Source organism: Narcine bancroftii, chromosome 7, assembly GCF_036971445.1.
Source record: "Narcine bancroftii isolate sNarBan1 chromosome 7, sNarBan1.hap1, whole genome shotgun sequence".
Taxonomy (NCBI): Eukaryota; Metazoa; Chordata; class Chondrichthyes; order Torpediniformes; family Narcinidae; genus Narcine; species Narcine bancroftii.
This window is the reverse complement of record NC_091475.1, coordinates 163,757,902-163,866,363: the sequence shown is the minus strand read 5'-3', so window position 1 is coordinate 163,866,363 and position 108,462 is coordinate 163,757,902. Positions and strand designations below refer to the sequence as shown.

General features: G+C 41.0%; 2 long non-coding RNA genes across 4 annotated transcripts; one reads left to right on the top strand and one right to left on the bottom strand.

Annotated features, from left to right (window-relative positions):
• Positions 1–205: 205 nt before the first annotated feature.
• LOC138740087 (uncharacterized) lies at positions 206–64,425 on the bottom strand. 3 transcript variants are annotated; one of them, XR_011342662.1, is made up of 3 exons: positions 63,772–64,425; positions 34,368–34,780; positions 206–610 (listed from the first exon to the last, which is right to left on the bottom strand). It is a non-coding gene; the product is annotated as an uncharacterized lncRNA (long non-coding RNA). The 3 variants fall into 3 exon arrangements; XR_011342660.1 differs by having other exon boundaries at positions 64,332–64,425; XR_011342661.1 differs by having other exon boundaries at positions 34,696–34,780; positions 64,332–64,425.
• A 104-nt stretch (positions 64,426–64,529) lies between these two features.
• On the top strand, positions 64,530–69,615 carry LOC138740085 (uncharacterized). Its single transcript, XR_011342657.1, has 3 exons — positions 64,530–64,667; positions 65,099–65,258; positions 68,909–69,615. It is a non-coding gene; the product is annotated as an uncharacterized lncRNA (long non-coding RNA).
• Positions 69,616–108,462: the final 38,847 nt, after the last annotated feature.

Here is a 108,462-nt window from a genome sequence, read left to right as displayed (position 1 = left end):
TGAGTGTGATCATACCTTTTCTGTTCTTCAGCTCCACCCATATAGCCTCAGTAGGTGAGCGCTCTGGCTTATCCTACCTGAGCACAACTATGATATTTTCCTTGATAAGCAATGGCACTCCTTCTACTTTCATCCCCCCATTCTATCGCATCGAAAGTGTTATGTTATGGAACAGCAGCAATAGAAATTCACCAAGACAATGGTATCTTTAAAACACTATTTTTTATTAAATAGTTATTAGTAAAATAACATTTTACTTGAATCTAAACTTAACCCCAACTATGTCAAATATATATGTGTGTGTGTGTGTGTGTGTGTGTGTGTGTGTGTGTGTGTGTGTGTGTGTGTGTGTAAATTACCCAAACCATTACAGCTTAGTTAATCGAAAGTTCAGTTGAAGAAATCTTGTGTTGAATCTTAGAACTTTTAAACTGTTGTTCAGAAGTAATTATGGAGTTGGAATAACGAGTCATCAGACCTCAAAACTCAGAAGTTCTTGTCGAGTTGCTTTTGAGAGAAATATTCTTTCATATGCATGATTTATCACAATTCCCCTCTTTCTTGCATAAGGGTTATGAGATTTGTGATGTCCACGATGCTTTCAAAGACCCTGCAAGGATCAAACAAAATAACCATCAAAATGATCACAATCCAAATATAAGAATTATCTTGCTTTCTTTAACCAGATATGGGTCAGTCAAAAGTGACCTTTACAATGGCTACAGTATTACTGCTCTCTTTTGACAAGGAGAATCAGCAGAAGTGACCATCTTTCCTGAAGTCACTTTAATTCTGTCTGCAGATGACACTGGTTGATGATTCTAAAATGCTGCTTTTCGAGGTGTCTGAATCACAGGACTTGCTTGATCAATACTGGTTTTTAGATTCAAAATCTGAAAAACCTGAGTCATATGGCAGATGTCCTTTTGTTAAACAGATATCCTCTTAAGTAAATATTCATTTTGATAGTATTTCAAGTGAACAATGAACAAGCTGTTTACAGCTTGGTCGTAGGTACCTTGCATCTGCTTTAAAAAAAAGGTTGTTATTTGTACATATCTTTCCCTGTCCAACCCACAAAGTAACTTTACTAAATATGTATATAAATAAATAAATTATATATATATCTCTATCTCTATATAGAGATAGAGATATAGATATAGATCTATATCTATATCTCTATATAGATCTATAACTATATCTCTATATAGATCTATAACTATATCTCTATATAGATCTATAACTATATCTCTATATAGATCTATATCTATATCTCTATAGATATATATCTATATCTCTATAGATATACATCTATATCTCTATAGATATACATCTATATCTCTATAGATATACATCTATATCTCTATAGATATATATCTATATCTCTATAGATATATATCTATATCTCTATAGATATATATATATATCTATATCTATAGATATAGATATCTATAGATATATAGATATCTATATATCTATATATAGAGAGAGATAAATAAATAAGCCATAACGTGCCAAACCACGCTCTAAGCTCATCTGCTTTTCCTACAATTCTCTCTTCATTGAAATAGATGCACCTGAGAATATTTCCACCATGTACAACCTTATGGCTTCTAATGTTGCATGCAATTTTCACATCATCTTTCCCTCGTCCACACCTCTGTGCTCTAACACTCTGGTTCCAAATATTTGATCTCTTCCACAGAACATCTTATCTGTCCCTCTAACTTTGGAATCCTCAATCACTACAGCTCGCCTCTTCTCCTCTTTTCCCTTCTCAGCCAGAGGTCCAGACTCCATGCCAGAGGCCTGATCACCATCTCTTGTAGGTCATCCTCCCCAACAATATCCAAAATATACTTGTCATAGACCTTCAGTCAGATTAACACCCCTCCACTACTACACTGCTTTCTATCATATGCACACTTTTGATAGTACCTGCTTCCACCACCTCCTCATGAGTACCATTGATTCACTGTTTGAGTTAAAATATTCCCTTTAAATATTCAGGTCCCTATCATAAACTTGTATTCTCTGCATATAGATGATAAGTGGTCAGGCTTTCACGATTGGCCCTTTAGTATACCTCATTTAAGTCTCTGTTATTCTTCTCTGCTTAAAGGAAAACAAATCCAGCTTATTCAGTTTCTCTGCTTTTCTGAAATGCTCCATCCCACGCACCATCTCCATTGTGAACCCATGCTTCCCATAATGACAATAATGAATAGAACTGCACACAGAACTCCAGTGTTTCATACAGTTGTAGCATAAGTCTTATTTTTTAATCACTTGGCTAATGAAGGGATGTATCCATTCTACCTTCTTGATCACCTTATTTTCCAATTCTCCTGACTTCAGGAATTCTTTGATGTGTATACCAAAGTTTTCCTGTTCTTTAGTATATCTTTGTATCTGAACATTAATATATATTTCCCTGTATACTTTTGGATCTGAACATTAAGTTAAATTTCCCTTGCCTTATTAGTCATCCCAAATTGTAATACTTCACTTTTTTTTGAGGATTAAATTCCATCATCTGCTGCTCTATCTTCCCAACTAATCAACATTCTTGCAAATACCTTCCTCCCTATCAACAATACCAGCAATTTCTCTGTTATGTGTGAACCTACCAATCATTCCATTTGTATCTAGATTGTTCATGTAAATAATAAACAACAATATTCTCCTTATCATTCATGTTGCTACATGTCTGGTTATTGGCTTTCAATAGCAAAAACAATCCCAATCATCACCCTCTGCCGCGATTCATTTTGCTAAATTCTTCTGGAATCCATTTTGGACCAAACCTATGTGGGACCTTTTCAACAGTCTCATTTAGATCCAGATAGACAACCTTTACTGACATACCTTTACCTCTTCAAAAAAATCTAGACATATTAGTCAAACAAGATCTCCCCATAATAAAACCTCGATTTACCATTGCCTCTCCAACTGCAGAATAATCTTTGTCCTTCAGAACTTTTCCCATTAATTCCCAGATTGCTGACATTAAACACACATCACACAGTCATCTGTATTGATCTTGCTGATTCTTCTTGAAAAAAAATCACCACATTTGCTGTCTTCAAGTCATCTGGTTCTTCTTCTGTGGCCAAATAAGATGTGGAAGTTTCTATCAAAGCCCCTCTAATCTCATTCTTGGATGTATCTCATTGGTCATTTTAAAATCCATAGCACCATCTAATAGCTCTGCCTTTACATGATAATTTGTTCTAGATCCCACTATCAATGCCCCAATGATGTTCTCCTGTCCATCTTCTACACAGTTGAGAAAAATTCATTCAAAACCTTACTAATGTGATCCAGGGTGAAAAGTAACCTAATACATTTTTACCAGGATTTTGTCATTGTTTTATGATAACCTAACCGAGCACTACTTTTGCCCATCCAGCTCCAAAAGTAGATGAAATCCAGTTTTGGCACAAATGTTTGTCTGGTGCCAGGGAACGACCAGGTTTGCTCATTGTGCCCAGATTTGTTTTAGCCTTTCCTTGATGGTTGATAATTAACCAAGAAACGATGACTGGAGTGCAAGACATTCTGCTTTTATATAGAAGAAATGCACAACCAACATTAGCACATGCATCCATTTTTAAAATGTCTGTTTACCTTTGGTAGTTATTTTATGGCAGACCCTTTACAAATAGAAATTTGAAGGTAGAATATTACATCTATTTTGACATCAATCAATGAGATAGTTATAAAGTGTATTCAGAGCTTTAATATAGAGAAACACATTAACTATTTTACACAGCAAATTCGAAGGAAAGTAACAAAATAAAGAATTAATACCAAAGTTTAATGATGTTTTTTAAAAGGTAATTCCTGGCTATGATATCAGAAGTATCCTACTCTTTGAGCAGTAGTGAAGGTTTGACTTTTACTTTCAACAAGCACTAAAAGAATGTAATTTTAGAAATTTACAAATTGATAATAAAACTGGCATTGCACCACTCCCTTAATTAAAAACTTAACTCAAAGACATGGTATGAGCAAAGGCCAAATGCAGGAACATAAAGAGAATCATATTGAATCTTCAATTTCTGCCTCCATCAACCACATCATCAGGCCACCACGGCACCTATGCACCTGCAATCACACTATAACTTTCCATCTAATGCCTCATCCAGGTGGAAGTATCTCAGTTGTTGCCTAGTATTTAACTGTGGCCACTGAGATACTTCATTGAGATCAGATGAACAGCAAAGACTGATACAAAAACATAAATATTCAGCTGTGCTGGAGAACAAAAATGCAGATCATATTTCAGATCAATGACTTTTGATCAAGAGATGAGTGAAATATCATAGACAGGAACCCATTAGTGTTCAGTTCTCAATATAGTACAGAAAACAATTTATGAACTAATATTCCTATTCTGTAGTGAGACAAAGATCCAGTCAGTGATCCTAACTTAATGTTGCATTCCTTTTACTTGCAGAAGAGTGCTCAAAAGGGGTGCTGCCACATTATTGGTTGCCTGCTGCATACTAATTCTCTCTGACTTAGTTTAGAAAAAAAATGGAAATTACTTCAGTACCAATGTTTCACAGCACCACTAATATTACAGAAATTGACTCTTCATTATTTCTAAGATGTAAATGTTAATAGATGTTTTATTTTTTTTTCCTTGGGAAATATTTTATGATTATTTGCATGTGATTCTAATTATATATTATTGAAGAGGAATACATTTTAGTGATTTAATATTTCATCTATTGTTGAAACAATTAATCAAACAGTCAGAATCATTGAACTATCAGAAAACAGATATCAGTTTCTGGTCAAATAAATGTTCCTTGCCTTATAATTAAATGTTAATGCCAGATTTAGTAAAGCAACACTTAATTCAGGTTATATGTACTTATCTTCAATTAGGCATATCAAGTTTCCAGAAAATACAATTAACGACCAAACTACTATTTCATGTTTTGAGAAAAAACAATTTATTCTGCAAAAGTTCTTTTTCACTATAAAATCTCACTTACTATGACATAACTTTATGTGCAACTTTACAATGTAAATTAATTGCACCACTTTAAAATCAAATGGAGTCAATAATATTGTCCAAAGCAAATGTTTAGGATTTGAGAATTTCAGTTTGCTTGATAAGCACAATGGGAAATAATACTTGATTGTTTTTAAAACATGTATTTGCAGATTCTACAAACACCAGGGTGAGTGCAAACTTCAGAATTTTTAGATTTTACATCCCTGACTTTTGAATTGCTGCATGTCTGCTCTAAATACCACTCTCTTCCATTGTTCTTCCGATTTCCCACAGAACTCTCCCTGTTTGATATCTCGCTCTCTTGGATGTACTGATGCATGCCATCTTCTATTATAAGAGAAATGCTTAAACTTTGAGTGGGCTTCAAGGTAAAGCAGAAGGCCATGGCTTCAGCTTACTTTGCTGCTTTCTGCATTTTGGGGCTGTTACAATGGATTCAGTTTAACAGTGCAGATAAAATTGCCTGAACAGTCAGTAAACAAGTTCAGGTCACACTGCAGTCTGTTCAAAGCTGACTGGTTAAAGAGGGTGTAGGAATTTTGGAATACATTAATATCTAAAATGATGGTTCTAATACAAGTCAGATATTTATATTGTTCTGGCACAAGTAAATTTCTTTGCAGAAATACAAAGTTTTTTGAAGATTTTCATCCCAATTAATGTGTAGCTCTACTGCTGAACAGCTCAATTCAGTGTGACAACAGAATTTTCTGTCTATCGCATACATTTTTAAAGATGGAACTAAATGATTTAACAGGCAATTTTATTTTCACTCTGTGTATTTCATTGATTTCTGATCCTTGGTTGGCAGTGGAACACAAAATTTGAGGTGGAGGCTGTGAGAGGAATGACTATCATAGATAAGATGATTCTGCACATCATTCCAAAGTGAGAAATGCAGCAACCACTGCAGTGGATGATTGGATGGACTTGCAACTACAGGGTTAGAGTGAGAAGTTTCAGGAGATCAGGACATTCTCAATGGCAGTTTATGGTAAGCAGACTCAGTGGCAGGATCAAATGCTAATAAAGATGAACTATTTTTTGCTAACCATTCACAGTCAAAGAATTGCTTGTTACACTATTCCTGTTCCACACTTGCTCATCATTATGGTGATCTCTCTGTTAATCTTTTCCTGACCAGCTTACCACTGCCATCTCAATAGGAATTAGAAAGGTGGAATAAATGCAAGTTCCACATCATATAAATAAAATAAAGGGATACAAGATCTGGAAATGTATCAGAGAATGCAGGGAAATTAGTAGACTTAACGCAATAAAAATGTAAATTGAACAGGATGTTGGAGATGAAATTCAAAGTGAGGAAGATAAAATAATGAAATTTGATACTAAAATTAAGGAGAAATAATTAAATCAAATGCCAGGATTTAAAGGTGGTGCAGACACTTAGAAATTTATGGGTTCATCTGCATTAATGTTGAAAAATAAAGTTGGTAAAACTGTTAGAGAGCCCTTCTGAATTCATAAGTAAAAGTGTTAAGAGAAAAAAAAACACACACACATGGAAGTTATCATATACCTTTATAAATCATGACTTAGACTTCAACCAGAGGGTGGTGTCCAATGAAATACATGTCTAAATCTTTGAGAAGTTGCAGGGGAGATTTACTGAAACCATACCATGGATGAGGGAATTCAATTATGGGTAGGCAACTCACCTTAGAACAGGGAGGGTGATTTAATAGAGTTGTACCAAAGTATGATTGATTTTGATAGGGAAAACCCGTTTCTGCTGGGAACAGGGTCAGTAATCAAGGGACAGAGATTTAATTTAACGAACAAAAATTGCCATGAGAGAAAAGAACTGTTTTTTTTCTTTATTCAGCAATTTGTTATGGCCTGAATGAATTGCCTGAAAGCACATTTATAATGGTAACTTTCAAAAGTGACTTGGTTAAATGGTTGAAATGTTTGAAAAAGAGGCAGGTGGCATTCATTCAAAGAAGTAATGCCAGTACAACAGGTCAATGATCCCTCCTCTGGCGCCTGGTTCTTGGGTGCTCAAGTAGGCCAAGGGAAGGTCTACCTGGAAATAACAGTGAAAATCTGACTCATGATCCACAATAGGTTGTTTTAAGAATTTTTAATGCCTCTGAAGTTTACTTGATAATTTTCATGACTTTAGGGAAAAAGATGGAACAATTTTTATTTATATGACTGTATAATCAGCTGGGCCAGAAATAAAGAATGGTAACCAGAAATATTTTGAAATAAATTGCTATGACGTGATTGAAATTGCAGCCTTTTACATCATTGCATTTCAATACGTTCTGCAGGTTTTCAGTGAATCACAGGGCTTGAATTGTTTTTCTGAGAGAATGAGGAAAATGCAGCACCTGCTACTGGCAGAGTTAATACACCACTGTAGAGATTTCATAAGTGAGTTGTGATTTGCAGACTTTTAATATAATATGTATATTCTTGTGGTTATGCAGTCCTCTATTAAACATTTCCTGTGCTTTATACAATGATCTATTTCATTTTGTGAACTGTTTGTTGCAGTATGGACCAAGATATTTTGCAATAAATTAGAAAAGTATGATGCTACAAGTTATCAATAAATGCTTTACAGAAACACATTTACTTGTACTTACAAACAACAGTATAAGAGACAAGCACTAATTTAAAATTACCCACCCTCTGGTTGAAGTCTAAGTCATGATTTATAAAGGTATATGATAACTTCCATGTGTGTGTGGTTTTTTTTCTCAACACTTTTACTTATGAATTCAGAAGGGCTCTCTAACAGTTTTAACAACTTTATTTTTCAACATTAATGCAGATGAACCCATAAATTTCTAAGTGTCTGCACCACCTTTAAATCCTGGCATTTGATTTAATTATTTCTCCTTAATATTAGTATCAAATTTCATTATTTTATCTTCCTCACTTTGAATTTCATCTCCGACATTTTAATTAAAGCACAAGCTGACTAACAATAAAGTTGACTTGTAAATCAGTAAAATTGCAGTTGACCCTCCATATGAAAATGTAAATAAGGAGGTCAAAGACTTGCATTTCTGTCACATCTTTCACTACTTGCACGATTCACTGGCTATTCTCGTTGCCAGAGTCTTCAATATTTTGAGTGGTTAACAGTACTGAAAAATGTGCTCCTCATCTCTTAAAGGGAGATTTGTATGAGCTGAAGGAAGGGATAGATGTCTTTTGAAAAATGATACAAGGATCTGATGCTTTGAGGAACAACTATACATACAGGCAAGGGATGTTCTGACAATGCATTATTGGTCTTAATGCAGGGTTAAATGGTAACAGAGCATATATTTTAGAGATAGCTGGTATATGTGCCAAGGAGCCTGGTTGCATTGAAAGATGGACTAGGTTCCAAAAACATACAACTAAAACACATCTTTAACAAACAACTTGCCTTTCTCTTTCTCCTTAATCAAAAACCTTCACTTTCTCATTGAAATCAATTAAATCAGTCAAGATCTTGGCTCTTTCTCAGCTCTATCTCCTTTTTTTCTTTGGCTTGGCTTCGCGGACGAAGATTTATGGAGGGGGTAAAATGTCCACGTCAGCTGCAGGCTCGTTGGTGGCTAACAAGTCTGATGCGGGACAGGCAGACACGGTTGCAGCGGTTGCAGGGGAAAATTGGTTGGTTGGGGTTGGGTGTTGGGTTTTTCCTCCTTTGCCTTTTGTCAGTGAGGTGGGCTCTGCGGTCTTCTTCAAAGGAGGTTGCTGCCCGCCAAACTGTGAGGCACCAAGATGCACGGTTTGAGGCGATATCAGCCCACTGGCGGTGGTCAATGTGGCAGGCACCAAGAGGCAGTCCTTGTACCTTTTCTTTGGTGCACCTCTGTCACGGTGGCCAGTGGAGAGCTCGCCATATAACACGATCTTGGGAAGGCGATGATCCTCCATTCTGGAGACGTGACCCACCCAGCGCAGCTGGATCTTCAGCAGCGTGGACTCGATGCTGTTGACCTCTGCCATCTCGAGTACTTCGACGTTAGGGATGAAAGTGCTGGAGCAACATTCAGGTCTATCTAGTGAAGAGTTAAACTGACAGACTTGGCCCTCTGTATTAAAAATCTGATTCAGGCTCCAGTTAATCACTGACTCGTTTCTGTTTGGAATTGCCAGTAAAAGCCAGAGAGGTCTGTCCCAATGAGATACATTTTTCGCTGTGGAAGATTCCTCACTCTTTAACAACACAAATATAATGGGATTGATAGAAAGGAATGATTGTCTGTATGAGGCCAAAACCAAGTCCAACCATTTCACAATGAAACAAATAAACTAATGGCATCATAAAAATAAATGAATTTATTCCCTCCATAAAGTTCAAATTTGAAAATGTCATCTTTAACATGTTTTATTTTTAGTTTTCTTATTCCATCAGCAAAGTGAGCAGTGTTATTTGAACATGTCTAACCTCCCCTTGAGATAGTGGTGAGGCACCAGCTCATTGAACCATTGCAGTTCAATGCAGATGGAAACTGAAAGAAGGGAGATGCTGGAATCTTAAATTCTGGAAACCCTGAGCCAATTAATTTGGATACGAACCGTGCGTAACAAGAAGCAATAGACAATGAGCCAGACGTTGTTTAATTTTAAACCACTTATTTTATATCTAACTCTTAAAATATACTTAACACTAAATCTATCTCCAACTATGCAGAGGTGTACACGTGTGTGTGTGTGTGTGTGTGTGTGTGTGTGTGTGTGTGTGTGTGTGTGTGTGTGTGTGTGTGTGTGTGTGTGTGTGTGTGTGTGTGTGTGTGTGTGTGTGTGTGTGAGAGAGAGAGAGTGATATACTCAAACCATTACAGTCCAGACCAAAATCTAGAAAGTTACTTCAAAGTTCGCTCTTTTAAATTCAGTGTTGAAGTGTATAATTTGATGCCCAGGATTAATGATGAATTGATAGGAAGACTGGAGTTGTGGCTGCTGCAGACTCTCCAATTCTCTGTGTTGCTTTTGAAGAAATGTCCATTAACACGAGCTGTGATCACAGCACTCCTGGTCCTTTTGTAGGCAAGACTCGAACTGTGCAGCCTCCACAAAGCTTCCAAGACCCTAGCACCGGTCTCTCCAAGTGACTTTCACTGTTAGTCACAATCATAATGAAGCGCTTTGCTTCCCAAAAGACCCTCCTGGTACAGGTCAATCCACCAAAAAGGCCCAGTCATTCACAGAGCATGCTTTGCTCTGTATCCTACAAAATGGATGGACACAAGAGCTGCTTCAAAAAGCTGTTTTCTCTTCAGCTGTCAGAATGGCTCTTCCCTGAAAAATCACAATGTCTTTGCAAAGATATCGAATCTGGAACAGACTGTGACAAGCCTTCCCTCAGTTCTTCCAATGTATTGAATTGTCACTGGGCTGTGACGGTGCTTGTGTGGACTGTTGAATGTTAATTGTGACCATTCAGTTCCTCCTGTCTCTTCTTTCTTTGGCTTGGCTTCGCGGACGAAGATTTATGGAGGGGGTAAAAAGTCCACGTCAGCTGCAGGCTCGTTTGTGGCTGACCAGTCCGATGCGGGACAGGCAGACACGATTGCAGCGGTTGCAAGGGAAAATTGGTTGGTTGGGGTTGGGTGTTGGGTTTTTCCTCCTTTGCCTTTTGTCAGTGAGGTGGGCTCTGCGGTCTTCTTCAAAGGAGGCTGCTGCCCGCCAAACTGTGAGGCGCCAAGATGCACGGTTTGAGGCGTTATCAGCCCACTGGCGGTGGTCAATGTGGCAGGCACCAAGAGATTTCTTTAGGCAGTCCTTGTACCTTTTCTTTGGTGCACCTCTGTCACGGTGGCCAGTGGAGAGCTCGCCATATAATACGATCTTGGGAAGGCGATGGTCCTCCATTCTGGAGACGTGACCCATCCAGCGCAGCTGGATCTTCAGCAGCGTGGACTCGATGCTGTCGACCTCTGCCATCTCGAGTACCTCGACGTTAGGGGTGTGAGCGCTCCAATGGATGTTGAGGATGGAGCGGAGACAACGCTGGTGGAAGCGTTCTAGGAGCCGTAGGTGGTGCCGGTAGAGGACCCATGATTCGGAACCGAACAGGAGTGTGGGTATGACAACGGCTCTGTATAAGCTTATCTTTGTGAGGTTTTTCAGTTGGTTGTTTTTCCAGACTCTTTTGTGTAGTCTTCCAAAGGCGCTATTTGCCTTGGCGAGTCTGTTGTCTATCTCATTGTCGATCCTTGCATCTGATGAAATGGTGCAGCCGAGATAGGTAAACTGGTTGACCGTTTTGAGTTTTGTGTGCCCGATGGAGATGTGGGGGGGCTGGTCATCATGGTGGGGAGCTGGCTGATGGAGGACCTCAGTTTTCTTCAGGCTGACTTCCAGGCCAAACATTTTGGCAGTTTCCGCAAAGCAGGACGTCAAGCGCTGAAGAGCTGGCTCTGAATGGGCAACTAAAGCGGCATCGTCTGCAAAGCGTAGTTCACGGACAAGTTTCTCTTGTGTCTTGGTGTGAGCTTGCAGGCGCCTCAGATTGAAGAGACTGCCATCCGTGCGGTACCGGATGTAAACAGCGTCTTCATTGTTGGGGTCTTTCATGGCTTGGTTCAGCATCATGCTGAAGAAGATTGAAAAGAGGGTTGGTGCGAGAACACAGCCTTGCTTCACGCCATTGTTAATGGAGAAGGGTTCAGAGAGCTCATTGCTGTATCTGACCCGACCTTGTTGGTTTTCGTGCAGTTGGATAATCATATTGAGGAACTTTGGGGGACATCCGATGCGCTCTAGTATTTGCCAAAGCCCTTTCCTGCTCACGGTGTCGAAGGCTTTGGTGAGGTCAACAAAGGTGATGTAGAGTCCTTTGTTTTGTTCTCTACACTTTTCTTGGAGCTGTCTGAGGGCAAAGACCATGTCAGTGGTTCCTCTGTTAGCGCGAAAGCCGCACTGTGATTCTGGGAGAATATTCTCAGCGACACTAGGTATTATTCTATTTAGTAGAATCCTAGCGAAGATTTTGCCTGCAATGGAGAGCAACGTGATTCCCCTGTAGTTTGAGCAGTCTGATTTCTCGCCTTTGTTTTTGTACAGGGTGATGATGGTGGCATCACGAAGATCCTGAGGCAGTTTACCTTGGTCCCAACAAAGCTTGAAAAACTCATGCAGTTTGGCATGCAGAGTTTTGCCGCCAGCCTTCCAGACTTCTGGGGGGATTCCATCCATACCTGCTGCTTTGCCACTTTTCAGTTGTTCGATTGCCTTATATGTCTCATCCAGGGTGGGAACCTCATCCAGCTCTAGCCTTAGGGGCTGTTGAGGGAGCTGGAGCAGGGCGGAATCTTGGACTGAGCGGTTGGTACTGAAAAGAGATTGGAAGTGTTCTGACCATCGGTTGAGGATGGAGATCTTGTCGCTGAGGAGGACTTTGCCGTCTGAGCTGCGCAGCGGGCTTTGGACTTGGGGTGAGGGGCCGTACACAGCCTTTAGAGCCTCGTAGAAACCCCTGAAGTCGCCAATGTCCGCGCTGAGCTGGGTTCGTTTGGCGAGGCTAGTCCACCACTCATTTTGGATCTCCCGGAGTTTGCGCTGAAGATGGCTGCATGCGCGACGGAAGGCTTGTTTCTTCTCTGGACAGGACGGCTTTGTAAGGTGAGCCTGGTGGGCAGCTCGCTTCTTTGCCAGCAGCTCCTGGATTTCCTGGCTGTTTTCGTCAAACCAGTCCTTGTTTTTCCTGGAGGAGAAGCCCAGTACCTCTTCAGTGGATTGCAGTATGGTAGTCTTCAACTGATCCCAGAGGGTTTCAGGGGACGGGTCCGTGAGGCGGGTTGCAACGTCGAGCTTTGCTTTGAGGTTTGCCTGGAAGTTTCCTCTCGCTTCGTCTGACTGCAGTTTTCCAACATTGAACCTCTTTCTGGGGGCTTTATTGTTCCTGGGCTTTGGCTTGAAGTGAAGGTTGAGCTTGCAGCGAACCAGCCGGTGGTCAGTGTGGCATTCCGCGCTAGGCATGACCCTGGTGTGGAGCACATCTTGTTTGTCACTTTCTCGCACCAGGATGTAGTCCAGGAGGTGCCAGTGTTTGGATCGGGGATGCATCCAGGTGGTCTTAAGGCTGTCCCTCTGCTGAAAAAGGGTGTTTGTAATGACAAGCCGCTGTTCTGCGCAGAGCTCCAACAGGAGGCGCCCATTGTCGTTGCACTTGCCGACGCCATGCTTGCCCAGGATTCCTGGCCAGGTTTCTGAGTCTTTGCCGACACGAGCGTTGAAGTCGCCCAGGATGACAACCTTGTCGGCTGTAGGGGTACGTTGGATGAGGTTGCGCAGGTCGGTGTAGAACTTGTTCTTTTCTGCTGGTTCCGCCTGGAGGGTTGGAGCATAGACACTGATGAGGGTGATGTGACGCTTGTTTTGAAGTGGGAGTCGCATGGACATGATTCGGTCCGAGAGGCCTGTCGGAAGGTTTTCGAGTTTGGAGGCAATGAAGCTCTTGACCATGAAGCCTACACCAGATAGGCGTCGTTCATCCGAAGGCTTGCCAGACCAGTAGAGTGTGTAGCCCGCGCCGCGTTCTTGGAAGCTGCCTACATCTGCCAGGCGGACTTCACTGAGAGCGGCTATGTCGATGTCAAGTCTGAGGAGTTCATGTGCAATGAGGGCAGACCGACGTTCAGGTCGATGGCTGTCAGTCTTATCTAGCATGGTTCTGATGTTCCAGCATGCTAGCTTGAGTTTGTGAGCATCTTTTGAGGGGGAGGACGTGGAGGGGGAGGACGTGGAGGGGGAGGACGTGGAGGGGGAGGACGTGGAGGGGGAGGACGTGGAGGGGGAGGACGTGGAGGGGGAGGACGTGGAGGGGGAGGACGTGGAGGGGGAGGACGTGGAGGGGGAGGACGTGGAGGGGGAGGACGTGGAGGGGGAGGACGTGGAGGGGGAGGACGTGGAGGGGGAGGACGTGGAGGGGGAGGACGTGGAGGGGGAGGACGTGGAGGGGGAGGACGTGGAGGGGGAGGACGTGGAGGGGGAGGACGTGGAGGGGGAGGACGTGGAGGGGGAGGACGTGGAGGGGGAGGACGTGGAGGGGGAGGACGTGGACCTGTCCTCGGGCCTGCGCAAAGGAGCTTTTAGGTGGAGTGCAGTGCGCGCAGTACTGGCCCCACCCTTTACACCCATGGTTCGTGTGCCGTGGCCAAGCAAGCTGGGACGTGGCAGCGAGGTCCTTGGGTCGTAGGTTTTATATCGGAGTGGCCTTCTCCTATGCAGGTTTCTTACCCGGCCCCGGCCCCGGTCTGGGCGAAGGGTAGACGGCGGCGGCCCCAATCCGGGCAGGAGCAAGGGGGAGACGGCGGCCCCAGTCCGGGCACAGGGAGAGCAGCAGCGGCCCCGGCCCCGGTCCGGGCGAAGGGTAGACGGCGGCGGCCCCGATACGGGCAGGAGCAAGGGGGAGACGGCGGCCCCGGCCTCGGTCGAGTGAGGCAGACGGAGGCCCCGGTCCGGGCAGTATGGACCGACCTAGGAGGGGAGGCAGGCCCCTCCTCCTGTCTATACTATCCCTTAATCCCATTTTACTAAAATGGGAACTCATAATAATATGCAGAGGGGTTTTCAACTTGAAACAATGTGTTTCTTTTTCTCCAGATGCTGACTGAACTGTTGAATGTCTCTTGAATATTTTCCAACATTTGATGTTCATCATGGACATGTTGGGCTGATGGGCCTGTTTCTTCGCTGTGTGACTCCATGACTCACTACCTCAATGTTAGTTTGAGGATTTAGAAAGAGAAAGATTAAGGATTGCTGATACTATTCGTGGTCAGATAGGTTGTAACTGGGAAGAAAAATTACAGATGATGGTCTTTCAATGTACCTGTGCCACTTGCTTATATAATTAGCAGAAGGTACAGCTTAGAGAGGTTGCCAAAGAAACATTGGTTGGATGCTACAGGGTGTTTAGCAGATGCTACATATTGCAACCAGAATGATATAGAGAGAGCCTATTCGGGGGTAGATGGGCTGCCAATCATGCAGATTGTTTTGCTTTGGACAACATTTAGGTTCTTGAATGTTTTTTGCACTAATCTAGTCAACTAGACAGTAATTCATCACGATCCTATGCATGGATGAAGAAACATATAATAAGGAACAGAAAATGCAGAGGGACTTGGACAGGCTGGAGGAGTGGGCGGCTAAATGGAAGATGAATTTCAATGTGAACAAATGTGAGGTTATTCATTTTGGGGGAAGTAATAGGAAAGCTGAGTATTATTTAAATGGAGACAAGCTAGGGAGTGGGGAAGTGCAAATGGATCTGGGTGTACTTGTTCACCGGTCACTGAAGGCTAGCATGAAGGTTCAGAAAGCTGTGAAGAAGGCAAATGGAATGTTGCCTTTCATAAAGAGGGGATTGGAGTATAGGAACAGAGACGCCCTTCTGCAGTTATACAGGGCCCTGGTGAGACCCCACCTGGAGTATTGCGTCCAGTTCTGGTCTCCAAACTTGAGGAAGGACATACTAGCTATAGAGGGTGTGCAGCGCAGATTTACAAGGTTAGTTCCAGGGATGGCAGGGTTGTCATATGCAGCAAGGCTAGAAAAACTGGACTTGTATCCATTGGAGTTTAGAAGGATGAGGGGGGACATGATTGAGGTATACAAAATCATCAGGGGGATAGACAAGGTGAAGTCTGATTACTTGTTCCCAATTATGGGGGAGACGGGGACTAGAGGGCATAGTTTAAGAATACAGGGTAGGCCCTTTAGGACGGAGATGAGAAAGCATTTTTTTACCCAGAGAAGTGTGAATCTGTGGAATGCTCTGCCACAGAGGGTGGTAGAGGTGGATTCGCTGACTATGTTCAAAAGAGAGTTAGATAAGACTCTTGTGGGTAACGGAGTTAAGGGTTATGGGGATAAGGCTAAAAAGGGGTACTGATGGTAATGATCAGCCATGATCTAAAATGGCAGTGCTGGCCTGACAGGCCAAATGGCCTACTCCAGCTCCTGTTGTCTATTGTGCTTGCTATACCATGTAATAAGATCATAGCACTTACTTTACCTTGTTCAAAAAATCTGGTATATTATTATGGACCATGACCGAATTCTAACTATAAGCCATTGTTCTAACATAGAAAGAAAGGGTTTGGAGAATGAGGAGGTGAGACACATGATGTAAAATGACTCTGACCTGCTTTTGTAACTTGTCCAGTTAAGTTTGTGGTCAGTGCAAACTGCACCATGCCTACATCCAACATCCAAGGATATTGATGATATTTTTTAGCCAAAAATATACTTTATTCACTATAAATTATTTACAGAAAGAAAACCATCAAGTCAGTCATATCTCTACATTCTCATCAATGTACTTTGTTATACTTGTTCTCTCAATACACTGCTTCCACCACTGTGGCATCTTGTTGTTTCTCCCAACTTTTGGTCAAGGAACTTCCCCATGGTCTCAGTTCCTCAATACCCTGCAATAGGAAGGCTCTAGACTATAGAACTTCCCCATACCACCCTTGTGTTGGCTACATAAAGCTTCAGTGCATCCCTCAGCATGTACTCCTGCAGTCTGGAATATGCCAATCAATAGCAGTCCTGGACCGACATCTCAGTACGCTGAAAGACCAAGAGGTTTCAGGCAGAACAAAGTGTGCCTTTCACCAAGTTGATGGCCTTCCAGCAATTCTGGATGTCTGGCTCCAGGTATCCCCAGGAACAGCCCATAGACCAGAGAGCCCTCTGTCACGCTGCTGCTGGGGATGAATGGTGACAAGGACCTTACATCTTTCTCCACACACTCTTTGCGAATCTGCATTCAGCAAAGAGGTGGGTGGCAGTCTCCACTCTACCATAATCATCTCGAGGACAACCTGCATGGTGGATAATTTTCAGGTTGTACAAGAAGGATCCTCACTGGGAGGGCTCCTCTCACCACCAGCCAGACCAAGTCCTGGTGCTTGTTTGTGAGCCCTGGCGATGAGGCATTCCACCACATGACCTGGACGGTCTACTCAGGGAACCATCTCACCAAGTCCATCAAGACCTTGTCTCTCAGTTTCTGCAGGATGTTCTATGCTGACCACTGCCTAATGGTTGAAGGTATTGTTATGGAAAAACTTTTCTATGAAGGAGAGGAGGTGCGACAAAGTCCATCTGACTGGGATGTTGCATGGTAACAGGACCAGGCCTATCCTTTGCAATACCTGGGACAGATAGAACCTCAGTACATAGTGGCCTCATATTTTGGTTCCACGTATAGCCTGATGCAGCTACACATGCAAGTGGCCATCAGGATGAGGGCCACATTGTATACGCCCTTCCCCCCTTTGTCTGGCGACTTGTACATGGCGCTCCTTTGGACCCTTTCCATCTTGTACCCCCTTACAAATTGGAAAACTGCTCTGGAAACCACCAGGGTGGAGGTGTAAGGGTTGGGCCATACCTGCACCATGTACAACAGGATAAAGACCACCTCACACCTAATGACCAGGTTCTTCCCAATTAATGAGAGGGAGTGCTGCGCACATAAACTCAATTTTTGGTGGACCTTTGCAACCTGCTCCAACCAATTCTTGTTGCATGCCTCAGCCCCTCCAAACCAGATACTTAGCACCTTCAGGTAGTCAGATCTGACAGTGAAGGGGATGGTAGATTGGTTGGGCCAATTACTGAAGAGCATTGCCTTGCTCTTCTTCAGGTTTACCCTGGCACCTGATGCAGATTCAAAATCCCCGCAATATGCTGGTCAGGCTCCAGACCAATTGTACTTGACCTGAGTGGCTTCACTTCCTGGCAATGTCACTCTTCTTACACCTTCTTCCTTCCTGATTGATTCAGCAAAGGTTTCTATGCAGCACACAAATAAGACTGGAAGCAGCAGGCTGCATTGCCTAACTACAGACTTTCTCCCACCCATTGATTTGGACTGCACTACGGATGTCTGTGCAGAGCAGTTTGATCCAATTTCGGATTCCCTCCTCAAAGCTCAGTTTGGAGAACACATCCATCATTTATATTTATGAAATCTGGTCAAAAGCCTTCTCCTGGTCTAAGCTGTTCACCCCCTGTCTTGCACATAAGTGATGGTAACTCAGAGCAGCGGGAGGCTGCCGATGATATGGATCTCTATTTCCTCATCCTGCTTCTCCCCTTTCTGTTTGAAGATGAGATTGAAGATATCCTTCCTGACATGGTTCCTGCCAGGAGCATAGCATTGTATACTTCCAACAAGTCTGGGCACACTCAATCTCACAGAGCCATGTACAACTCAGCTAGAAGCTGGGCTATCACTTCCAGGAGTCTAGCTCGACCCTAAGGAACAGAAAGAGTATGTCAGCTCCCCCAGAGTAATTAGCCGATCCACAAATTCCTGCTTTTTGTCATCTAAGACCTCCGTGATACAGTTCAGGAAGTTTTGGGAGGCCATTCTATCTGTAGCATTAGTGTCGTACAGTTCAGAATAAATGGTTCTGAAAATCCTCTGAATGCCCATCTGAGAGGATGGCTCTGAGTCATCCTCTTTCTTAAGGCCATGGATCACAGAAATCCCTTTGTGAACCTGTTGGAAGAACAAACATAAGCACATCCCATCCTACTCCACTGTGCAGACTCTGGATCGGAAGATGATCTTGGAGGACTCCAAGGTGGATGGCAAGGCTTGCTGGTATTTCACCTTTCAGAGTTCCTCCCTCATATCCACCTCACTAGGATGTCAAAGAAGGGTTTCATGGTTCTCCAACCAGCATACTCTTAATTCCTCTGTGTTCTCTGAGGTCAGTAACTTCATGTTTTGCTTCCATGTTCCCATACCCATGTTCTAGTCCTCCAGTAGATGACAGGAGGTGCAAAGGAGGCACTAGTCAGAGAAAAACACCAGCTTAACATCATGGTTCTGACTGTGACAGCCCTCTACACAAACACAAAGTCTATCAGAGATTGGGTTGAACAGTCCAAACCTCGTCCAGGTGGGCTGAAGCTATGCTCCAAATGCAAGGTTTGCAGAAGGTGTCACTCAGCAGCGCGTCCTTCACCAGCACCACCAGGAGACTGGAGGAGCTGTCCAATCTGCTGTCGGCACTGCCGGATCGCCCAGCCGCATCGATGATGCAGTTGAAGTCACCGCCAAGAATGACCAGCCTGGATGATGCCAGCAATGGTGGGAGCTGCTGGAAGATGGTAAGCCTCTCGCTGTGCACAGGCGAGACATACACCAAAGTGGGATGTCACGGTACTTCAAGTCCACCACAAGGAGATGTCCCCTAACCACCTCCTCAACCTCAGTGATTGCAAAGTTGTCTTCCTGCAGCAAGATGCCCAGACTGGATCCATAACAATAGGCTTCCCTTCCCCAACCATACAGACAACCCTTAAGGGCAGTAACGCAACCACCTCTGATAGTTTCTGTGGTGTGGCAAACTACACTTTTGTAGGAAAATCATATCTGCCTTAACTTTACACATCATGAGTTGTGATTTTTATCTCCATTTTTATTTGTTCAAAGGAATCCCCAGTTTGCATTCCTTACAGTTCAGCCAGTGTTAATCAGCCTGAGCCCACATGCCCACTGCTAAGTGAACTTCAGGAGTGATTAAGGGCTCAGAAATGGAGTGGAGGCAGATTCTAAACATGACTTTGATGTCCAAATAATGGCCTAGGATGCTGAGCACATCCATGACTGGCACATGTGGATTGAACATGTGCACTGTTACCACTCTTTCTTTCTGTGTTGAAAGGGTGGAAGAGTGGCTGCACCTTGAAAAATGAGAGTGGAGCCACATTTCCCCTTCTCCTGGACGTCCTGGAGCAACCTCTGCCATTCAGCTGAGGTCTTGAATGTCACATCGAAGTGACCGTTACCTAGGACATCTTGGAGGTAGTAGATGTCCTTTAGGGGCTCAACAATAGCAATTGCGACGCAAGTCTGTAAACTGCAGGAAAGTTCACAACTTAATTCAATGTGTTGCTTCTATCTTATGGTTATATCTTGTTACATTTTTGCTCCATGCTTACAGTTTAATTGAATATCAAATGTGACACATTAACATAAAATTTCTCCTGGTAAAGGTAGATGACAGGAAAATCAATTGAAATGATTGGTTTCTGAGGGTCAATGAATTTCTGGGACTGCACTGAGAGTTGGCATGGACTCAACAGTGAAAGGCCTCCTTCATGAGAAGATATGATAATATGCATGGGGTGCTCTTGGTCTGGAGAGTAAACGTGTAACAGTGATAATCGCAGCATAGAGCAATTCATGAAGAATTTGTAATCCTGAATGAGGCATGGTATGTGTGGAAGTCCGACACTGCAAAATTTACAACAGGATGAATATTCAGAATTCATAAAAAATGTGAAAAAGAAGATACACCTTAAAACTAAATTAATCTTAGAATACACAAAGAAGGAGATAAGCATTTGGTGGCAGAAACAGCACATATGGGATCTATTGGAAAGCTGAGAAAATAAGGTTCAGCGCAGAAGCATTCAGAATTTACTCAGACCTTTTGCGTAGTTCATTAGGTCTGACAATATTGCAGAAGGTGATAATGTTAAATATATAGCAAAGAAATGCATATTCTCAATAAAGCAACATTGTTGGGACCGTGAACATGGCAGTCAATGAATAAAACAGAAAATGCCTGAAACACTCAGTAGATCAACATATATGGAACGAGAAACAGTGAACATTCCAGGTCAAAGACCTTCATCAGCATTCAGATTTAAATGGGACTGTGCCCCATTTGATGAGATTGTTGATAAGCTAAATGCTCATTTCAACCCACTTCCATCTAAAATAGTTCAGTCACAAGATTGATGCTCATAACCAGGTGCTGGAGGGAATAATTGGGAATTAGATTATGCTTCTGAGGAACTTTACAGTGTAGTGTAATTCAGTTAATTTTTGCAGACAGAGCATTGAAACACAAATGAAAGTATGAGTGATGTGGCAAGAGAGTATGAACCAAACTCTTAAATAACCAGGACCTTCTCCTCCACAATCTCCATCAGCACCAGAACATTACTGGGTTGGATTCTTAGCTGCTCACTCTACTTGCTCAATACCTGAGTCTGTGTGGCTTATAGGCAAAGAAAATGATGAGTCAGCAAAAGGGAGAGAGACTGAAAACTTGGGTGAATTGCGTACCTTGCACTCAATGTCACCAAGAACAAAGAGCTAATTGTAGACCTCAGGAAAGGAAACCCAGAGATGTACCATTCAGTGATTATTTGGGGAATAGAGGTGAAGAGGCTGAGCAAATTTAAATTCTTGGGAGTCACTATCTCGGAGGGCCTTTTCTAGACCCAGCATACCAATGCCATGGTGAAGCAAGCATGTCAGTGTCTCAATGTCCTCAGGGCTTTGTTGAGGTTCTATATGCCCACCTCACTGACAAAAGACAAAGGAGGAAAAACCCAACACCCAACCCCAACCAACCAATTTTCCCTTGCAACCGCTGTCACCGTGTCTGCCTGTCCCGCATCGGACTTGTCAGCCACAAATGAGCCTGCAGCTGACGTGGACATTACCCCTCCATAAATCTTCGTCCGCGAAGCCAAGCCAAAGATATGTCATTGGAAACCTTGACAAACTTCTACAGATACATGAGCACTGTTGTGCAAAGAATTCAGACGCAAGGTTCGTAGACTGTACAACAGGCTTTAATCACCTTAAACTTGTACACACACAAGGTCTCTATACCTTCCTGGCTCCATGTGCCTGACTGACTCCCAAAGTGGGGGCAGCTCGAGTCTTTATACAGGTCAGTGCTTGACAGTGGGCAGATGGGGCCAGCCTCCCAGGTTGCCTACCTGCAGGTACAGTGGTTATCCCCTGCAGTAGGCCAGTAGGAGTGCGGATAGTGTAGTGGTTTTATCACTTAAGAGATAAGTACTGGAAAGTGTGCTTACTGGCTGTATCATAGCCTGTTCTGAGTGCATAGCCCTGCCAAAGATAGTTAGCACAGCCCAGTACATGACAGACAAAACTCTCCCCATCATCAAGAACATCTTCATGGATGTCAGCTCAAAATACAGGTGCATGTTTATTGGACAAAGTTATGGGCAGTAGTGGTGCCCCCACCAGTTCAGAACCAGGACACATGAGCGTTAAAGGTAGCTTAGGGGGCAGACAATGAAATATGGGAAATGTCAGAGGCAGGAAGCCAAAGTTCACACGACTGCAAAAGGTAGAAAGTGGTATTACTGACGTCATGTAAAACTCCAGAATCTGCATGCTCATCCAAAGCAATTCATGAGAACAACTTTTAATAAAACTAGGTATCATGTATCATTTTGCAGGAACAAGCAGAATGCAGCTGATCTAGAGAAATGCCAATCCATTGTTTGCCCAGAGGCATAGAAGTACACCGATTGGATCTTCCCAGAGAGGAGCTCGGTATGCCACTGACACTAACAACAATGTTGAAAAAAGCAGGTTAAATCGTTTCTGTGCCTCAGTCCCAAAGGACTGCAACTCATTCGCAGCACCATTCGGGTAGTAGTTAGCACGGCAACCCGGGTATGAATCCAGCTGTCTGTGTGGAGTTTGCATTCTCCCCAAATCTGAATGGGCTTCCTCCTGCTGCTCCAGTTTCTGCCCACATTCCAAAGATGTATGGGGATAATTAATTGTTCACATGAGTGTATTTGGATGGTGCAGTCTCATAGGCCTGAGGGGCCTGTTACCATGCTGAATCTCTAAATTAAAATTTTTAAAATCGTAATTAAAATTAATGGCCAGGTTGCTGCAATTAATTATTGGTCGGCTGCAGCAGACCAATCATTAATGAGACAAGATTTGTTCCATCATTCCAGACAAAACTGGTTAATAATATCAATCATAAGTGAATAGGGTTGTAAAGAAGGTCTGTGGTATGTTTTGAAGGCAAACATTGGGTTAAGGAAGGTATAGCACGTAGGATATCATAGCACAGTACAAGCCTTTTGGCCCACGATGCTGTGCCAAACTATGTAAACTTACTGAACCTTCCCTACTTCACACCCAGAACTCTCTACTTTTCATGCCTCCATGTGCCTATCTAAGAGTCTTTTAAATGTCCCCATTGTACCACTACATCTGGCAATGCATTCTCGCCACCCACCCACTACTCTCTGTGCCAAAGAAAGTAACCCTGACATCCCCCTTAAATTTTTCTCCCCTCACATTTTACCAATATCCTCTAATGCTTGCGTCTCTCACCCAGCAAAAAAGTGCTGGCTGTCCACTCCATCTATGACTCTCATAATCTTGTAGATCTCTATTAAGTCACTTCTCATTTTTCTTCGCTGCAAACAGAAAAGCCCTAGCTTTGCTAACCTTCCATCTTAAGACACGTTCTCCAATCCAGGCAATATCCAGGTAAATCTCCTCTGCACTAGTACAACATAAACACGAGCACTCAGCAGCACCTGGACAGCTTCTTCCCCGCTGCCAACAAATTCCTGAATGATCAATGAACCAAAGCCACTGCCTTACTTTGAATTTTTGTGCACTATTTTTATTCATTTTTGTAAGTTGGTTTAAATGACTGTTTGCAATGTGATGCTGCCACAAAACAACAAATTTAGTGGCTTGTTCATGACTATAAATTCTGATTCTGACTCTCTCAATTACTTCTACATCTTTCCTGTAAAGAGGCAACCAGAACAAGAGTGGCATTGCTTGTTAGGGAAAATATCAGAGCTGTGCTCAGGCAGGATAGGCCAGACAGCTCATCTACTGTGGCTATTTAGAGCTAAGGCACAGGAAAGGTACAACCACACTCATCGGGTTGTATTATAGACTGCCCAAGAGTCAACGAAAATTGGAAAAGCAAATCTGTAGAGAGATAGCAGACAGTTGTAGGAAACAAAAGATTGTGATAGTAGGAGATTTTAATTTTCAACACATTGACTGTAAAAGGGCTGAATGGCTTGGAGTTTGTCAAATGTGTTCACTAAAGTTTTCTACATCATATATAAGGGTAGAAACTATAAAGAGTGCAATATTCGATTTCCTATTAGAGAACGAGACAGCACAGGTGACATTTTGGGTCCAGTCATAATAATGCCATTAGTTTCAAGTGAAGTATGGAGAAGGATAGGTCTAGGTCTTGGGATGAGATTCTAAATGGGAGAAATACCAATTTTGAGGAAATGAAAAAATATCTGTTCTGAGACCCCTGCATTTGTGATTTTTATAAATGACCTGGATGAAGAAACAGAAGGATGGGTCAGTAAGTTTGTGGATGACACAAAGGTTGGAGGATTTGTGGATAGAGCTAAAGGTTGTCGAAGGTTACAAGTTAGAGACAGGATGCAGAGTTGACAAAAAACTGGCAGTTGAATTTCAATCTGGATAAGTGTGAAGTGATGCATTTTGGAAGAACAAACCAGAAGGCTGAGTACAGGGTTAATGGACAGTTATTTAATAGGGTGGATGAAAAGAGGGATCTTGGGGTTCAAATCCATACATCCCTCAAGGTTGCTGCAGAGGCTGATAGGATAGTTCAAAAGTTCTATGGGATGCTAGACTTCGTTAAAAGGGGAATTGAGTTCAGGAGTAGAGAGGTCATGTGGCAACTCTACAACTCTCTGGTAAGACCAGAGTATTGTGTTCAGCTCTGGTCACCTTATGACCAGAATAGTCACCAAGGATGTGGAATTTATGAAGAGGGTGCAGAGGAAATTTACCAGGATGTGGCCTGGATTGGAAAACAAGTTTTATGAGGCAAGGTTAGTAGAACCGGGACTTTTCTCTCTGAAGAATAGAAGGATGAGAAGATACTTGATAGAGGTCTACAAGATTATGAGAGGTATGAATAAGGTGGACAGTAAGCACCTATTTCCCAGGGCAGGAATAGCAAACATCAGAAGATAAGTGTACAAATTTTATGTAGAGTTATGAGTGCCTGGAATGCCTTGCCTGGGATGGTGGTAGAGCCTGAAACTTTAAGGGAAATTTAAAGACTCTTAGAGAGGCAAATGCATGAAAGAAAAATATAGGGTAATGGGGTAAGTTGGGTTTTAAAATTTTTTCACATATGGGTTGGCATAACATCAAAGCCTCTACTGTGGTGTAGAGTTCTATGTTCTATGATCTGAAATGTATCGATTGGGGTAAGTTGTTTTCGGGCAAGGATGTGTGAGGTAAGTGGAGGTCCTTTATAGGTGAAAATTTAAGAGAATAGAGTTTGTATGTTCCTGTCACTATTAAACTATTCTACTAAATAGAATAATACCTGTCACTATTAAACTATTCTACTAAATAGAATAATACCTAGTGTCGCCGAGAATATTCTCCCAGAATCACAGTGCGGCTTTCGCGCAAACAGAGGAACTACTGACATGGTCTTTGCCCTCAGACAGCTCCAAGAAAAATGCAGAGAACAAAACAAAGGACTCTACATCACCTTTGTTGACCTCACCAAAGCCTTCGACACCGTGAGCAGGAAAGGGCTTTGGCAAATACTAGAGCGCATCGGATGTCCCCCAAAGTTCCTCAACATGATTATCCAACTGCACGAAAACCAACAAGGTCGGGTCAGATACAGCAATGAGCTCTCTGAACCCTTCTCCATTAACAATGGTGTGAAGCAAGGCTGTGTTCTGGCACCAACCCTCTTTTCAATCTTCTTCAGCATGATGCTGAACCAAGCCATGAAAGACCCCAACAATGAAGACGCTGTTTACATCCGGTACCGCACGGATGGCAGTCTCTTCAATCTGAGGCGCCTGCAAGCTCACACCAAGACACAAGAGAAACTTGTCCGTGAACTACTCTTTGCAGACGATGCCGCTTTAGTTGCCCATTCAGAGCCAGCTCTTCAGCGCTTGACGTCCTGCTTTGCGGAAACTGCCAAAATGTTTGGCCTGGAAGTCAGCCTGAAGAAAACTGAGGACCTCCATCAGCCAGCTCCCCACCATGATTACCAGCCCCCCCACATCTCCATCGGGCACACAAAACTCAAAACGGTCAACCAGTTTACCTATCTCGGCTGCACCATTTCATCAGATGCAAGGATCGACAATGAGATAGACAAGAGACTCGCCAAGGCAAATAGCGCCTTTGGAAGACTACACAAAAGAGTCTGGATAAACAACCAACTGAAAAACCTCACAAAGATAAGCGTATACAGAGCCGTTGTCATACCCACACTCCTGTTTGGCTCCGAATCATGGGTCCTCTACCGGCACCACCTACGGCTCCTAGAACGCTTCCACCAGCGTTGTCTCCGCTCCATCCTCAACATCCATTGGAGCGCTTACATCCCTAACGTCGAAGTACTCGAGATGGCAGAGGTCGACAGCATCGAGTCCACGCTGCTGAAGATCCAGCTGCGCTGGATGGGTCACGTCTCCAGAATGGAGGACCATCGCCTTCCCAAGATCGTGTTATATGGCGAGCTCTCCACTGGCCACCGTGACAGAGGTGCACCAAAGAAAAGGTACAAGGACTGCCTAAAGAAATCTCTTGGTGCCTGCCACATTGACCACCGCCAGTGGGCTGATATCGCCTCAAACCGTGCTTCTTGGCGCCTCACAGTTTGGCGGGCAGCAACCTCCTTTGAAGAAGACCGCAGAGCCTACCTCACTGACAAAAGGCAAAGGAGGAAAAACCCAACACCCATCCCCAACCAACCAATTTTCCCCTGCAACCGCTGCAATCGTGTCTGCCTGTCCCGCATCGGACTTGTCAGCCACAAACGAGTCTGCAGCTGACGTGGACTTTTTACCCCCTCCATAAATCTTCGTCCGCGAAGCCAAGCCAAAGAAGAAAGACAAGGTTAGAAGGCATAGATCTTCAAGGGACCTAGTTAAGAAAGAAATCAGGAAGGCTATAAGAAGACAATGTGAAGGAAAATCCTAAGGTTTTCTATAAGTATATTAAGAGCAAAAAGATATTAAGGGATAAAATTGGTCTTCTTAAAGGAGTGGTCAATTTTGTATGGAGCCAAAAGAGATGGGGGAGATCTTAAATGTTTTTTTTTTCATCATTATTCGCTCAGGAAATGGGCACAGAGTTGTTGGAAGTAAGGAAAACAAGCAGTGAGGTCATGGAACCTATATGGATTAAAGAAAAAGGAAGTGCTTGCTGACTTAAAGCAAATAAGGATGCATAAATTCCCAGGGTCCGACAAGATATTCCCTTGGACTTTGAGGGAGGCTTGTGTAGAAATTGCAAGGACTGTGGCAGAAATACTTAAAATGGCATTAGCCATGGGTGTGGTGCCTGAAGATTGGTGGATGGCTTATGTTCTGTTGTTTAAAAAATGCTCCAAATATAAGCCTGGAAATTATCAGCAAGTGAGCCTGATGTCAGTACTAGGTAAATTTTTGGAAAATGTTCTAAGGGATTGAATATTCTATTATTTACATCAGCAGAAACTGATTAAGGATAGTGTAAATGGCTTTGTGCATGATATCTTGTATAATTTTTCTAGGAGGTTACCATGAAAGTTGACAAAGGCAAGGGTATGGATGTTGTCTTCATGGACTTAGGTAAAGCCTTTGTCAAGGTCCCACATGGGAGTTTAGTTAGGAAGGTTCAGATGCTCAGAATTCCATGGTGAAGTAGTGAATTGGATTCTACAATGGCTGGATGGGAGAAGCCAGAGAGTAGTGATGGATGATTGCTTCTCAGCCTGGAGGCCTGTGTGCCTCAGGAATCAGTGCTAGGACCATTGTTATTTGACAACTATATCAATGATCTGGATGATAATTTGGCAAATTGGATCAGCAAGTTTGCAGATCACACTAAGATTCAAGGTATTATGGACAGCAAAGAAAGGTTTCAAAGCTTGCGGAAGAATCTGGATCAGCTGGAAAAAAAAGGGGCTGAAAATGGCAGATGGAATTTAATACAGACAAGAGTGAGGCATTGCATTTTGGATGAACAAACCAAGAAAGGACATACACAGCAAATGGCAGGGCACTGAGGTGTGCAGTAGAATAGAGGATCTAAGAATAGATACATCATTCCCTGAAAGTGGTATCACCATTGATAGGGTTGTAAAGACAGCTTTTGGCACATTAGTGTTCATAGATCAAAGTATTGAGTACAGGATTTGGGATGTTATGGTAAAGTTGTATTAGACATTAGTGAGGCTAAATTTGGAGTAATATGTACAATTTTGGTTACCTAACCACAGGAAAGATATCAATAAGATAGAAGGAGTGCAGAGAAGATTTACTAGGATGTTGCCCTGATTTTAGGAACTGAGTTGCAGGGAAAAGTTGAATAGGTTATGACTTCATTCCCCGGAGTATAGAAGAATGAGGGAATATTTGATAGAGGTATTTCAAGTTATGATGGAGATAAATGTATGGAGTAAATGCAGATAGGATTTTCCACTGAGGGTAGGTGAGATACAAATTAGAGGACGTGGGTTAAAAGTGAAAGGGGAATAGCTTCGGGGGAACTTTTTCACACAAAGAGTGGTGGGAGTATGGAATGAGCTGCCAGCAGAAATGGTGAATGCGGGCTCAATGTTATCATTTAAGAAGATTTTGGACAGGTAAATGGATGGGAATGGTATGGAAGGCTATGGACTGGGTGCAGGTCAGTGGGACTAGGCTAAAAAAATGGTTCAGCACCAACTAAAGTGTCTAATGGGCCTGTTTCTGTGCTGTAATGTTCTATGGTTGGTGTGGTTCTAATTTTCCAAGAGTGTCCTTGCCAGAGCTTTATAGAGCTGCAACATTATCTCACAACACCTTTTCTCAATCCCCCGACTATTGAATGTCAGCATACCATAAGCCCTTTTAACTCCCTATCAATCTGCATGGCAACCTTGAGAGATCCATGCATTCAGATTCCATGGTCCTTCTTTAATTCCATACTGTTATGAGCCCTGCCATTAATCACATTATCTACCATCAAATTTGACCTTCCAAAATGCATCACTTCCAACATATCTAGATGGAACTCCAGCTGTAATTTTTCCACCCAACCCTGCAACCTTTAACCTGACAACATTCTACACTCTTTACAAAACCTCCAGCCTTTGTATTATCTACTTCTTCATCCAGGTGATTTATAAAAATCACAAAGAGATGGGATGCTAGAACAGATCCATGCAGAATTCCACTAGTTGATGACCCCCAGACAGAATACATTCCATCTACTACTACCCTTAGCTTTCCGCAATCGAATTCTGAATCCACAGCCAAGGTTCCATGGATCCGATCCCTCGTGATTTTTTGAATGAGTTTACCATCTTGAATCTACCAGAGCCTTACTAATATACACCACATTTATTGCCCTACTTTCCTCAATTTGTTTTGTTACTTCCTTAAACAAGGGACTATATTTGCCATTCTCCAATCCTTCACTACCTCCAGGGAAGAAGCAAAGATCATTGTCAAAGGCCCTCGACCAGTTCCAGGGACTTACCAATTCTAATATTTTTAAGAAGATCCACCACTTCCTTTTCATAACCTCAACAAGCCCCAGCACATAAGCTTGTTCAGCTATATTACAGCTATATAAATCTTGGAGTACAGTGTGAAGTTCTTGTCAGCCCATTGCATGAAGGATGTGCAGGGTTTGGATAGGGTACAGAAAAGATGTATCAAAATGTTGTCTGATTAAAGGATATGATGCTGTAAAAACTTGGGATTGTTTTCTCTGGAGTTCCAGAGACTGAGGGGAGACTCAAAAGAAGTTGTGTCAGAAAACTTTATCAGAGTATATTTTCTATTTATCTATCTATTTATTCATCCATTTATTTAATCAATTAATTAATTTTATTTTATTTAGACATTAAGCACTGTAACAAGCCAATTCATCCCCACAAGCCCCACAAGTCCATGCCGCCCATTAACCTACACTCTGGTACTTTTTTTTTTATATAAACGGTACTGAGTGCCAAGGAACAGCACATTGATCTGCTGAGTCTCCAGCTGGCACTCTGGTACATTTTTGAAGGGTGGGAGGAAACTGGAGCTCCCAGAGAAAACCCGCGTAGACACAAGGAGATCGTACAAACATCTTATAGGCATCACGGGATTCAAACCCAAGTCTGGTCCTGATTGCTAGCGCTGTAAATGCATTGCGCTAACCGCTACATCAACTGTGCTGCACAAAAGGGTATGTGTATAAAGTGAGGGGGAAAGTTTAAAGGAGATGTACATTGTGATGTTTCTTTTATTGTAATAAAGAAACTTGTTTTTTTTTAAAAAAGCAACTATACTATTAGCTAAAGAACTCACTTAGGACCACATGGAGGCAACCATCTTGAATCTACCAGAGCTGCAACAAATTAGCCTCCAGTGGTCAGGAGGATCACGACATGCATGAGATTATTTAAAAATGGATACCTGGAAAGGGCTGCCAGGAGTAATAATGGAAGCAGACATTAGCAGTGAAGGGGACTGCAATATAGATGCATGAATATTTTGGGGAATTGTGTGCAAGTATTAGAGCATTAGTTTCAGACACTGTTGGCCAGAGGGCCTGTTCCTGTGCTGTACTGTTCTATGTTAAATGTTCTTTTAAGGATCTGATTCGCATGTAAGCATACTCTGGAGGAACTACAAATTCAGGAAAACATGAAGTTAAACAATAAAATCTGCAAATGCTGGGGTCTGATGAAGTACACAGATTCCTGACCAGGGGCTCAGACCCAAAATGTTGATTGCTTTCTACTTCCTATGGATGTTGCATGACTTGCTGAGTTTCTTCAGCACTTTTGTGTACTGCTCAGGGAAGAATGAGGTGTGGCCAAAAGTAATTGAGAAGTGGAGTGTTTGATAATTGTAGCAGTATATCCAGAGATCCATTGTGTTGGTATTAGATTAGATCAGGGAATTCAGAATTTAGAGAGCATGTTTTTTCCTAATTATTATGCAAAATAGAGCAGATACCAAGAGACCACTATCACCTCAACAATTATTTGACTTCTTGAAGGTAGGTGAGAAAGTAAGAATGGTAGAGCACAGCTCCCAGAAGTAGCAGCAGGAGCAGCAATCTTTCGCCATCAGTGAGGTGGGGCAGGAGGTGGCCTTCTTAACAGGAGAGATATGAAGAAAGTGCAGAAAAATCATGTTTAAGATGAATGTCTTCAGAAGGAAATCAGCTCTCAATTAGAGAAAACCTCAAAAGTGTAAATGGAATTTATAGCAGTATTGGTCGTTGTCATAAAATAAGTGACTGGCAGAATTGGGTAAATAAATTAAGCAAAAATAGTCCTCTGATTAGAAGATCAAGCTCTCCTCAGAATCAAGGTTTTGAAAGATAGATTCAACTAGATTAAAGATTACTTTTGGTTTTATGATGAAAACAGGAAAATGAGTTAATTGACGTGGACATAAGTACAATGTATACAAGCATCAAAATCCTTTCTTGCCACACATGTACTTTGTAAAAGATAAAGCCCAACATGACAACTCTGTTCCTAACACTTCAGTACCTGAATCAGAATGCCATGATCCTTCTATAAATCATTTTACTACTCTGTTAGGAGCGGCATGGTTGGCGTAGTGGTTAGCGCAACACCTTTACAGCATCATTGATCAGGACTGGGGTTCGAATCTTGAGCTGTCTGTCAGGAGTTTGTACATTCTCCCCGTGTCTGTGTCAATTTTCCCCGGGGGGCTCCAGTTTCTTCCCACCATTCGAAACATAGCAAGGGTGTAGGTTAATTAGGTGTAAATTGGGCGGCATGCACTTGTGGGCCAAAATGGCCTGTTACTGTCCTGTATTTGTCTAATTTTAAAAATAGTACATGTTGAATTGCCATACAGAAGGACATAGAAAGAGATAATCAAAAGAAGATAGATTAAATATTCACAGTTACAGTTAACACAAGACAGGTCAATAGTGCAGACAGGTCCTTCGCAGTGTTGGAGTATTTTATGAATAAAATAGAAAGAGGAGGTTCAAGAGCCCGATAGACATTTGAAAAAAAAGAACTTATTGATTAAAAAGATGCTGAACTCAGGCTCCTGTACCTTCTCAAAGGTGGCTGCGAGAAGAGGCTGTGAACAGGGTGGTGAGGATCCTTTATGTTGTTGGCTGCCTTCTTGAGACAGCACCTCATATAGGACATCTTTCACGCGTGGGAGGTTGGAGCCAATGATGGACGAGGCTATATTTGCTACTTCCTGCTGCTTTCTGCATCCATAGAACCATATAACAGTTTATGGCATGGAAACAGGCCATCTTGGCCCTTCAAGTCCACGCCAGTTCACTTAAACAACTCCGCTAGATCCCCCTGCCGATAACCCTCTGTGGTATTGGTTGACAATGTAATGAAATGAATGTGCTAGGCACTTTCAGGTGGCTAATTGCCCCGCCTGTAAAGCCGCACGTTTAGGCAATATGCAGCTGTTTTGAATGTGCAGGAGGCGCTCTTGAGGTGAGCTACGTAATCCTCCTCAGAGAGGGATAATCAGCTCAGCGGCTCCCCCAGCCACCCGGATGGAGTGGGCTGAAAGCGGATGTTAAAGGGTCAGGCTGCTGATCTCAGCTGTCACCGGGCAGGAGCCGGAGTGTGCTCAGAGCCGCATCCTGTGCAGCTGTGTCCTTCAGGTGGCCAACGTTGCACTTTAAATGCTGCCATCTGAATGCCCTGTAAATGAATTACCAAACTAGGCTGAAATGCAAAAACCAGTCTGAATACTTTCCACACTGCACGTGAAGAAGTTTGGTGGAGTATTCGATGGCGTTCCAAACCTCTTCAGACTTCTTCGACAGAAAAGGCAATTGTATTGCTTCTTCATGGTTGCCTTGATGTGCTGGCTCCAGGAGTGGTTTTGCGGTATGTGGACTCCCAAGAACTTGAAGGTACTCACTCTCTTCACTTCTGTCCTATCAATGAGGATGGGTTTGTGGTCCCTCAGCCTCCCCTTTCCAAAATCCATCATAAACTGTTTGGCCTTTTGACATTAAGAGAAAGATTGTTGTTCTGGCACCATCCATCCATGTCCTTGATCTTCATCCTGTATTCTGGCTCATCATTTCCAGTATCAGACCAACAATGGTGGGTGTCATCAGTACATTTATGGATTGTGTTGGAACCAAACTTGTCTAAGCAGTCATGCGTGTACAGGGAATAGAGCAAGAGACTAAGCATGCAAGCACGAGGTTCAGAAAGGAGGAAGTGATGTTACTAATCATTACTGATTGGGGGTCTGCTGATAGGATCAAGTCAAGGATCCAGTTGCACGGAGATGAACAGGGTCATAGATCCCTTAGTTTATCGTCATAAATTTTGCTGGTGTAGTGTGTTGAACGTCAAGCTGTAATTAATCAACAACATTAATGTGGGTATTCTTCTGGTCAAGGTGATCTCACATAGAGTTGAGGGCCAGCACGATGACATCGCTCATTGCTGATAGGGGAATTGAAGTGGGTTCAAGTCCTTATCTGAGACAGGAGTTAATCTGCTGCATAACCAACCTCTCAAAGAGCTTCATCACAGTAAGCAGTGATGCTATTGTGAAGGGCAAATCAAATTCTGCATGAAAAAAGACATTGCAGGGTAACATGTTTTAGTATTAATATCGCAACAACATTTTCAGTTACTCTAACATCTAATACATTTAATATTTAATAGAAAGGCTGTATTATTTCACAACAACTAAATGCTGATCACTATCTGTTAAAGCAGCTAGAATACTGTCAAAACATTTATCCTTCAGTTAAGGTATCGATGTGCATCAATTAGCTGGAGCACATTAGCCAGTTAGCGAAAATAGTGAAAAGTAATTCATTAAAAAACTCCAACCCCTGCCACCTGTCTTCAGCTCCAGTAAATATTAAATATAAACAATACTGGCACAACATGGACTGTAAAAAACTGTTCAGTGACTGTAAAAAAACGCAAGTGTTACTCTCATTGGTTTTGAGAATCGTTGAACTCTTAATTAGATTATTGTCTTGTAATTATTCACAATCATCAATTATTTTCAATAGAAACTGCATGCAATGTAAAATTTATTCTCAAACCCAGTTGAAAATGACAAGGTTCCTGCACCTGGCTGGTACAATGATCTAAATCCTGAATTTTACTATGGATCAGGTTTGGGCTTGTGGGTTTCTGATCAATAAACCTCTGTACATAGGGGATGTCCAGTATCACTTCAAACCTCAGAGTTATTTCATTCTGCCAATCATAATCCATTGAGAAATTAGTATACAGCCTGGTTCTGATTAAAACTGTACTCATTATCTGCTCCAAGCAGCTGTGTATTACAGAGAGAATTGTGCAGGCAATGAGTCCTGAACACTACCCCATCTCCCTCTTCTGCTGATCCTACAATGCATCTATGCTTGGTACCAAATTAAGCCATGTCATATTTATAGAGTTTACCTGTCACTAACTGGACCAGAATTTGTTGCTATTTGAAAAGGCAGTTAAACTATTTGCTGGTGGTTCTTGAGTCAAACAATGAGGAAGAATTTCCTTACCTGAGGATGCTGGTGAACCAGTGTAGCTTTTGCAATCAACAATTTGCATTATTATCAGCATTACAGATATGAGATGCTATAGGAACTTCACTGAAGTACCCAATGCAGTGTTCAAGGTTTAATCATCTTCAGCTGCTTTATCAATGACCTTCCTCTCTTCAAAAGGTTATTTGACTGCTTAATTTTTAATTCATTCACAACTCCTTAAAAAATGCATGCAGTGTGACTTTTAGTCAATCATGGGTTAATGAGTGGCAAATAATAGCTACCATTTGTATCATTTAGTCTCTATGAGTTTCAACCTTATTTCAAACGTTATTCTTTTCACCTTTTCCCATTCTCTGCAAATTAAACACGACTGTTTCATAACATTTTCTATTTTTGATGGATGGGTATTTTAAGATGTTTTTAAGCTGTTGAGGAAAAAAACAAAGAAGGCAATTAAAATCATGAATTAGAATTCAGTGATTAACATAATTTTTATGTTTATATAACTTGGTTGAATACTTCTGAATGCAACAATATCTCTCTGACATGATATGAAATTCATTGGTAACCCACTGACTGTGTGAATGATAAGTCAGTTTAGGTCTTGTCAATCATAAATGCAGGCAAGGAACAAGTCACCTGCATATCTTGAATTATTTGAAAGGATTGTTTTATCCCCCAAGAGAGCAACCAGGCCTTGGGTTCAATAAATATTACCTACAACAGTGCACACTCCAAATCTGCGCAGCAGCACAAGTTTAGATGTTTGTAATTATGGCTGTGAAATCAGACTTATTGATTCAAAGGGAAGAGTGTTGCCAAATAAGACTTAGCAAACATCTTGGACTGCCAGACAAATAGAGAATGAAAAAAAGCAATCCCTCCCTGTTTCCATTCTGACTTTGTAATTTGGAGTGATTACTTAAGCTTAATAACAGTTAACTGATCTTTGAATGGTTTATTGATTAACGGTATTAATATGCTGTCATCACAAATTATTCTCAGTTAGCAACATATGCTTCTAGTCCACACCAGTTAAGCCATCCGCTATAATTTAATTTAGACATGCAGCATAGTAACATTTTGGCCTATGAGTCCATGCCGCCCAATTTCACCCAATTGACCTACAACCCCCGGTACAGTTTGAACAGTAGGAGGAAACTGGAGTTCCCAGAGAAAACCCACACAGACACAGGGAGAACATACAAACTCCTTCCAGACAGCGAGGGATTTGAGCCTCAGTCTCGATCACTGGCAATGTAAGAGCGTTGCACTAATTCCTAGGCTAACATTGCTGCCCCTACAAACCTAAAATTATATTATAAGTTTTGATTTAATTTAGGCAAAAATTCAAGCATTTTCTTTCAATAATAAAACTAATTATAAACAATATATTAGAAAAAAAAACAGAATAATTGCATCAATATGAAAAAGCTCAGACAAAAATGTTTTAATATTAATGTATAAGTACTTAAAAGACTCCGATGACATTCCTTAAGTGCAAGTGTTAATCCATCTGTTGCTCACACCTAATGCCTTGTCATAAGATGTGTGCAACATAAGGCTTTTTCAGGTGCATTCTATGCTAAGAATGCACCTGAAGAAGCAGAAGCGGCCCTTTAAATTGCCTTTCAGGTGGCAATGTTTAAAGCGCCATTCTGGCCACCTGAAGGACACACCTGTACAGGATGCGGCTCTGAGCACACTCTGGCTCCTGCCCAGTGTCAGCTGTGATCAGCAGCCTGACCCTTTAACATCCGCTTTCAGACAGCTGCATTCAGGTGGCTGGGGGAGCCCTGAACTGAGCTGATTATCCCTCTCGGAGGAGGGTTACATAGCTCACATCAAGAGCGCTTCCTGCACATTCAGGTGGCCTCAAAACAGCTTTACATGCAGGGCAGTTGGCCACCTGAAAGTGACTATTCACTGAATACTGAATATAGAGACTGACTCTCAATTTTCACTAAGAACAATGGTCTAAATTATTTATTCATGCAACAAAAGGCAATGGACTTTCAAACCTTTGGATTTCTTATCTCTTGCTTCCTTTCAAAAACATTTAAGCTACAAGAACTGCAGATGCTGGAATTTTGAGCAAGCTATGAGAGGCTGGAGAGAGTAATGGGCCAGTTAACATCCATGGAGAGAAATGGACAGCCAGTGTTTTGTGGCTGTAACCCGAGCTGTTGACTAACAGTTTTTTTTCCATGGATGCTGCCTGTCCCTGTAGCCTCTCATTGTTTGTAAAAATGGTATCTTGTGCCAACTGCCAAGTGCAGGTTATTTCCACATAAGGTACTATCTTAACCATTTTATAGGCCCCAGAATTCTTCATTTTAATTGAAAAATGGGGGGAAAATTAACAATAATCATTCTTTATTAAACTGTTTCGACTAGCCATTAAATATAAAAAGATTGAAATATATATTTTAGACTTCGATGGGAACTCATGCATGATTGCCTATAAGATGCAGGAAAAGTTTAAAAAGAAGACCGCCATATGCAGCAGGCAGTATTCAGAGCAGACAGCAGATTGAGAGGGTAACAGAGTGATAGGGCTTTGACTCAATGAGCTTAGACAGTAACGAGGCAAGGTCGGTTTATCCATGTTAATTGCGGACAGGAAGTATGTGTATGAGGCTTGAAGTCCCTCAGTCTCCCGGATGGCCATATCTGCACCCAGTGTGTGGAGCTGCAGCTCCTAAGGAACTCCTTAGGGAACTGGAGTTGAGCTCTATGACCTTCGCCTGGTCAGGGAGACCGAGGAGATGATAGAAAGGAGTTATAGGCAGGTGGTCGTATCAAGGCCAAGGGAGATAGACATATGTGTCACAGACAGGAGGGGAAAGGGAAGAGTCAGATACTAGAGAGTACCCATGTGGTTGCATGCCTTGTTGGGGTGACAGCCTACCTGGGGGAGGCAACAGTGGGTGTGTCTCTGGCACAGGGTCTGGCTCTGTGGCTCAGAAAGGCAGGGAAAGGAAGAGGAAGGCAATAGTTATAGTTAGATGATTCTGCCTTTAATTCAGATTTTGATGCAAGTTGGAACAAGTACATGGAGTCCTTATTTTGCGTCAGTTAGTCAAATGTTTATCTGAGTATATAGTATATATAGTATACATTTTATCTTTATATGCATATGAAACACTTCCCAATACACTAAAGCATCTTAAACATAATAATACAGTACATAATTAATAAAAGTAAATACATACATAAATAAGATCATGATTAAAAGTTAACACTCACACGAGAAAATGACAGAGAGATGGCTTCTCCCTCGTGATGCTGGGCAATGGCACCATCCCGATCCCGACACCACAGCTCTCCCGCATCTTCACTCCTTCTAATCCATGCCCGGCTCCTTCGCTCACACCCTCCCTCACATTTGCTCTCTTGCTAGCTCTCTCTTTCCCCTTCCTTCCCCCCTCGCTCCCTCTCTCACTCCCCCCCCCCTCCCTGCTGGGAGATGGCAGCATCGTATGAAAGTATCCTACAGAATAATCACACTCAAACTGCAAGTTCACGGCATTCTACTTCCAGTCGGCTTCTTGGCTTCTTGTTCATAAATTGGGCATTTTCAACCCATGGCACTTTACTTAAGTATTCACTATGGAAAAGAATCTTAGTGATTGTAGTGAAAAGCTTAAGTATATAGATATTAGGAGAGAGGATGTGCTTGAATTTTTGGAAAGCATCAAGTTGGATAAGTCACCGGGACCAGATGAGATGTATCCCTGGCTATTGTGGAAGGCGAGACAGGAAATTGTTGAGCCTCTGGTGATGATCATAAAATCATTAATGGGAGCGGGGGAGGTTCCAGAGGATTGGAGGGTGGTAGATGTTGTTCCTTTACTCAAGAAAGGGAGTACAGATAGCCCAGTGAGTTTTACTTCAATGGTTGGTAAGTTGATTGAAAAGATCCTGAGAGGCAGGATTTATGAACTTTTGGAGAAGTAGAATATGATTAGGAATAGTCAACATGGCTTTGTCAAGGGCAGATTGTACCTTACAACCCTGATTGTATTTTTCGAGGATGTGACTAAACACATTGATGAAGGAAGAGCAGTAGATGTAGCTTGCACAGGTTGGCTCTGTAGTAAAGCAAGTCATTTGATAAGGTACTCCATGCAAGGCTTATTGAGAAAGTAAGTAAATATGGGAACATTTCTTTGTGGATTCAGAACTGGATTGCCCACAAAAAGCAAAGAGTGGATGTAGATGGGTAATATTCTGTGTGGTGTTCCTCAGGGATCTGTTCTTGCACCCTTACTCTTTGTGATTTTTATAAATTACCTGGATGAGGAAGTAGAGGGATGAGTTAGTAAGTTTGCTGATGACTCAAAGGGTAGGGGTGCTGTGGATCATGTGGAAGACCATCAGAAGTTATACTGGGACATTGATAGGATCCAAAACAGGCTGAGAAGTGGCAGATGGAGTTCAATCCAGATAGGTAGGTCAAATATGAAGGCTGAATAGAGTTTTAATGGTAAGACTATTGGCAGTGTGGAGGATCAGAGGGATCTTGGGGTCCAAAACCATAGGTCACTCAAAGCAGCTGCAGAAGTTGATTCTGTGTTTAAGAGGGAAGACGGTGTATTGGCCTTCATTAATCATGGAATTTAATTTAGGAGCCGAGAGGTAATGTTGCAGCTATAACGTACCATGGTCAGACCCCACTTGGAGTACTGTGCTCAGTTCTGTTCCCCTCACTACCAGAAGGATATGGAAGCCATAGAAAGGGTGCAGAGGAGATTTATGAGGATGTTACCTGGATTAAGGAGTATGATTTATGAAAACAGGCTGAGTGGAATCACCCTTTTCTCCTTGGAGCGATGGAGAATGAGAGGTGACCTGATAGAGGTGTATAACATGATGAGATCCATTGATCATGTGGATAGTCAGAGGCTTTTTCTCAGGGCTGAAATGATTGCCACAAGAGGACAGGGTGTAAGTTGCTGGGGAGTAGGTACAAAGGAGATGTCACGGGTAAGTTTATTCATGCAGAGGGGTGAGTTCATGGAATGATTGCTAGCAAATTGAAGAAGATGGTGGTATAGCTTTACCTAATCTTAGATTTTATTACTGGGCAGTTAACATTTGATGTATTATTTTCTTGGTATATTATTCTGACAAACCTGAGGGCCCTCATTGGATGGATTTGGAATTGAAATTTGTATAGAGGTATTCATTAGCTTCCTTATTGGGAGCTACTCTTCCTTTTACAATTTCTAAGATTAGTAGACATACCTTTATCCCGATACTTAAACATATATTATAGATTTGGTTTCAATTTTGCACATTTTTTGATTAAAACAAAATAGTTTATCAAGTGCTATTTATCTCAACTATTTTTTTTCATCATCTATAATGGATCAAGCCTTTTTTTTCAAAATCAAAGGAATTGTCAATTTCTCTGATCTGTTATAGATGGATGTTTAATGTATTTTGATATAATATCTAACAAATATAATATACTTAACTCATTTCTTTTTGATATTTCCAAGTGAGAATTTTTTTTAAATAAGATATTACCTAACTTTCCTATATCATACCAACCTGATTTGGTTGATACTATTTTTCATTTGAGTCCTTCCAATAAGGGTTTAATAGGTAATATTTACAATACTTTATTGAAATTGCAATCATTATCTAATGATAAAATTAGAGGAGATTGGCAATTGGAACTTTAGTCACTTCTCCCAGAGGAACTTTGGGAAAAGATTTTTGGAATAGTTACTACCTCTTCATTATGTGCTCAACACTCATTAATTCAGTTTAAAATGGTACATTGGGTTCATATCTTTCCTAATGTTAGACCCATGTGTGATAGATGTAAATCACAAGTGGCCACACTAACACATAAGTTTTAGTCTTGTTCTGCATTGGAGAAGTATTGGACAGATATCGTCAAGACTTAGTCAATTATACTGGGTATTAGATTGCAGCCTAATCCATTGACTGCTATTTTTGGAATTATAGTTCCAGAGGTGGGTCGAGTTCCCACATCTGCACATCAGATTGTAGTCTTTACTACATTGTTGGCCAGAAGAGCCATTTTATTTAAATGGGAAGATCCTAATTCACTTACTTTGATGAGATCGTTCTTTCAAGTTATGTCATGTTTAAGTTTAGAAAAAATTAGAAGTTGCAGTTTTTATACCTCCTGTTAAGTTTGAAGAGACTTAGTGTCTTTTTATAAACTATTTTCATATGAGTCTATTGGTATTTTGACTTTATCTTCCAGACCATTTTGGATTTATGTTGTTTTTTTATTGGTGAGGACCAGATAAATAGTTTGTATTGATATATTTTAGTGAACTCTCAGTTTAGATTGCCCAGCCGTTTTTTTTGTTGCTTTTTTTTGTTTATTTTTCTAGGTTAGATAGATAGGTTAGATAGCTATAACTTTTTTTTTCTCTTTTTTGAATATTCCATATTGAGGAGAATGAGATAATATTGTTCAACATGTTATAATGTTATATGTTGTATTAGGTATAGCAATATTGTATATTAATGTTTCTGTTTTTACTATAAGACTCTGTATTCTACTCTCCTCGTGTATTGTTTACTTATAATATGTTTAATAAAAAGATTGAAAAAGAAAGGAAAGAACTGCCGGCAACAGCGGTGGAGGTGGATATGATAGGGTATTTTAAGAGACTTTTGGATATGTACATAGAGCTTAGATAGCAGGCTATGGGTAAGCCTAGTAATTTCTAAGATAGGAACATGTTTTGGCACAACTTTGCGGGCTAAAGGGGCTGTGTTGTTCTGTGTTTCTATGCCTAAATAAGAAATAAAATAGGAAGGAAGGATAGGTGCCACAGGGCTCGCACCACCAGGTTCAGGAACTGCTGCTAACCTTCCACCAATATACTCCTCAAACTCATTCAGGGACTAATTTAACGATTCTCACTTGTGCACTTCATTGATTTTCTTTGCTCTCCCTGTATTGCACAATCAGTTTGTTTACCTTCATCATCTGTTTACATTTCTTTTGATTGTTTACATGTTCACACTGTGTACAGTTTATTTTTTCCACTACCAATTAGTAGTAATTCTGCTAGGACTGCAGGAAAAAAGGAATCTTTGGGTTGTCTGTGAATGTCATGTACGTACTCTGATAATAAACCTGAAATCTGAAAATTAAAAACACAAAATTTAAAAAATCACAGAAGAAACAAAGAGAATAACAAAGAAAGTACTTTTACCATGTGTCTTTTTTATAGGAGCTTGCAGAAATAATGTTGAGAATCACCTCGATAAATCTATTTGGAGTAAATATTAAATTGCCGGCCAAATACAATCAATATTGTATTGTCACATTTATCTTGTTTAACAGGCCTGCAGAATGACACATAGCAATCTATTAAGAAATAATCTGAGTTTTTAGATGGCAAATAAAATGAATGTTTGCTATATTTTATGATTTTTTTTGCTTCAATAGATTTACTATATAGTGCCAGAATATTTTCTCATATGATTTTTTTAAATATGAAGAATCTCTATAGAGATTCAGATAATGAATTATATATTAACTAAAAACATAACTAGGTTGTAATTTAACATAAATAAAGAGAAAAAGATTTTTGCTTTTTGAGTGCTTCAACCATAATCAGAATTGAAGATTAAATGATAAGCTCTCTAATAAAGTTAGTGAAACGAAGTTAGGGCAAAGTAAAGAGAGAAAATAAAGAATAAAAAGGGGATAAGTGGATCAGATGGCTTGGTAAAAAAGGTCTGCAGTGAGTCTGGGATCTGTTAAAAAAATGACGAAGGAATGAGCAAAGAAGTGAGAGGCTGTGTAAATGTGAAAGGGAAGAGAGAAAAATAAAACAAACTATTAATACTGTAAATCAGAATAAAAGTGGCTGTGTAGGGGGTTCAATGGAGCCATAGATATTTTACTCCATTACGGTGGATGTAAAAGCTTGCATAATATCTGGAAAGGTACCACTTGCCATTCTGAAATATGATTAAAATGTTTGAAGATGATATATTAATTGTTATGTGGATGACAGAAAGGAATAAATGTGTTGATGAAAGAAAGATATTCAGGAAAAAGCACACTGATATTTAGAAGGTTACTCTATAGAAAACCGTCAGCTGCCTGCAGAGCAGTGAGCAGTGGTTCAACAATAAGCAAAGCTGAGGGGATGGAAATACATTTGAGCTCAAACCCCTAATATACCAGGTCCCATTGATTTGAATAAATGATGCTGACTGTTTTATCCTCTTTTTATAATAATGTCAATAAATGTGATAATTTACATGAAGTAAATGAATTTCAGATTTCAGATTTATTGTCAGGGTATATACATAATATCACATACAACCCTGAGTTTCTTTTTCCTGTGGGCGTGGTTTAGCAGCTCACCAGAGGATTAATTGAACTGCCTCAGGAAGTTCTAAGTGACATCACAATGCGGTGATGTAATTTGGAACTGTTACGAGTCCAGAGGAACCCAAAACCCAGTAGCAATCGAAATTCACCAAGACAAATGATTACTTTAACAAATGTTGCTTTTAATTTTCTTTAAACATAAAAACAGGATCAAACTTTAACATTACTATTAACTTAACTTAATCTAACTTAAACCCCTTCTAATTTTAAGCGCACATGTGTGTAAGGTGTATATGTTCAGGAAAGTTCTTTGATTCATAGTCCAATCTCACTTCTCACTCCTCCAAGTTCACCAGTATCAAGCAATTCTTATACTGTGCACAGAATTTAACATATATGAATTTTCACCAGGCTTTGATGCTTAAAGGTAAATGATTACCATTCAGGAAGATTCTAATTGGTTTCAGAGAGAGATTTGTTGCTTGTTGGACACACACAAACTAATTTCCTCTGATCAGCCACTTCAGTATCTTGCCAAAGAAACTGGCACCATCATGGGTTTTCCAAATGATAACCTCATCTTCCACATTGTTTCCCTTATTTCAAGAAAAGTACTCTAGCTGGCCATTCCCTCTTGTAAGGACTACAAGGGTTTTGAACAGGCTGAACTCAAAACTACAACCCATTTTCAAAATGGGGTTTCAACAAGCTTCCCAGCTTGTCATGATACAGCCTCCAAAAAGCCACTGCAGAACTATCCAACTGAATTCTCTCTCTCTCTCTATCTCTCTCTATCTCTCTCTCTCTCTCTCTCTCTCTCTCTCACTCTCTCTCTCTCTCTCTCACTCACTCACTCACTCACTCACTCACTCACTCACTCACTCACTCACTCACTCACTCACTCACTCACTCTCTCACACACACACATAACCCCTCTTAGATCAGCAAATTGCAACCAGACAGATTGCTGGCACCGGAATCAGTTTCTGCTTCACCATCTCTTGTTTAAAGATAATATTTCATTTATTTCACAATTTCAGTCCAATTAACACCTACTTGTGAAGTTTCCATAGGCATTCTTCAAAGTTTCTGTAAAGTCATTATGAACATTAAGTCTCTCTTTCAGCAAAGCTCTTGCATTTTAAATGAATGTCTTTTGTGAAATGATAATGTCTGTTTGTAAAGAGACCTACACTAAACCCCTCTCAATCTATCTCTTTTAAAGACATATTAATATATAATATAAAATATCATATACTCCATCACAGAATGCATGGGGTTTTAAAAAGCTGTGTGTGATTGTTTGAGAAAATGACTTTTACTGAACTTTGACTGAACTACGTCTGATCATTTTTTCATTCTTCATTCAAACTGTGACACAATTGCTATATTGGTGACCCTGATGGGCCCAAATGGTTTTTGGACCCAATGTGGATAATGCAGCGGTTTCACTCAAACTGTCTGTCTTTTGGATCACTCAAACTGAAGTTTGGTTTTGGCAGGCTGAGGCACAGTTCCACATTTGCAAGATAGAAGTGAATGCCACTAAGTACTATCATGTGCTAGGTGCCCTCGACCAGGGCACAGCTGGTTGAGTAGTGATTTCCTTCGGGACTCACCAGCCCTTGGCAAGTATGAAGCCTTAAAAGCCCTCCATCTCTGGATTTACGGTCTCTCATAGCGTGAATGAGCTGCACACCACCATATCGATGACTTGTGGGACCTTGCCCCTTCAGAGTTAATGAGCAACACATTGGCACTGAAGATGACCATAGGCCTTGCTTGCTCTTTGAGTTTTTAGAGCATATGCCTGAAGACATCCACTGCATGTTGAACTGTGGCCACCTGTGCAGACATTCTGTGGCACATGAAACATCAAGGCACATGAAACATCAAGGCTCAAGGCCCACAGAAATTAGTGCTATGTCACACCCAAAAGCCCAGGATCTACGAGTACCGATGATGAGGACACACGTTCTCCCGGACAAGCATGACTCCATGACAACCAACTGGTGTTTTTACTATCAACGTTGGGGTTCTGGAGCTCACTGCTGCCGACCCCTTGCACTTTTCTAGGAAAACACCATGGCCAGTCTTCGCTATGGTGGCTGGCCACAGTAACAGCTTACTCTATGTCTGCGATGAATTCTCCCAGCACAAATTTCTAGTCAACACAGGTGTGGAGGTTAGTGTCTTTCCTCCTTTGGTCTTTGACACCTGTACCAAGAGCATGGGTCCAGCATTTAATGTGGTGAATAACAGCTCGATTCATAAGTATGGTACACAGACTATACTCCGAAATTCAGCGACAACAAGTTCACCTGGAAGTTCATTCTTGCTACTGTGTCCCAGCCGTTGCTGGGTGCCAACTTCCTCAGAGCCCACTCACTGATGGTGGATTTGAAAGGGTGCTAGTTGGTGAACACCACAACCTTCCAGACTTTGTGTCTTTCAAAATCCAAACTACCCATCCCGCACCTAGACGCCATTGAGTGCTCAAACAACGAATTCACCAAATTTCTTGCAGAGTTTCCGGACATTGTCACTCCCCAGTTCTCCACTGCTACACCCAAACATGCCTCTGCACACTATATCCTCACCCAAGGACCTCCTTTACATGCCGGAGCCCAATGCCTGCTGCCCAACAAGTTGTAGCTTGCAAAACAAGTGTTCCACAAAATGGAGGAACTTGGAATCATACGCAGGTCCAATAGCCTGTGGGGTTCACCACTAACATGATACCAAAAGCCATGGGATGTTGGAGAGGTTGTGGGGAATTACAGGTGTTTCAATGATGCTACCACTCCAGAATGCTACCCTTTGTCCCATATATAGGACTTTGGAGCCAGGATATTTTCTAAAATTGACTTGCATGGGTACCACGAAATACCTGTAAACACAGAGGATGTGCCCAAGATCACCATCATAACACCATTTAGCCTCTTTGAATTTTTGACAATGCATTTTGGGCTCAAAAATGCTGCACAAACATTCCAGCGACTAATAGATGCAGTAGGGCATGGCATGGACTTCCTTTCCAAACACTTTGATGACATATTTGTTGCCAGCCACTCCCACAAAGACCAGCTGGAACATCTGTGTTTACACCACCACTGCCTACAGGAGTTTGGGCTAACTGTGAACCCTGCCAAGTGCAAATTCAGGCAGTCCTCTATCGAGTTCTTGGGATATCAGATCAGTAGCCAGGGAGTCATTCCATTGCCTAGGAAGGTGTAAGCCATCCTCAAATTTGGGAGGCCCGATACCATCAAAGGACTCCAGGAATTTGTGGGGATGGTCTATTTCTATCGTCGCTTTCTGTCCTCTGCAGCTCATATTATGAAACTCCTCTTTGACCTCATGTCCAGCGATGCCAAAGAACTTGAGCGAATAAAAGAGACCACAGTAGAATTCCAGCAGATCAAAGACACCCTAGCAAAGGCAACATTGCTAGTTCATTCACAAATGGATATATCAACTACCTTGATGAAAGACTCAACAGTAGGTAGGGTCTTGTACACCAATGGACAATGGAAGCCTCTAGTGTTTTTTAGTAGGCACGTCCACCCTCTGGAAACTAAATACAGCACATTTGATAGGGAACTGTTGGTGCTGTACCTAGCAGTCAGACATTTCCACTATTTTTACTGACCACAGACTGCTAATATTTGCCTTCGTGAAGGCATCAGATCCCTGGTCAGCCTGCCAGCAATGCCACCTATTTTATGTATCTGAGTTTTCAACCAGGATTAAACGTATCTCCAGTAAGAGTAATATGGTGGCTGGTGCCCTGTCCCACTCCTTCATTCAAGCAGTACATGCCTTCTCTCCAGTTGTAGACTACATGGCGCTTGCCAAAGCTCAGTACCAGGATGACAAACTCCCGGCTTATAGAACTGCTGTCACAAGCCTGCAACTTAAGGATGTAGCCTTTGGGCTGCAAGATATCTCTCTCCTGTGTGATGGTTCCATGGGTCAGCCTCACCCTATCATCCCTGGTGCATGGAAATGTTGCATTTTCAATGCCATTCGCAGACTGTCCCACACCTCCATTCAAGTGACTGTCTGCTTGATAGCCAACAAGTTTGTATGGCATGGACTTAAAGAGCATGTCACGTACTGGGCAAAGACATGCATGGACTGCCAATCTGCAAAAGTGCAAAGGCACTTGAAGGCGCTGCTTCAGCCTTTCCATCCACCGCAGTGCAGATTCGACTGCATGCATGTCAACATTGTCGGCCCACTTCCGGTATCACGAGGGTATAGGTACTTGTTAACGGTCATCGACAGATTCACTAGGTGGCTGGAAGTGGTTCCTATGATGGATACATTGACCGAATCATGCACCAGAGCTTTTATTTCTGCCTGGGTATCTCCGTTTAGCCAACGCACACAGTTTACCACCACACTCTAGGACGTTTTGTTGCGACTGCTGGGAATGCAGTTCCACTGCACGGCAGCCTACTACACACAGTTGAATAGCCTGGTGGAGTGGTTCCATAGGCACATGAAGTCTGCACTGATGGTCTGCCTCCTGCGACCTGATTGGGTGTACGAGTTGCCCTGGATCCTCCTGGGAATAAGAACAGCACTGAAGGAGGATTTCAGCTCCTCATCATCTGAGTTGCTTTATGGAGCCCCGTTCATTGTACCTGGGGAGTTCGTGTCCACAGCATGCAGATAGGAGGTGCCACCGACTGAAGTCTTAAGTAAACTGCGGGAGCGGCTTGGAAAATTGGCCCCAGTTCCCACGTCAAGGTATGGAACAACACCCTTCATCCAAAGGAACTCAGGGACTGTGAATTAGTGTTTGTGCGTGGAGGTGCAAATGGGCCTCTCTTACAGAGGCCGTATGAGGGCCCTTCAGAGTGCTATAAAACAATTGTACAACTTGTGTACTGGACATTGGGGGGCATCAAGAGACATTTACAATTGACCATCTTAAGTCTGTTCATCTCGACCTTCAGCAGCCCTTGCCATGACCCCTGATGTAAAGGAGTGGACGACTGCACAAGAGTGGTGAACAGTAATGGCACTAGAGATTTAGTTTCCTATTGCCAGTTCTGGAGGGGGGTGGCATGTAGCTGCTCACAGGAGGCTTCATCGAACAGGCTCTGAATGTCATCACGTTGTCACAATGCGATGACATCATTTGGAGAGCGCTGTTTAAAAAGCTGCAGGTGACTTTGAATAAGCGACTTTATTGAACTCTGACTCAACTAATGTCTGATTATTTTCTCGTTCTTCATTTCATTCTGTGATAGTTGCTACAGCAGTAGAATTATCACTAATTGGTTGTGCAAAAAAATTGTACACAGCAAATAAAGAAATGTAAACAGATAATGAATATAAACAAAATGACTGTGCAGTACAGAGAAAATAAAAAATAAAATCAGTAAAGCACACAAATAAGTGTCCTTAAACGAGTCTCTGATTGAGTTTGTCATTGAAGTGTCTGATGGTGAAGGGATTGCATCTGCTCCTGACCTGGTGATACGAGACATAAGGCACCTATATCTCTTTCCTAATGGTAGTAGTGAAAAGAGAACGTGTGCTGGGTAGTGTGGATCCTTGATGATTGCTGCTGCTCTCCGACAGCTGCATTCCCTATAGATTTTCTAAATAGTGAGGAGGGTTTTGGTTCCGATGTCCTGAACTGTGTCCACTAACTTTTTGAGGGCTTTACCTTCAGGGGTATTGGTGTCCCATACCAGACCATGATGCAGCCAGTCAGCACACTTTCACCAACTTCTGTAGAAATTTTCCAGGGTTTCTGGTGTCATGCCAAACTTCCACAAAGTCCTGAGGAAGTAGAGGTGCTGATGTGCTTTCTTCACAATGCCATTAGTGTGATAGGTCCAGGAAAGATCCTCAGAGATGGGGACTCCCAAGAACTTAAATTTCCTCACCCTCTCCACCTCTGATCTTCCAATGATCACTGGATTGTACACCTCAGGCTTTCCTTTCTGAAGTCAACAATCAGCTCTTTAGTTTTGGTGACACTGATGTTATTGTTGGTGAACCATTCAGCCAAGTTTCAACCTCCATCCTGTTTGCTGACTCATTCCCTTCCTTTATACAATCCACTACTGTGGTATCGTCAGCAAATCTGTAGATGGTGTTATTATTTTACTGAGCTACACAGTCCTAGGTGTAAAGTGAGTAGAGCAGGGGGCTAAGAACAGAGCCCCGTGGTGCTCCAGTAATGATGGAAATGGCAGGAATGACTTATGAGGAAAGATTGCGCAAATTGGGATTGTACTCGCTGGAGTTTAGAAGATTGAGAGGGGATCTCATAGAGACATATAAAATTCTGGCAGGACTGGACAGAACGGATGCAGATGGGATGTTTCCAATGATGGGAAAATCCAGAACCCGGGGCCATGGTTTGAGGATAATAGGCAAACCATTTAGGACCGAGATGAGGAGGAATTTCTTTACCCAGAGGGTGGTGAATCTGTGGAATTCATTGCCACAGAGGGCAGTAGAGGCAGGTTCATTAAATATATTTAAGAGGGAATTAGATCTATTTCTTCAGTATAAGGGTATTAAAGGTACTGAACTTTAAGATCAGCCATGATCTCGTTGAATGGCGGAGCAGGCTCGAAGGGTCGAATGACCTACTCCTTCTCCTATCTTCTATGTTTCTATGTTTCTAAGAGAAGTTCTTACCAATCTTCACTGATTGAGGTCTGGAGGTGAGGAAATCCATGATCCAATTACACAGTGGGGTGTTGAGTTCCAGGTCTTGGAGTTTGCTGATCAGTTTTGAGAGGATGATGGTGTTAATTGCCGAACTAAAGAGCATCCTGATGAATGCATCTTTGCTGTCCAGGTGCTCCAAGGCTTTGTGTAGAGCCAGTGAGATGGGTCATGAATACTTTTGGTCCTGTAATTGTATTTCTATTTGTTTCCAATGTATTTAGTCGGTGGGCTTGTAGAGGCAGTGGAAATTAATTTTTGACAGAATGGGCAGTCCAAAGGTCTTTAGGGCAATTTGCAGATAACACCTCAAAATCTACTGCCTAATGTTTAGTCGCTACTTCCAAACTTCTCCATCTTGTGAGATTGTTGCAACAGCAAAGCCATCATGACTTTAGGGATTGCCAAGTGATTCACAGGGCTGATGGATATGAGATGTTTGACACACTGAGAATGATCTTGTCCATTAAATGGATCAGGCTGATGGGCTGAAAAAGAAAATATAATTCAGACCAGAGGAGTGTGAAATAATGTACATGAGGAAGAAAAACAGGGTAAATGACATGACACTGAGAATTTAGTGATCAGCGGGATCGTGGAGTACATGTCCATGGAATCATGAAGATTGTTTAATTGATGGATAAAATGGTAAAGGTGTTTTTGAAGATATTTTGTTTTCTTGAACAAGTGCTGAATTTAAATCTAGGAGGATCACATTTGAACTATCCAAATCATTGGGCTGCAGCTCATAGATCTATATATGACATTCATGGAAGGATATGGTTAAATGATAGGGTTCAAAGGCAAGATAGGATGATGTTGCTTGGGCTAGAACAATTAGGTCACAAGGCAAGTGCATCTAGTTTCAGGTTATTCTCTTTGCAGCAAAGTAAACCAAGAGACATTTTAATTGGGATGCATTAAATTAATGCAAGCCTTGATATTTTGGATTGGAGGAATCCATTTTGCTTGTGTTTCTCTATTACTTGAGGCTATGCTTAAAATCAAAATGTACACTGCTTACTCCCAGGAGAGGGCACTCATCACCAAATGCCACACTGACCCCACAATCATTGAATTATAAAATCGTATTAAATTTAGCACCAAGAAGAAAGTCATTTGGTATATCAGATCAATTCTGTCTAAGAAAATACCATCCAGTGTGTAATCTCACCTACCACATCTTGATTCATAGCCTTTCAGATTAGATATCAGATGCTCATCAAAGTATGATAATATGATAATGAATTTATTGTGATATACATTTGACAATGAACATAAGCACTGAAATTATTACTTGCTACAGCTGAACTGATACTTTGTAAAAAGAGATAAGTATTCTGTTGTAGTTGTCGGGCTTTTTTGTAGTTGCTAACTTTTGCATTAATTATGCCCTGTGTTTTGCTTTTATGCTATCTTTGACTTCTTTTGTCAGCCACAATTGTTTCATCCTCCATTTAGAATGCTTCATCTTTGTAGTGAAATGGTCTCCCTCACACCTTTCACCCTCAATTTCTTTTGCAACCATGTGCCTCTTTTACTAGCTTCCATCACTACTCAGGCACCCACTACTCTCTGTGTTAAAAACTTACCCCTGATGACTTCCCTAAACTTTCCTCCCCTCATCTTATTCTGAATTAATAACCAAAATTCCTGCTTTTGCTGTTCTACCTTTATCCTTGCTAGGATCTCCATCCCATCAACTTTGACCACATCCTTTCTCATGCTGCTGTAGTTACCTTTACTCAGCTGTTACACCTCATCATCTGATTTTAGTATTTTCCCCTCAAAATACAGAGATAATTCTGGCCTTGTAAGGATTCCTTTATCTTAAAATCCCTGAACAAATCTGAATCATTGCGCAAATCTAGAATTGGATTTTCCTCAGTGGACAAGCCACTCTAAAAAGCCATCTCATAGGGATTGTACTAATTCTTTCTCAAGGGAGCCAGCGCCAGCCTCATTTTCCCATTCTATCTGCATATCAAAGCTCCCCATGAACTCTGCACCATTGCCTTTTTTGCATGATTTCTCTAACTCTTGTAATTTGTATCCCACATCCTGGCTATTATTTAGAAGTCTGTATATAACTCCCATGAGAGCAGTTTCTTCACTCTACCCATTCTGATCTTCTATCCGTACCTGTTAAGGATTTGCTTCCACTTTTACCAACAGTCACCCCACCCCCTCTTCCATCCGACCTGTCTTTTCGATATGATGTATAGCCTTGGATATTTAGGTCTAAGCCGTGATGTTCTTTCAACCACAACTCTGTAATGCCCACATTATTGTACTTGTCAATTTCTAACTGCAATTTTAAACTCATCTATCTCATATCATTAACCAAAAGTGATGGGATTCTAAATGTTTCTAGAATTATTTTTTGTATAACAGATTTTATAGAGCTAGGTTTTACTTTATAATAGGAATTTACTTAATTTTTATGATACAGAGAATCACTTAATATTCAAATTTGAAATTAGATCACGAAAGCCACACTTCTTGAAAGATCTTGGTTGAGCTGAGCATTCATGATGCTGTTATGGTTGGCGTCTGTAATTTTGTTTTTAACATGTTCTCGCCCTGGAAGGTTGATGGATGGCTCTGAGTCTTGTAGTGACAGTACATACGTTTGGGCTATTTACATTTCAGTAACCTTTGCTCCACTAGCAAAAAAAAAGGTTATGTACATGATTAACTGCCTTTTGATTGCAAAAAAGAGCACCAGGTTGTGCTGTTTGCTTTAAGAATTAGGAGACTGCCATCTCTGCCCAGCACTGGAAGCAGTAAAACCAGTTAGGTTGTTGTTAATTGGAATTGATTGATGAGACTCCCTTATTGTCTTGAAACATTTGTTATCGCAAATGGGTGTTTTTGCACAAGATTTCATTTATTTGTATACTTCATTGGCAACACAATGAATCTAAATATAAAAAAATAGTTCTAAGAATTGTGTTACTTTTCTTTAGGGATATCGTCCTGAAGGAAAAGAACACTGACGAATCATTCACATATCACTGGGAAATCATTGTCGGTCAAATATCTGAACATATTGCCTTTAAGGGATTTAACAGTGTCATTTCTTGACTTTCACACATTAGCTTATAATAATGTAATCACACACTCAGAATTCTAAAACAAATGCATTTATAACATAGTATCAATGTGACTACATTGATATTCCCTACTGTTGTGTCAGATTTCTCATGGAAAACTAAAGCAGAGAAACAGGCCACTTTAGCCATTCTAGTCAGTGGCAAACCATTTATTTTGCCTAGTCCCACTGACATGCACCCAGTCCATAGCCCTCCATACCACTACTATCCATGTACCTGTCCAAATTCTTCTTAAATGTTAAAATTGAGCCTGCATTCACCCATCTTAGCTGGCAGTTTGTTCCTTGCTCCCACCACTCTCTGTGTGAACACTTTCTCCCCTCATGTTCACACTAAACATTTCCCTCAATGGAAAAAGCCTATCTACATTTGCTCAGTATATCCCCCTCATAATTTTAAATAACTCTATCAAATGTCCCCTCATTCTTCTACACTCCAGAGAATAGGTCCTAACCTGTTTAACCTTTCCCTGAAACTCAGTTCCTGAAATCCAGGCAACAGCCTAGTAAATCTTCTCTGCACCCTTTCTATCTTATTGCTACCTTTCCTGTAGTTAGGCTACCAAAATTGCACACAATACTCCAAATTTGGTCTCATCAATGTCTTATACAACTTTACCATAACATCCCAACTCCTATACTCAATACTTTGATTTATGAAGGCCTTTGTGCCAAAAGCTCTCTTTACAATCCTATCCACCTGTGACATCACTGTAAGGGAATGATGTACCTGCATTCCCAGGTCTCTCTGTTCTACTGCACACCTCAGTGACCTACCATTCACCATGCCTGTCCTTGGTTTGTCCTTCCAAAATGCAACACCTCATTAAACCCCATCTGCCATTTTTCAGCCCTTTTTTCAAGCTGGACCAGATCCCTCCGCATGCATTGAAAACCTTCTTTACTGTCCACAATGTTTCCAATTTTATTTTCATCTGCAAACCTGATAATTCAATTGACCACATTATCATCTAGATCATTGATATAGATGACAAACAACAACTGTCCCAGCATTGATCTATCAAAGCTCCCCATGAACTCTGCACCATTGCCTTTTTTGCATGATTTCTCTAATTCTTGTAATTTGTATCCCACATCCTGGCTACTATTTAGAGGTCTGTATATAACTCCCATGAGAGGCACATCACTAGTCACAGGCTTCCAGTCTAAGAAGCAATCATCCACCACTACTCTCTGGCTTCTCCCATCCAGCCATTTTTGAATCTAGTTCACTACTTCACCATGAATACCCAGTGTCTCAACCTTCCTGACTAACCTCCCATGTCACACCTTGTCAAAATCTTACTAAAGTCTATGTAGACAGGGTCATGGCAAGATGGCTTAGAGGACAGACGTACGATTTCACCCTTCCTCAGCTAGTATTTTAAGTACCTGTTTTTAAAATTTATAAAAGTGATTAAAACTCGTATTCTTTATTTTTTGGAACATTAGTGGGTTACAATGGCTACTAATGTAAAAAAAAACTCAATTGCAGAAGAAACTACCTTTTAAGAGTGCTGAAGAATTGAACCTGCTTAATTGAAGCCACAGAGTCGATTTCAGGAGTTCCTAAGGGCCAGAGGACCCCTTCCCAGCTGAGTATGATGCCGGCACCGATCCTGCCTTCGCAAGATGGCGCTGGCTTGGCAACAAGCTTGGTTGATGCCGAACTGCGCGCCCGTGATGTCAGGCACATGGGCGACTCAGCCGAGAGAGGAGCCCGTGAGCCTGCACTGCCGTCGGGTGGGCCAGGGACACGTAGAGTGGTGTTGGAAGCTGCACCTGCGCAGTCCCTGGCCTTACCGGGCATGGGCGGTGCCTCTAGGGTTCGGGAGTTGCTGGATCGGGTATAGGCTGTGGGGGGGGGGGGGGCCAAATGGTGGCGTCCTGACATGGTCGGGGTGCCGTCATCGAGTGTTCAGACCCGCAGCCGCACCAGAAAGGAACCGACGCCATCTGAAGAGGAAGAAGACTTACCTTAACTGGGCAGCACACAGGGGCAACTGGAAGTGGAAATTAGAGAAGGTAGGCCTTGAAAGAGGCACTAAATCTGGAATGGAGTCTATGTGTGCTGTTTTGGAAGGGATTGCTTATCAAATGGATAATATGTTTAAACAAATGACTCAAGGATTTTTGGAAGTGACAACTAAAATGAATACTATGTCTGCAGATATGACTGCAGTTAAGAGTGATGTTAATAAATGTATCAAATCAGTGGATACAGTGCAAGAAATTTTTTTTAAAAATTGAAACAGCTTTTTTTATGTAAAAATCAGGTTGAACATAATAAGGAAAAATTGGATAAAGTGGAAGATTCTTTTGTGAATTAGGGAATTCAGAAGAAGGACATTAAAAAAAATTGATTCACTGGAAAATCAAAGTCAGAGAAATAATGTGAAGATTGTGGGTCTTCCAGAAGATATTGAAGGTTCCAATCCCATAAAAAATAAATTAAGAATTACAGATAAGATGTACGGAAGATGTATGGAACCTTGGTTTTCAAGAGATATTGAGACCGTGGTTAAGAAGAAGAAGAACGGGACCATTAGAGGGCGCACAAAATCAGTGAACCGGTGCAGACTTGAAAGGCCAACATGGCCTGTTTCCGCTCCGTAAATGGTTATATGGTTAAATGGATTCCTCAGATGTTGGGCAAAGAGTTTTTTTTTGGAAGCCCTAGAGTTGGACCTGGCACATAGAGCGTTGTGAAAGAAACTGCTTCCGGGACAACCGCCAAGAGCAGTTTTAATCCATTGTCTGAAATATCAGTTGGCGGTGCATAAGGCATGACAAAGTCAAACTCCAGTGATGATTCAAAATAACAGAATTTTTTTAATGCAGATCTGAGTCAGGAGATTATTAGGTGACATCGGGAATTCAATTTGGCAAAAGAAGTGTTGTGGTGGAAGGGTTGTAAATTTGCTTTTCGTTATCCCACAGTGTTAAAAGTCTTTTATGGTAATTTTCAACCTCAATTTTTTTTAAAATGACCATGTATTGATGGAATTTGAATCTTTGATTTCTTCTGTACCAAAATAGGGATATATTTCTATTATGTATCAAGTGTTACAAGACAATATGGATAAACTGGAATGGGAGAAGTCTAAGCTTAAGTGGGAAAATAATTTAGCTTTTGTTTTTCCTGAAGATTATTGGGCAGATATGTGCTACGACTATGTAACTAAATTGATGAATGTACAGTATGGAATGGTTAATTATAATTTTTCACATCAGTTATATTTAACTTCAGAGAAATTGAAAAAAATATGGTTTTAGTAACTGATGTTACTAAATGGATTAAAACCGCTCTTGGTGGTTGTCCCGGAAGCGGTTTCTTTCACAATGCTCTATGTGCCAGGTCCAACTCTAGGGCTTCCAAAAAAAAAACCTCCTTGCCCAACATCTGAGGAATCCATTTAACCATATAACCATTTACGGAGTGGAAACAGGCCATGTTGGCCTTTCAAGTTTTAGATTCTTGTTTTAGATGTGGTGTATGTACTGGTACTTTATTACATGCTTTTTGGTTTTGTGTTCATGTACAACCATTTTGGGAAGAAATTAGGTTAATTTTGGAAAAAATTATATAACATCAAGTTACCATTAGATCCATCTATTTTTTTAATGGGTTACATGGTTCCTTTAAAGGGACTAGGGCTGGATAAATTTCAAATTGCATTTGTGCGTTTAGTACCGTCTGTAGCTCACAAATGTGTAGCAAGTACATAGAAAGATAACAGTGATTAATATAATACAATGGCAGAATGAATTGAAAGCTTGTATTGTTATGGAAAAAATTACATACAATTTGCATGATAATTATTCTTTTTTTGTCAATAAGTGGTTACCGTATTTGAAATATATGCATTTAGATGAACTTTGATGTATTTATATATTTTTCCTTTTTTTTTAGCTCTCCCTAAGATATCTGGCTGATAGGGTGGGAGGGTGGAAGGGGCATAATTTTTTTTCTCTTTCTCTTTTTTTTGTGTTTATGTTTTTATTTTTTATATATATAATTATATAAAATTACTTATATTGGATTATATATTGTTTTTCTATTAACAATTTTCTTAAATAAATAAAGTTTTTAAAAAAAAAGTCTATGTAGACATCATCCCCAGTTTTTCCTTCATCAACATTCCTGGTAACCTCCTCAGAAAGCTCTACAAGATTTGTTAAATAGAACCAACCATGAACAAAACCATGCTGACTATTGCTAATCAGTTTATGGCTATCCAAATAATTGCATATCTGATCTCTTAAAAGACCTTTCAATAATTTACTTACTATTGATGTCACTCTCAGCGACCTATAATTTCCAGGGTTATTTTTGGAGTTTTTTTAACAGCAGAATAATGTGAGCTACCCTCCAAACCTCTGACACAACACCCATGACTAAGGATATTTTAAATATTCCTGCCAGAATCCTACTATTTCTACACTAGCGTTCCACAAGGACCAAGTGAATATCTTATCAAGCCCTGGAGATTTATCCACCCTTATTTGCTTTAACACAATAAGCACTTCCTCCTCTTTAATCTGTATATGTTCCATGACCTCACTGTAGTTATAGAGTTCTATTGATCCTCCTGACCACTAGAGGGAAGAGGAGACTAGTTGATGTTGTCAGTTGGATTCAAGATGGATGCCTCCACATTGTCATGAATATAGCTAATAAAGTATAGTTGTTTTAACATAATCCAAATTTCTTTATTGCATTAAAAGAATATCACATGGTACCAAGAGTGTGCATGGTACCAGGAGTGGAAGAAACACAAGGAGTGTGTATCAGCAGTTATCAGCATAGAAAGTGTGAAGACTCCTGATGCTGTAAATTGGACTGGAAATGTTGACTATGAGTGGAGGCTGTTCAAACAAAGATTCATGCTACTTACAGTGGTGAAACCTCAAGACTAGAGGTTTTCAATGCATTTGTTTTTGCTGGTACAGAAGATACTGTTCACCAAGAAAAATGAAACATTTGAGAAATAAGTAGTTTGCTTGTGCACACAGCTGCAGGGAGAGAACTTTGATAATTCTTTAACGGACTTGAAATTAAAAGTAAAAATGTTAAATTTTGGATCTTTGCAAGATTTAATGATCTGTGGTCAAATTGTGTTCGGGATTATAGATAAGAAAATGAGGAAGATGTTGCTGCGAGAGACAGAGGTTACCTTAAATGGAGCTGTGGTGATATACCATGCCAGTGAATTAGCTCTGAAGCAAGCAAAAAAGATTGGTGAGAGTGCCAAAGCCAGTGAAAATGAAGGCATAGATATAGTCACAGTGTATGTCCGAACACACAAACAAAAAATGAGATATGGCAAACAATAACAAATTGAGAAGTATTCAATTGTAAATGATGTGGCACTAAACATGCAACAAAACAATGCCCAGCCTATGTAATAGTCTGTAATAAATGCAAAGGACAGAGTAATTATGCAAAGTAATGCTTTTCCCAAGGGAAACATAACAGAAGTGAAAATGTACATACCATAGGAGAAAGTGCTCTCAATTATACACTTTTTGTTTGCATGGTGCAAGAAGATTATAAATCAATAGACCCTAAACAGCCATGTATGAACAGAGTTGAACAGGATAGGTGGATTGTGTCATTACATAAAAATGGAACAAAATTCCTTTCATGCTGGACATAGAGGTAAAGGATAATTTGATCTGTGAGTGTGATATCAGGGCAATGAAGATAAAGCCATACATCCATGCAAATCCTGTGCACTTCAAAGCCTACAATGGACAGAACATTGACATGAAAGATGCATGTAAACTCAAGGTGTAAGTTAAAGATAAAGAGCACCACCTCACTTTTGTAGTATTCGCAGATGGACATGAATCACCGCTCGGCGAAAAAGCATGTAAAAACTTAAACCTAGTCAAGAGGGTGTATACACCAGAGAAATTTACTGTTTTAGCTGTTGCATTTTCCACGGCAATGAAGCAGTGTGAAGCACTGAGAGTTCCACTGAGATAGATGTGAATCTCCACATGAACCTGAACACTGAATCTCCTCCCGTATCTGGCATGAAATCCAAGCAGATCACAGCTAGAGCAGAAAAGGACACAGTTCTACAGAAGGTCATCTAGAGGTGACTATCAGTCATCCTATAACATCAGAGCTGAGTTGATTGTTGTCAATGGGCTTCTACTCAGACAGAAAAGAATTGTCATTCCTCAATCACTGAGACAAGAGGTGCTGAAAAGGGTGCATGAGGGGTACCTTGTAATTGAAAATTGCAGGGAAAGGGCCAGAACCCCTGTTCATTGGCCAGGGATAAATGCTAACTTTGACAGAATGGTTTCAAGCTGTGAGACATGTTTGAAACATTACACAAAATAGACAAAGGAACCCATGATAATAACTGATGTACCAACAGAACTATGGCAGAAAGTTGTGAGTAATTAGTTCCACATGGTTGGAAATAATTACTTGCTGGTTATTGATTATCTATCGAACTGCCCAGATATTGTGCTGTTTCCTAATATGTCTGCTGTTTGTGTGATCAAATATATGAAATTGATATTTGCAAGACATGGAATTCCTCAGACTGCCTACAGTGATAATGGACCATGCTACAGTAGCATAAAATTTCAGAACTTTGTGGAAGAGTATGATTTTTGACAGGTCCTCTGCATCCACAGTCAAATAGTAAAGCAGAGAAAGGAGTTCACATAGTTAAACAGTTGCTCAAGAAAGCACTGGAGAGTGGGTCAGATCTGTATCTACCTCTACTGAGCTACAGAGTTTTTCCACTTCAGCATGGAATGTCACCTGTTCAGTTTCTGATGGGATGTAGACTATGTACAATGCTTACCTACTCTGCAGACTCAAACAAGAACAGAGATGTCAAAGATGTTGAATGGAAACAAAAGAGTCTGTAATGGAGACAAAAAGCAAATATGACAAGTCAGCAAGAAGCTTAGGGCACAACATGACACAGTGAGACTCAGAGATTCCAACACTTGGGACAAGAAGGCCACTGTTCTGGAGGAAGTAAATCCAAGATCTTACACTGTCAGAACAGAGGATGGTCAAATACTAAAGAGGAATCAAAAGAGCCTGCTGAAAGCTGCAGGAACAGATAAATGCAGAAGATCCATCCTGCACAGCAACAGAAACACCACCACTGCTAGATAGTTGTGGACCAGCAGAACCAACACCTGCTCCTGTGTTAAGAAGATCCATGTGTTATCAAAGTATCTGATGGAATGAATCTCTAAAAGAAAAGATTTGTGCTGTTGATTTTGTGTTTATATTTGTGTTGAACTGTAAATTGAAATGAATACTGTATTAGTGTGCCATGTTAAACATCTCAAGGAAAGGGGATGTAGTCATACAGTGATAGTGATCCTCCTGATTACTAGAGGGAATTGGAGAGTAGTTGGTGGCAGTCAGTTAGATTCAAGATGGATGCCTCCACATGGTCATGAATATGGCTAATAGAGTACAGTTGTTTTAAAAGAACCCAAGTTTCTTTATTACAATAAAAAGAATCACACTCATGGCTCATTTTCATTACTACCAGTGATTCTGTGCCTTTTACCTGAGTGAATAATGATGAAAAAAATTAAGATCTCCTACACCTCTTTTAGCTTCTTACAAATTCAACGACTCTGATATTCAAGGGACCAATTGTGTCCTTTATTAATCTTTTGCTCTTAATATACCTATATGAATCCTAAGGATTTAGTATCACATTGTCTGCCAAAGCAAACTCATCTTTTCTTTTAGCATTCCTGATTTGTTTCTTGAGGTTTCTCATGCATTTTTTATACTCTTCAAGTACCTCTTTTGCTCCTTTTTGCCTACAACTGCTATACATCTCTCTTCTTCCAAGCCAGATCCCCAATATCCCTCAAAAGCCAAAGTTTCCTATCCCTGTTAACTTTGCCTTTCATCCTGACAGGAATATACAAACTCTGTACTCTCAAAATTTCACCATTGAAAGTCTTCCACTTATCTCGCACATCCTTGCCTCAAAACAACTTATCCAAATCCACACATTATAGATATTTTCTCATTTCCTCAAAATTAGCTTTTCTCCAATTTAGAATCTCAACCAGATGGCCAACCTATCCTTCTCCATAATTAACTTGAAACTATTGGCATAATGATCACTGGACCCAAAATGTTCCCCTACACACACTTCAGTTACTTGTCTTGTCTCATTCTCTAAAAGGAGATCCAATATAGCATTCTCTCTCATTGGTACTTCTATATACTGATTTAGAAAACTTTCCTGAACTCACTTGACATACTCCAAACCATCTATTCCTTTTATAATATGGCAGTCCCCAGTTAATATATGGAAAATTAATATCCCCTACTATCACAAACTCATGTTTCCTGCATCTCTATTCAGATTTGCTCCTCCAATTCTCATTAACTATTGGGTAGTTTATAATACAATCCAATATAGCCTCAGTAGATGAGCCCCCTTGCCTATCCTTCCTGAGCACAGTTGTGATACTTTCCTTGATAAGTTGTGCTACTCCTCCCCCTTTCATCCACCCTGTTCTAACATGTTTAAAGCAATAGAAGCCCAGAACATTGAGCTACAAGTTCTGCCCCTCCTGCAACCATTTTGCTAATGATCTCAATGTCATTATTCCATTTTCCATTCCGTGCTCTAAGCTCATCTGCCTTTCCTACAATGGTCCTTGCATTGAAATAGATGCACTTCAGAAAATTTCCACTACGTACAACTCATTGTCTTCTAATGGTGCATGCAATTTTCATATCATTTTTTCCCTCCTCCACTCCTCTATCTGCTTTGCCACTCTGGTTTCCATCCCCCTGCTAATCGAGTTTAAACCCACTGGAGCAGCACTGGAAAACCTTCTCCCAAGGATATTAGTCCATCTCCAGTTCATGTGCAAACTGTCTCGTTGGAACAGGTCCCACCTTCCCTGGAAGAGCCCAATGATCCAGAAACCTGAAGCCCTCCCTCATGCACCATGTCTTTAGCCTCATGTTTAGCTGCCTTATCCTCCAATTTCTAACCTTCTAGCACGTGGCATAGGTAGCAAACTGAGATCACAACCTTGGAGGTCCTGTCCTTCAACCTAGTGCCGAACTCTCTGAACTCTCCTTGCAGGACTTCCTCACCTTTTCTACCCACGCCATTTGCCTCTATATGGACCATGATATCAGGCTGCTCACCCTCTTACCTGATAATGCTATGAACTCAATTTAAGATATCTTGGATTATCTACCCTGTTTTTACATCCAAGGTGTGATAATGTCCCTGTATTTCCTGTATATCATCCCTTCTGCCTCCCAAATTATTTGGAGTTCATCTAACTCCAGGTCCAATGCCTTAACTCAGCTTGTCAGGTAAGTTAAACTTTCTTTCACACAATGTGTTACCCTCTGATTCCTTGCATTGTAACAATGTACTATTTTGATGAAGTTTGTTGACTGGACAGAAAAGGTTCCTTCCATTGAATGCTCTGTTTTCACATGCAGTTTTGCACAAAACAGTCTTCACTGGATAATTGCAAGTAAAGGAAAGACATTGATGTCATGAACACTGACAGCATAATTCGAGTCAGATGTTGTTGGGGTGCAGTAATTTGACCAGTGCCTACATTTCACATATAGTATGGAGGGGTCTGGTCTGGGCACAAGTCAATGCAGAATAATAGTTTGGTACAGACTAAATGGGCCAGAGGTCCTGTTTCTAAGCTCTAGTCTTCTAAGATTTCACAAACATATTATCATTTATTTTATATAAAGAAAAGTTTGCCAACATTTCATAATATTTCACATTCCATTAATTTTCCAAAATAAAGTACCAGAATCCTTTGAAGGGCTCAAGGCCAAAACATTGGTTATATATCTTTGCTATATAAAGTACACTGTTTGATCTGTGGAGTTGCTCCAGCATTGTGTTTTCACTAAAAGTACCATAATATATGGTTTAATACACCCAACGAGTCAGAGATTGTGGAATCAAGTCCCATTCTTGCCTTATGAATTTCAGACTGGCACTTCTGTGCAATATTGAGGAAGGGCTCGACTGTCACAGGAGATGTGAAATCACGTATTCACAGATTGGAATCTCATGCCATGTTGCACATAAAGACAGATTTCTCAAATAAATAGGTATGATAGTATTTCAAAAATAGCAAGACAATTATGGTAAATATCCTGTGTAATATTTATCATTCAACCAGCATTCTACAAGAGAATAATTGTTCGTTGGTACTTTGCTTAATAATAATTGATTTGTTTCCAATGTGATAAACAATAATCACCTTTCAAATATTATTGTCACATGTCAATGAAAGGAATCTTTGAATCTTTGAACATAGACTCTACAAAGTGAACAAAGAAAACTATAAAATGATTGAGAAAAATCAATAAATAAAAAAGTGTTCACAGTTAGCAAACTTAAGAGACTGCAAGACTTGGAATCTGGAGCAAAAATAAACCAGGTTGCTTGAGGAACTCAGCAGATCGAGCAGAATCAAAAGGAGAAAACGAATGGCGGACATTCAGGTCGGACGCCTATATCAAGACTTTGAATAACCTTTCTTCAAAACTCACCTTGAAAGTGTCTTCTGCAAAAGTACAAAAAGTATTGGGTGTAAGTAGCACAGACAAACTTAGTGTTGGGTTAGGGTTAGGTAATATGGGAAGCCTGATAGCCATTGGGAAAAATAAACATTCTTGTACCTAAATGTGGCAGAATTCAAGCTTCTGTAGAATCTGCATGAAAATAATAGTAAGAAGTGAGTATAGATGGTGTGATGGGGTATTTTATAATGTTGCCTGCCTTGAAGCAGTGGATCACATGGATGGGAGGTCAGTGCTTGTAATGGACTTGGCTATGTCTGCCACTCTCTGTAGCCTTCTGTATTCCTAGCCATTGGAATTTTGTGTACTTACCAGATTTCACCCATATAGGTTTGACACTGAGTAAAGTCTCCTCCTGTAAGAGGCATAATTTCACTCTTATCGCAATTTACTTTAAAACCCAAAACTTTCCCATAATCTTCCAGTTTTGAGTACGGTTTCTATTAATGTCAAATATATCAATACGTCGTCAGCAAATAAATTGATCTTGTATTCCACCTCATTGACCCTAAATCCCTTAATGACTGGGTCTTGACGGATTGCTTCTGCAAGTAGTTCTATAGCTAAAATGAATAGAGCTGGAGATAGCAGACATCCTTCGTCCACTAGATCTTGTCAATTGGAACGTTGTAGAGATTTGTCCATTACTCACCTCTTTGGCTTCAGGCTCATTGTGTAATGCTTTAATCCAATTTATAATATTTGACCGAGTCCAAATCTTTCCAGCACTTTAAATGAAAAAAATTCCACACCGATCTTTCGAATGCATTTTTTCTGCATCTATTGCCACAGCAACACTCGGATCAACACCTGTAGAAGTTTGACAAAGTATTCAACGTCACGACCAATCTCATCAAACTCCTCAGGAAGCGGAGGTGTTGGCGTGCTTTCTTCACCATGTGCTAACCTCAGGCTGGTGTTGCGGTTAGCACAACACCATTACAGCATCAACAATCAGGACTGGGGTTCGAAACCCACGCTTTCTACAAGGAGTTTGTACATTCTCTCCATGTCTGCATGGGTTTTTTCCAGGGGCTCCAGTCTCCTCTCACCATTCAAAACGTACAGGGGGTGTAGATTAATTGGATGTAAATTGGGTGGCATTGACCCGTGGGTTGAAATGGCCTGTAATCGTGTTGTTTAAGTTTAGATACTCCTAAATGTGGATATTTGGAGACTTGAAGCCTCTAATCATCTCTATCACTGACCCACCAATGAATACAGGTGTGTGATCCTTCAAGCTCCTAAAATCCACAACCAGTTTCTTTATCTTCTTTGAGAGGAAAGTTTTCTGGCACCAGGACAATCAGATTCTTAAGCTCCATCCTGAATTGTGACCTCATAATTTTTCATTATTCAGTCAACAACTGTGATGTCATCAGTGTATTTGGAGATTTTGCTGTAGTTGAATTTGGTTGTGCAGTTGTGGAATTACAGAAGGAATAAAAGAGAGGTCTAAGCATAGACCCTCTATGTTGAAGGACAGTGAGCAGGAGATAATGTTGCAAATACACACTGATAAAATCAAAGAATGTTGATGGGCTAAAGGTAAATTTACATTCGTAATGTAATATTATTACATCACATTTAAAGAAAATTTGGGGAGAATATTTATTTTAATAAATCTTGACAAGACTGGCATTGATGAAACCACATGGAGTACAGTGTGCAATTTGATTAAGTTGGAAGAGGAGATTCACTAGGACTGGAGGGCATGAGTTTTTGGAAGAGATTGGACAGGCTGGGTGCTTGTTCCGGAGCATATGAGGCTGAGAGGTGTCCTTAGTAAGCTCCAGTGCTGTTGGGTCTGGACTTCCTGTGTCACCTTAAAAGTGAGCCCTTGGAGTATTCTGGTCCCCTCCCACCCATCATGGTTCGGAACGGAGGGCTTCTAAAATAAGAACCCACATGCAGCCTCTCCACACTGAATATCGACCTCCCCCTCCCCCCCCCTTCTTTCTTACTGAATCTGTCCCCAGACTGCAAACCTATTGCTACCAAGAGCAGGAAGTACAGCACAGCAGATCAAGACTTCATAAAATCTGAGACACAGCATCTACTCAATGAAGGTATCATCAAAGCTAGCACCAGCCCGTGTAGAGCGCAAGTGGTGGTGGTAAAAGGGGAAAACAAGTACAGGTTAGTAATTAACTATAGCTAAACTATTAATTGGTACACACTCCTGGACGTTTACCCTCTCAAATTGCAGACATGGTGAATGATATTGGGAAATAATGGGTCTATTCACTGCCTACCTCCAGCTGTAAATCTGTTCTGAGGACCGTCCATATATGCCATTTGAGGCTAATAGTCATCTCTATCAATTTCAGAGGGTCCCTTTCGGAATTACTAACAGAGTTTCTATCTTCCAGAGGCAGATGGACAGAATGGTGGATGAGTATGGGTTGAAGGCTACCTTCCCCTACCTTGATAACGTCACCATCTATGACCATACCCTGTAGGACCATGACACCAACCTTCAGAGTTTTCTCCATGTGGTGAAAGCCCTGAACCTCACTTATAACTCTAGCAACTGTACGTTCAGGACTAAACGTCTTGCTATCCTTGGTTACGTGGTGGAGAATGGTATAATTGGCCCCGACCCCAAGAGGATGCACCCCCTGTTAGAGCTTCCCATTCCCAGGACCACGAAGGCTTTGATGAGATGCTTGGGGTTTTTCTCATATTACGTCTACCTCTCTTAAAAGCTACTTCATTTCCCTTCTCAGCCAAAGCCCAAATAGCTTTTAACTACCTCAAAACCACATTGCGAAAGCCGCTATGCATGCGATGGTCAAGAATGTACCTTTCCATGTGGAAAGCGATGCTTCGGACGTCGTCCTGGCTGCTACCCTCAACCAGATGGGCAGGCCACTTGCATTTTTTCTCAGACATTGCAAGGCCACGAGCTCCGGAAACCCTCTGTGGAAAAGGAGGCTCAAGCCACTGTAGAAGCCATGAGGCACTGGGGACACTACCTGGCTGGTAGGAAATTTACGCTCCTCACTGACCAGTGCTCGGTCGTATTCATGTTTAATAAAGTCAAGAGGGGAAAAATCAAAAATGACAAAATTGCTTGGTGGAGGATCGAGCTCTCCATCTACAATTATGACATTGCCTATCGGCCAGGAGCTCTTAAGGACCCTCCAGGTGCCTTATTCAGAAGATGCTGTGCCTCTGCACACACCGACCAACTGCAGTCTCTGCATAATGAGCTCTGCCATCCAGGCGACATCCGCATGGATCACTTTGTCAAGGAATGCAATCTGCCCTACTCCATGGAAGATGTTATGAAAATGACAAGGTCTTGCCAGGTCTGCGCAGAGTGCAAGCTGCACTTCTACCGCCCCGCAAAGGCGCACCTGATCAAGTCATCCAGGCCCTTCGAACGGCTCAGTGTTGATTTTAAGGGACCTCTCCCCTCCACGAACAGGAACACTTTTTTCCTCTCTATCATAAATGAGTACTCCCGCTTCTCACTCACCATTCCATGTCAGACATGTCCACTTTGTCAGTCATAAAGGTTCTAGATTCCATTTTTGCCCTGTTTAGGTATCTTGGCTATATACATAGTAACCAGGGCTCATCTTTTATGAGCGAAGAGCTACATCAGTACCTGCTGGCGAGGGGCATCGCATCCAGCAGGACTATTAGCTGCAACCCCCTGGGGGAACAGGCATGTTGAAAAGGAAAATGCCATGGTCTGGAAGGCTATCAAACTACCCCTCAAGTCAAGAGGCCACCCAGACTCATGCTGGGAGGAAGTTATTCCTATGGCACTCCATTCCACCCGGTCACTACTATATACAGTGACCAATGCTACTCATCGTGAGCTCCTGTACAATTTTGAGAGAAAGTCAGCATTGGGATCTGACCATCCTGGTCTGGTCCTTCTCGGGAAGCATGTGAGGAGAAGCAAGAATTACCCCCAGGTGGAAAGGTGAAACTGCTCCATGCCAATTCCACGTACGCCTATGTAGAGTACCTGGATGGCAGGGAGGACACAGTCTCCATTAGGGACCTGGCACCCACCAGAACAGAGGGCCCATTGATTCAAGTGCCCTATGAGCCACAGAGCTCATTCCCACCACCCCTGTTCAGGGCCTCAGGGAATCCGGTTCAGGAGGAAAGTGCATCCCCCTCCTCCATAGAGCGGGAGATCCCACCTGCCACTCCTCCTTTACAAGGAGACTAGGAAGACTAAAGGAGCCCAAGGCCCAAGGCCCTCCCATGCTTAGGTGCCCCACAGGATCTCTAGACCCCCAGATAACTTATTTTTTTTTCTGAATCAATGTTCTCTGTCTTCATCCACAGACCCTAAATTCTGCAAAAAGGGATGAATTCAGCGAACTGAGATTCACTGGTGGTGTGTTATACTGATGGCTGGCCCCCATCTACCCATATATAACCATGGTTATATAAAATCTGAGCCCTTCTGAAGATCACTGTAAGACCCTTCTAGTTGTGAGAGCTTTTATTTATGCTGCACTCCTATATCTATTTCTTGATGTCTGCAGCGGGAAAAGAGCATGTCCTGGATGGTGTGGATCCTTGATGATTGCTGCTGCTCTCTGAAGGCCATGTAGATTTTCTCGATAGTGGGGAAAATTTTGTCTGTGATATCCTGGACAGTGTCCACTACCTTTTCAGGGACATTCTGCTTAGAGGTATTGGTGTCACCATAGCAAGCCAAGGTGAGCCCGGTTAGCACACTTTCCACTACACATCTGTAGAAGTTTACCACGACTTTCTATGTCATGTCAAACATGCACAAACTCCTGAGAAAATAGATGGGCTGCCATGTTTTCTTTACGGTAACATTAGTATGTGTTGGGTCCAGGAAAGGTCCTCTGAGATAGTAACTCACAGGAACACATTTATGAATCCTTTCTCTGCTCTTCCTTTGTTGGCCTAAGGTTGCATGACACCCTCTATTCAGCCAACAATATCACATTAATGAATATTAATGAATATTAGTGATGCATCTGGAGACTTCAAAGTCCTATTCACATTGTTCCACTGACCCTGAACATGTTTTTGGATTGGGAATAGTGCCATCTAGTGTGTCAAGGACCTTTCAATGATCACAACAAAATGATAGCTTACACACATTAAACCACTTCACACACAATTAGTCAGGACTCTATGTTTTTTCTGTCCATGTTTGTGGCAATTAAATTGTAATGTAATTAGAAAAGTTATTTCTCAGCCCAAATAGGGCAGCAAGAAAAGTTAGTTTCTGGCATCACAGTTAATGCAGCGGTTAGCACAATGCTATTACCACACCAGTGACCTGGCTCAAAACTGCCAGAATCTGTAAGGAGCTTGTATATTCTCCTCTGTGGGTGTTTTCTGGGTGCTCTGGTTTCCTCCCACCCTCTGAAATGTATGGGGTTGGTAACTTAATTGGGTGTAATTGAGCAGTAGAGATTTCAATGGTCGGAATGTTGCACACAAATTAAATGCAAGTTTGCAACTTTTGTCATTATAAAATCTTCTGAAGCTTGAAGCTCGAAAGTGGAGGCCACTTCTCTGTGAAGACATTTTTCCACTTCCCTGCATCCTAAATCCTCTGGCCATCAAGCTGATTCATTCGTCCTTCTTGCTTTTATGGTGTGTCTGTAGAATGTTTGCCAGTACCTGGCTGAACTCCTGGTATGCATTCAGCATTCTTTTCCTGATTATAATTAAAACTTTTATAACGAGCTCCCATTTTAGTAAAATGGGAATATCACTGTAATGGATAGTATAAATGACTGAATAATTAGAGTTAACATTTAAATTTTCAGACAAGCTCAACATAAGTCACAGCCCAGGGATAATTCGATGCATTGGAAGAACTGAGGGAAGGTTTGTCAGTCTGTTCCAGAATTTGATACATTTGCAAAGACACTGTGATTTTACAAGGGAGAACTATTCTGACGGCTGAAGAGAAAACAGCTTTTTGAAGCAGCTCTTGTGGCCAGCCATTTCTGTGGAATTCAGAGCAAAGCATGCTCTTTTTGGTGGACTGACCTGTGCCAAGAGGGTCTTTTGGGAAGCAAAGCGCTTCATTTTATTGTGACTAACAGTGAAGGTTATTTGGAGAGACCGGTGCCAGCAGTAAAATATTTTTGTGGAGGCCACCCAGTTTGAGTCTTGCCTACAAAAGGACCTGGAGTGTTATGACCACAGCTCATATGGATGGACATTTCTTCAAAGGCAACACAAGGAGAATTCATGAGTCCATAGCAGCCACAACTCCAATCTTCTCATCAGTTCAACATTAATTCTGGGCATCATTCAAAGGCCAATGCTTCAACACTGAATTTAAAAGACTGAAATTTGAAGTAACTGTCTGAATTTTGGCCTGGACTGTAATGGTTTGGGTATATCTCACAGACACATACACTAGTACACCTGTGCATAGTTCGGGATAGATTTAGAGTGAAGGATAGCTTAAGAGTTAAGACTATAGTTTAAGAGTAAGAAATAAACGTAGTGTTTTAATATTAAACGCTGTCTGGTTCATTGCCTATTGCTGCTTGGTACGCACAGACTACTATAACATTTTACTAGTAACACTTTACTATAACAACCACTTGCTCAATATTACCAAAACACTGTCATAGATTTCAGGAAATGAAGAGTAGTACACATACTAAAGAGAAGATGGTGGAGAGCTGAGGGTTCTTCAGAGTACATATGACCAACAACCTCTCCTCGTCTAACCATATTGATGTTACAAACAAGAAAGCTCACTCTACTTTCTTATAAGTCTGATAGTCCTGTTCTTGAGATCTTTTACAATTTTTTACACACGTACCATTGGAAAGAATCCTGTCTGGATGCATTACATCATGACATGGGAACTTTCCTACCCAAAATGACAAGAAACTAGAGAGTTGTAAACACAGGTCATCACGCAAGCCCTTCTTTGACCTTCTCTATACCGCTCTGCATCTTGGTACAACTGCTAAAATGTTAAAGGATTAATCACAACCTGGTCATACTCTCTTCTCCCCCCTTCCATCAGCAGAAGATATGTGTGCCTGATGACACAACCTTTAGATTCAAGGATGGTTTCTTTCCTATAGGTATGAAACTCTTAAATGCATCTCACGTTTGGCAAAATATGATGCCGTTGACTCTTCTATAACTGTACTTTTCTCTATTCTTTGTACCATGATTTTGAACTTTTTGCTACACACTGAACTATTTGACTCATGTTACCCTACTCCCTGCACTGGCCATGGCCTCAAACAGAGGCCATCCACAAATAGGAGGAGCAACACCTAATATTCTGATTGGGTACTCTCCAACCAGATGGCATTAATATTGACTTCTCTGGTTTCCATTAGGGTCTGCCCCGTCTCCTTCTCTTCTCCGTCCCTGTTTCCTTTCCTCCAGTTCTTCACCCCCCTTCCCTCTCCATTCAGAGAGCTGTCCCCTCCTCCATCACCTCAGCTTTTTTTTCTCATGCCCTTACACCCACATCCACTTATGACCTCTTGCCTGTGGGCCTGTGTTCCACCCCAGCCCGTCATGCACCATTTTATTCAGGTGCGTGCGTCCTATTTGCTTGTACTTTGATGACGGGCTCAGACCTGAAATGCTCACCTTAAATGGATGTCATCTGGTATTTGCTATTGCCACCCAAGGGAAAAGGTGTTGGCTCTCCACCCTATTTATACCTCTCATAATCTTATATACCTCTAATAAGTCACCTCTATTGCTCCAAAGAGAAAAGCTCCAGCTCAATCAACCTTGCTCTATAAGACATGTTTCCAATCAGCGCAACATCCTGGTTAATCTCCTCTTCACTTTCTCTGAAGCCTCTACATCCTTCCTATAATAAGGTGACCAGAGCTGATCACAATTCTCCAAAGGCTGTTTAACTAGCATTTTATAGAGTTGCAATATTACCTTGCGGCTCTTGAACTAAATCCCCCAACTAATGAAGGCCAGCGGATCATGCAGCTTCTTTACCTTGAGGGATCTATGGAATACAGACCCAAGATCCCTGTGTAACTTCATTCTGCTAAGATTCCTGCCATTAACCATGTACTCCTTTTCCGATTAAATGAAATCTTCCACTTCTCCAGCCAAGTCTGTATAAAAGAGTGAATATTTTACTGCTGGCAGCCATGAATGGGCTGCCAGCTATTTTGAAGTTGTCAGTGGATGAGGGGATGGGGGAAAAAAGCGGCAGCAATGTTTCATGAGAGAATGGTGAATCTCAGGGAGCAGCTCTGGATGTCGCCCTCCAGCCTGGCAACAGACAGCGGGGGGGCTTCCATCAGTTGGGGAAGATGCCGTGCTCTGACAAACACAAGAATCTCACGGATAGAGCTGGCAAGCAAAGGTGCTATTGCACAAGACATTTTCAGGCCTAAAAAGGGTTGTGAAAGGGAGTGTCATCACATTCTGCCTTTTCATACACTCTCACAGAGCTTGGCAGAGCGTCACAGAGAAAGAATGGGTCGCGCTTTGGCAGCTGTTCACTCATTCCAAATGCATCGGTATTCTCATGTTTCTTGGCACTTCATTTGTGCTGCTGGCATGCCAGCATAGTTCCCCTCTGCCCCATGAAATGTGGCAAGGTGTGAACAGCAAGCATGGTCCTGGAACAGCACACTGTTTACTCAAATGCTGGTATCAGAGAGAGGCTGAAATGTCCACTCATCCGATGCAAAGCCACGTGTCTTCAGAAGTGAAATCTGGCTCCACCTCTGCAACTCAACCATGCTGCCTCAGCCACTCTTTCTTTATTTAGGACCCACTCAGATATATTTCCCCTGAGGGAAATCAGTTACACTTTGCCAGAGGGAGTGCAGAATATCTGTACATATGTGTGAGAAGGACCTCGAATGTAATTATACAATGCTATATAAACCCAAACAAGCAGGAGAGTATCAGTGAGAGGTTTGTCTACTTCAGACTCTACTTCGGGAGAGTTCTTCCTTTCACCAAGATTGGACGCACACGCACACACGCACACGCACACACATACACACACACGCGCGCGCACATGCACACACACGCGCACACACACACACAAGCACACACACACACACGCACACACACACGCACACACGCACACACACACGCGCGCACACGCACACACACACGCACACACGCACACATGCACACACACACGCACACACACGCGCACACACGCACACACACACGCGCACACATACACTCACACATACACGCGCACTCGCACACAAATACACACACGCAAGCACGCGCACACACACACACTCGCGCGCACACACACAAGCACGCACGCACACACACGCACACACACACACGCACACACACGCACACACACACGCACACATACACGCACACACACACACATGCACACGCGCACACACACACATGCACACACACACACATACACACACACACACACACACACACACACACACACACACACACACACACACACACACATACGCACACGCACACACACACACACACCACCAAAATAAAAAATGAAAATACTCAGCAAACCAGGCAGCATCTTTGAGCTGAAATATCAACTCTGCCTCTCATTAATGCTTTCTGATCTGCTGAGTATTTCCTGCACTGTTTTGATTTTACATTTCAGAGTTCAAACGTATGCAGCTTTTTTCAAACACAATGGGTTGGAACTTTGGAAACTCTGGATTCCAGTCGACAACAACCTGTCATGTCTGGATTTATTATTTTGGGGAACAATACAGTTTCAACAAGTTGTTTGCACATGCGATGGAGTGTCCTGCAGAAGGAGAATGACTTGAGCAGTCACAGATGACTCTCAGGATCTACATATAATGTCCAGGGAGCTACAGCACCATTTACGTTGAGTCTATTGCATTAAATGAGAAGCCCTTGAAAGCACTGATGCACCTCACTTTTTCCACCTGCTGAAAAAACTCATTAAAGAAGCAGAAATGTACAGTCATAACATCATTGATGTAGGTCTTATGCAAATGATTGCCCATCCTTACCTGTCCCATTTGCCTGTATTTGGCCCATATCTCTCCAAACCTTTTCTATCCAATGTCTGCCCAAATGTCTTTTAAATGTCACAATTCTACCCATCTCTACAGATTCATCTGGCAACTTCTATATACATAGCACCCTCTGAATGAAATAGTTGCTCCTCAAATCCTTTTTTTAAACTGTAGCTATCCATACAGGTGACAACCATATGACAGGAAGTGTAAAACAAAAAAACAATTGAATGATATTTGTTATATTATTAATTTTGGATGAAAAATGTGGTTTTCATAGATATATCTATGCATTTAGGATATTACACGCTGTAATAAAGTATAGAACACTTTGGACAATGCAATAAAACTGTAGTCTTTTCTGGCTGGTAGAGGTGTGGGAATCAAGAAAATATAAATGTTAAAACTATGAGGCACTCAGCAGGTCAGATGGCCTCTGTGAAAAGTTAATGTTTTAGATCCAAGATCCTTCATCACAAGCTGTTGGACAGGAGAACTCTCTGGGTGGAAGATTTGGAAGGAAAATCTCCAAAGGAAGTGAGATTCATGACAGTAAGGGAGAGAGTGACTTGATGTTCAATTGTGGGGTCCTGGTCAAAGGCACAGACAGATAATGCTTGATTTCTGCAAGATAAAGACCAGACCATATCAGTACCAGCCTTGCTGGCAAGTTGGATAATGTTAGGTTTGGTGAGCAGAAACAATAATTCAAAGGAGAAGATTTAGGCCATTCAGCCCATCAAGTCTGTTCTGTCATAAGACATCAGAGAACTGCAAGTTGAGAAGTAGTTTGAAAATTTAGACAGTTGTTATCACATTTGGCATCAATAGATCGAGAGGGGGTGGGGTGTAAAAGTCCGGAGGAAGGTGTATTAGGAAATCTGGAGATTGGATAATGGGCCGCATTCTGGGGTAAAGACTCTTGGCCAAAGAAATGAGCATAAAGGCAGAGATGGCAGAAGAATTTAATATTGTGATGGGGACTCAGAGGGATGGCATTTTGCTCCAACTGGATCAGAGATAGGGAACATGCGAAGGGATGTTCAAAACACAGCAGGGTGTGTAAAGGTGTGGAGAGATGGAGTCAGGCAAAAGTGAAGCAGGAGAAAAGTCAGGCAGGTATTCGAATCCAAGAGCAGTTGAAAAGAAGGAGAGAAAAAGTGGCCCTGAATGCAGTAAAGATTGAAGTGGAACTGCAGAACATAACAAATTTGAGCTAAAGTCACCTGGTGCTGTTGCAGAAAAAAGTTAAGATCATGCAAATGCTGATGGATGAGACATTAATCACAGGACGTGATGAGGGCAGTGCCTCAAGAAACACTGGGTGATTTAAATATTGCTGTTATCCAGGGTGGAATTCAAGCAAAAAAACCATATGGGATAAATTGGAGCTGGGGGCATTGGTTAAGGAAAGAAATGTGGTTGTAGAAGTGATCTTTGATCAAAACCTAAATGAAGACTCGAATAGAAAGAGAAACCACTGAAGGTGAACAAGACAAATGAGACAGACAGAAATTCTTCAGATAAGACCGTAAGAGGTCAGAACAGAATTACCCCATTTGTTCCATCATGGCTAATGTGTTCATCATTTGAATTCTATTTTCCTGCCTTCTCTCCTGGGTGCCTCAAACCAGAGGTCACTTTCTTCACCAAAGGGATCAGCCATTCAGTATTGAAACAAAAAGCAAATTCTTCACCCAATCTTTAGATTTCAAGAGATACAGATGCTGATTATATTCAATACATTGGTAAATTTTGTAATATCAAGAAAATGAGGGAAGGAAGTTTCAGGCAGCAAATTTATGATGGGGTAAAATAATTGTTATAATAAAATATTTTTTTTTATTGAATGGAGGAGCTGGCAAAACATGTCAAATGGTGAACTCGTCTTTCTGTTTGTATGTAAGTATACAAGATATTTATTAGTGAGAATCAGATCCAAATACACAGGAACATGCTTATGGTTGTTGGAACTAATTAACTCAGCTGAGGAAGAGACCACTTTACAGAGTGTCTCAAAGCAGCATTCCAAACCCAGTAATATTTAGTTGTTTAGAACTTACTCTTTCTCCCTAAAGGTCAGACTTAGAATTGTTTACAACAGATTGCATGGTGTTCATTGACAATTCTTCCTAAAGAAGTCAATGCCTGCATGCAGGCAGTCCGAAATATCCAGGCAATAAGAGGCAAGTATAATTTTCCTCATATGGGACACAGGAAATATGCAACTCCATCCCAGTCACCTCCCACTCTCAGTGACAGTGAAGAATCCCCCAATGTCTGGATCTCCTGCTAACTGGAATCTAGACCACTCACGTTAATGCCAAAGCAACCAGGAGTACTAAAAGACCGGAATACAAATGTGATTATTCTTTTGGAATCAGATTCAGAATATATTGTCATGAACAAGTCTCAATATAGGTTGTTTTGCTGCAACATCATAGAGCAAACATTTATATAAACCAGCTTACAAAAATAAAAACAGTGCTCGAAAAGTCAAAGGAAGGCAGTGTCTTTGGTTCATTGATTATTCAGGAATCTGATGGCAGCAGGGAAGGAACTGTCCTTGTGCTGCTAAGTGCTCGTCTTTCAGCTCCTGCACTTCTCTGCCCCCCCCCCCCCATGGTAGTAGAGTGTGGTAGTAGGGCATGGCCTGGGTGGTGGGGGTCCTTGAGGATAGAGGCTGCTTTGTTGAGACACTGTCTCTTGTAGATTTTTTTAAAAAATTAATTTAGATATACAGCACCATTTCAGTCCACAAGTCTGTGCTGCCCAATTTAGACCCCATTAACTTGCACCCCCATTTTGTTTTGAATGGTGGGAGGAAACAGGACCACCCAGAGAAAACCCATGCAGACACGGGGAGAATGTACAAACTCCTTATAGACAGCACGGGATTCGAACCCTTGATGGAGTGAAGTCAGGTGCCCATGATGTTGCAAGCCAAGTTAACAACCCTCTGGAGCTTTTTTCTTGTTCTGATTATAGGCACCTCCATACCAAATAGTGATGCAACCAGTAAGAATGCTCTTCATGGCATACCTGTCCAAGCTTTCAAGAGTCTTTGGTGACATACCAAATCTCCTCAAACACCTCGCAAAGTATATCCGCTGTCAAGCCTTCTTCATGATTGCATTGACATGGAGGCGCTAGGACAGATCCTCAGAGACATTGACACCCAGGAATTTGACGTTCTTAACCCGCTCCACTACTGAGGCGTCAATGAGGACTGGATCGTGTTCTCCTGACTTCCTCCTGAACTCCACAAATATCTCCTTGCTTTTGCTAACACTGAGTGCAAGGTTGTTGGTGTGAAATCACTCAATGTGCAGATCTCTCTCCCTCCTGGACGCTTCCTCATTGCCATTTGTGATTCTGCTGACAATTGTGGTGGCATCGGCAAATTTGTAGCTAGCATTGGATTTGTGCCTGGCCTCACAGTCATGTGTGTACAGTGGGCTAAGCACGAGTCCTTGAGGTGTGCTTTGCTGGTTAAATCCTTTCCACTTTAGGAGTACAGTGACATATTCTCCATTTGCCTGGATGGGAGACAATTCAGAATCAAAAAGCTAATTTGACCTTCATCTAATCCACTTGCACGAAGATTCGACTTCTCCAGCTCTGGCTTACTGTGGCCGCAGTGGAGTAAATTGACCAGGCTCACAGGCTTCCTTTGCAACTGTAATGAAAACATCACATCCAAGCTTACATCTAAGTCTAGAGCAATACAGTTCTCAAACTGAGGCAAACGAGAAAACCTGCAGATGCTAGGTTCTAATGCAATACACAAAAGTGCAGGAGAAATGCAGCATCCATAGGAAGTAAAAAATAGCCAAGGTCCAGGACGCTGACTGCCTTTCACTATCTATGTTGCATCATGGCCTGCTGAGTTTTTCGTACACTTTCATGTACTGTATAGCTCTGAAACACTTACTAAGGGAAAACCCTGCAACTCTGTCCCTATAAATACTGTGACAACACCTTCACCAAACTGATTGCTGCAGTAAATTAGAGGTGGATGATGGAACAATAGGGATATTTAAGAAACTCTTAGATGGACACATGGGTGCAAGAAAGACAGAGGTTTATGAGGTAGGGAGAGTTTAGTATTTTTTTAAGGTAGAAATAGGTCAGCACAACATCATGAGCTGAAGGACCTGTGCTCTGCTGTAATGTTCTTTGTTCCAAGACCAAGTGCTTAATTTTGTTTTAAGTATCATCTCTAATATCATGTAGGAACATGGCAGCCTCCTGTTGGCACAAGGGCAACTTAATAATGAACAAGGCATTTTCTTATCAGCGATAATGACTGAAAGATAAATATTGGCTAGGACTGCAGGGATCATACCCTTGCTCATTTTCAAAATAATGGTGTACCATCTTTAAGATCCACCTGAAAGAACAGACTTGGTTAAAGTATTATTCAAGAACAATAGTTCCTCAGTGGTAGCTCAATCTAGAGTTTTGAATGTAGTGCCTCTGGAGGGGGCAGAGAACACAAGACTCTCTCTTGACCTTTAATACAGAGGCATTTGAGCCTCAGTTGACACAAATAAGATCAATCACTACTTTTTTAAAATTTAAAAGTTACATTTAGACATAAAGCTGGGTAACAAGCCCTTCCAGCCCATGAGTCTGTGCTGCTCTATTGACCTACAACCCCCATCCATTTTGAAGGGTGGGTGGAAACTGGAGCACCTAGAAGAATCCCATGCAGACACGAGAAGAATATACAAACTCCTTGCAGACAGTGCCACTATACTAATCGTGTGTTTTTCAGAGGAGCTAAGATTAGACAAGAAGCACCAGTCTTTGCAGCAATCTACATGCTGAGAAATGCTGACAACAAATCTATTGAATATGAATGGTTTTCCTTGTCATCCAATGGAAAACAAAACTGAGAATTTTATCAGGGGCAAGTGAACACAAGTGAACTCCAGGCTGCAAAGTGAAGGCCTTCCTTGGTGAAGATGATGAGCTAAACTGTGTTAGATTCTTGCTGTGAAAATACTTGGTGTAATTTTTCTCAATCAAAAAATAATGCTGGAGGTAGTCCTCTTGTCAGGCAGGAGCCATGGAAGGAAGCACATGTTCAACGATTCAGATCAAAACCCTGCTTTTCTGGACTGAGAACAGAGAGGGGAGACTGGCAGTATTAAAGGGAGGAGGAAGGTGACAGGAGGATGAGGAGGCCAAAGGTCTCTTGTGTTTCCATATGGGTGGAACTTTCTTCCACAGAAACTGCAAATGATAGCTACACATTCCCTTATCCTCAGAGAAGAGGCAAAGGTTGATCCTTTCATAACTGATACTGCCCAAAAGAGTGGGGAGACTCTCCTTAAGCAAAATTGTGTCCATTTTGATTTTTTTTCTTGTTTCTGCCCAAATTCAATTGCATATCATCATATGCAAAACCTGCTGTGAACTCAGCACAACTGTCCAACATTCAAAAATGGTAAATGTTCTTGATGTGTTTATAGCTGGTAGTTTGCTACATTGACATGGATTAACATGGCTAAAAAAGGGTGAATAAATTAGAAAACATCTTCCAGCCTTTAATCTGCTGCCTGTGAGAAAGCTGATGATGAATTATGACAAAATAAACTTTGAAAAAGCTCACATTATATTGCAGTGCAGAAGTTATGTTTTGAAGTCCACAAAATACATTCAAAAACTTTTAAAACCACCTCAAAGTGTCCTTGCAATTGAAAGATCATATTAAATTTTGGAGGATTTTTGAAAGTCTAAATTTGAGCAAAAGCAACAGAAGTTTGTCATGGTGGATTTATTCATTTGAGACCCTTGGCAAGTTGTTTTGGAAGGGGCCATATTTTAGTGGAATACTTGTAAAGGGAAAGATTCCATTATTGTCACATACTACTACGTTTAGAATGTAACATACATGAAATTCATTGACTTTTGTCTACTGTAAGTCAAGCAGAGAGTCGTCACTTTGTCCAGCGCCCCTCACAGAAACCTACTGGTGTTCCTAGGTGGTTTCCCCTTCAAGTACTGACCAGGCCTGAGTCTGCTTAGCTTCCAAGATCAGACAACCTCATGTATATTCAGGCTACTAGGCTTGTAAAAACAATTTGAAAAGATTGCTAAAATTCCATTTGTATTGAACATAATTTTGGTTAAAATATGACTCTTTTGTGTGAGATTATGAGCCAACTGCGCTGAGAAAAACAATGCACCAAATGGAGTCTCTGGCTCGTTGAGTAGATTGGTGCACAGTACAATGACCCATTTAATATTGTGCTTCATCCTGGTTTTAATGTTCAATCCCAAAGACATATTCTCCTTCATGGTGAGTTATTATTATTATGTAGCATAACTAAAGGAGTGGCAGGAAACCAATCAAAGAAAAGGATTATCTTTTACTATTAATGGGGCAAGATTTTTTTTTCATTTCTTTTTTGGGTATTTGCAAATTTTATTAATGCTTCACAGCCTTTAAGAGACCTTTTTGGAATTTAGGACAGATAATCTACCAGAGGAAATTAATTTTCTAAATGTCTACAAAATATTTTCCTACCAGTTTTCAAAAGCTTACAGATGATGGAAGCCACAGAGAAACAGACAGACAATGGCATACATTCAGACAGATTATGTGTGAAGCCCCTTTCAAAACCTCAGTTCTCTTATTTCCTCTGATTTTCCAATTGCAGCTAAGCTTTCTATTCATTGGTTTTAAACAGTTCCAGCATGCAGGATCGGACAGTAAGTTATTAACTCATTCATTGGCATATAAAATATAATTCTTCTTCAGTTTAGGAATTAGAAACAAGGCCAAAATGCCATAACAATGTTTACATTAAAATTTAACATTCTAGTTTGAAATAGCTTTAAATTTATTGAAAGGAAAGAAAAACAATGTGGTTGTTGTGTTTTCATCAGACCATCATAAACTTTATAACTCTCTCATTCCCAGTATACAGCTGCATTCCATTTCTTCTGAACCTGATGCACTGTGAAATCCACCCTTTCACACTTTTTCATAGATTTGTATAGTGTTACGAGCCCAAAGGACCCCAAAACCCAGCAGCAATAGATATTCACCACGACAAATGATTTCTTAAACAAAAGTTGTTTTTAATTACCTTTAAACATGAAAACAGAATTAAACTTTAACCTATCTCTATTAATTCAACTAACCCAAATTAACCCCCTTCTAATTCTAAGTGCACGTCTATGATGTGTGTGTAAATTTACTAAAAGTTTTTTGGTTCTCAGTTCAATCTCACTTCTCATTCTTCCAAGTTCACTGGTTGCAGGCAATTCTTATACAGTGTACAGAATTTAACATGTATAAAGTTCACCAGGCTTTGGTACTCAAAATTAAATGTTTACCACTCAGGAAGGTTCTTTGGAGGTTTGCAGAGAGAGATTTGTTGTTCCAGGATTTCCACAACTGAGATACCACCATTAGTCACCTCAATGTCTCACTGATGAATCTTGCCCCAACAGGGTTCTGCAGATGATAACCCCTTTCTTTCAGCCTATCACAAAGTTCCTTTCTGTTCTTTTTATTCCAAGAGAAACATCAGACAGATAGCACTTCCAGCCATCCACCGCTCTGGAGCTTTCTGTTTCAATTTCAACAAGCTTCCTGCTTGCATCAGCTGTGACTGTTCAATCTCTCCCTCTCTTCGTTTTCCAACTGCTAGAAAGCCCATGTGACTCTCTCACTTGCAAACACCCCCCACCACCACCTTCTCCAGCAAACAATTGGAATTAGTCTTTTGGTCCCATTTGTTGTCTTAGGCAAACAAAACTTTTCATTGACCTTTGAGTGAACACTTTGCAGAAAGGTTAAAAGCATTGTAAAAATGTTCAACACAGATGACCTATCTCCAGTTGATTTATTTGATGACATCATTTCAATTAGCACCTACTTGTGGAATGTGCATAGAATTCTCCATAGTTTCTGTAAAGTTTACTGAATATGAATTCTTTAGTATTTCAAAATAAGATCTGTTTTAAAATATGTGTATTTATTTAACCTATTCTAATTTTACCAATTATCTCCCAAATATATATTCCATTACAATAGCACAGAAGCAGGCCATTCTGCCCACCCTGCTTATGTTGACCATTAAGTACTTATCTATATTAACCTGCAGCTGACGTGGACTTTTACCCCCTCCATAAATCTTCGTCCGCGAAGCCAAGCCAAAGAAGAAAGATACTAATCTCATAAATTAGTACTTGATATGTAGATGACCATGCCTTGGTGATTTAAATGCTTGCCCAGATACTTGTCAAATATTGTGAGAATACTTGCTTCCAAGATATTAACCACATTCTGGGTGATAAAGATCCCCCCTCAGATCTTCTCTAAGCAGCATAATTAGTGTAGCGGTTAACACAATGCTGTTACAGTGCCAGCAATTGGGGCCATGTTTGAATCCCGTGCTGTCTGTAATGAGTTTGTATGTTCTCCCTGTGTCTGTGTATGATTTCTCCGGAGGCTCCGGTTTCCTCCCACTGTTCAAAACGTACAGGGGGATTTGGGTGTAATTGGTCAGAAAGGGCTGAAAGGGCTCATTATCATGCTGTGTGTCTTAAAAAATGTAAAAACTTCTTGCTCCTAATCTTAAACCTTGCCCTCTGGACAAATCAGTTCCTTCATGGAGAAAAAATGCCCTTTTATCTACCCTATCTCTGTCTCACATAATTTTGTAAACCTCTGTCAGCCTCCTCTGCTCCAATGAAAACAAAATGAAAACGATCCAGTCCCTTCTCATGAATGAAATATTCAATCCCAAGCAATTTTTTTAGTATCTCATCTGTAGCCTCTCCAATCACATTCTTCCTGTTGTCTGCTGACCAGAACTCCACGCAATATTCTAGTTACAAACTAACCAATGTTTTAGCAAGTTGCAGCAACATGTCTGAGAAAGAATAAACTATACCCCAGCAAATGAAAACAAACATCCCATTTGCATTCCTCACTATCTTATTTATGTTGCTAATATACTACTTTTGTGCAATATTGAGAAATGTCTCCCTGGATATATAAACAGCCAGAATATTAAATGACAAAAGAAGGTATGAGGTAGCTATAGCAAGCAGGGTGAAAATAAATCCAAATATGTAAATAGCAAAAGGAAAGTGAGAGATAAAATTGGTCCAATAGAGAATCAGAAAGGACAAATGTGTGTGGAGCCAAAAGAGATGGGGGAGGTCTTGAACAATTTCTTTTCCTCAGTATTTACTGAGGAGAAGGATATTGAACTGTGCAGGGTAAAGGAAGCAAAGGGGGTATATTTGGAGAGTATAGTGTTTAAAAAAGTACTGGAGCTTCTGAAACATATAAAGGTGGATAAGTCTCCAGGTCCTGACAGGATTTTCCCCAGGACCTTGAGAGAAGTTAGTGAGGAAATAGCAGAGGCTCTGGCAGTGATTTTTCAAATGTCATTAGAGACAGGTATAGTGCCGGAGGATTGGCGTGTTGCGCATGTGGTTCCTTTGTTTAAAAAAAGGGTTCAAGGAGCAAGCCTAGCAATTATCGGCCTGTAAGTTTGACGTCTGTGATAGATAAATTGATGAAAAGCGTTCTTAGAGATAGTATATTATAAGTATATGGAGGGAAAGGGTCTGATCAGGGAGATTCAACACGGATTTGTGCGTGGAAGGTCGTGTTTGACCAATCTTGTTGAATATTTTGAAGAGGTGACTAGAAATGTTGATGAGGGTAGAGCAGTGGATGGTGTCTATATGGACTTCAGTAAGGCCTTCAATAAGTTTCCACATGGGAGGTTAGTTAGGAAGGCTAAGTCCCTGGGTATTAATTTTGAGATAGTCAAATAGATTCAACAGTAGCTGGAAGGAAGGTGCCAGAGAGTAGTAGTAGATAATTATTTGTCACGATGGAGGCCAGTGACAAGCGATGTACCTCAGGGTTCGGTATTGGGACCGTTGCTGTTTGTCATATATATTTATGATCTGGAAGATGGGCAGTAAATTGGATTAGTAAATATGAAGATAATACTAAAATAGGGGGAATTGTGGATGGTGAGGATGGTTTTCAAAGATTGCAGAGGGATTTAAACTGCTTAGAGGAGTGGACAAAAAGATGGCAGATGGAGTTTAATGCTGATAAGTGTGAGGTGCTTCATTTTGGAAAGAATAATCAAAGCAAGACATATGTGGTAAATGGGAGGGCATTGAAGAATGCAGTGGAGCAGAAAGATCTAGGAATAATGGTGCAGTGTTCCCTGAAGGTAGGAGTACATTTGGATAGGGTGGTGAAGACGGCCTTTAGTATGCTTGCCTATATAAATCAGTGCATAGAATATAGGAGTTGGGAAGTAATGATGAAACTGTACAAGGCATTGGTGAGGACAAATTTGGAGTACTGTGTGCAGTTCTGGTCACCGATTTATAGGAAGGATATTAACAAGATAGAGAGAGTGCAGAGAAGATTTACAAAAATGTTGCCTGGGTTTCAGCATCTGGAATGCAAGGAGCGATTGAGCAAATTAGATCTTTATTACTTAGAACGTAGAAGGCTGAGAGGGGATTTGATAGAGGTGTTTAAGATGAGAGGGATAAATGGAGTTGATGTGGAAAGACTTTTCCCATTGAGAGTAGGAGAGATGGATACAAGAGGTCATGGGTTGAGAGTTGATGGGCAGAGGTTTAGGAGTAACATGAGGGGGAACGTCTTTACTCAGAGAGTGGTTACCGTGTGGAATGGGCTTCTGGGAAAGGTGGTGGAGGCAGGGTCAATTTTGTCAAGAAAGAGTTGGATAGCTATATGGATGGGAAGGGGATGGGGGGATACGGACGGAGTGCTGGTAAGTGGGATTAGAGGATGGTACTTGGATCAGTGCAGACTAGAAGGGCCAAATTGGTCTGTTTCCGTGCTGTAATTGATATATGGTTCTATGATATGTTTTTAACAATGAGTTAATACAGAAGATGGTCACCTCCCTGATCTCACCTTGAGGGACGAATTAACATTAATAGTCCTTTATTGTCTTCTCCTGCATAGTTACATTTGCACAACACAGAATGTCCCTAACCTGATGGATATTTTCAATGGTATGAAAGTATAAGTTAAATAGTGAAAACTTTTGTTTTATCATAGATTATCATTTGAAATAACAAGCTGACCCCCCACTTCATAATTCCCAAAGATGTCCCAAATAAAACACCCACAATGCAGGCACTTAATTTCTGGAATTTCCTTATCCCTTCAAACAACTACTTTGAAGCTTATAGCACTTGGTCACAGTCCCCGAAGTTCAATGAAACAAAAGCTGATCCTGTTTTTAAATCTAATCAGTTAATCTCATACATTTCCTTTTTGTTCCATTATTTCTTCCTTTCCTCTCCAGTTTGACAAGGTCCTACATGGTAGACTGATCCAGAAGGTTAGGGCCCAAGACAAGTTGACTGATTGGATTGGGGAAATTGGTGTTAGGACATGGAAGCGAGTGATAAAAAGTAGTTTTTCCAATTGGATGCATGTTACTAGTCATGTATCTCAAGAATTGATGCTGGGGTTATTGCTATTTCTGATGTATATTGATAAGTTGGATGTGAATGAAGAAGATATAGTTTGTAAGTTTGCGGATGACATGAGAGACTGCTGGAATCTGAAGCAAGGACTTGATGAAGGGTTCCAGACCAAAACATTTCCTATTCTTTTTCTCCCATTAATGCTGCTCGACCAACTGAATTCCCTCAGCAGATTATGTTTCAACATAAACATTGATGGCGATTTTGATAATGAGGACTGTTGTTAAATGACTACTAGCAGGTCATGCATCAGTTGGAGAGTTGGGAGCAATATTGGCAGGTGAAATTTAATCCAATCAAATGAGAACAGATGTCAAATGGGGGGAGGGGGTTAGATATCTGGAGTAAATGAAGGGCACCAAGGAATGTTGATTAACAGAGAGATGTAGGGATCCCAATCCATATTTCCTTGAAAGTGGCAATTCAGGCATACAGCGGTGGTGGAGAAAATATATAGTTTGCTTGTCTTCAATGGCTGGGGCATGGAATATAAGGATTTGTTCATTAAGTTGCAGTGTAACAAATCAATGGTTAGGCTGCACATGGAGCATTGAGTTTATTCTGGCCAGAATATTATAGGAAGAATTTGAATGCTCTGAGGGGTTACTGAGGAGATGGCTTGGAGGACTTTAGTTCTGGGAGAGATTGGATCAGATGGCTTTGTTTTCCCTGGAGTGAAGGAGGCTGAATGGTGACCTGGTCGAAATATATAAGATGATAATAGGCAACAATAGGATAGAAGGTCAACATATTTTTCCACATGTTTTAAATATCAAAAAGAAAGAGGCTATAGTTTTAAAGTGGGAGGTGACAGTGTTATGGACCCTCGACAATTTATTTTCAGACCAGGGACAGGACTGAATCTATGGTGAGAGGGAAAGGATTGTGCGTTGCTGTGAAGTACTGGGAAAACTGACAGCTGCGTGGGAAGTGCTGAAGCAGTACTGGGAGAAATGACAGCTGTCAGAAGTGCGCAAGCCACATGCTGGAAACCCACTGTTGTCAAACTCTCTCCACCAATTGGGAGAGCTGAAGGCATGAGCTGGGGCAGTTGAAGAGCCCAGCATGTTGAGTTTTGAACAGCTTAGTTGGTTGGTCTGAGGGCAGTCAAAAGTCAGATGATCGGACTGAGTGTGCAAACAAGAGGCTGAGTTGCTTCATTCATGGGTACTAGTGCTGCCATCCATAACTGTTTGTCAGTCACACCCAGTAGATTCACTGGGAGAAAGAAGACTGAGCTACTTTGTCCGCGGATGTCACCACTGTTGTCCTGACAGAAATTTGTGCAACTCTGATACCCAGAGTGTGTATGTGTCCAACCTGGGCTTTCTCAGTCCCCTTCCAAGAGGAGGACTTTGTGTGACAGGAGTCACTTGACAACCCAAGGCAGGGTGTTTAGAGGGGAAGACTTGTGTGACAGAAGGTGGGCTTGACAGGAGGCGTGAACCTCGTGTAGTGATTAGGAGATCACTGGGTGAAAATTCCCATGTGAAGAAATTAAAGGTGGTTGTTGCCACATTTAAAACTCAGGGAAGTTGTAAGTCTACAGTGATCATGAGCATCTATCTCCACGTCCAACTAAAAGACCAGTGTGCCACTAAACTAAGAATCCCAAGTCTTGGGACAAGGCTCTGTGAGGTGACCTTTTTTGACAGATGGACTTGACGTGACAGACTTGAGGTTTTCTTTTGGGGAATTTTGGGCTTGGAATGTAATGGTCTGGGGTTTTTTTTCCCACATGCACGTTATAAGTATCTGTTGTTAGTATATAGTTGTCATAAAGGCTTATGTTCAGGTATTAAGTTTAACTCAAAATTCATTAATAATTGTCAATAATAGAATTAATTCAGAGTTAAAATTAGCTCATCTGTTTATGCATCTCTCAATTGCTCTGGTGAGGTGTAACAATGGTTATAAAAAAGATTTGAGGTGAAATTATTTTCACAGAGAGTTTTTGATGTCTGAAACATGATGTCAAAGGAGGTAGTGGAATAAGACACAATTTCTACATTTAAGAGACACTTATACATTTAATAAGTCAAGGTATTTAAGGATATGGACCCAATGCAGGAATTCTCACTTTCTGAAAAAATGAAGTGAGCAAGGCTACCAGCCACCATTATGTCAACCTTCTACAGGAGCTCTATTGAGATTTTCCTGTCTGGCTGCATCACAGCGTGGAATGGTTGCAGCAAAGAAATGCATCAGAGGTCAATCCATAGGACCATAAGGGTGGCAGAATGGATCACAAGAGGTTCCCTCCCCCTGTTGATGTAATCTACTGGGATCATTATCTGAAGAGGACATGCAAAATCATTGAGAACCCCTCCCACCCTCCACGCAGCATCTTTCAGCTACTTGCATCAGGAAAGAGATACAGGAGTATCAGAGCTAGCACCACCAGGCCAAGGAACAGCTTCTTTCCATGGGCAGTGAGAATGTTGAATGATCAAACAATCTGCTCAGACTAAACATCCAAGATTCTCATATTTATGATACCTGTATGTTATGTCTGGTTGTGTGTCTGTGTGTTTTGCAATGAAGAACAAAGAACGCTGTTTCATCAGGTTGTACTCGTGCAATCTGATGACAAACTTGACTTGACTTGACTTGAAATGGGATTAATGAAAATGAATAAAAAGGTTGGCATGGACATGGTTGTCCAATGGGCCCAATTTCTCTATTGTATAATTCAATGACCATGACTTTAGATATATTTTTTCTTTATGACTATGGATAATCTACTTTTTACTTTTGTGCCTTGAATTTCTGCCCATTTATTGCCAACAATTCCCACTTGCCTACTTTCAAATCCAGTCTTATGTGGGTCTGCTATTATGGATTCAGGAAGACAGTTTTTCTCTCCTTGCTGCTGTTCAATGTAAAGGCAACAATTTTGACAAATGTTTCCCTGAGAGCATCAGTTGTGTGGCTCTGGCCTTTAGCAGTACCATGGTCAACTCTATTAATTTTGGGTGCATGTTGTGGTCTTTAAATCTCCCCACTCATATGTTGTCTTCCATTGAGTGCCAGAAACCTTGACTCATTTCGTAGGCTGGAAATGGTAGGCACAGAGGAGTAAATACCATATTTTTCCTCTTGCTAGGTCTGGTAAAATTGTCATCTTGTGGTAAGCTGATTTATAGCTGACATGAGTAAACCACATAACCTTTTGGAAGCTGCAACGTGTGTATACTTAATTGCTGAATCCTTTTAATTAGTTGTCCTAATTGTAGTTTTCCCAATTGTGTAAGAACCAGGTTCTAACATTTTAAATTTGTGCTGTATATTGAAAATTAGAACAGTAGGGCAAAGTTAACCTTTGTGAGCAGGTGAAGTTTGAATGAGTGGAGGTAATTTATTAAGGCTGGCAGTGATTGCACCAGCAGTTAACTCAAGATTTCTTCATTGTCATCAGACACTATTCTTTCTGTTGACATCCAGTCCAAAGGTGTGCATTTGATGTCCACTGCTATTATGGAAACATTGAAAAGGATCATGGAAAATAAGCAATATGGAAATCCATCCAACTGATGGTTAATGTTTATTTACAATTCGGCAAGCTTTGATTCATAAATCTGGTTTGGAATTTTTATTTTGTTTTGGTCCTTATGTGGTCAAGCAGACACTGATAGGAGGAAAGTTTGAAAGTTTGGTAAATGGGGATTTGGAGATGGGTGATTCACATTGCAGATATAAGAATTTCTCACGGACAGACGTGCCAGAGAAGAACCTTCTTCCTTGCTCTTCCACTTCGTCTGTCCCCTCCTCATCTTATTCTACACGAAAGGCTGAATTCTCACAAGGGCACAAAGTACATCACCTCAAATCCTGAAGCCCTCGTAGATCCATATGCTTGCTACAGCTGTTCATAAAGGCATGAGTACCTGCAATATAATTTATTGAATGCATCAGTGAACAGCAAACTACAAAATCTCCAACACTGGCCTGAGAAAATCTATAGAATCATGTCATTGTAATAGAATTAAAGGAGTTAGTCAGCACTTTGAATTCAAGGCAACAGCAAGTATCAATCTATTTAGTTCCAAACTCTCACTCTTTCTCTTCAGTGTGCATCCATTCCCATCCTGGAGGACTTAATTAACTGTTTCCATTATCTTTACAGATCCATAACCATTCTCTCAAAGATATTTTTCCTCATAATCCTCCATGTTTTTTAACCAGCATCTTGAATCTGTCTCCTCTGGTCTGGAACACCATCTGTTAATGGGAACAGCTTGGAGATTCCTAGCAGCAACTTCTCACTCAATGCCACTAAGACAAAGGAGCTGATTGTAGACTTTGGGAAAGAAAACCTAGAGGTGTACAATCTAGTGGTTATTGGGAGCTCGAAGGTGGAGAGGATAAGAAAACTTAAATTCCTCGGAGTCTTTATCTTGGAGAATTTTTCATGGACCCAACATAGTATGCCATTGTGAAGAAAGCACCTCAGGACCTCTTCCTTCTCAGGAATATGCACAGTTTCGGTATAGCTTTGGTAATCTTGTCAAACTTGTTCAGATGTATAGTGAAAAGTGTGCTGAACAGCTACACCATGGGCTGGTATGGGGATATCAATAGCTCTGAGCAGAAATCCAAGCAGAAGATAGTGGGCATGGCCCAATACATCGGAGGCAAAACTCTCCCCCCCATCAAGAACAGTTCGATGGAACGTTGGTGTCAGAGAAAAGCAGCAATCATCAAGGGTCCACACTATGCAGGACATGCTCTGTTCTCACTGTGCTATCAAGATAAAAAGTATAGGTACTACCAGGTTCAGGAACAGTTACGGCCCCTTGACTATCAGACTCCTAAACAACAGACTCAATCAGAGACTCATTCAAGGACTCTTACTTCGCACATTATTTATTACTGAAATTTATTTTCTGTGTTTGCACAGTCAGTTTGTTTACATTTCTTTATTTACATTCCTCTCTTTTGTATACATATTTCTTCTTGAGTACCATCTACAGTTACCAATAGTTAGAAATTCTGCCTCACCCCTAAGAAAAAAGAATCTTCGGATTGTATGTGATATCATGAATGTACTTTGACAATAAATTTGAACTTTGAACTTTTCTCTCCTGTACCCTATCTAGCCTCATCCTGATCTTGTACTCCTCTATCTCATTTCCTCTGAGCCAAGCACATCAAATTTCCTGCCAGTGATGTTGGCTGCCATTGGCAATGTTGACTCATTCTGTATCGATGATGCATTGTGGCTGGAATTGCTGCACTGTCAAAATATAAACACAATCTTTATCACTCAAATGCAGTGAGAAAGGTTGTATGTGTCTTCTTGTTCAGAACCTTTCTCCTGGTCTTGTTCACCAGAGCAGCAACATATCTTGCTCTGTATTCCCAGTCATACTGTGATTCAAAGAAAAGGCTAACAAATGAAACCATATTTGTGAACAAATAACTTCTGCACAAGCTAAATATCAAAACAGAGTCTTTCAGCATTGGACATACCACTCCCTGTGAAATATATCACCATTTGAATTGCCAATTATTAACTCAACTGTATAAAATATATTGTTCCTTTTAGCACTAATGATGTGAAGGGTGGGTGGGGGGGGGGGGCGACAAAGGGTAGATCATTACCTGGATTGGAGGTTCAATTTCGCAGCATGAGAGACAAATCAACACCACATGTTGGTTGAAGTCACAATCTTCCCATTTTACTCACTCCCACTGTTACCACCTGAGTTTACACCAACATCTGACTCAAAGGCAAATCCTCCACAACGTTCATGTGGACACCTCTCAGGACATTAAACAGAAGCACAATGAAGTTAAAATGTTCCAGTTTTTTTGCCTTGTTGAATTTACATTATGTTACATCTAGAAAGTATACCTCTTTTTCATTTAATCATTGAATTCTTGTGAACGAGAAACATGTACTTGTGTGCAATATTGCATTATATTGATAAAATATTTAGCTCCCTACATTAGAGAACAAACTTTTTGTGTTTGCTAACAATTCACTGTTGTATCACTTATTTGGAATTTTGTAGAGTCTGGCTTCTATTGTAATCAATCTCATGATGATGAGTTTCAATTGCAACATCATGGACTGTGGCAACATACAGTCTATGTATACATAGACCTAACCATGGGCTGGTATGGGTTAGGGATACAGATAGGGTTAGCATACAGATACAGTATAATGATAGGAAATTGAAACTTTTCTTTAAATCTGACTTTTTATGGCATATCTTTTCGAAACAAATCAAATTGTCAAAGGAAGTGGATGGGGTTGTCCTTGTAATTAAGTAATATTAGATAAATGAGGAGCCTTGCCTTAGCTGGGTGCTGTGCAGTGACAAGTTGAAGCCAAGGACTGAATCACACATTGGTTGCATTAAGCCTAAATAAACACATTCCTTTGGGGTAATTATTACCATTAGCTTACATGTTTTGGCTTTAATATTTTTTTTGCCATTTGAAGCCTGCGATCCTTCTGCAATCTCAGCAGCTTGCATGCAAATAATTACACGTCCTGATTTAGGGCCAAATTGCATTTACTGTGGATTTTAATACCTTTTGCAAGTAATCAGAAGTCAGAAGTCACCTATAAACAGAAGTTATCTGCAATTGACTAAGTGGTGCTAAGATATATGCATCAATATCTATCCTCACTCCTTATCTACTTTCCAAGTGTAATAATAGTTACATGCATTAAAAAGAAATGTGTTATTATTCTGATAATAAAGTTGTTAATACATTAAGTATTCAGCTATTTGTTGGAAAATGAATAATTGCATGAAGCTGAGTGACAATATTCCATTTTATGACTATAAACAGAACTACATAAGCTTATCATTAAATTGTAGGAAGGAAAAATACTATTTAAGTTTTGCAGAATTTTTAATGCCTCATTAATTAAATATATAAGTGTTACCCTTGATGACCCCTTTTTGTTCTTTTGTTTATGTATAGATTTATCTCAGCTTTACAATACATTTAATATTGTTTGAGGCAGTTTCATTGTATGCTACTGGTAGGCAAAGGTAAATGATAGCTTAAACACAGCAAGTTTATGGAAGCAGTAAACTGCTGCACAGTCATTTATTTCCTTGTTGGGGCTATAAGTGAAGATTGAAATAAATTGGGCTTAATCTCAGTGGATCAATTAACAGAGGGACCTGCCCTTCAAATGAAGAAGCTCTGCTTCAGAATTTGCATATCAGTGAAAAAATTATGAAGCTGAGATAAATACTGGACTGATAATAACTCACTGCAGATTTGGCTTTCTTCCGAGATTTTCTTGGCTGCTTGTCCTAATAGAGTGTCTCCATGGCATATGGAGCGCAAAGGTTATTAGTAGCTGTCAATCAAAAAACTAGCAGCAAGTACCAAAAGGCCTGAGATGGGAGAGGGTGACATTCATCCTCCCATCTCACTTATCCCTGATTGAAAAGTCATTCAGGGCAAGTGGAGTAAAAGATCGGTCTAGCTCTCTCCCAGGGGAGAACTTTCTGCTGTGCTGACCACAATACTGTAATAGCAAAAGTGAAAGGATAAATCATCAATTCTGTTCAACCTCTCCTGCTGCCCTGGCCCTTCTGCAAGCCCAGAAAGGCTAATACCTCAACAGGAAACAGTGTCAAACGTTAACTGAACTTTATTCTGATAATGCACAAAGTCTACCATAGAATATAACTGTTTTTCTGTTGTGTTTTTGGGGAAGAGTTTCTGTAATCACTGTGTTTATTAAAATTATAAACAGAAGCTTTGAAAATAGGATTTGCTCCTTTTTTCATGCACTAAATATAATGTTAAGACTCAACTCGTTTGCCAAAAAAAAATCACGAGTGTTCTGGCCACGAGTGTGGCCTCCAATTGACTGCACCTTCAGAAAAATTACTGCTGGATCTGATGAGGACCTCATTCCATTAAGGCATATTCCTTAAAGGAGCTAATCGGCAACAATCCACACTTCTGCTGCCCTGGAGGATGGGGAGCTTGCAGGGGCCCTTCAATTTAGTGGGGGAAAAAAATCTACATTTCTATTAGTAACAAATGAGAGACAGATATCCTGAGTGAGGGGAGTCAGGAGAAGCCCCTGGGTAACTATAGGACGATGGTGGTGGCTCCATCTATCTCCTCTATGCGTGAGAATTCTGAACTTATCTGTGTATTGGAGAAATAAATTTCATATTGTCATGAGATTTGTCAGTGAGCTGCACTGAAGAATGTTGTAGTAAATGGATTTGTGATTCATTCATTGATGTTTTATAATCAATGTAGTTAAATCTTCAGAGGGGGATATGAAGAATTCTGACATATCACCTAGCTTTCTCAGCCAAATTATTTTTTGCTAAGGACTTTGTAGTAATATGTTTCCACCATTGTATATAGTTATTGTTGGCTACTGTATATATAGAGCTGGCCCACCCACTGATGACTCATACCCTATGACTCCTCCCCCGTGGTCTTGGGCCATAAAGGTCGAGCCACCTCACCTTTCCTTCCATTCCTATACCTGGATCCAGGCCAGCAAGGTTCTTCTCTATATTAAAGCCTATCCTTCCCTCAGCCTAGTCTTGGTGGTTACTGATAAGGCACTATAGACTGGATGTAGAGAAGGTCGCTTTGGTCCTAGAACAATGATTTAGTAGAATGAGAATGCAAGAAGTAAAAACAATGATAGGACATCCTATTGGTCATGCCTGCTGCTTTACTATTGCTTACAATTGTGACAATTCTTAGATGTCCTTGGAGATCCTTATTAAACATGGGTTTCCTTACTGCCTATGCATTAAATACCTTCTCCTCCTCTGCTTTGCTGGGGGAGTAAGCTTTTATTGTGCTGCCTGGACTCCCCACCCTTCCCCCACCCATAACCTGTCTTATCTGGCACCACTTGTTCCTGCTACCCTTCAATCTTCAACCTCACATCCCTCATGATCTAGGCCTACCTGTTTCTCTTCTTCCAGCAACTGCTGCAATCTTAGGATTATTAGGTTATGTAGCACACAACACAAATGGAAGAAATTTCCTCACCTGTTGAGTTTATAAATACCCTCACCCCCACCACTCTGCCCAACTCCTGCCTGGGACCGGTACAAACAACAGACCAATAGTATTTTTGGCAACAATTCTCGTGTTTGCTTAGCTCTCATTGCTACAGCACTAAAGGTTTGTGTAAGGAATGTTGATGGGTTTGGAGCAGGAAAAAAAGAAAAGGAAATGTTTGCCAAGTCAGTTTGCTTCAGGAAGAACATGCCTTCAATGTCTCTGCCTGAATGATGAGAGAGTGTCAACTCATTCTGTTGATGAACAGGTCTGGTTCGTTAATAGCTCTTATGCTCTTGTTCTGCCAAAACAGATTTCTCAAAGGCTGCCTTGTCCACACGAATAACATTGAAGTGAAAAGTGTAAACAGCTTCAAGTTCTTTGGAATTTAATATTAGCAATGACCTAACGTAGGTCAAACACATGAATATGATGAGCAAGAAATCATACCAATGCCCCTATTTTCATAGAGACTAAATAAGTTCCGGATGTCTCCACCACCCCTTTTCCCCATTTGTCCCTCAGCAACTTCTCCAGGTGCACCATTGAATGCAAGGGAACTGCTCTGTTCAAAATTGGAAAAAAAAACTACAGAAAGACATGAATGCAGCTCAGAACATAAGAAAAAATCCTCTCCCCTTATGGACTCCACTGATATCTCCTATTGCCTAGGAAAGACAGCCAACATACAGAAAGACCCATCACACCTCAGATATACTCTTTTTTTCCCTCCTCTCATTGGAGAGAAGGCTTGAGAATGTAAAAGTATGTACCAACAAGCTTAAAGACAGCCTCTATACCGCAGCCATTAGGAGCTGTTGAATGAACATCATGCAGTGGAACATGGTAGTGCAGGAGATGACCTCACTACACTGTACAAGCTGGCCGACCCTGAAACTCCTCCATAACTCCTCCCTGTAAGATTCCCAATAAAGGTTGATAGACCTAGTCTCCTGCTGCCATAAAGCCTTGGATCCAGGCCAGTAGCATGTAACGATGTGCCTGACATTTCAGTTTATTAACACCTTTAATCACTCACTTCGAGCCTAATTGTGGCGATTGATCACACGACACGTCTCAACAGTTCTCTCTTGCTGATCTTGCTGGGTGTTATTTGATCTTGCTTTTCATTGTACTCCTATCCTCTGTAAATTGCACTCTTTACACAGTTGTGTGTAATGCTACGGATAACACCCTAATCTGTTGACAGATGAACCCTTCTCACTGGACTAGGTATCTTGTAGCCATCTTCTCCAATATATCAGGAAGAGCAAACTGAGAAACTGAAGAGAGGGAAAGAGGGAGAGAGAGAAAGAGAGAGAGAGAGAGAGAGGGAGAGAGAGAGAGAGAGAGAGAGAGAGAGAGAGAGAAAGAGAGATAGAGAGAGAGAGAGAGAGAGAGGCATGGAGTTATATAGATTAGAACCAGGCCCTTTGGCCCACGGTCCATGCCACCATTAACCACTCATTTACACTGCCTATATTAATGTCCCTACATCTCATCAACTCTCCCTAGATTCTACCACACTAGGGGCACTTTAGAGTGGCCAATTAACCAACCAACCTGCTTGCCTTTGGGATGTTGGAGGAAACTGGAATATCTGGAGGAATTCTATCTGTGAATTATCTGTGACAACCACTTGAAATAATTGTACTGTGAGGAAATTGAGATTTAAGGTAATGTTCAACTTCTGGAGAGAACTGACCAGACATGTCAGTGCAGCTGAAGGTCCCACTACAACATTCCCTGTTTCTTGATGATAAAAGCCTTGCAAAAGCTCCATCTGAGGAAAGTTTAATCATCAGAGATCCAGGTCAGATGTGATCTGTCTAAATTCATAACCCTCCATGGAGGGTTGTCTTGGACATGCCTTTACTTCCTGTCCTGATCTCACCACTGCCCTTCAATGGTGTCTCCAAATATAAAGTGCTACCTGCACTGTTACACCTGAGGCATCCATTGAATACCCATCCCAGCAGCAAAGTGCTGAAATAAAATACCTGTTGTTTTAAGCATTTCGGAAGGTATATGAACAGCCTGAAATCAGTTCTGCTAATCTCAGCAGAATGCTTCTTGGAACAGACATAAATCCAACAAAGTAGCACAACATACTCCTGGTTGTTCTGTTTCTATTGACAAACGTCCTAGGATTTTTTGGCAATAAAGAGGCATGTGGTGCCGTCCAGTAATGTCGCTATGTGTATAATGGACTGGAAAAACATCAAGTGTGTTGATGTGAACTGCATTAAAAACAAGCACTATAGATACATTTTCAGTGCTGGGGTCTTTTGAATATCTCTACATTATTGCCACACAGAGCAGCTGCAGGGAAAGTTGCTACAGTTTAAATTCCTACTTTGAAGTACAAAGGGCAAGTGCAAAATGCAGAGGAAGAGTTTCCAAAGAAAAGGAAAATCCAAGTTAAATCAGTCAACAATTCTCTCACATTCCTTTATCAAAATAGTGTTCAGAATTCTCTGGGAACTGTCATTCCTTGCTTGAGAACAGTACAAATCTAAGAAAAGCTTAAATAATTTATTTGCTACATTTTCCATGGCATTTGCAAATAGCTCAGAATCTGAAGAAAATCAAGAGTTCCAATAGAAAAGCTCAGAATGAGAACTGGCATTTAGCCAATCAATTCTATTCTAACTTGGGTTTCTTGATGATGTGATATCTTAGATCACGAGATGAGCTACCTCAAGAGTTTCTCCATATCAGTGTGCACCAGGTAAAACTCCAAAATCTTTCCAATTAACTTTTCAGTTTTATTTTTTCATTATTCATTGGATGCCCATTATTCTACATGGGAAGTGATTAAAGAGTGAAAATTTGTCTCTGTTCAGCAGCACTTGGCCGAGATAAAAAATACCGTGCTGGTTGCACTCATCTTCCTTGACTGTGAAGTGCAGAGGTAAAAACAACCAATGACTGATGTTCTCATATTTAGCGCCATCAGCCAGTGGCAAGTTTCTTCCTCAGTATCTCGTGTTATATTTATTAACCTCATTAATTGTTAGATATTCACTCAGATCTTGTTAGGTGATGCAGAGATGTTCATTAACTGGGAATCCACTATTTGTGGAGAAAATAAATTCTTCTAATGGACAAAACAAGATTAAAATCCATGTTTTTTTTCTACACTTTCTTAGGAAGACTAATAGACCAGCATCTTGTAACATCAGCTTCTGATGACTTCAGGGCAGTCACAGTGATTGGAAAGCCGAGAACCTCCAAATTCCTTTAAGAGAAAATAGTGAAGTTGGGGCTAGATGGAGGATTACTGCTAGTTGCAGATCTCCTGAAACAAGGCACACCAGAGTACTAAACCATACCACATCTGGGAAATTAGACTGGTTTCTAGTCTTCATCAGGATGCCCATTAACCCCAAATATGTCCCCAACCACCAAACCACCACCCTCCCCGCCCCACTATCTGCACCACTAATGCAGAGTCACTGGTAGATCGCAGACATTTGTGTTTCCTGACAGGCATATCAGGATGCTCTTTCCCATCCACTGATGATTTTTGGCTCCATTATTTTTTTACGCATGAGAGTAGTCTTTCTTTCAGATGGAATTCACCTGATAACCTGACAGATAGCCGTGGCATTTATCAACCAGTTTTAACCATGAGCAACAGAATCACCTTGCCATTTCATCTGAAGGAGTCAAAGGCTCCAGTGAGTTGGTCATATTCATGGCTGGGTGTCTAAAGCACTAAGACAACATTTCCTTAGCTGGTACTGATCAACTCTTTGACTCACAGGCAGATTATAGGTACTGGAATTTTGTATGCTTTCTTGCTTTATCAGCTTCACTTTCTTGCTTCAACTGTTTTAAAGGATACAGAGAGAAGGCGGGGACAGGGTACTGAACTTTAAGATCAGCCATGATCTCGTTGAATGGCGGAGCAGGCTCGAAGGGCCGAATGACCTACTCCTGCTCCTATCTTCTATGTTTCTATGTTTCAGTTCAGTGCAATATTGGGATATGTTGACAGCCATGAAAATATTGGCATTAATGGCAAAAAAAAGATGGTGATAAAGAGAATCTGCAGTATTTTAACAATTTAAGTTTCAGCAGAGCCAGGACTCTGTACGTAATCGACAGCAGAATTCTCAAACTTGTGGCGAGATTCTGGGATGATGACTCAAGTATTTAGTGTTGCTGCTGCACTCCGTGTGAAATTACTTTTTGGGTCACTGTGCTAGGATAAATCTGACTCTACTTATTTCAACAAAGGTTCCAGTGCTGTCGAAATGAAAGCAAGTCTTCTTTGGCTTGGCTTCGCGGACGAAGATTTATGGAGGGGGTAAAAAGTCCACGTCAGCTGCAGGCTCATTTGTGGCTGACAAGTCCGATGCGGGACAGGCAGACACGGTTGCAGTGGTTGCAGGGGAAAGTTGGTTGGTTGGGGTTGGGTGTTGGGTTTTTCCTCCTTTGCCTTTTGTCAGTGAGGTGGGCTCTGCGGTCTTCTTCAAAGGAGGTTGCTGCCCGCCGAACTGTGAGGCGCCAAGATGCACGGTTTGAGGCGAGATCAGCCCACTGGTGGTGGTCAATGGGGCAGGCACCAAGAGATTTCTTTAGGCAGTCCTTGTACCTTTTCTTTGGTGCACCTCTGTCACGGTGGCCAGTGGAGAGCTCGCCATATGTCGAAATGAAAGCAAGTATAAAGTTAGCAAAAGGCAAACTGACTTCTGATTTTAATTGCCAGTATGTTAGTTGATGTGATGTTTAATTATTTATAGTTTCTGACTAGTTTTATGATTTAGTATTTTTATTTCATTCATTGTTCCATTTTTTTGTGTATTCATGGAGGATTCTGACCTGAAACATCGGCAGTTCTTTCTCTCTAACTAATATTGCTTTTTTTTCCAGCAGGTTGCTTTTTGCTCCAGATTTCAGAATCCTCGGCCACTTATGTCTCCATTTTAACTCACTTTTAGATATCTTAGCATAAGAAACATTCAGAATTAGAGCATAGAACATTACAGCACATACAGGCCCTTCACCCTTCAATGTTGTGCCAGCCCATATTCCTTAAAAATAACTTACCCCGTTATCCCCTATTTTCTTTCATCCATTTAAGAGTCTCTTAAATGCCCCTAATATATCAGCCTCCACAACCATCACTGGCAAGGAATTCCAGGCACCCACAACAATCTACATTAAAAAAAACTTACCCCTGATATCCCTCCTAAACGTCCCTCGCTTCACTTTGTACACATCTTCTGGTGTTTGCTTTTCCTGCCTTGAGAAACAGGTGCTGGCTGTCTGCCCTGTCTGTCCCTCCTAATCTTGTAGACCTCAATCCTTCTACATTCCAAAGAGAAAAGTCCCAGCTCTACAAACCTTGCCTCATAAGACTTGATTTCCAATCCAGACAACATTCTGGTAAATCTCCTCTGCACCCTCGCCATAGTTTCCAGATCTTTCCTATAATGAGGTGACCAGAACTGAACACATTACTCTAAGTATGGTCTTACCAGAGATTTGTAGAGTTGCAACATGACCTCTCTACTTCTGAATTCAATCCCCCTATTAATGAATCCCAGCATCCCATAGGCTTTCTGAACTATCGTATCAACCTTTGTGACAATCTTGAGGGATGTGTGGATTTGGACTCCATGGTCCCTCTGTTCATCCACATGACCATTAACCCTGTACTCAGCATTCTGGTTTGTTCTTCCAAAATGCATCACCTCACACTTATCTGGATTGAACTCCATCTGCCACTTTTCTGCCCAACTCTGCATCCTGTCTGTAACCTTTGTCAACCTTCAGATCCATCCACAATTCCTCTAACCTTCGTGTCATCTGCAAACTTACTGACCTTTCCTTCTGCCTCTTCATCCAGGTCATTTATAAAAATCACAAAGAGAGGAGTCCCAGAAAGATCCTCACTGCCAGACAGAATACTTTCCTTTTACTACTACACTCTGCTTTCTTCCTGTAAGCCAAGTCTCCATTGATCTCATGACTTTCTGGTTGAATCCCTTATGGGGGACCTTGTCAAATGCTGTGTTAAAATCCATGTAGAACACATCTACCACCCTACCCTCATCAATTTATTTTGTTACCTCCTCAAAAAACTCATGAGGCATGACATTCCCTTCATAAAGCCATGCTGCTATCCTTGAGTAAACTGTACTTCTCCAAATGCTCATAGCTCCTATCCTTAAGCATCCTCTCCAATAGTTTGCACACCACAGACGCAAGACTCGCCAGTCTATAATTTCCAAGATTCACCCTATTACGTTTTTTAAACAAGAGGACTACATTTGCCATTTTCCAAACCTATGGCACCTCCCCTACGGCCAAAGAATATTCAAAGATCATAGCTATTGCCCAGCTACCTGGGGTATATCGCGTCTGGCCCCAGGGACTTATCTTGATGTTCTGAAGAAGATCCAACACTTCCTGTTCTTTAATCTTCAAATTGTCCAGCACATAGGCCCATTCTGTTTCAACCTTACCCTGATCAAGGTCCTTTTCTTTTGTGAATACTGAAGCAAAGTATTCATTTAGGACCTCCAAAACCTCCTCTGCCTCCAGGCACATGTTGCCTCCTATACCCTTTAGTGGCCCCGCCTTCATTCTCATCAAACTTCTGTTCTTCACATACACATAGGGTACCTTGGGGTTCTCCTTAATCCTACATCCCAAGGCCTTCTCATGCCCCCTTTTGAGCTCTCCTTTCTTTAACTTCTTCCTGGCTTCCTGTTTCCTGCTTCCTATATCTAATATATGCTTCCTTCTTCCTCTTGACTACCTGCCTCACCTGTTTCATCAGCCATGGGTTCCTTTTTCCAAACATAATTTCCTTGTCTCAGTGGGTCATACCTACCCTGAACCCACCACAAGTTGTCCCTAACCTTCCTCCACATTACTTCAGTGCTTTCACCCTTGAACATCTGTTTCCAATGTACTCTCACTAATTCCTGCTTCATCCCTTCATAATTAGCCCTTCCCCAGAGAAGCACTTTCTCATTATATCTGTTTCTATCCTTTTCTCTCACTATGTTGAAGCTAAGGAAGTTGTGGTCACTCTCACCAAAATGCTCCACACCGAGAGGTCCGCCACCTGACCAGGTTCATTCCCCAGAACCAGATCCAGTGTGGCCTCTCCTCTCATTCGCTGGTTTACATACTGTTAGAAATCTGTCCTGAATACACCTGACAAACTCAGCCCATCCATTCTTCTTGTAGTCAGTATGTGCCAGTCAATATTAGGAAAGTTGAAGTCACTCCTAACTACAACCCTGTATTTCCTGCACCATTCCAAAATCTGCCTGCTTATCTTCTCCTCGGTGTCCCGAGGGCCATTTGGGGACCTATAGACTATTCCCAGCACAGTGATAGCTCCCTTCCTATTTCTGACTTCCACCCACACCGACTCAGTGGATACTTCCTCTGCAGCATCCTCTCTTTCTATAGCCGAGATACTATCCTTGACCAGTACTGCTACTCCCTCCTTTATCTACCTCCTATCCTATTCCTTTTAAAACACCTCAACCCCAGTACCTGCATCAGCCAATCTTTTCCTTCCTCCAGCCAAGTTTCAGTAATACCGCAACATCATAGTTCCACATACTGATCCATGCTCACTTTCATCCCCTTTATTCCTAATACATATATATTAAAAAAAATACCCCTGTATATAGTTTTGACAGCTAGTAAAACTGTGTGAGTTTTTTTTTTGCGCTGTCAAAGCCATCATGAGTATTACAAGCATGAAGCTTCATCAGTACATGATTGGAGGCCTTCCAGGTGTTCAAGTTATGAAAATAAATAAACCCTTTTATAAGCACATGAATTGGTTGGCAGATGTCAAGACTGGAGGCAGCAGGTGTATCCACTGAAAAGAGCAGAGAAATATGGATATCCACCCTGAATATCCTGGAAATGGGAGCTCTATCTGTAGAGGAAAAACAGCACAAACTTTTAAATAGTTGCATAACATATCCTCAGATTCAGTTGAAGAGGAAAAAATGCAATTAAATTGCAGAACTTTGTTATCATCAAAATATTATTTTTTTTAAAAAGCAGCATACCTATATATGAAAGGTAAAAGAATATATACAGAAATATCCAAATTTGGAACTCCCACAGCACCCTGAGTACAACAAGTTAACAAGTACAAACATCATTCCCAAATGGTTCAGTACAAAAGATTAACTGAATCCTTCTTCAATATTGGTTTTGCAACATGACTAAAGAAATCAATCTTATTCCTTATCCATGAGCCTGCCTCTACCTAACTGGCAGCATATCTGCAGGAACACAAACAGCAAGGGAATGCAGTAGTCAGCTATTCACCCCTTCATGACTGATCTGTCATTCAATTAGGTCATGGTTGATCTGTTTCTCAGTTCCATTTACCCTCTCAGCTTTATGTCCCTCGAGACTCTTCACTAAATATTTTATTAGTCATGTCAGTCTCCAAAACTCCTAAATCATCCTGAAATTAGTGTCTTTTTTGGAAGATATTGTTTAAGATTTCTAATATATTTTGTGAGTATAAAATCTTCTCTACTACCCCCTTCACAGTTTAGATTTAACCAGTGAATGTGGGGTAAAGCTTTCAATATGTACATACGATAAGCTGATAGGTAAATATCTTGAGTGAAAATAACTGCTTTGAGGAAAGATGATTCCCTAGAGTCTTGAAAGATGTTTCTGTAACCAATAATGTAAGATTATTCCCTTTTGTTCTTGATTTCTCTGTTACAGGAAATAGTTTTACCACTGAATTATCCCAATTACTGGTCAGATCATCCCTCAGTCTTCTATTCTTGAAATAATTCAGGCCAAATTTATGAAAGCAATTCTCATAATCTAACCCTTTCATAAACTGTCTTTTGGTGAAGCTGCAATACACAATCTCAAAGTCACAAATCCTTCTTGAGTTGCCTAAAATTGAATTTGATGGTCAGATGGAGACTGACTAAGGCTCTCTGCTACTGAAGATAACATCCACTCCTTTGTAATCCAACCTCTTTGAAATAATGACCAAAATTCCATTAAAGTTGACAGATATACCCTCCTCATCAGTCAGGAATGCAACCCATCAGGGGATACCTATATGTCGATTTGGACTAATAGTTCTATTGATGTACATATGCGAGGTGGAAGTGATAAACAGCAAGTGATTTGAATTGTTCTGGAAGACGTAGTAGGACTGGAAGACAAACAGCAGGACTATCTTGATATTTCAAATATTTTATTTTGAATATTCCTCTTGTAAGCAGGAAATCTGTACAATATTTATTTAATTGCTAAATAACTTCCAGAGTAAATCAATAATCAATATTTTACAGAAATATAAAACTTAACTGTATTATAGATGGGCTGTATTCACTAGGTATGATCACTCATTTTGTGTTGTGTGTCTCCATATCTTTTTTTTAACCCCCTAAGATATAGGCAGCAGCCAGTCACTCACCTTTAACTCTTCTTTTCTTCTTTGGCTTGGCTTCGCAGACTAAGATTTATGAATGGGTAATGTCCACATCAGCTGCAGGCTCGTTTGTGGCTGACAAGTCCGATGCGGGACAGGCAGACACGGTTGCAGCGGTTGCAAGGGAAAATTGGTGGGTTGGGGTTGGGTGTTGGGTTTTTCCTCCTTTGTCTTTTGTCAGTGAGGTGGGCTCTGCGGTCTTCTTCAAAGGAGGTTGCTGCCCGCCGAACTGTGAGGCGCCAAGATGCACGGTTTGAGGTGAGATCAGCCCACTGGCGGTGGTCAATGTGGCAGGCACCAAGAGATTTCTTTAGGCAGTCCTTGTACCTCTTCTTTGGTGCGCCTCTGTCACGGTGGCCAGTGGAGAGCTCGCCATAGAACACTATCTTGGGAAGGCGACGGTCATCCATTCTGGAGACGTGACCTACCCAGCGCAGTTGGATCTTCAGCAGAGTGGATTCGATGCTTGCGGACTCTGCCATCTCGAGTACTTCGATGTTAGGGATGAAGTCGCTCCTTTAACTACTTTAATTAGAAATGACTTTATGCTGCACAATGTTTCTTACAGGGATGGATATCTTATTTCCAGAGGCCGACCATTGAACGTTATATCCTATACATTGTAGCAAGAATATGTAGAAAGAAGCAGGTCACGTCACAACACTTAAAGAGGTACATCCAGTATTATTTAAGTCACATAAGTCAAGCTGTGGATGATATAACTCAGGTGACATGTACAAAAGTAAGTACCTGCAGATGCTGGTTTTCAGGAGACAGAAATGGGCCTGTGCACTCTGTTGAAGTGTCCTGGGAACTGCTGCTTGTTTCTTCCTCTTTACCCAAGAGGATTAATTTTGAGGAGAATGCCCATGAGGATAAAGGATTTAGCTTTCAGATTTATTGTCAGAATACATACATGACATTATATAAAATCCTGAGATTCTTTTCCCTGTGTGTGATGCACAATTGCCACTTATTGGTAGTGCAAAAAAACTGTAAACAACATACACATGTAAACAAGTAAATAACTCTAAACAGATAATGAATGAAAACAAATGACCGTGCAATAAAGAGAAAATAATCAAAATAATCAATAAAATGTAAAAGTAAGAGTCCTTAAATCAGTCCCTGATTGAGTTTGTAGTTGAGGAGTCTGATGGTGGAGGGAAAGCAGCTCCTCCTGAACCTGGTGGTGTGAGTCTTGGGACACCTGTACTTCTTTCCTGATGATAGCAGTGAAAACAGAGAGTTTGCTGGGTGGTGTGGATCCTTGACGATAGTTGCTGCTCTCCAATACCATCATCCCTGTAGTTGCTCTCTATGGAAGGGAGGGTTTTGTCTGCGATGTCCTGGCCTGTGTCCACTACCTTTTGTAGGGCTTTATGCTCGGCGATACCAGACTGTGATACAGCCTTTCAGCACAGTTTCCATCACACACCTGTAGAATTTTGCAAGGGTTTATGATTTCAAACCAAACCTACACAAACTTCTGATGAAGTACAGGCACTGACGCGCTTTCTTCACGATGCTATTAATGTCTTGGGTCCAGGAAAGATCCTCCCAAGAACTTAAATTTGCTTACCTTCTCCACCTCTGATCCCCCAATGATCACTGGATTGTTTACCTTTGGTTTCCCTTCCTGAAGTCAACAATCAGCTCCTTAGTTTTGGTGACACCAAGTGCAAGGTTGTTGTTAGTGCACCATTCAGCCAAGTTTTCAATCTCCATCCTATATAATGACTCATTGACTATTTTTATACAACAAAATTTGTAGATGGTCTTACTGTCGTACCGAGCCACACAGTCATAGGGGTAAAGTGAGTAGAGCAGGGAACTATTGAGCAGGTGAAGTATTTCCTTTCAAATAGAATGAAACAGAATTTTACTGTTAACTCCTGCTCTGTGCCATATTTGGCAATACATGCTGAAATGAATTCTACGCAGATATGGGTTGAAGATAGATTCATACAGCACAGAACTGATCTTTCAGGCAATGCCTCCATGCTGACCAAATTGATTATTCTGGGCTAGTTTCATTTGCCTGCATTTGGTCCAATCCTTCCAAGCCCTTCCTATTAATTTAACTGTTCAAATATCTTTTGAACATTTACATAGAAGGTATGTAACTAATTCAACAACCTGCCCTAAAGAACCCAATCACGAACATTTATTCAAGCGTTCATGAAAGTCTTGAGCAACATGATTAAATTTGTAGCCTAAACTTTTTATATGGTTGCTCTGGTACTGATGGAGATGGTGGAGGAAATTTTGTTACCAATCCTCAATGATTGTGGTCTGGAGGTGAGGAAATCTAGGATCCACTCACACTGCGGGATGTTGAGTCCCAGATCTTGGAGTTTGCTGATCAGTTTTGAAGGGATGATGCTGTTCAATGCGCAAATGTAGTCGATAAAGACCATCCTGATGAATGCATCTTTGCTGCCCATGTGTTCTAGGGCTTTGTAAAGAGCCAGAAAGATGGCATCCACCGTAGACCTGTTGCTATGATAGGTAAATTAAATGAAACATTATCACAAGTTCCAGAAGGCTAGAACATTTTGCATAATGGTGAACACTTGTTAAGTTAAAGCATTCAATTCACAAACACCTTAAATATAATATCATAATAATTCAATGTAAAACTGAGAGCCGATATTTAATGCTCTGAAAACCTAAACTCTCTAAATCCGCTCATCATGAGGGTGCGTGAGATATTGTCAGCAACAATGTGGATAGTGCGGAAAGTAGCAATAGGCATTGGTGTGATTAATTGAAACAGATGAATCACCAACAGAAAATTATCAATGTAGATTTTCTGCCAGTGTAAATTGGGGCAGTAGTAAGAGAAAAACTAACCCCAATGAAACTAACTTCACAACTAAATAGTCAGAGAAATGTTTGATCATTTCAGAGCTCAGTCACATTGGCCATACAACAATTATGGATTTTTTCTAACTTAATTATATCAAGACAAATAGGTAGCTAAAAACATACTAAATAGATATTTCAACATTTTTAGCTATTAACTCCAAAATGCAACCATATAAACAGTTTAGGCTACAAATTTAATCATGTTGCTCAAGACTTTCATGAACGCTTGAATAAATGTTCACGATTGGGTTCTTTAGGGCAGGTTGTTGAATTAGTTACATACCTTCTATGTATATGTTCAAAAGATATTTGAACAGATAAATTAATAGGAAGGGCTTGGAAGGATTAGACCAAATGCAGGCAAATGAAACTAGCCCAGAATAATCAATTTGGTCAGCATGGAGGCATTGTCTGAAAGATCAGTTCTGTGCTGTATGAATCTAGCTTCAACACATATCTGCATAGAATTTATTTCAGCATGTATTGCCAAATATGGCACAGAGCAGGAGTTAACAGTAAAATTCTGTTTCATTCTATTTGAAAGGAAATACTTCATCTGCTCAATGGCCATTGGATCTGATGTGTGGATCCTCTAGCAGAAATTTCCTTTTAGTTCATTCCAACCTGCTTCTAGACTCCAGTCTCATTGAATTCCCTGAAGCCTGTTCCATGCTGTAACAGAGGATCCAAGTCTGATTACATAAGCAAATATCCCGCAGTTTCACAGCAGGTGAAGGAAAGGCATCTTTCTATGTTTACATGATTCAGGCTGATTCTATCCTTGGACCTTGTGCTAAATAGAGTATTGCAGTGGAGATTTTTTGTTCACAAAATAGGTAATGGTGGTATGGATAAGCCTGCAGTCTTCAAAGTTAGGGGCCTGGGGGTTTATATTAAGAAACCATTGGCTTTCCAGCACATTCAATCAATGTGGCCTCTTGGATAATGAATGGAACACAATCTAAATTCTTTAGTCTAGAACATAGCAATATACTATTCAAGGCCTGGAACCATACTTAGAAAGCGATAAGTATCAATGGAGAGAAGCAGCAGGCAGTGGATCCAATTGTACAACATTACTAGATCTCCTACAAGGGAACAAGACAGACAGATGATGGAAGTATGTGTCAGGCAACATTTTGTATACAGTGATCAAATGTCTTTAGTTTCAAAATAATTTTGGAAATGGACAGGCCTGGTCACTAGGTTGGGATACAAAATTGGCTAAAAGCCAATGCTGATGGTTTAAGAAAGGATCCGGCGAGTGTGGATTGTGACAATTTGTTTTCTGGTCAAATTGTGCTTGGTAAGTAGGACTTCAATGGTGAAATTTTGAGAGTTCAGTGTTTGAATGTTCCTGTTAGAATTAAATGTAAGACTAAGAGATATAAAGAACTATTTTTGAGAGAAATTGAGGCCCTGGTTAATAAGAAATAAATGCATAGAAAAAATAGAGAGCAGGAACAAATTAGGTACTTGAGGAGGATAAGAAAAGAAAAATAAAACACTGAAGAAGGAAATCAGGAGGGTTTAAAGAAGGTATGAGATTGCTCCAGTAGACAAGGTGAAGGAAAATCTCAAACGTTTCAACAGATATATTAAAAGCAAAAGGATAGAGCAAAAATTGATCCTCTTAAAGATCAGAGGAGCCAGAAGAGGTAGGGGAGATTTTTTAAAAAAATTTTTGCATCTGTGTTTACTTGAGTTAGAGACACTGAGTCTACAGAAGTGAGGACATGGACCCTATATGGATTACAGAGGCAGAGATATTTGTTGTCTTGAGGCAAATAAGAATGCATCAAACCCCAGGACCTGACAAGATAATCCCTTGGACCATTAGAAATGCTACTGCAGAAATTGCAGGTGCTCTAGCAGAGGTAGTCAAAGCATCCAAGCAATGGGTGAGGTGCCAGAGGTGTGGAAGATCGCTAATGTTGTTCCATTGTTTAAGAAATGTTCTAAGAATAATTCAGGAAGTTATAGGCCAATGAGCCTAACACCAGTAGTGGGCACATTATTGAATAATATTCTAAAAGACCGAATACAGCTATTTGAATAGCTGGGGACTGGTTGGGAATAGACAATGTGGCTTTGTGTGTGGTAGGTCATGTCTAACCAATTTTATAGAATTGTTTGAGGAGGTGACCATGAAAACTGATAAAAGAAAGGGCGTGGCTGTTGTCTTCATGGACTTTAGTAAGACTAAGGTGCTACATGGGCATTATTCAAGAATGTTAAGTCACTTGGTATTCAGGGAGAGATAGTAAATTGGATTAAGCATTGGCTTTGCAGGAGAAGCCAGAGATTGGTAGTAGATCATTGTTCTTTGGACTGTAATTATGCCCTTTGGGTCCCTTTTAAATCCTTCCCCTTTGAGGTCATAAGATGAGAGGGGAAGAATTTAAAAACAAGCAAAGAGCACATTCATCGCACAGAGGGCGGTGGATGTATGGAACAAGCTGCCAGAAGA